Source organism: Amblyomma mixtum, chromosome 1, assembly GCF_055824585.1.
Source record: "Amblyomma mixtum isolate Tamu chromosome 1, ASM5582458v1, whole genome shotgun sequence".
NCBI classification, from domain to species: Eukaryota; Metazoa; Arthropoda; class Arachnida; order Ixodida; family Ixodidae; genus Amblyomma; species Amblyomma mixtum.
In genome coordinates, this window is record NC_143012.1 from 320,142,640 (window position 1) to 320,260,792 (window position 118,153).

At 48.8% G+C, this 118,153-nt stretch overlaps 5 protein-coding genes across 5 annotated transcripts; 1 reads left to right on the forward strand and 4 right to left on the reverse strand.

Moving 5' to 3' along the window:
* Positions 1-212: 212 nt before the first annotated feature.
* Positions 213-38,391, reverse strand: LOC149372656 (fatty acyl-CoA reductase 1-like). The gene is made up of 12 exons (XM_089567216.1): positions 38,227-38,391; positions 32,496-32,612; positions 29,684-29,859; positions 28,034-28,106; positions 27,775-27,884; positions 18,648-18,822; positions 18,112-18,156; positions 17,656-17,774; positions 16,446-16,685; positions 11,448-11,577; positions 9,472-9,599; positions 213-363 (listed from the first exon to the last, which is right to left on the reverse strand). The coding sequence occupies exons 1-12, from the start codon at positions 38,365-38,367 to the stop codon at positions 213-215; spliced, it is 1,605 nt and encodes a 534-aa protein (XP_089423342.1). The 5' UTR covers positions 38,368-38,391.
* Positions 38,392-44,766: 6,375 nt separating this feature from the next.
* Positions 44,767-68,326, reverse strand: LOC149372657 (fatty acyl-CoA reductase 1-like). Its single transcript, XM_089567214.1, has 12 exons — positions 68,171-68,326; positions 65,710-65,826; positions 60,925-61,100; positions 60,233-60,305; positions 59,974-60,083; positions 54,980-55,154; positions 51,687-51,731; positions 51,245-51,363; positions 50,503-50,742; positions 48,813-48,942; positions 48,212-48,339; positions 44,767-44,917 (listed from the first exon to the last, which is right to left on the reverse strand). The coding sequence occupies exons 1-12, from the start codon at positions 68,309-68,311 to the stop codon at positions 44,767-44,769; spliced, it is 1,605 nt and encodes a 534-aa protein (XP_089423340.1). The 5' UTR covers positions 68,312-68,326.
* Positions 68,327-88,862: 20,536 nt separating this feature from the next.
* LOC149372658 (chitinase-like protein 3) lies at positions 88,863-90,278 on the reverse strand. The gene has a single exon (XM_089567215.1). The coding sequence runs from the start codon at positions 90,261-90,263 to the stop codon at positions 88,863-88,865; it is 1,401 nt and encodes a 466-aa protein (XP_089423341.1). The 5' UTR covers positions 90,264-90,278.
* Positions 90,279-90,948: 670 nt separating this feature from the next.
* On the forward strand, positions 90,949-97,231 carry LOC149372659 (uncharacterized). The gene is made up of 3 exons (XM_089582349.1): positions 90,949-91,218; positions 94,103-94,333; positions 96,883-97,231. Exons 1-3 carry the CDS (start codon positions 90,949-90,951, stop codon positions 97,192-97,194), a joined length of 813 nt encoding a protein of 270 aa, XP_089438475.1. The 3' UTR covers positions 97,195-97,231.
* A 2,605-nt stretch (positions 97,232-99,836) lies between these two features.
* On the reverse strand, positions 99,837-107,678 carry LOC149372660 (uncharacterized). Its single transcript, XM_089567217.1, has 4 exons — positions 106,385-107,678; positions 105,809-105,913; positions 102,123-102,305; positions 99,837-101,227 (listed from the first exon to the last, which is right to left on the reverse strand). The coding sequence occupies exons 1-4, from the start codon at positions 106,607-106,609 to the stop codon at positions 101,093-101,095; spliced, it is 648 nt and encodes a 215-aa protein (XP_089423343.1). The 5' UTR covers positions 106,610-107,678; the 3' UTR covers positions 99,837-101,092.
* Positions 107,679-118,153: the final 10,475 nt, after the last annotated feature.

Consider the following 118,153-nt stretch of genomic DNA (forward strand, 5'->3'; position numbering starts at 1 on the left):
TGAAATTACAATTTGCCTACGGGCCTATTCTTTTATTTTCAAATTGGGTTAAGCCTGTTGTACGTACGTGGTGCAGGCAGGGGCTTATTATTTTTATTTCCTTTTCGGTTGCCCCAACCTATACTTTGTCCTTTGTAAGGCAGCCAGACGCTCTCCAGAATGCAGCTCGAAGTCGTGGAGACCTCTGACACCTTTGCTTGCGATAGCGGTGATCATAGAGGCCACAAGGCGAGCAGTGTTTTCCACAGTCTTGTGACCATCGTCATCGTGGAGTTACCCAGTTCCCATGCTGTCTCCGTCATCAGCAGTCGAGACACGAGGATGAGGAGGGGAAGGTGTAAGGTCAGGTGCACTGCGTAGAGCCTGCAAAAGACAAGCGGAAAGTGTGGTTGGCGGGCGTATTAAAGCCCACCGTGCCCTCATTGATTTTCTCCAGTTCTAACGCTTCACAACGTATTAATTTTTTGCGTTGCTTTCCTCTCTCATCTGCCTTCCTGACAGTGCTACTTATTACTGTTTCCTATTTCTTAACTTTCTAATGTTCCGGAAATGCTTTTCTTTCTGTACAAGTTTTAGCTTCGTTGACTATCACTGACGTGTGGCTGATGGATTATTTTCTATTCTTGCTTTTTAATTTCCTTTATTTGCTCGGTTCCAGTTGATCATCATAGGTAACGAAAAATTATGTGATGAAAATTATTTCTTTTCTAAATTGAGCCTGAATATCACTGTTGTTGAACACGGGAAGTTCAATTGAAATGTTCAATGTATTCGTCGTTCGGGATGTGCTGTCCTGTAAGAATTTCACGTTCCTCTGGTATGTAGAGCATTAGCAATTTATGCCGCATCGACGTGGTCAACCTGTGTGTAGTGTTAGAGAGGAGGAATAACCGCAAACTTGACAGGACTGAAGACCGAGAAGAGGACAGGACGAGCGGTCCAAGGGACACACTAGGTGCCCTTAGCTTGTACTATCAACTCTACTATCAACCATCAACAGATGGCGGCGCCACCATTGACTTGTGTCTGTATATACAGGGTGTTCAAAGACTGTATGGATTAAAAATAAAAGATACTAAGAGCGCTACACAAAAGCTGTTTTTGTACACAGGATATGCGACCAGGCGGACGCTAACTGTTAGAATAATGGCCCACAGATATGCGACCAGGCGGACGCAAACTGTTAGGATAATGGCCATTGTAATGCAGTCATTAACTAGATGCAATAATTAACTTTTTTATATACTGCAGTTAGCATGCATGTTTGTGTTGAAAACTTGGAGATAGTGGCATTTGAGGACTCATATTTTGTACGATTTTAGTAACGCGCCTGTGCCCTTAGGTATTAATGTAAAATTTCAGCCCAACCCGTCTAATTACGCATGCGACACCGCGGCACTCGGCATGAAGCTCCTCCCCGGTTTGACGTATCTGTTGCTTATGACGCTCCGTCTGACAAGAAAGTGGAGTCCCAGGGGAGGGTTATTACCTTTCGCTCTTGGCCAGCAGTACACTATCACTGCGCTTGACTGCATGCGAAGTCTAAAGCTTCACCATGTCTTATCACCCCCTCTAACAGCAATCGCTTAGAGAAACAGGGCTCGCCTCACGTCGACCGCACAGTCATCTTTCGCCTTCGTTGACCAGGAACGAAAAGTTATCACCGTCACCTGTGAGTCCATATTCTAGTCGGACGGAGCGCCATAGGCAACAGCTGCATCACACCAAGGAGGAGCTTCATGCTCAGTGCCGCGCTCTCACGTGCGTAATCAGACGGATTGGGATGAAATTTTAGACGTGCGTGCCTCAGGACACAGGCGCGTTACTAAAATTGCACAAAATGGAATAGTCATCAAATACGATAGCCTCTAAGTTTTCAATATAAACATGCGTGCTAAATGCCGTGTATAAAAAGTTAATTATCTATGCTAGTTAATTACCAATGTTACAAAGACAAGTATACTCACAGTTTGAGTCCGCTAGGAAGCATAACCAATTTACAAAAAAAAAAAATCTTTTGTGTACGGCTCTTCATATTTCTTTAATAAAGCAGAAAGTCTGTATTTGAACACCGCGTATATGTGTATGCAACCCTGTCAACGAAGCTGCCCACCTCGTAGCCGGAGCTGTTACTAAACGGGTGTAAGGACTGCGTCATCCAATGGATCTAGATGAAATGGCATTCAGCGACCGGGATCGCCTCCGTCGACAAAGGGAAGAGAGACAAATCTACCCATCTCCATGTGACGTACTGAGCAGGCAGCTACTGGGAAGAACTCAAACCAGAAGCGTGCTTAGTCCTAGGAGGTTGGAGGCCATCGTTAAGGAGTGATAGCGTATTAAACTGGAAAAACTGTGGACGAGCTCAAGTAGGTCAGGAACATCCTGTGCGGATGGGACTGTAATACGCCCCCAAACGAGCAGATGCGACTAGCCCTCTCACAAGAAGTGTGGGAGAAGGCACTAAGGAGTTTAGACTAGGATAAACAGGCCAGTCTAGCGGAATGGCCGACAAAGGTTGCGATTCCTTGGGTCCTGACCTAACCTCCCTTGGCCTGACCTTCTCAACCTCCATCCATTGTGTGCAATAAAATCGTTTCCTCCTCCTGTGCATGAGTGCGCGCTTGAACAAAGGTAGTCTCGCGTTGCATTGGCTGACGCGCGCGCCGTTCTCTCCTTCGATCGTGCTGCTTGCCCGCACCACACAATCTGGCGGCGGGGAGAACGCACGGATGGATTTCGCCACGCTGTTTACATCCCGTGAATGTTAGTCCTTTCTTCAAGACATGAATCAAGCATAGCTTCTCGGCCGTGTAACGCCCTCAAGAAAATGACCAGGTTGAAAGGCTTAATAGCGTGCTCAAGTCATACAATCAGTTGGCCATATTGGAGCGACACCAAATGGAGGACAGTGTCATAGAGCACTTGAGAATCTACAGAGCCACTCATCACAGTACCATTGGACTCTCTCCGGCAATGCTTCTACCTCGCCGGCACATGAGGACTTCCACAGACGTCATCGGCCATCTTATCACCCACTACTACTACTTCAAAGTCCCCGCTCAGGAGATTTCTCGCATCGGGAGAGGGTGAAAGAGTTCCAACGCAGAAATAAGGTATATGCTGATTGAAGAGCAGCTGGAGTACTGAAGCTCCAGAGCGGAAAGTATTTGAGAATTGAATGGGCAGTTTCTGGTCCTAACGACACTCTCAGTTTTGGGCTACCAGTGAAGATCCTTCACTGAAGCGGATAGGACGGTATTCCTTCTGCCCGAAAGATGGTCGAACCTGTAACGCCTTATAGTTTACTGTATAGTGCCGAAGGAAGCACCGCCACAGCATGCGCTACCATGGGATAACAACAGCTAACAAACTGCGCCTTTGCATGGGTCACAAATCTCTTCACCACCAAGTCCAAGGATACCTTGCAAAACTTCACTGTCTTCTGAGCTTCTGAACTCGCTCAACATTATCAGGTCGGTTGCTGCTAAAGAGTCTACAACATGCGAGCCTTGCTTCAGGTGATTACGATGTGATGGCGATGATGATAATGCTTCTTATTTTGCTACCGACCCTGCTGGTAAGAACATTGACTGAATTTGTAAATATTCTGTGTACACATGTATATCTTAATGAAGAGATAGATGTAGTGTCCAATGGCAACACTATATGTCCTTAGCAATTGCCTGTACTAACCGCCATCAAGAGGCCTTGTGTGAATATGTGACCGGACGCTTGATAAAATGTAGTCGTGGTAGTATAGATTGACGTGTGCGCTATTAATTACCTCGGTCTGCTGCTCGCCAGTACGACGCTGTCCAATGCGGGATTCTGCAGCCCGTGCCAGAATTTGTATACGCATTGAAAAATGAGTCTGTTTGTTCAGCTTGCTAGGGTGTCGGCGTAAGAAAGAACTATGGCACTATCGTGAGCAAAAGCGGCCCCCTCTCCTGTCCCGAACCTTGCTGTTCTGCATAGGGTCGCCACTTGACGAAGCACTCCTGGCACTGAGACCCACCCAAAGCACCCGCCTCGGCACCAGGAGTACTCCGTCAGGTGACGACCCAATGAAGAACGGCAAGGTTCAGAATACGAGGGCGGGTCTCTCACTTTCGCCCACGATACTACGTAGCTAGGACTTCTGTTCGAAGGGAGTCCAGGTGACTTTTGGGGGGGAAAGCCGGGAAGGACCATGAGCAGTGCATGCCCAATGAGAGCACTGTCAAGAGCTTTATTTCGTAGGAGAGAACTCGTCACTTGGCTCCCTTGGCTATGTGCCTACAGGTGAAAAATTAAGTGAAGACGTCGCCCTCCAGGGCCAGGGGTCTGCCGCATTCAGACGCTTGGTGCGTTATACGACACAGCCCACAAGAGCACATGCGGGTTGGATCTACACCTCTGCGTAACTTAACCGCATGCCGTAGACGGATTTCGTTTATTATGGAGGGAATATGCACTAATTTTAGAACCAGGCATCGCGCTTCGTGTTGCTAGGTAATAGCACACTAACGCCAATAATTTTTTTGCCAGTGGCCCTGTCTGCAGTCATCATTTCTGGCTTTGCGCCGCATCATCATCAACATCATCAATACCAAACTGACTACGCTCACTGCAGGGCAAAGGCCCCTACTAAGTCTCACCAATGAACCCTGTTCTTTGCCTGCTGCGGCCTCCGTATCCCCGCAAATTTCTTAATCTCCTCCTCCTACCTAACTTTCTGCCGCCCCTTGCTACGTTTCCCTTCTCTTGGAATCCACTTCGTTACCCTTAAAGACCAGCAGTTATCTTGCCTTCGCATTGCATGCCCCGGCCAACCCCATTTCTTCCTCTTGATTTTGACTAGGATGTCACTAACCCGTGCTTGTTCCCTCACCCACTCTTCCCGCTTCCTGTCTCTTAACGCTACACCTATCATTTTTCTTTCCTAGCTCGATGCGTTGTCCCTAACTCAAGCTTAGCCTTTTCGTTCACCTCCACGTTTCTGCCCCATAGGTGAATACCGGTACGATACAGCTGTTGTGCAATTTTAAGCATGAACCGCTTTTAGCTCCCGTTGTCGGCAGTGTGGTGACGTCACGCCGAGACCGAGAGCTAACATCCGGGCACTGAATTCCACTCATCCGGGCACTGAAACGAGAGCATCCGGGCACCGTACGAGATTTAATGAGATTTAACGAGACTCTAAGCCCTCCTACAGGACCGGCATACAAGCGCCGGTAGCTTCGCGCCGAACGGGTGGTGGCGTTCCTCCCTTCCTGTACGGTGCGGTTCGGGTGTCCACCGAGATGACAGATAATCACTGCGCCATTTACTTTCCTCAAAATGCATTGCGTTCAAAGGGCAAGGCATCGCGCCGAACGGGTGGTGGCGTTCCTCCCTTCCTTTGCGGTGCGGTTCGGGTGTCCATCGAGATTACAGAGAATTACTGCGCCATTTCCTTTCCTCAAATAGCCTTACGTTCAAAGGGCAAAGCATCGCGCCGAAAGGGTGGTGGCGTTCCTCCCTTCCTGTACGGTGCGGATCGGGTGTCCACCGAGATGACAGAGAATTACTACGTAACTTCATTTCCTCGAAAAGCGTCACGTTCAAAGGGCAAGGCATCGCGCCGAACGGGTGGTGGCGTTCCGTGGACTGCCTGGCAGCGCTACGCCACGCTGTCGCGTTCCATTCCTAAAGGCGAAGCTTAAGCGTCATTAATCACCAGTTAATTAGTATTTAGTAATTAATCAGTAATTAGCCGCTAATTAGTAATTTGTCGTTACTTCGTCATCACTTATGTGGGACGTAATCCAGTGGTGACGTCACCAGTGTCACATACGAGGTCTGTTAGAAAAGTATCCGACTTTATTTTTTTTTTTGCGAACACCTGATGGATATGAAACAAGTGCGCTTGCGTCAGCCGACCTTGAACCTTCGTGCGCATGCACGAATTTTTTCCCGCCTGCCGATAACGTGAGTCGCTGGGACACAGCGTTTGAGTGAGGCAGTGCGCAGTGCTCTCGTCGGTTTTTTATTGCAAGGAAAATGGCGGAGCGACAGGAGCAGCGCTACTACCTCAAATTTTGCCAGAAACTTGGCGATAGCCCAGTGGAAACCATTCGAAATATTCAGACGGCTTTCGGGGATGATGCTATGAGCAGCACACAAATTAAGCAGTGGTACAATTGGTTTAAAGACGGCCGCACATCGGTGGAGAGAGAGCCACGCTCCGGTCGGCTATCAACATGCCGAAATGACCAGGACATTGTCGAAGCGAACGCTGTGGTGATGCGGGACCGTCGTGTGACTATCCGAGAAATTGCGGAAGAGGTGGACATCAGCAATATTTCTGCACATTCCATTATCACCGGAGATTTAGCCATGGAGAGAGTTGCGGCGAAATTCGTGCCGAAGCTGCTGATGGTGGAGCAAAAGCAGCTTCGTGTTGAAGTCTCGCTGGACGTGCTGGATTCCACAAACAGTGACGCCGACTTCAACGACACCATAATCACTGGTGACGAGTCTTGGGTGTACGGGTACGACCCGGGAACCAAATCTTGGTCGTCACAGTGGAAACATTGCACGTCACCAAGAACAAACAAGGCCCGCCAAGTGCGCAGCGATGTTAAAGTGATGCTGACTGCTTTCTTTGACTTTGGCACACCACGAGTACGCACCCCACAGAGTCAAACAATGACCAAAGAGTACTACAGGGATGTCCTCCGTCGCCTACGTGGTGATGTGCGGGGCAAGAGACCGGAGTTGAGGTCAACAGGAAATTGGCGCATCCATCACGACAATGCTCCTGCACATTCCTCGCACTTGATTCAAACTTTTCTGACGAAAAACCAGACTCCTGTAGTTTAACAGATTGCTTACTCTCCTGATATGGTCCCCTGCGACTTCTGGCTGTTTCCCAAAATCAAGAAGTCATTGAAAAGAGCGCGATTTTAGACAAGAGAGGACATTATGGCTACAACGACAGCTGAGCTAAACTCCATTCCGAAAGGGGCCTTTTCAGAATACTTCCATCAATGGTGCATGGTGGTGGTGAAAAGCATTTATTTAGTAATGTACAGAGAGGTGCTCGGGGAGAGGCCTTTAATGGGTCTCACCCCTTATACAATACTAGGCGGAGTCCCTCATTCCGGGATCCCGTTGGTCGAGACCGCTACACAAGTCCGCCAAACCAGGGCCTGTTGGACCGATAGTTCGTGGCAGCTGAGCAGGGCCGCCTCCCAGTCCTCTCGGGTAGGGGAAGGGGTGAGGGGGGGGGGGGAGAAGGCAGCACCGCTGAGAGAGGTGTGTGGAGTCCCAAGGAGACTACTTTGAAGGTGAATAGGTTTCCAACGCTCCAGTTATGCCAGTTTTTTTTCTTCTGCAAAAGGTCGGATACTTTTCTAACAGACCTCGTAGGCAAAGTGTTGCGGAAAACTCTTTCGCCTCTACGCACTTAGACAGTTTCGAACGCGCTGCATCGTCCTGCATTTCATGCTTACTCTACTCTCGGTATGGGAGAGCCAGAGATTTTGTTTTTGTGTTTTAATAGGCAGCGCTTGGCTATTTTTCTCACACCTTTCTTATGGAACCATTGACATGAAATTTGACGCAGAACCAGAGGTGGAGAAATATTTCAGTAATCTGCACACAAATGCATGAAAATTAGCGAAAAAAAAATTGCATCTTTCATTCCATTCGCAGTCATAGTTATAGCGCTCCGTGCTGCAGCTTGACGGCATAGCCGTACCTATGATCGGCTACATTTGCGCTAGTCTCAAAGGAACCAGTTTGTTCACGCATTGTTGAGGGATACTTGCTAACTGTCATTCAGTGAAAAAACCTGCCAAATGCGGCCTCTATTCCCCCTTATTCTGCTATACCCCTACTAGTTCACTGTAGTATGAACTCCATGCAAAAGCACTGGCAAGTGATGCCGCGTCACTCTTAGGAAACGCTGTGGACGTAACCTCTGATAGCTTCTACGCGCCGCTGTAGCTGCACCGGCAGCTCGCAGATTGTCTCTTATGGATAGAGAGAGAGAGAGAAAAAACTTTATTTCAACAGGAATTCGGGGCACGCCTTAGGGTACCCGCACGACCCCACTGCACTCAAGTGTTTATGTTCCTAAGGTCCATAACACTGGCAGCACGGCCGGTGGCACCGTACGCTAGATGGAGTGCCTTCGCACGGGCTCTGCGGCGCTGCTCATGGTGGGACGGGTGAATATTCCTCGGGAGCGGCCTGATGAGAAGCTCCCGGTGAAGGGGTCGTGGGACGGCGAGGAGGGTTGGGTCGTTGGCCGGTATTCTGATTCCGAGGGAGTCCAGGATATACCGACCTGTGGAAGGTTGTGTGAGCCTGATGTATTGGACCGGTCGGTGGGCCTCCACCAGTTCCCCGATAGTGCTGTGGAGGCCCAGGCCTTGTAATCTGTCTGTGGGTGTGTTGAGGGGAACATGAAGTGCTACCTTGAATGCCTTGCGAATCAAAGCATCCAAAGCGTTTATGTCATGTTTGGATAGTTGTAAGTATGGGGTAGTGTACAGCACACGGCTGAGGACAAAGGTATGAATGAGGCGACATAGGTCGCGCTCCTTCATGCCTCTATAATGTCCCGAAACCCTGCGGATGAGGTGCGATATCGCGCCTACAACCTGCTTGAGTTTCTTGAGGGTAGTGGTGTTTATGCCATCGTTCTGGATGTGCAGGTCCAATACACGGAGGGTGCCAACCTCAGGTACCGGGTAACCATTCAGTTCAATGACAATGGGGGAGCGGGGACAGCGGTGGTTCTTAGGCCGGATGAGAAGCAGTTCGGAATTCTCTGGGGAGCAAGACAGTCCGATGGTCCGTGCGTAATTTTGGGTGAGAGCGGATGCTTCTTGTAAAGTGTTCTCTATGCTGCCGTCACTGCCGTGGGTTGGTCACAGGGTGATATCGTCGGCATAAAGAGTGTGCTTCAGGTGGGGAATAGTTGCCAATTTTCGGGCGAGGGGTATGAGGGTTATGTTAAAGAGAAAGGGGGAAAGGAATAGTGATCAAGTAACCACTGCAGCACACTTTTGAGAGGCACTGGTGTGAATGTTGCTCATATCCATGAGTAGCTCTCCTTGTCTGAGGGGTGACAGACTGCAACGCTACATGCCTGTCGGTAGACCCTTGACATTATTGGCTGTTTCTTCTATGAACTGTTTGCTGCCTGACTTGACTGTAGAAAATTGGGCATGTTAGTGCAGCTTACTGAGCCTAAAATATGTGGGTACTCGTTAACACGTTAAGCATTAGGATCGTTTCTTTCCTGCAATAGACGTTTTTCGTGGTCGACGCTACGTGGGTGTTCACTTTCTGCCCAAGTCTTCTCTTCGTTACAATTTTCACCCTCTGTCATCTCAGGGGATACTTTGCAAAGAGTTCATGTTCGTGCTTTTTGACCAGCTTGAGCATGCTTGCTGAAATCGGTCAGGTGTTTATGTCAGTGGCGGATGCCCTTACCATTTCAGCTGTCTCCGTGCGTCAGGGAGGCTGTGATCCTCGGCCTTGAAGAGGTACTTGCGAATTCCCAGCACGTATTGATTCCAGTACGGTCTCCAATCGATGTCCTGCACGTCAAGGCTGAACAACTGCAAAGTAAGGATTGCTCTTTTGAGTCCGCGGCGCAGTCTTGTCTTCTTAACTGAACGTGCTAAAAGTTAACATCAGCGTGACGTGACGTACATGGTGCTTCACCTAAGACTTTACACAGCTTTTAAAAATTGATTTTTTAGCTAGAAGAGTTCATTTTTCGGCGTAGCATTGTGAGCGGTGAGTACATCAGAATACAGCCTAGAGGTGCTAACTAACAGGCTGATTAACCAAAATTGAATTCTTGACTTTTAAACTATTACTGTAAGTCTTCTTAATTATTTAGAGGCATGTAGCCCATCGTAAGTAATATCCACGTTACTTCTTAAAATTTCGAAAACGTGCTTACCGTCGGCTCTGTGGCATAAAACTTTTCTGTTTGGACGAGTTACCTGCACTGGAGAGGTTGCTTTGCCTGTAAGCATTTCGAAAGCGCATGTATTTTGGCGCGATGTAGCCTGAATTTGCTGGGCCACAGCGCCGAGCGTAATTGCGTTCTCGAAATTCTAAAAACTGATATAGATATTACTTACGGTGGCCTACACGCATCTCATAACTTATGAGCCTAACTGCAATAGTTAGAAAGTTAATTATTCAATATTAGTTAACCAGCCTGCTATTTACAGTGTCTAAGCTGTGTTCTGATGTGCTACACCGCTGACAATGCTATGCCGAAGAAAACGCTCTTCTACCTCACAAAGGCTATTTTTTAAAATTGCGTGAAGTCTTAGGCGAAACGCCCTGTATAGCTGCGATGGCATGACGTAGATTCAATTACTCCCGGATTATTCTGACGTTAGTGGGCGACAATTGCTCATGTAGACCAGGAAGAATACTTTAAATTTAAAATGTCTTTTAAAAGCATACTAGCTCTAACCAAAAGCGCTGATCCTATGAACTCAGTGCTCAGGGTTCGAGGGTTTATTGTTATCGCCCAAATAGTCACCTTAAGCCAGTGGCGTATCCAGAAATATTTTTCGAAGGGAGGGGGGTGGGAGGGGTAAAAAAAGAAAAAGAAAAAGAGCCTACGCCCAAACAAACTCTTAGTCATTTTTCTGGTTTCAGCCACTGTAATATCTACATAAAAATACGAGTGCAGGCAGGATGCCGAGGACGTGATTCGTAAAGAACATTTATTTTGTCACAAAAACACCCGTTTTTACGTAACATACAACAACACAGAAGCTTCTGTTCTACAACAAAGTCAGCAAATGCGAACGAATGGCATTTTTCAAAATTTCTACCCCATGCATTTGGACCAGCGCCCTACCCCAGAGGCGCTTAAAAAAAAAAAAAAACACTTTATTTTCGCGATAGTTGATCATTTCAGGATTTGCAAAGGATGAAAAAGTAGGCTGACGAGTAAAAGTATGTTTAATTGCGGGAACTGTGCCTACAATTAAAAGAACTGTCATACGTCGTGCGGTGGCGAAGAAGGGTGACTATTTTCTGCAATAACTTCTGCGTCCTATTATAGAGCCGCAACAACGTACGTGTCTTTTCGAGAACAATCGGCCACTCCTCTTATTTTAGTCTTTACATTTTAATATATCGATGCGATGCGCAAATATCATGGGCGAAAAAAAGGTCGAAAGGAAAGAGGGGGTGGGGGCGGCGGGATGCAGCGCTCCGAAAATTTCGGCGGGTGTTCTGACACCGAGCCCCTTTGGCTACACCCCGTCCATAAGCCACACACCAATGCACAACTTGTAGAAATTGATTTGGTGTTGTGGAAAAAAGCTCGCGCTGAGATATCCCTCACCATCCATTTTGTACCTCAGGCTTTAAATATTTTCAAACAATATATTCTCTTGCTTTCGGGATCAAAGAGCATATCTTACACTCGCCTTCTTATCTGCTGGTGAAAGGTCGCTGGCGAGCTCTTCGAAATTATTTGACCTGAACAGCCAGCTTTTAGTTGTGAAGAACCGCGCAATATCCATGTGTTTGCGAACCTTCCGGTATCGTTGCATGAACCTGAAAAACAATAAGGTTGAAAAAAAATTTGCAGATAAACACGTGAGGCTAATAGCTCACACATCAGGAGCAGTCCAAAAGGCCCAAGGAAAGCTCCTTTAGTTGCTGGAGAGAAATAAAGAAATAACAAGAAGATTCGCAATTTTATTATAATAGGATCTTCCCTCTCACATTGCTTACGATTGTGCAATGCTTGCTCGGAAGTGCTATGAGTTTCATAATCTGACAGTGTTTCATTTGGCTCCTACACACGGGTCGTTTTGCTGTCACCAGGGCCTGCGTTTCAAGATTCCATGGAAGCTGCATGGAGTGCGGTCACTTTGCTACCGTTGGAAATTTCATTTCTCTTTCCATATCGCGACGCATCTTAGTGTGTAATCGCGAGCTAATAAAGCGCGGCTTTCCATGTAACGCAGCTTCCATTGGTATCACTCACCTCTAAATGCCTAAATGTCTAAATGTCTAAATCCTAAGCTTAAGAAGGCTAAAGATCAGTACTTAATGGCGCAGTTCAATGATGCAATTAAAAGCACTGATTTGTTATCGAAGCGTTCAAACAGTCTTCTTCGAAGTAAAAGCCCAGCTGTACTCATCAGCTTGAGTATGGGTAATACCGTTGTGGCTGACAAAGAACTATCTGATATGCTTAATGACCATTTTATTAGTATTAGCACCTCAAGCAGTAAAGCAGCAATAAGCTCTGTCCCACTTCCTGGACCAAGTGCAGTTAGTAACAGTATGGTATTTTCCCCACAACTGAGACCGAAATCATTGCTGCATTCCAGAAAATGAAAAATTCTAAATCGCAGGATGTGAACGACTTCCAGATTGCCGCAGTGAAATATATCCTAGACCTGATTGTATCTGTCCTGAATAATATATACAACTTAGCTCTGGAGGGCAGCAGTTTTTCCAAGAACATGCAGATTGAAAAAGTGTTAGCCCTACATAAAAGAGGTGATAAAAATGCCATAAATAACTATCGTCCCATCCCCGTAGTACCAATATTTTCAAAAGACTTGGAAAAAAATAATGCACACGTGCCTTTACAATTTTTTTAAACAAATTCTCACTTATCTCGCCGCACCAATATGGCTTCCTTAAAGGCAAATCCACAGAATTGGCACTATTAACAGAAAAAGAATTCATTATTGACGCTTTTGAACACAAAGAAATTGTACCAGGATTCTACATTGATTTCATGAAAGGTTGGCTGGTTGGTTTATGGGGTTTAACGTCCCAAAGCGACTAAGGCTATGAGAGACGCCGTAGTGGAAGGCTCCGGAAATTTCGACCACCTGGGGTTCTTTAACGTGCACTGACATCGCACAGTACATGGGCCTCTAGAATTTCTCCTCCAAAGAAATTCAACCGCCGCGGCCGGGATCGAACCCGCGTCTTTCGGGTAAGCAGCCGAGCACCATAACCACTGAGCCACCGCGGCGGCATTTCATGAAAGCATTTGACTGCGTCCATCATGTAACCTTATTGTCTATGCTGCAGGATTACGGAATACGTGGTAGTGCAAATCGTCTCCTCTCCTCATACCTTCAAAACAAGTGCCAGTATGTCAGCCATAACAATCACAATGCAGACATAAGAACCATCACTTCCGGCCTACCGCAAGGGAGTATTCTTGGACCTTTGCTATTTGTTGTTTATACTAACGACATTTTTATTGCGAAAGCAATACTACTCGCACTTTCAAGCCTTCGCGTGACCCGGCCGCAGTTACGTATGACCTTTAGCGGAGTGAATATGGGCGACCAACTCGCCCCTTCCGATAGCCTGGCGGCAGTTACGGTGTGTGTTTGCCGCGCTGCGCACCTGTGGCGCTACTGCCGCTGTGACGTCAAACCAGATGTAGATTATGTTTCCTTTCTCTCAGTCACAACAACATCAAAAACAAAATATAAAAAAAATTACCGAAGACGCTTCGAGTCGTCGAGCAGCGGCGGCCGGTAGCCACGCGTGACCTGTAGACGCGGCGCACTGCGTTCCTTCAGTTGGAGGCGCTGCGCTTTTGCTTTCGCAATCTACCAGGCTTAACCAAAGCTAAGCCCCCGCCAATTTTTTTTTCTCGTCAAAACACAGCTACGTGGGTTGGGTACGCGGATGATACAGCTATGTTTTTCAGAGGGGCAAATACTAATGATTTAGTCTGCTCGGCAAATCACGCTTTATCATTAGTTAGAGACGGGTCGCAAATAAATTATCTGCGGTTGAATACCAAAAAAACTAAAGCTATTCTTTTCCGTACTAAAAACACAAAGGTAAACATCAAGGGCATAATTCTTTTCGACTGCGAAGAGGTAAGCAATGTTAATGAAATTAAAACTCTTGGCGTAACATTATCGGAAACTTTTACTTGGAACAAGCATGTTGATGCGCTCTGCAACAAACTTAATAAGGTTTGCGGGATACCAAATAGACACCGCAACTTCTTGCCAACAGCAGTTAAACGCTTCATTTATAACGCACTGCCGCCGCGGTGGCTCAGCGGTTATGGTGCTCGGCTGCTGACCCAAAAGACGCGGGTTCGATCCCGGCCGCGGCGGCTAGAATTTCTTTGGAGGAGAAATTCTAGAGGCCCGTGTACTGTGCGATGTCAGTGCACGTTAAAGAACCCCAGGTGGTCGAAATTTCCGGAGCCCTTCACTACGGCGTCTCTCATAGCCTTAGTTGCTTTGGGACGTTAAACCCCACAAAAACAAAAAAAATAACGCACTATTTTTGTCGACACTTATCTACTGCCATTTAGTCTGGTCAACTACATCGAAAGAAAACAAACAGAAACTTAAAATCTGTCAGAAACGTGTCTTGCGTGCAGTTGCTAATATCCCTTGTCATGCACACACTTCAGATTACTTGTTGCGCTATAAACTTCTTCCCACGGAATTCATTTACCCTTACCGTCTAGCGTGTACATATCGCTCATCCGAATCGGCGTGGAATCACAGCATCCTGAATTCGCTAAACCTTCGTCCAAGCCCTTACATTTACAATACACGTCATAATGACGCACGGGTGTTTCCTCACTGTCGTACAGAGTACGATCGCCAGTCCATTTCTTATCACGCTGCTATTCTTCTAAATAGCCTTGCGCTCATTGACACCTACCCGGAAAAGTTGTCAATACATGCACATTTCCTTATGGCCAACGTCCCATGATTCTCTTGTATGATTGTGTTTTGTGCTTTGTGTTTCTTGGTGCCTTTTATTTTTTATGGATGCTTTGTTTTGCTATAAAATGCCTTATAATTCTAATACCGTTAAAGATTGCGTTTTTCAGAATTTTAAAAACAAATTTATCAAACGGAATGTGTTTCAATCTGAGTGTGTTTGAAATTTTTATGTTTAAAACCTGATGTGTTTTAGAATGTGTGTTTCGAATGTACTTCAAACTGGATGTGTTTTCGTCTGGAGTGTTTTGTTCTGTAAGGTGCTAATTTTAGGTCTGTGAAATGAAGTGTGAAATTGAATCCTGTATAATCTGTACTAGCACTACTGCCGAACTGTACATAGAGGGGGCCAAGCTTCGTCGAGCCGCAGTTATACGGCTTTTACCCGCCACCCCCTTTTCTCCTTGAGAGAGAAAATGAAGTTGATTTCATTTGATTTGATTTATATCTTTAGTGAAATCTCTCAAGCCATATATGATTCAATTGCATAAGCCTATAGCATTAATACCTTAAGGCGCCATTTATTTTTGGAGGCGCCTGAAGAAAAAAGCCACATTATAAGGCGCATGACAAAAAGCAAGAATATCGATGAGCGAGACATAACTATGCTCGGACAAGACGGCTAGGAATTAACCTAGCTACGCACCGGCACTTATCGTTTGACTTCACTTGGCAGTGAAAATTCCTTTAGCCGATATTAAATCGGCTGAACAGTTCGCTTTGTGTTTTGTCCAGGAAAAAAAAAAAATCCGCGCCACAAATAAGTCATGATAGCGTAAAAAAATCGAAAATTGGTTTTTGAGCACAGGAAATGGCGCAGTATATGTCTCACATCTCGGTGGGTACACCTGAACCGCGCCGTAAGGGAAGGGATAAAGGAGGGAATGAAAGAAAAAAGGATGAAAGAGGTGCCATATTGGAGCGCTCCGGAATAATTTCGACCACCTGGAGATCTTTCTTTAACACGCACTGCTATCGCACAGCACACCGGCGGCTTTTGCGTTTCGCCTCCATCGAAACGCGGCCGCCGCGGCCCGGTTCAAACCCGGGAACTCCAGCTCAGTTTCCCAGCGCCCCAACCACTAAGCCATCGATGGCGCCCTAATTTTTAAAATTTGTTGCTAAGTTGTATCGCATCACCCACATGGCGCCACAGACCCCGCGCCTCGCTTTACCGTAACGTGGCGCGCTGTGGGACTTTCACTACCTGTTAATCTACAATATGTAGCGTGCTTACAAGCGTTTCGACAACGCTGTCATCCAACCCGGTGGAGTATCCCTTATTTTTTCAGCTTAATACTGCTTTCCACAAGCCGGCCACTCGACCTCCTCAACAAGTCTCCCAGCCGGGAATTCCTTGTGAAGTCTGCGCAGGAAGGCCCCAGTGAGCGAGAATTCTGACTCGCGGTCTGCAATACGCCTGAGCCACTTGTGCTTGGGGGCTAAAAACCGTTTTCCTCCAGGCTGTGCCTCCTTTCATTTAGGTCATGTCGTAACCCGTTTAGTTTCACAGCCATGGCTTGTTCTCTAGAAAGCATTCTTTGTGTCAGTAACCACTTCTAGTCTCCATTCGCATTTATGCTCCCAGTAGGTAAAAAGCACCTATCGCGCTAACGAGGTCACGCCGTGTCGTGTATACCATGATGTCGCTGGCGAGGTTCGCCATCCATACAGCAGGGTACCAACCTTGGACTCTGTCCCATCACTTGCAGAGCCAGGTCTCCAACGAAAGCAGGCAGACAGTGCAGGCACCAGAGGTTAGCGTTGTACCATATAGTACTACTCGTCACCGCGAACTTTGGGTAGCGGACCACGTCAGGCATTGGGTGTTGAAGGACGGCCTCCTGCACTGCAGTTGTCATGTCGCCCCACGTCTGGCTTTTAGAGGCGCCACTGGCACAGTGGTACACTCTCACGTACTCCGGCCTGTGCAAGGGCATCTCGCAGGTCACAGTTCGGTAATTCGCGCCCTTACCGGTTAAGCGCATTATACTATTAACCGTCAGTCTTTTACAGGAAGAGGGGGAAGAGCCAGAGAGATAGGGAAGTTCATGGTAAGAAAGGTATGCATCTCTGTCTCAGGCTCCCTTCTCCAGCCTTTTTGGTAATAGCTGCAAAGCAACAGGAAAACAAAGGATGATCAGTATTGAGAATTAGTATTCAGAGAGCGCACGTGCCAGCCTGCACAGGCGCGAAGGGTAGAGCGCTTTTGCTGCGAAAAAAAAAAAAAAAGCCCATCAAGGTGTGGATGGCTTAGAGTGCCGCGAGAAGAGGTAAAGCAAGTGCTTCATATTACTGCAGGCTTCGACGAACGCTCGATCGGTCAGCGAAAGGCACGGCAGGATGAGACAACACGCAATCGCATAATGGAAGATTAAAAGTAACATCTATATGGTTTCCATACCTATACGGGCCCCCTTTTCACATATAAAGACTTTTTTCTTCCTCCGTGATTGCTGCCCTGTTATACTGCACGCATCATATCCGGTGCCGAAGGCCCAGTCAGGTGACTCGTACGGCACCTTTTGCCTCGGTTCCAGGGCAAACAACTGTATATGCCGAAATTTCAAAAAAATAGAATCGTGGTGGAGGGCTCACGATTAAATACAACTGCCTAGAGTTCTTCACACGGTGACCAAGGCCGCGATTCGTTCTTGCATGATCATGCTTAAAACAGCGTGAAAGACGGGACAAAAGTAGGAAACAACACAAGCGCTTGTGTTGTCTCCTTCTTGTGTGCCGTCTTTCGCGCTCTTTTAACTATGAACCTTCACCAGCAGGCCCAGTTCGCCACTCTTGTGTCGTTCTTGCAGCCTTGGTCTCGGCAGCCGAATGTTGTATATCCACCGAGCCACAACGGCGGGGCAGGGCGTCCAGAAATAAGCATGCCGCTAACCTTGTGATGCCGGTGTGCCAGGCGACGCATATGAGTGTGTTGGCGACTATGTCCACAGGAATGAAGTCGCCTATGCAGTCCTTTTTCACCAACAATGACGGTAGCAGCCCAGTCCCTGCCTGGATAATGTTTTACAGTTCGTACAAGTTTTGCTGATGTGCATGACAGAATATTTGGAATGGAACGACGTGATTTACTTCATTCTTATGCAGCACCGTCAAGTAGAATTTAATACTACTACACAAGGATTAAGTGGTTCATAGTAAACTAAGAAGTAATGGAAGATAGGACGTCAAAACAAAACGGAAGAGGCTCTGAGAACGCCCGTTGCCCCTCGTCTGTACTGCGTCCGTTGATTGTATACGTCTATGTTCTTTCAGGCGCTGTTTTAAACCTTGGAGTATGACGTCGTTAGGTATGTGTGTCAATATGTTCAGATGTGCCACCAATACTTACCGATGCAATGATGCCTGTGCAGGCCGCAAAGTTGTCTATCCAGCCCTTGAAATAAATAGAAGTTGAACAGCTGAGATTAGGTCCCGCATATTCTTAAGCTTTCATGATGTTCTGTTTTGAGCGAAGACCGCATACCTCAGATAAAAACACGCCATGAACTAAGGCAAAGTTGACAAATGCATTTTCAGTGGTATATTTGCAGAGAACACTATGGCAACATCACGTCACGTTATCCTTCATGACGACACTTATGTGCCAGTGCTGTGGCACGTATCCGCAGTGATTCAGCTTTCGCTCAACGTTTTGGACGCTGAGAACGACAGTTGAAGAGCTTTATTTGCGGCCTTGTCGCCTAAAGGAGGTGGAATGGCAGGCCACCTATGTACTGAGGCTTTGGGACCCGTTAAGAAAACCGGAGAGGCCGACGTTAATGCGTGGATCTTCATTGTCTCTTGCGTCATGCAGTTAGGGAGCATATTTCGAGCGCCGAACTGAATTAACTCATTTCAGTCAATCAACAATATATCTTGCCTTACCGGGAAGGGCTTCTTCCACGAGGCAGTGACGATGGAAGGCCGCACAATAGCGACAGGAGTGGATCCATGTTCGTCCCGCAGCAGTAATTCTGCCAAGCGTTTGGTCAGGGTGTAAGTGTTGGGCATTCCAAACAGGAATTCATCCGCACTGCTCATGGAACTGTTCTCAGTACACCTGCAGTAGAAAATTTCTTCAGTCTTCACCCATCCCAGGTAGCACCGAACATTAGAATAGTGTTATAAAAATGTTATGTAAGTTGGAGTATGTTACATGTTGCATAATAACTTTACATTAACATTAAAAATTAACATATTGATACAGCTCAGAAGTGGACGAAGAAGAAGTGCTTCGCCATCTCGCTGCAATGATACAGCTCAGAAGTGGACGAAGAAGAAGTGTTTCGTCATCTCGCTTGTGACGAGGAAGAAGAAGTGGTTCGTCTTCTGGCTGGTGACCGCTCGGCAGACTGGAGCAGTTCTTGTGTCTCTGTGTGCTGTGTAATATTCGTGACAAATCTGGTGGAGGTGCGGGGTACGCTTCCAGACCCGCGTAGGCTACCGACCACTACGGATCTCACCCCAGTTCACCAGCGCCGCGGCCGCCGCCTCCGTGGAGCGTCCCCTGAATTTGGACTCCTTCCGGCTGCAACCAGGGCGACGCAACCCCGGCCTTCGGAGGCACCAGCTGCCATGGCAACTGAGACCACGCTCCCGGCGCACATCCTCTGTCATCAGCCACGAACACCCCCGTCGTTTCATGGCGACGTGTTCGAGGACGCCGAGGATTGGCTCGAGATATTCGAACGGGTTGCCCGTTACAACGGCTGGAGTGACAACCGTAAGCTCCACAATGTCTATTTTGCACTTGAAGAGTCGGCTCGGACATGGTTCGAAAACCATGAAGCTTCGTTTACGTCCTGGGAAGCTTTCTGCCGCAATCTTAAAGCCACTTTTCCGAATGCAGACCGTCGAGAGCGAGCAGAAGCTGCGTTACACTCGCGCAACCAGCGCCACAACGAGAGTGTACGCATGTACTACGAGGACATGACTCGCCTTTTTAAGCGCGCGGATCCTAGCATGACAGAAGACAAGAAGCTTCGCCACCTCATGCGGGGTGTCAAGCAAGAGCTCTTCGCAGGACTCGTGCGCAGCCCACCAAGCACTGTGGCAGAGTTCCTCACCGAGGCGGCAACTATGGAGAAGACGCTGGAACAGCGAGCCCGCCAGTACAATCGCGACGTCAACACCTTCGGGCCTGATCCCATCTCCACGCCTCCCGGTATCGACGCGGCCTTTCTACGCGAGCTGGTCCGATCTGTCGTCAGAGAGGAACTGCAGGCCTTCCGTACGCCGTCCGAGACGCCATCTTTCACGCCACTGAGCGAAGTCATCCGGGACGAGGTGCGCCTGGCAGCACAACAGCACCAGATTTCCGAGGTTCCTCGCCAGCCTGATGCAAGGCCCACGTATGCGTCCGTCCTGCGCCAGGCCCCTGGGTACGACGTCACTGCCGCGACTCCAGCAGTGCTCTCGTCGAGCTCCCCTCGTGGTGACGCTCCGCCAGCCTATCAGCGACCGCGAAAGAGTGAAGTGTGGCGTGCCCCGGATCGTCGGCCCCTCTGCTATCACTGTGGCGAGGCGGGTCACCTATACAGGGCGTGCCCATACCGCCGCGTGGGCCTGCGTGGTTTCGCGCCGAACGACCCGTGCCCTCAGAACGGGGAACGACCGCAGGAGATAGCATTCCATCTGTCGTCGCGCCAGAACCACATCACGTCAGGCCACCAGGAGGCTCGATCACCGTCGCCGCGACGCTACCGTTCTCCAAGCCCCCGTCAAGCCGCAGGCTACTCCGGACGCCGTTCTCCCAGTCCACGCCGGAAAAACTGATTCCAGCGGCCTCTGGAGGCAAGGCCGCTGATGCCGGGACTTGTGAAGATCCTCCTGCGCCACTACCACGCGACGATGTTTCTCCGGGAGCGAGTAGCGACAGCATCCGACGCGCTACCTCCGATTTGTGCGTCAAAATTGACGGAATCGACGTGACCGCTTTGCTGGATACTGGTGCCGACTATTCTGTCATGTGCCTGGCCCTTGCCGTACAACTGAAGAAAGTATTGACGGGGTGGTCGGGGCCTAGCATTCGCACTGCTGGGGGTCACCTGATTATCCCTGCCGGCAGGTGCACAGCTCGTGTCGATATCCGTGGTTTTGTGTACGTCGGCGAGTTTGTAGTCCTCCGTGAGTGTTCGAGGGACTTGATCCTCGGTCTTGACTTTCTCCACACGAACGGTGCTGTCATTGACCTCCACGAATCACGGGTCACGTTCTCGACGAAACGGGCTGTGGCACGCACTGACACAGACGATTCACGCTTCACTGCTCTGCGACTTGTTGACGACGACGTAATGGTGCCACCCCGGTCCAGTGTGCTAGTTCTCGTGAGGAATGATTTATTCCACGACTACGAAGGTATCGCTGATAGCCACGTACCCCTGCTGCTCGAGAAGGGAGTAGCCATCGCTCGCGGGCTCGTCCAACTACAAGACGGTTGTGCTAGTGTGCTCCTTACAAATTTTGCCAACGAGTTGCAGCACCTCGCCAAGGGCACGGCTGTCGCCTTCCTGCATGACTTCGCTGTGGTGCCTCAAGTGTGCGCCCTGGAGACAAGCCCTGAAGACCAGGCCCCACCATGCCCTGTCCTTCCGTCCGTCAGAATCAATCCCGATTTGGCACCTGAGCAGAAGACTCTTCTCTCGGCGCTTCTAACCGACTTCGCGGGTTGTTTTGCCACAAGCTCCAGGGTCGGTCGTACGCCTGTCGCAAAGCATCGCATCATCACCGACGAGACTACACCACCCGTATGCCAGCGCCCATACCGCGTTTCTTCGACGGAACGCGAAGCCATTAAAAAGCAAGTGGACGAAATGCTCGCCGACGATGTCATTCAACCGTCGACAAGTCCATGGGCGTCACCGGTAGTCCTCGTGAAAAAGAAAGACAACACCCTGAGATTTTGTGTCGATTACCGCAAACTGAACAACGTGACGAAAAAGGACGTTTACCCGCTCCCCAGGATTGATGATGCACTCGACAGACTACGTGATGCCAGGTTCTTTTCCTCCTTGGATCTCAAAAGTGGCTACTGGCAGATAGAGGTGGACGAGCGAGACCGCGAGAAAACTGCTTTTGTGACGCCTGATGGTCTATACGAATTTAAGGTGCTCCCGTTTGGACTATGCTCAGCGCCGGCCACTTTCCAACGCATGATGGACACTGTCTTGTCTGGGCTCAAGTGGCAGACATGCCTCGTATACCTGGACGATGTCGTCATTTTCTCGCCCACCTTCGAGCAACACTTGGAGCGGCTGCGCACAGTGCTCCGGGCGCTCCAATGTGCGCAACTTACGATCAAGCCCGAGAAATGCTATTTCGGTTTTGAGGAGCTTCGTTTCCTCGGCCATGTTGTCAGCGCGCGCGGTGTTCTCCCAGATCCCGACAAGACCGCTGCTGTCTCCAGTTTCCCGCGTCCCACTGACAAAAAGACCCTTCGACGTTTTTTGGGACTGTGCTCTTACTATCGACGATTCGTTCAAGATTTTTCCAAAATAGCTGAACCCTTAACAGCGCTGACCAGAGACGACACACCCTTCTTGTGGGGAAGCGACCAAGAGGATGCTTTCGTGGAGCTCCGCCACCGCCTGCAACGTCCACCGATACTCGCCCATTTCGATGACGCCGCAGCAACTGACATACACACTGATGCTAGCAACGTAGGCCTTGGGGCGGTCCTGGTACAGTGGCAGGATGGCGCCGAACGAGTCATCGCATACGCAAGCCGTACACTTTCGCGCTCGGAATGCAACTATTCAACGACTGAGAAAGAATGTCTTGCGGTAGTCTGGGCCATCAGTAAGTTCCGCCCATACCTATACGGAAGACCATTTCGCGTTGTCAGTGATCACCACTCGTTATGCTGGCTGGCCAGCCTCAAAGATCCATCTGGGCGGTTGGCGAGATGGAGCCTCCGTTTGCAGGAGTACGACGTAACGGTCGTGTACAAGTCGGGGCGGAAGCACCAAGATGCGGATTGTTTATCACGCGCGCCAGTGGACCTTGCTTCCCCGGAAATCACTGAAGACTTCTCTTTCCTTGGTGCTGTTAGTGCAACCGATATCGCACAGCTTCAAAGGGAAGACCCAGAGTTAGCGCCGCTCATCGCGTACCTGGAAGGCTGCGACGGTCCCCGCATTCCTCGTATTTTTCTTCGTGGACTCAAATCCTTCACTCTGCAGAACGGCGTCCTCTACAAGCGCAACTTTGAGAGCAACACTGCAACATTTCTGCTCGTAGTCCCGTCCGAGTTGCGACCTGATATCTTGAGCGCTTGCCACGACGAACCATCTGCCGGCCACCTGGGGGTCAGTCGTACCTTAGCGAGGATTCGGCAGAGGTACTACTGGCCAAGATTACTTCCATCAGTGCGGACATACGTCAAAACGTGTCGCGACTGCCAGCGCCGTAAGTCTCCTCCCTTCAAACCCGCAGGATTTCTTCATCCCATAGCGCCTCCGAAGACGCCTTTCCAACAAGTGGGAATGGACCTACTCGGCCCTTTTCCGAAATCATCCACTGGAAAACGTTGGATTGCTGTCGCGACGGATTATTTGACGCGGTACGCTGAGACAACGGCGCTTGCAAACGGAACTGCTGTCGAAGTAGCTACGTTTTTTGTACACAACATCGTGCTGCGTCATGGCGCTCCTGCGGTTATCATTACTGACCGTGGAGCTGCTTTCACAGCCCGCTTGACTCAGGCAGTCCTAGATCTGACCCACACCAGCCATAGGCGTACAACAGCGTACCACCCACAGACAAATGGTTTGGTAGAGCGCCTTAACAGAACCCTGGCCGACATGCTCTCCATGTATGTGGATGTGGAGCATAAAACATGGGACCAAATTCTCCCATACGTAACGTTCGCTTACAATACGGCCCTGCAAGAGACAACGCGGCTCACGCCCTTCCAGCTTGTCTTCGGTCGTCCAGTTGTTACTTCTTTGGATGCCATGTTGCCCGTCGACCCTCAGTGTGACCTAGAGCCAGATCTTGACGTCGCCACTTTCGTTCAGCGGGCTGAAGAAGCACGTCAACTGGCCAGGCAGCGAATACACCGTCAACAGCACGCCGACGCTGACCGCTACAATCTCGGACGGCGATTTGTTACGTACGAACCAGGCGATCATGTGTGGGTTTGGACACCAGTTCGTCGCCGTGGGTTGTCCGAAAAATTACTGCGCCGCTACTTCGGACCTTACCGAGTTCTCCGCCGCATTGGCGACGTGACGTACGAAGTTACACCGGCAACCCCAGACCGCCCTTCGCGCAGACCACCGCATCCGGATGTTGTGCACGTCGTTCGTATGAAGCCGTACCACGACCGTCCTGCTGATTGTACTTGACGCTGAGTGCCGCCGGTTGTGTGTCGTGATAGCTGTGTCTCACTTTCTGTGTCTAACCCATTTTTCCCCTCTGTGAAAGTGGCCCGCATCGAGGCGATGCTGCAGGGGAGGGAGCAATGATACAGCTCAGAAGTGGACGAAGAAGAAGTGCTTCGCCATCTCGCTGCAATGATACAGCTCAGAAGTGGACGAAGAAGAAGTGTTTCGTCATCTCGCTTGTGACGAGGAAGAAGAAGTGGTTCGTCTTCTGGCTGGTGACCGCTCGGCAGACTGGAGCAGTTCTTGTGTCTCTGTGTGCTGTGTAATATTCGTGACAATATAACGTTATACGTTACATAGGAAACGTTATTTTCACATTCTAAACAAACGTTGTTTTAATATAATCTTCTAAATTTTATTATAATGTTAGAGTCGCAACTATAAAACAACATTGCAAATATATTTCGAGCACGGATTTCTAGACATTTTCTCACTGTTCTTAGAGTAAAGATGTTTTTCAACTAACAGTACTTTGTAACCACATCTCTTAGATAGCACTCGCCATAGATTACATGAAGAGCCCCATTATTTTGCCACAAAACTTTAGTTATTACCCATTCCCCACTGTCACTCATGGGACATCTCGCAGTAGCGAGTATATAAGCTCGGCGGCATGGTTAAAAAAATATGAGAGTATCTGACCTCGCTTCGGCGAGCGCGGCTTCGGCCGCTTATCTGATTTTTTCAGCAGCGTCCGCTCCGGCGGGCGCAGTTGTTGCTGCGACGCGCGTCTTTTCTTGCCTTTTTCTCTTTCCTCTGATCTCTTACCTCTCCTCTATCTGCACGTTGGCAGCGGTGGTGGCTTGGCTAGAGCCAGTAGCAGGCCCGTGCAATTTCCTTTTCATCCTTCTCTCAGTCACAACAACAACAACAACAACATCCGTTCGGAGGTGAGTGAATACGAGTTGCTGTGCTGTAGTGTAGTGGAAAAGGTTTCGCTCTTGTTGTTGGTTCTTGCAAAGTGTTGTAAGTTGTGTGCCGTCACCACTGGCAGGCCTGCATGCTTGTGCGGGGCTGCTTCACCATTTTGGAGAAAGTTCCATTTATGCTGTTTACATTGTTCATGAATGTTTGGGGAAGGTTATTCGAACATTTATATGTAACATTACAAAAACATTAGGAAAAAAGGACATTGAAAAAACATTTGAGCGTAACAAAAATGTGACGTTATCCCAATGTTTCGGTGCTACCTGGGATATTACTTGCTGTAATTTACAGGTGACATTCTGCGGCTGTATGCATTACTGCGTATTTTTATAAGCAGTGAGCATGTTTGAGGTTAGCATAACGTCATCGACACTGTTAAAATGGCAATAATTCATGATCACAACTACAGGATGAGACACCTGCTGCTTTCACTCGATTTTAGAGTAAAACGCAGTCCAAGCCATCAGAAGTTTTAAATAGATCTAGGTTCAGAGGAGCTTTGGTTTTTCAATCTACGCGGGAGACATGCCAGAACGACCGACCATGTTGTCGGGAAAGACATGGTTCACGCGAGCCTGATAAACACAAGACTGACTGTTACCGATATTTCAGATTTCCTCCTGTTATCAGGTTCTGCAGCAACACCGTGGACTGTGAGCCGTCATCTGCAGTGTGCTGAACGACAGAACCCCAGCCCCAGCCTTGCAGATGTGTGAAATGAACTAGGTCTCCACGATGATGCAGCTAAGGGCGACACACACGCACACGCGCACACGCGCGCACACACACACGCGCACTCGCGCGCACACACGCGCACACACGCGCACACACGCGCACACACGCGCACACACGCGCACGCACACGCGCGCACACGCACACGCGCGCACACGCACACACGCACACACGCACACACGCGCGCACGCACGCACACACACGCGCGCACGCACGCGCACACGCGCACGCACACGCGCACGCACACGCACACGCACACACACACACACACACACACACACGCACGCAGGCGATAATTATCAACTAGCTTTGTTAAGACGAAAGCCTTTAATGGCTCATACCGTCGGCCAAAATTCTGCCAAACTGATAACGTCATCGGTGGTTCCTACTGCGCATGCGCTTGGCGCCTGACAACTTTGAGCTACACATGATGGAATTCAGCGAAGTTGGATCAGCAGAATGATTGAGCCAAATGCATTAGTAGAATCATAAGAATTGGCAACAGAAGCGTAGTCTTTCATTTGCAAACAGCGTGCAGTCAGCAACAGAGGCAGTGAAATCAGCGCGAAAAGGCTTTCGCCTCACGCACTTTAGATCGTCAAAGTGCCCCCTAATTTTGGCGGAAGGCCACACCTTACATAGGCCGAAGTGTCGGTAGAGAAATTACGGCAATGCAAAAATGGCAAAAAAAAACAAGGGTGGTAAAAGAGCCAACAAAGCAGAACGCATGCGCGGGTAGGCACGTGTATAAAATGAAAAGACAGTTATGTTTATCTTCCCAGTGAATCAACAGGTAGCTTCTTCAAAAAAAAATCAATCTCAGCCGCGAACAGAGATAAATACGGTTCGTTGATGCACTCGCTGCAAAGTTTCTTTATGTGGCAGGCTTCTAGGCTAATCCGTGCCGTCCTGTCTTTACTCTTGCCAAGGACGTTTATCTCTTCAAATCGGGCCACACATACTTCACGCTTGCTCCGAGAATGAAAGCTTTATTTTACAATAAAAATGACACATTTCATATCACGTGACGTCGACCTATCAGTCTGCTGCCTGAGTTTTCATTTCCTCTTTAATGTCCCTATGCGCTACGGCTTCGGCACGGGCGAAAAGAGCCTGGCACGCGCGAAAAGAGCCTGGCTGGCACGGCAGCCATCTTGCCTCGCTCTCGGACTTTCCTCACCGTCTTTCTCCATGGCCGGTCCAAGACTCCTCTGAACCTCGTACTTCTGTGCGCCACATCCCTTTAAGCGATTTTTTTTTTTTTTTTTGCACTGAGTGTGCTGACCACGCACCTAAGTTTCTTGTCAGTAGTCTTTTCTGTTCACCAAAAACGTACAGGGCCGACGTAGCCCGCGGTCGGCGGGAAAGTGGTGGGGCTAAAACACGTCGCAGCTGCATTAACAGTTCGGCATAACATACGCCGCGTACAAACTGGCAGTATTTTTTCCCGTTTTAATTAAATGTGGCCACTGCCAGCCATACTGCTCCCCGCACTAGACTAACAGCCCAGAGGACGGTGGCAAAAGCGAGGAGCCGCGCACAGTGCACGGTGCTTGAGAGTATTTCCTTATATTTCGCCTGCTGCTCGTGATATGCCCGGTATCTGCCTCTTTCTCGCCTTTCCTTCTCCTCTTCTCCCGCTTCGCTCGCTGTTCCCATTACACCGGACGGCCGCTTTACCTGAATGGATGAAAGGCGTTGAGTGACTGTGTCTGACTCACGCCTGTTCTACATTCCCACACCCCATGACTGGTTACTACATGCGGCTAGTCCAACACTCATAGCAAAAGCCATTCATTGGAACTTGCCCGTCGCGGTAATGCGAATGCAGCGAGTGACGGTAAACGTGCAACCACGAGTTTCTTAAATAATATATAATCAAATACAAGAGGCAATCATATCATAGAAGCTAATACTTCTGAGGGCAACAAAGCTTAGACGAGAGGAGTGTAGCTAGATATACTCACTGAGCAGCTGCGGTAACTTTTTCGATGTCCACACTTGGTTGGTATATCACCTCGTGCACTTCTCCCCTCATGTCACAGTTGGCGTATGCTGTTGACACGTGAACAAAGGCCTAGAAAGAAACAAAATGACGAACCCAGTAACCGAGGAAGTGCAGTAGGAATCAAGATGCTAGCACTACAGTAACGGATTATCATGGTGAAAACTCAATAATAAGAGACTGGTCTGAAAACTTTAATTGCAAAGCTTGTAGCGACTTACGCAGAGGTTGGGAATTTGCTTGCAGAGATCCAAAACACGCCGTGTGCCCAGGACGTTTAGCTGGACTGCCACTCTGCAATACAATACTGCCACAGTTAAGTCCTGCTGAGAGTATACACTGGGAGTCTCATTCGTCTATCGCGGAACTTCGACGTTAAATGTGCAGAAGTAAGCACAAAATGAACGGCGAGGAGATATTGAAGCGGTTTGCATATGACTAGAAAAACGTGCGCTAAGTTGAGCAAGATGGTACATGTTAACGTTGTAATAGCAGCGCGAATAGCATGAAAGCCAGCGGGGCTAGCTCAGCCACGTCTGCATTTTTCCTGTTGTCTTAGTTTCACCGCCGTAATCAGTATTTACAGCTCTTCTTCCCTCAAGGAGAAAGCAAATACAAACTAATGTCACTTTTTTTCAGAAGCCGAAAGAGAAACTACGTGGCCATAGCTACAGCGACACGTTTCTGGTGGTTGCTGAGAGCGCCCGGACAAGGTGGACGCCGGTACTCGCCCGGAAAGGATAAGCGGAGTGTGCGGACAAGTTCTCTTTCTGACGCTTGATCTTTCTTGTTTACCTTTCTCCGGATCTGTCGCCAGAATGCGCTACAGCCGCTCCTGCCATAGCAATTTTCAACGCAGTATGCGCGCGCTCCTTCGAGCACCCGCACAAGACAGCCTCTAGAGCTAAAGGATTTCCCCCACGCTTTTCTCTTAGGCAACAATACTGAAATGGCCTCTGCTGTCTTTTCGTCCACCCCGTGCTCCCCTGACATGGTCAATTCGCCCACTTCTGAACATCCACAGGTCTGGTCCACCGGGTATACATGAGCGCATAATAGACATTCTTGCGAGAGTCTGCCTACGGCCCACTTGGACAATATACTGACTGATGAGTGAGTGATCACATCCTTCACAGTTACGAAGAGTCCGGCCAGTATCTTCAGAGTTAGCGCCCTCTACTAGAGCCACGAATAGACCTCAAGAGCACTACCGCCGAACGCCGCGAATCGCGATAGCGCTTGTTTCGAAGCCAAATTAAATCACGTGCTTACGCAGCTCATAATCTGAGCGTCCAGATCCTAGCCCGCCTGGATAACGTTCTCACTAGCCACACAAAACAAAATGAACAACGGCCGAGGAGATGGGATAAATAAAGGCGCACGAGAGACAAGTCGTCTTGTTAGAACGTTGGAACGGACTGACGCTCTCCCTCGACCCATATTCATTTTGTTTTGCGTTGTCAAGGATCCAATCACTCTTCTTTATCTCTGCCATCTCTATGCAGTGGTTCTCAGTGACAAGACGGGAGTTCTCCCTTTCGGCTATTGTGATGCTGGCGAAGGCAAAGCTGTTCGAGCCACGTTGCCTTGTCGGACCTGATTCATCCCTTGCTAAAATTTTAATAGATACTCCATAGGCAGTCTAAAAATTTGTTTACAAGGGATGTTTTATAAGCGCGTCGGCAAGCAGGCGCTCTCCGGAAGGAGCGCGCGCCTATGGTCGTGCGGCCCATTTAGGTGCACGCTCCACGAACTTTTTTTTTATTCCCACGTTTCCATTCCGTCACACCCTCGGTAGCATTTTTATATCAGTGTGACTTCTGAACAGTGAGAGAAAGACTACAAGTCTTATAGGTTTTCCATTTACTCACTTCAGAGGTTCATTGAACTTGACGGTCGCGGCTGAGTGGAAAACCACGGACACTTCTTCGGCTAAGGTGGTCCTGTCGGACGCACTGAGTCCCAGGAGCGGAAGCGTTATGTCTCCTGACACTGCCGTCACTTTCTCGAAAGCACTGGGCTGATCTTGCTTGAGGCGTTCGAAAGCCTGCGAAAGGAAACGCAGTTCGGGCGTAAAGCAGATGGCTAAAGAGTGGTACCACAGGTGGCTCTAGACACTCGCACTGTGTTTTTAGCTTTGCTCAACTTCAGCCCGGAACCTACAATGCCTCGGCGTTCACTGCCTGTTTCATTTAACGCCGGGAACCAACGGCGAACCGAAAACGAAATAAGCGATGCATGATTCTCCGACTCTGCATGTAGTGCAAATGATCGTTCGAAGAAAGTGTTGTGTCAGATTCCAATATGGCTGCGCAAGAATACATGAAGGTACCGTCTTTGCCCAAAGTAACTGGGCAACAGTATTTTTTTTTTTTGTCTTAGTCACGTAGCGAAGCACTTACGGCAGCTCTGAAAGCTGTGAATCTGCGTAAAGTAAGGTGAGCCGTTGTGTTCACGTTTTGACAGCTTTGAATCTTTAGGGGTGCCGGAAAGGCTTCGTTATACTGTTTATTAGCGAAAACCTACTGCTCGGTTACTTTTGGCGAATGGGGTACATGTACAGTCACCAGCAAAACTTTACGGGATATGCGCGCTGGGGAACAAATTTATTGTATTGCTGCCTCTCGACCCACTCGTGTGGTGCTGATACCAGCGGGTGGAACTTGCACGTCCCCTGATACCTGGAGTCATTTCAGGCAATTCGCTTGCGAGACTGCGCTTAAATCATTTCTTTTGCGCAAACGAGCATCCTGCAAACTTTTCCTCCCCACTGTAGGCTGCATGCTTCGGTAATGAAGTTCATTTAGCAAACTGAATTTCACTTCGGAGAATTAAAGCAATAATGGTGCGAGCAATTAAATAAATTCCTACCAGCGAAGAAAGAAACAACAATGCAATTCTAGTCGTTTTTTTTTCTCAGCCCTTCTGTTTCATCAAACGCTACGCTTTGTTGCATCGAGTTTCGTAAGTCTTGCGCTTTCTGCAAGGAATAGAGACCGGAAGTCTGAGGCATGCTGTTTATTCATTTGTTGCGATGTACGTGCCACATTTTGTTAACTTAGTCAGGAGATCTCAGTAAACTAGCCACAAGAAAAAAAAAGGGAGATTATCACGACCGAAACTACTCAAACGTCTATCGCGATCAACAGTAAACGCTCGTGTTCTGCTCTCCAAGACAACCTGCCGTGTTGGGCTCCCATATAGAAATGAACATAAGCGCATTCATCTATGATGCAACGAACAGGATAAGTTCGAAAAAAGCGTTACATGCCAGATTTATCGGTCCCCCCTTTTTTTTTGCTTCCTGAAAGTAACCGTAAGCCACGAACACGGTAGGCTACAGGATAAATGCGCGACTCACAAACATCAGAAGTTATACTTGACAAGGCCGACACCAATGTGAAAGGAACGCTTAACCGCTGTGCTAAATACACTGGTAGCAGCGCATGAAGAGATCTTCACACACCCTGAAGCCAATCTTTTATTTTTTTTTTGCCTTCTTTGCCACTAACTGTAAAAAAACGTAAAAATATCGGCTAAAGACCTGCCGGCTACTTACTTCACTACAACCAGAGTCCTTCAATCGCGAATTCAAGGATTGCGCTAGAACCAAACTGTTACTATCGCAACAGGTGAACTTCGGCTAAAATATGCAGTATTCCTCACGGTGAAACGACGCTTATGCGTCAGACATGCACCCCAGTTTCGGTCAAAATGCTCCAAATCATTTACTTCGGGGAGCAGCTGCACTGCTACAAGCACGTCATGAAGCAGCGAGTCGACAGTGCAGTTTGTATTACAGTGTACCTGCATATTTATTTATTTATTTTCAGTTCTTCAAATGCGCCTGTGCAGGGGTTTTACATGAGGGTTGGGCATTCGCGATGACAGCTGAATTCTCCAATGAAACGCTTGAAGTGGTCATGATTGCAATGAATGACAGCAGCAGCAGGAAAGTCCTTCTAGTCCGTGGACGTTCTTACGAAAACTGAGGAAAGATGAACGGGCTGAAGGTCGGTACACGGTCTTGTCACGGCTGAGGCGGCAGGAGTGGCGATGGGCTGGTAGAATGGCAGGGTTGCGCGGGGATTCGTAATAGAATTTATGGAAGAGGGATAGGCGAGCGACTTTTCTGCGATATAAAAGGATGGGTAGGTTAGCTTGTTTTTGGCAACCATCATTTGGCACATTTCGGTAGGGGATTAAGAGGTGTAGGCGAGAAGGCGTAGTTTTCGAGGCACGTACTTCGACGTGTTTGTCCGGAAAACTCAAGCCAGTGGTTGTGGCCCGGTAAGCACATGGAACTGGCGACCTTTTAGTAAAATATGGAAGAGCTGAATTACTGCGTAGGTGGCCAGTAGCTCGCGACTGAAGACGGTCTGGCTTTAGCCTTGTTGCCGGCGCGCCGCGAATGGAACGGAGGGAGAATACGGAATTGAACCTAAACAAACTTTGGCAAAACCTTCAGTCAACCTCTAGTGTCTACGCGCTGCACGGCCGCCGGAGCAGCGCATGCTCAACAACAGCGTCTCTGGAATGTGCTACAGCGGTTACGGCGCATATTCGCGGGCAGCGCAGCTTATCTTACCGTCGGAAAACATAGGCGCGTTTCAGGAACCACGTAAGCTATAAGCGATTGCTCCAGCAGATATGTCCAAGTAAGTAATCGTGAACGAATGTCACCTGTGAACCGAGCATTGTTGCCAGCCTCGCCTGTGGCTCCTCTCCGCGCTTGGTGCGTATAAGGAGGTAGACTCGCTTCAAGCCGGGACAAGACCGCAGAAGCTTTTCCAGGAGAACCTGAAACAGAGATTAGGTTTTATGGGGTTTAACGTCCCAAAGCGACTAAGGCTATGAGAGACGCCGTAGTGGAGGGCTCCGGAAATTTCGACCACCTGGGGTTCTTTAACGTGCACTGACATCGCACAGTACACGGGCCTCGAATTTCTCCTCCAAAGAAATTCAGCCGCCGCGGCCGGGATCGAACCCGCGTCTTTCGGGCCAGCAGCCGAGCACCATAGCCACTGAGCCACCGCGGCGGCCCTGAAACAGAGATGCAAAAAGCATATAAACAGTGTTTAATGTATGCAGCAGCGTTTAGAGGGAGATATGTGTTACGAATTGACATAAAGATTCTAACTCTGGGTGATTGGACTTGGATAACCTTCTACAAATAGATAGTTCGCAAAGACTTCACAAGGTGATCTTTAGCTAGGTATGATTTCGTCTGAGAAATAATAAGAAAGCAAAATCGAAACGTTTTTAATGGGATCTCTTGACTCTGACACCGGCGGGGATTGCTATTTCCACGTGGTCACGGCATTCTAGGCGCTGTTGATTTCCTCACTGGCGACTGTCATATGGCACAGCGCTCAGGTCATCCTACAGAAAATCCGGGAGACTCGCCAAAAGGACAGAGGTGGCCGTTGTAGAGGATTCGATTCCAGCGCCACCGTGAACATCTCCGCTCCACAACGAACAGACGTTTATATTTGTAGTGCGAGCATGCAAAATAAAAGGTTCAGTTTTACCGTTGTTCGGCTCCTCGGCGGTTGCCGTCACGTTTCTCGCTTTCCTCTCTACGTGCGTCTGTCTGTAGGGATGCACCTCACGCAGCTGTTGGCTGGGTGACCCGGCCATTGAAAGTATGCGATAGAAGACAAAACGAACGCTCCAGCGTCCAGCAAAGACGCCCCGGCCTCGCAGCCTCAGTAAACCATCACAATAGACGTCCTGGCTCCCAGCGCACTCATGGACGCCATTGCGAATAGCGAAGTGCGGCTTCCGCCATTCTGACCGAAGAACCCTGCCTTGTGGTTTATGCAACTCGAAGCCCTCTTCGATCTGCGACGCACCACATCGCAACACGTGCTGTACCTGCAGGCCGTTTCATCACCTTCTTCAGAGGTGGCTGATGATTTTTACGACGTCATGAGAGCCCCACACCCGACCAAGACCATACGACCATTTCAAGGCCATGGGGCTGACGCGAAGACAGTGCAGGGGAGAAGCCGCTTGCAGCTACTCCTCAACGCGGCTGAACTTGGTGGTCGCCGACAGTCGCATCTATTAGATCGGATGCGACAGCTACAAGGCGACGCTACTAAAGACGCTAAGAACCCATTGGGCCGCCGCTGTGGCTCAGTGGTTATGGTGCTCGGCTGCTGACCCAAAAGACGCGGGTTTGATCCCGGCCGCGGCGGTTGAATTTCTTCGGAGGAGAAATTCTAGAGGCCCGTGTACTGTGCGATGTCAGTGCACGTAAAAGAACCCCAGGTGGTCGAAATTTCCGGAGCCCTCCACTACGGCGTCTCTCATAGCCTTAGTCGCTTTGGGACGTTAAACCCCATAAACCAACCAAGCAACCACTAAGAGCCCATTGCAGCGTGAGCGGTTTCTACAGCGCTTGCCTCAGGCGCTTGTCGTTGTTCTGGTAGCTGCAGATAATATACATCTCGACAAACTGGCAGAGCTCGCAGACCGCGTCAGTGACTACTCGGGCACAAGCCCTGCGGTGTCTTCAACCACTGTGCCATCGGACCTTGATGCCCGCCAGTCTCGGCTCGAGGAGAAACTGGACAGATGGCAGCAATGCAGACTTTCACGCATCGCCGCTCTAGACCGGCTAACGGTGGCTCGCGCTCACGTTCCCAGCTCTGACGGTTATTGCTCAAGCTCGGCGCCAGCTTTGCCAAATGCCGGGAGCTCTGTCGCTGGCAGGAAACCATGTCAGCGAGTCACTAATGGCAGCGCGTGACGCAACCACTACGCCAAGCCGCCTCTTCTACGTCGCAGACATGATCGCAGGAAATTGCTTTCTAGTGGACACTGGTACCGAGGTGAGCGTGTTTCCTGCCTCCCGCCTGGACCGACAACGTTTCTCGAGGACTACGCCTTTGTAAGCTGTGAATACACCCACAATCGCGACTTTTGGCCAGCGCTCGCTTACCATTGGCGTGGACGTTCACCGAACATTTCGGTGGAATAAATGCGGAATTTCTTACCCACTTCCGTTTGAACGTCGCCGTATGGCAGAGCGCTGTTCCAGCTCTAGCAGTTTATAACGAATTGGCGGGCGGCGCAAAACAAAGGCTCATTGTGTGTTAGTACCACTCAATGTTTGACTCAAGCAAGAAATTTACTCGTCTCCTTCTGCCTGCCCGGATCAGCCTGAATGTGCCGTGAAACCGGGCAGCCTAATGAGAACTTTTCTTTTTGTTCAACATCTGACGCTCGTGGTAGAACAAATAATTAATTTTCAACCCGCATTAATTATAATCGCAGTACAGTTTGAGAGCTCCCTTTTCTCTGAATATTCTGGCCGCAACTTGGAGAAATGTGAACAGGGATGATTTTCGCCCCACTTAGCACCGTGCAAAATGTACCACTGAACGTTCGAGCGCGTGTGATCGCCCCACTTACTGTCCTTATAATATTTATTCTGCGTTCCCAAGGTAAAGAATGCAACTGCATCGAGGCTGGTTTAGGTGGTCTTAAGTGCCAAGGTAGACTCTGGCTAAAGTTAGACAAAACTGCGCTGGAGCACAAATGCTGCAGCAGTAGTAAGCTGGAATCGGATGGAAGTATACAACACTCTGTGCTTCGAAATTCCATTGCTGTCATGTGTATAAGCTTTGTTCCATAGGCGCCAATTATTCGTACGTGCGGTCGAAAGTGTGTGGCGACTAACTTTAGTGCGTGAGGACTATATATGACCTGCCTGCTCAGCATGATGACTTCATTACAAAGGGCTTATGGATTTATGGGGGGTTTAGCGTCCCATAGCAACTCAGGCTATGAGGGACGCCGTAGTGAAGGGCTCCGGAAATTTCGACCACCGGGGGTTCTTTATCGTGCACTGACTTCATTATAAAGGCTTTGAGTTGATTGGCCAAGATATTTTTTAGAGTTTGTAAATGGTGTGGCGCAAGAAGAAATATATTACAGCTTTGAAAATTATAAGTTCTCTCTGGGAGCTACTTCCAGCGCTGAATTAGGCCGGCTTATGAGATTTATGTCATTTCTGTAGTATTTTTCGGTATATAAATTCCCTGTTTTCACAGAAGACCAAAAAAAAATCCTCACGAGAGCGACGATCTGATCCAGGAAAGTCCCTACAGTAAGCAGCTTCGTAAAATTTTTCTACCTATCTGACCAGAAGAGCAGCGAGATTTACTTTACTTCGCGTTCCCTTAAGAAGACATGTGGCATCTGTATACATGCAACTGTAGAAAATTCACCGGCGGCAAGCCGAAAATTTCAGTGGCACCGAAAACCTATCCGTGCTGACGGTTATGATGTGCATGATTTCTTAATTACCATCGACAAGTAGACGAAGAGTCTTTGATAGCCCAAAGTCTGGCACAAATGCTACATGCAGAAACCAAACAGTTTGTGCTTCAACAGACGCTATTGCGAGTGCGGATGCCCAGGCTTCATTATGCGCCCCTTGTCGCTTTCGCCTCGGACCAACTGTGCGTAATTAAAATCGCCAAATGACCGGTTCCGAAGCACAGGTCTATGCTCGCACCCGAAACGAGAGCTGGTGGGTTGCCTTGTCCAGGTCGTGCTGGTAATGGCGGTGCCTTGGAGGGGGTGCATGGCAAACAGAGGCGGAGTTGCTCTCGTACGTCATATTCGCGCGATGTTCGAGCAGGAAGGCGTGTCTCTCCTCTCAGGCCACACTGAGCGAGGTTAACGTTGAAGACGACAGCGCTGACGAGGACAGACACGAGTACGCCTTCCGATAGACCTCGATCCAAAACGCGGTTGTAAAGCGATAATTCTATTTACAGCTGAATTATAAGTTCATATGTATATATATATATATAGCGTTCATTGATTACGAGAAATCATTCGGCTCAGTAGAAACATCAGCAGTCATGCAGGCATTGCGAAATTAGGGTGTAGAAAAGTGTTATGTGAAAATATTGGAAGATATTTATTACGATTTCAAGCTACCATAGTTCTCCATATAGTCAGCAATAAAATTCCAATATGGAAAGGTGCAGGCAGGGAGACACGATCTCGCCTATGCTATTCACCGCCTGTTTACAGGAGGTATTCCACGGCCTGAAATGGGAACAGGTGGGGGTAAGAGTTAATAGAGAATACCTAAGTAATTTGCGATTCGTTGATGACATTGCCTTGCTAAGTCACTCAGGACATGAACTGCAAAGCATGATCAATGAATTAGACAGGCAGAGCAGAACGGTGGAGCTAAAATTAAAATGCTGAAAACCGAAGTAATGTTCAAGAGTCTAGTAAGAGAACAGCAGTTCACAATTGGTGGCGAGGTGCTGGAAGTAGTAAGAGAATATTCCTATTTAGGGCAGGTAGTGACAGCCGATCCATATCATGAGAGGGAACTAACTAGAAGAATAAGAATGCGGTAGAGTGCATATGGCAGGTTTTCTCAGGTCATGAATGGCAGTTTACTAATATCCCTCAAGAGAAAACTATACAACAGCTGTTGTGTCTTGCCGGCACTCACCTATGTGGCAGAAACGTGGAGGCTAACAAAGAGGGTTCAGCTTAAGTTAAGGACAACGCAGCGAGCTATGGAAAGAAAAATGATAGGTGTAACGGTAAGAGATCGGAAGCGGCCGGAGCGGGTGAGAGAACAAACGTGGGTTAACGACATCCTAGCCGAAATCAAGAGGAAGAAATGGGCTTGGGCAGGGCATGTAATGTGAAGGCAAGATAACCGCTGGGTCTTAAGGGTAACGGAGTGGATTCCAAGAGAAGGCAAGCGTGACAGGGGGCGGCAGAAAGTTACGTGGGCGGATGAGATTAAGAAGTTGGCGAAATACGGTGGCCGCAACTGGCGAAGGACAGGGTTAATTGGAGCGACATGGGAGAGGCCTTTGCCTTGCAGTGGGCGTAGTCAGGCTGCTGCTGCTGCTGCTGATGATGATGTAAGTGGACCATGGCTATGACTTGCAATGCCGCTCACACGCAGCATTTTGAATTTATCCAGCCAAATTCTACCTGTGAGTTAACATTTCAGTTTCAAATTTATACGGCCTCATAAGATGCCTGCGTAATACCGATACCGAGGAGGCTCGCCAACTTAAATCATGAAACTGTGTTCCGTACACTTTCGGCATGAACGCTAGAGCGACACTATTTCGCAATAGAAACGAGGCCACATACCAGGACGCTTATGTAACTAAAAACAGTAGCAGCCCGCACTGCGAATTAATCATATATCAGGATCGCAAATACAAAGGACTTGTGATGTTGCATCATCATCAGCCCACCTCTTCACTACCCATTCATTAAACGCATAGGTGGCTAAGGCTAAAAGCATGCATAGAAGTTGTAACTATTCTTCACTGGACTGAAAGTAAAACTCGCAGAAAATGCGTGCACGGCAGGAGCAGAGAAAGCATACAGAGGAGTGGACGCTTACCTTCCCAATGAACCCCGTTCCCCCGGTCAGGAATATCGCTCGATCTTGGTAGAACCGTGCAACATGGGAGTCACCGTTTCCATCTGTTACGAAAGCGGTGGATGGGCTCGGCTGTCTCTGCTGGGAACCCAGGGATCCCATGGAACACTGCGATCGGCATGCTGAAACGGACACACCAGCAGAGATTTACAGGAGCAGCCGCTGCCTGCCATAGCGACACATCGGGTGCGACAAGCTCGACAGGCAACAAGAAGTAAGATGTTCACTGAAGAAAAATAGAAAACTCACGGAACGCAAAGCGCTGGTGCTGTTGTCGAAGAACGTAAAGTGTTCGTAGGGCGAACAAGCGCATTTTTAGAGAGCTGCTGTCGGTTACGTAGCTTCTAGCTGAAAGTTTGGAGGAAACTATCGCGCGAGTCCCTCTTTATAATTGCATTAAATGTCGCCGCGAGCTGGGTCACTTGCCGCGGAGAAGGTAGCATAAATGCATTCAAAATCGCGAAACAGAGGGGCATTGTGGATTGATAAAATAACCGAACTGCTGAGCCAAATCGCTGCTCGTGCTGATAAGCACGTGTGCGTTCGGTTATCCGCTTATCCTAAGCGTGCTCGTTTTAGCGGTGTCAATGGCCTATCAGCTGGTTTGTCATGCATAAATTACTGAGTCAAGCGTCATTAAAAAAAGAAAAAAATAGCGCTCAGTGCCCTAGTGTAATTCACATACCAACCCCCTGCTCATTGGTGTAAATGGCCAAATGGAGCTCACGGCCGGTGTTCTGTGATTCTTTTTTCTTTCTATGTGTACATATTTCTCAGTTTCAGCTGCCGCAGTGAGAAAATTATTCAAGCGGTTGCTTCTGACGACAGCAATTTTCTGTAGTTTTCGTAATGACCGTATTGTGAGTGGAAGCTGCACTCGCAAGATTAATTTCAATGGAATATGTCATGCGGGCATATCTTCACACTTTACATTGCGAGTTATGCGTGCGTGACTAATCGTGCCACTTCTTTGATGGGGCTGTGAGATCTCTAATGTCTCGTCATTGCAGTTTCAACTAATGTCTCGTCATTGCAGTTTCAACACCAGACTCTAAACGTGTTGCGAGCAAAATTGCAAGATTCTGAAAATAATGAGGCAGCACGGAATCTATCAGCGCAATTAATTTATCAGCCGCTAACTGCGTGGAAGGTTTGCCCCATAATGTTTTTACTGCGTCTTAATCCCTTCCTACGGTGCTGACGTGCTTCGTGCTTTAGACCTGCTGAGGGCGCCAGTTGCACATACTTCTATTGCAGGTTTTCTTCAACCTACATATCCGTGCAAATAATGGGTATTTTAGCTCACTCAAGTCGTTCCTCGAGTTTGAGAAGTAAGCATACATGATCAATGTACCCGGGTATCATCGGAGTGTCACTTAATCCGCTTCGCCATTACGTGGCAGAAGACCTTCTTCGGTCATAATATGCAGCTGTGTAAGCGTCATCGTTTGGGTTCCGGTTCGGTTCTAAAAACAAGCCAGGTAATTCGCTTAGCAGTGCAAAAACTATCGAAAGGTGAACCTACCTAGCCTTTCGGAAAAGCGATGTAATAAAGTATGAAGTGGCAGGAAAACAGAAAAGCTAACCAGCGCTGGCGCAAATCAAACCAACCAAACAGCGCTTATGTCGATTTAGAACACTTGAGATTCACTTGTCTTTGGCATAGGGATGGGGAAGTCGCACTAGCGCCATCTTGACAAGACTGCTGCCCCCCATGCGACAGCAGCAGCAATCACATTAAGAACAGCGTGAAACCAACTGTATTAAAAATATTCACTGTCTTGTCCTCGAGAGTAGATGCGGGCATAAAACCTGCTGACACGAAACCATGAACATAGCCAAGTGATGCTTTCGAATTAATATGCTGCATTCTGTAACTGGGTTTGGAAAAGTGCAGCTTGTGAAATGTTCCTGAGAGAACAGAAAGTTCACCTAGTTGGTTGTATTGCATATTAAAATGTGTACACTGCAAGACAAAAGGAACAACATCACACAGAATAAGTGCACAACAGTCAACTGAAATATATATGGAAAAGACGAGTATTGTGTGCGCAAAGTCGCACCTGCGCACTGGTTAAAAATTTCGAAAGACAAAACACCACAGAGGAAACGAAGGTACGTGGTTCGCTTGTCCAGTTACAAAAATTCACTGTCGTGTGAAGAAATATATTGTTTGTTGACCCAAGTGTATACTGCTGCTTCCTTATTTCGTACGCTGTTTTGTCGAACATGGGGCAGCAATCGCAACTCCGGCAGTGTATCGCTAAGTGGGAGCCTACGTCTACGGTCAAGGTATACTGGCGCAAACTTTTAAGCTGTGTGTTTACACGCTTACCAGTGTCGCCAATGTAGACGTACCCACACAAAAAAGGGATGCGATAGACGACCCTCGAGGTGCATGTAATGAATTCGATTGTGCGCTTTACGCTAAAGCTATGCTTTGACCGCTGATTCGGATCATGAGAGGGGAAATAACTATAGAAGAAAAAGAATGGGGTGGAGTGCATATGGCAGTTTCTCTCAGATCATGAATGGCAGTTTGCCAATATGCCTCAAGAGAAAAGTATACAACAGCTGCATCTACCGGTACTCACCTATGGGGCAGAAACGTGGAGGCTAACAAAGAGGATTCTGCTTAAGTTAAGGACAACGCAGCGAGCTATGGAAAGAAAAATGATAGGTGTAACGTTAAGAGATCGGAAGCGGGCGGAGTGGGTAAGGAAACAAACACGGGTTGATGACATCCTAGTCGAAATCAAGAGGAAGAAATGGGTTTGGGCCGGGCATTTAATGCGAAGGCAAGATAACCGCTGGTCCTTAAGGGTAACGGAGTGGATTCCAAGAAAAGGCAAGCGTAGCAGGGGGCGGCAGAAAGTTAAGTGGGTGGATGAGATTAAGAAGTTTGCGGCGATACGGTAGCTACAACTGACGAAGGACAGGGTTAATTGGAGAGACATGGGAGAGGCCTTTGCCCGGCAGTGGGCGTAGTCAGGCTGATGATGATGATGATGCTTTGAATTATTTCTTTCTTCTTTCCGCTTGCTAACCGTAGAGCAAATACAACTTAGACTGTGTCAAGCTGTCGGAGACAGATCTGACAACCAGGCAATTCAAGAGCCCTTGACTTGACCTTGAAATGACTTTGACTTTGAAACCGGGCCTTGACCCTTGCCCTATCCAATTGCTTGACCATTGATCTGACCATTGGCCATCCACCGGTTCTCCGAACTTATAAACTGAAGGTTAGACCTTCGACTTTTCGAAGTGACGAACGGCGGCGGCTATGCGTTTTGGCTCAGGCGTGCGGACAGCCAACTTGAGGAGGGGGAGGGAAAGGGGATAGGGGAGGCCTTGCCTTGCTTTCGGCTTCAAAAAATGTGATGTAACGTCCGCTCCTCAATCCTTCTTTTCCTCCATGAAATAATCAATAAAAGAATGCTCAGACTTTCTTCCCTTTTATATTGCTCACGACTGCATGTGTTGCCGACGTTGCGCTATGTTCTTTTTCCGGAACAAAAACACGAAACACTGATTTCCCTTAAAATGAGTTCTGCTGAAACCGATTCTTTGCACATGCGATTAGTTCTGGAGAAGGGGAATCTTGAATGCAAAAAAAAAAAAAAAGAGCGTTTGTTGGCTGCGGCCACCAGACGAACTGCACACGAAAAACAATTATAAACCTGCTGGTTGATGCAAGATTTTATGTCTAAAATAAAAACGTCCAGCACCCCAATATTGCCGAAATAATGGGAACACCATGCTCTGGAAGAGAATTCATAAAATGGGGAAATATCCGAATTGATTCGAAAGAGCTCGCTTCGAGCCCTAGAGCTTATTGTAGAGACGCCCCGACTGAGGCTCGTCGAGATTGTGCCTTCGCGTCCACGGGCTGAAATCAGGCGCACTAGTATTTAGCATCTTATGAAGGTCGGTCCTTTATTCCTCGTAGCATGAGCAAGCGTCATTATAACAAGGAATACGAGTTTATCTTTTTTTCTCAGAGTTGTGTGCTGCCTTTAATCGTCTAGCTGTATTTTCTTGAGCGCTTCACGACGCCCATTGAGTCACATATTTCGTTCCAAGAACAGCCCAACAACGCCAGCAATTATATTCGCTGTAAAATAATGATACAGATATTCAAATCATGCGCGTCAAGCAATTCATTAGGCGAGCTTGTGGGTGAGCGAAAATACTATTGCCGATTGCAGTCGCAAAAGCCCGCAGGCGCTGTGGCAAACCTGCCAAAGTCGCCAAGAGGCGTATTTAATGACGACTAAAGAAAAAGGGGAAAGAAGCAAGGGACCAAACATCAATAAATACTTAGTTCTGGCTTAGGTTAGGTTATACAAGCGGAATGTACAAGCTGCTCATTAGAATGAACTATCAATTCTCTGGCCGGAATCTACAGCGACGTAATAATGCGTAAAAGACGAAAGCTATCGGTCACAACTGGACAGATAATGTTACAACTAACTAACTTTCGAAGTGCGCACAAAAGTAAACCGTGAGGAGAGTACACCAGCTGCACAAGAAAAGCTAGAAGTACAGTGGTGCGAATACAGTGATATCACTAAACAACGCTTTCATGCGTTGGTGACATCATTACGCACCAACGTAATCTTCCTCGGTTGTAAGATTGCAATTGGCGTAGATGAGCCAGTCAAGCTCCTCATACGTGCGGAAGCGGCCAGGCCGTTCGGTGAAGAAACACCTCTCAAGGTTCTCAGATCTGTGTTGATTCATCGGCAACTAGTTAAAATTGGGAAAGGTATACTGAGGCCTGCACTGTTCCAAGAGCACCGGCTGCTGTTAACGCGTTAGCATTAACGTGATCAATGCAAACCGAAATAACGACCGCCATCTGTCTGTAGCCAGTGGAAACCTGTCCACCGGGCGATGAACGTAGTGCAGGTGTAGTCGTTTTGGGGCGTTAATTAAACCCGATGAAAACAAACCAAACAACTTACCGTTTAATACGTACCGACATGACTTAGCATACTGGTGTTGCACCTATTCTTTTCAGTCAAGTGCGGCAGTGTAGTGATGTCTGCAACGGCCGACTTATCGAAGCTGTACGCTCGAAATAACTACTGGCGCCTGCAGTCATATGATACGCTACCGTACGTAACCTAATGTGTCGGCCATCCACGGCCGTTCTGGAACAACAGCCACTGGAAATGTCCCGACATTAGATTGACGTCATCTATGTCTCATTTTTGTGATGCAGTGATGGCAGGCTACACGCCTCCTCGCCATCCGCGGTATGTGTCCTCTTCACGCTTATTAAATTGAGCCGCATTTCGTCTCGCCCCATGTAGCCTCCCTTTCTTTGCTTTTTCTTTGTAATTTACACTTGTTTTCGCGTATGGGTTTCGTTTAACGTCCAAATTCTGCGGGGCCTTTTGCTCGGCGCTCGGAGGTGTGCTAGGCCGTTTTTTTTTTTCACTATGATTTCTTTCCCAAAACGAAGCGGTGTTGGTAAGCTCAAGCTGGCTCAGGTATACCAGAATTAAAAGCCCGGCCGCCGTGCTGAGAGGCTGTACTTTCCTACTGCTTGCGTGTGGCGGGAATTCAGTACCGCTCACACACACTTTTTGCGCATGTGCGGGGCTACCGTCGACTGCCGATGTGTGGAACTCTGCGTTGACTATCCCTTCCTTCTGGCTTCCTAGGAGCCGTCAGCTCGTAAGGATATGTTTTGCATATCCAAGGATGCCAGTGTGCCCCAGTTGTGTATGATGAGCGTCCCAGTTTCGTTCCCCAGCCGTGCTTCCGATACTTTTGATGCTACAGTGGCGCCTCTCTATTCTAACTGGCACCGAGAAACTTATTTTGGTTCCGAATTGCCTGGTGTCAGTGTCCCAGGGCGCCGCACAGCTTTAGGCCATCAGTTATTCTCTGCAACCTGTGGTTTTGCCGGCTACCTTGAAGACTGCCACGTGTAGCTGAGTTAGCCGGTCTTCGGTGGCTTTGGTTGCGGACGCACCAGACGAAGTTGCTGCTGCTCCAGCCACAGTTTCACAGCTCCGTCGGTTTGACGGTAAATCACTGAGCAGTGAACAGTGTGATGCTTTGGCCCCCTTGCTGGTCAAGTAGTCATCTATCATTGACTTGGGCGCGGCCGGGCAGCCACCAAACCACGTGACGTGACGTCACCAACCCACGTGAAAAAAAAATTAAAAAGAAAACAAAAGGAAAAAATAAAAGGAAAAAAAAGGACGCCTGAGCATGGTGGCGGTTGCCACCGCCCCGTTTCAAAGGGGGCGCTCCTATCCATCCATCCATCCATCCATCCATACGTCACGGAGGAAAAGCTGCTGAGAAAATCGAGTGCCGCCAAGCAATACCTCGCGCAAAAAGACCGCGCAATATGCAACGCATTCTTGGCTTAACCAAGCTAAGCCTGGGCATCTTTTTATTCCGACTATAAGACCAGAAGCTCTCCAGAATGAAGCTCGAAGCCGAGGCGACCCGTGAGACCTTTTCTTGCAAAAGCGGTTATCATAGAGGCCACAAGGCGAGCAGTGTTTTCCACAGTCTCGTGACCGTCGTCATCGTGGAGTCACCCAGTTCCCATGCTGTCTCCGTCGTCAGTAGTCGCGACACCAGGATGAGGAGCGGAAGGTGTAAGAACAAGTGCACTGCGTAGAGCCTGCGAAAGACAACGCGGAAAGTGTGGCTGGCGGGCCTATCGAAGCCCAGCGTGCCCTCATTGATTCATCTCCAGCTCTAACGCTTCGCAACGTATTCAATTTTTGCATTGTTTTCCTTTCCCTTTTGTCTTGTTGATAGTACTGTATGTTACTATTTTCTCTCTCTTACTTTCTATTTCTGAAGTTCCAAAAATGTTTTTCTTTCTGTTCGAGTTTTAGCTTCGTCGACTCTCACAGACGTGCAGCTGTTAGATTTTTTTTCTTGTTTTTCTTTTCATTTTCTTTATTTGCTCGGTACCAGTTGTCAATGTAGTCTAAGATACTGAACGGAATGCTATGTGACACGTCCAACTGCAGTAATGCAACACATGCATGTGTAGCATCACAGCATTCGAGCATACTTCTTGCTTTATGGATGTTCTGAAAAATAGATCGTCCTTTAATCCCACACGTTTGGTGGGGGCCAACTATTTCGGTTATAACTGCTTGTAGCCTAACGAAAATTTACGTCATGTAAAGTGTGGAAAGAATCTTTTTTTTTCTAAATTCGGCCCGAACATAACTTTTGTTGAACACGAGAAATTAAATAAAAAAGTTCAACGCATTCGTCATGTGCTGTCGGGATGGCGGCCCGTTACTTTAGTAACGGATCACTAGGTCTTAGTAACATTGCATTCGACACAACGCACAGGATAGATAGTGACCGCTTTGCATTACTAAGTGGACTGCTGGCCTGCCACGTCACAACTTAACAGTTCAATACGGACGTGGGGAATACATTAAGACAGGAGACGCCTAGTGCTGGCTACCTACCCCAGATAAGGATGGTAGCCTTCAAACTGAAAAGGAAATAGTGTATATAATATCATCTTCAGTTCACATCAATGACCTCCAATTTGCTACAGCCGATGATTGCAAGCTCCATGAGCTTGCTTATTTTGGTCAGGCATCATGGCCAGCCAAGAAAAGGTTGCCAGCTTAAGTGAGTCGTTACGATGAAGTGCGCAAGCAACTGTCAGTAGCAGATGGCCTGCTTAAGCGCTCGCACCGCGTTGTGGTTCCAGCGAAGCTCAGAGCTAGTTCGTTCAGCTAGCCCGTGAATTTGCACCTGGCAATCCTGAAGACCAAGCAACGTCTTCAGGAAAAGTATTAGCGGCCAGGTCTGGATAAACAGGTTGTCGGCTACCCGCAGCTGCATGCTCTGCCAAGCCGCAGACAAAAGTGTCAAAAAGCAGTGCACTGCACTGCAGCCAGTGCCCTTTCCAGACAGACCGTGGAGTAAGATAGCAATTGACATTATTGGCCCGTTTGAGCATGCATCAGCAGACTGTCGGTTTCTCATATCAGTAGTTGATTACTATTCCAAACGGTCAGAAGTTCCTTTCTGCAGGGATGTGTCATCCCATAATGTTCTGGACTTCCTCCTGTCGGTACTGGCACGGGAAGGCTACCCTGTGGAAATGATCTCAGATCATGGACCGCAGTTCACATCCCTAGAATTTCAGTCATTTCTTCAAGACAGAGGAATAAAGCGCATTTTTTAGGCTGTGTATCACCCTCATGCAAATGGACAGGTTGAAAAGTCAAACCGCATGCTCAAATCATGCATTCAGTTGGACACATTTGAGTAGCACTCAGTAAAGGACGATGTTGTAGAGTACATGGGAATCTACAGAGCCAATCCTCACAGCATACCACTGGACTCTCTCCGGCAGTGCTTTTACATGACCAGCACATAAGGACATAAGTATTTGAGGATCAAAAAGGCAGTTCCTCTCATAAAGTCACTTTCAATTTTGGACCACCACTGAAGATCCTCATATGGCTACCGGCCTAGCATCAGCGCTCTTGCCCGCGCCACTGCGTGCTTCATCGTCTTCTAGTGCGTAACAATATGACTGCACGCTCGGATTAAGGTAATATCTCGTGGCAAGGGTTGACATGTGCGCCGTTCAATCCTTTGGTCGTGCAGCTCGCCAACGCGACACTGTTCAAAGCGGGACTTTTTCACCCGTTCCAGAATTAGTATACACATGAAAAAATGAGTCCTTGTTCAACTTGTTCAATGGCGACGTGAGAAAGAGTTTTTAGACACAAGGCACTATCTTGAGCAAAAGTAATAGAGCCCCCCCCCCCCCCCCCCCCCTACTTTCTCGTGTTCCGCGCCTTACCGCTCTGCACGGGGGCGCCACTTGACGAAGCACTCCTGGCATCGAGACCGGCCTAAAGCACCGGCTTTGTGTTGAGCAGTGCATGGCCAATGAGAGCACTGTTAGGAGCTGTAGTTCGTGGGGGAGGATCCAGGTCACTTTGCTGCCCTGGTTACGAGCCTGCTAGGAGTACTACAGGTGCAAAATTAAGGGCAGTGGTTGTCCTAGCGGGCCAGGAGTCTGCTGTCTTCAGGCGCTTGGGGCGTTGTGCAACATCGCGCACACGAACACAAGTGGGTTGGGCCTACACCCGCTCGTGGCTTAACCGCATGTCGTAGACGGCTTCAGTTTTATTATGAAAGCGCTATTGCCTTCAGTGAACTTTCTCGCAAAGAATATGCAGCAATATTAGAACTAGACGTCGCATTTCGCGTTGCTCGGTAGTACCACACCAACGCCTATAATTTTTTCGTGGTGCCCCTGTCACCAGTCGACATTTCTGGCTTGGCGCCGCAACTATCCCTTTTTTCACTACCCCTACTTCTAGTTCATTGCAGACTGAATGCCATACAAATGCACACGCTAGTCATGCACGTCACTTTGCGAAAATGCTGCGAAGGTAAATTTAATAGCCTTTATGCGCCACTGTAACTGCACCTTCAACTCGCAGATTATCTCTTATGCACCAGCAATCAGGTAAACACGGCAGCACAGTGACGGGAGGTTGCGGTGCGAACGCAGTTGATATAGATGAGAACCTCTACTTGCGTGAGCGGTGACTTAGGCCACAGCGCAACATGTCAGTCGGTTGACACTTGGCGTTTATTGGCTCTTTCTTTCGTGAACTGTGTGCTGCTTGTGATGAGCCTAGAAAATTTGGCGTATTAGGGCAGCTTACTGAGTCTAAGATCGATTGGCACTTGTTAACACGTGAGCAATAAGAATCGATTCTTTTCTGCAATAAACATCTTTCTGGGTCGATGCTATGTGGGTGTTGACTTTCTGCTCAGGTCTGTTTTATGTTACAATTTTCGCCCTCTATCATGTCAGGGGATGCTCTGCAAAGAGTTCATGTTTTCTGACCGACTTAAGCATGCTTGCTGAAATCGGTCAGGGGCTTATGTCAGTGGCAAATGCCCTTACCATTTCAGCTGTCTCCGTGCGTCAGGGAGGCTGTGATCCTCGCCCTTGAAGATGTACTTGCGAATTCCCAGCACGTATTGATCCCAGTATGGTCTCCAGTCCATGTCCTGTACGTCAACGCTGAACAACTGCAAAGTAAGGCTTCCTCTTTTGAGTCCACGACGCAGTTTCGTCTTCTTAAGTGAATGTGGTAAAGTTAACATCGCCGTGGCGTGACGTATATCTGTGATGGCATAACATAGATTCACTTACTCCCGGACTATTCTGACGTAGCTGCACTGCAAATGCGAATGGAGACCAGAAAGAATGTTTTAAATTTAAAGTGTCTTCTAAAAGAATACTAGCTCTAATAAAAAGCGCTGATGGTACGAACTCAATGCTTACTGTTAGAGGATTTATTGTCATCGCTCAAATCATCACTTTACATCACACACCAATGCCTAGCCTGAAGTGAACAACCAGTACTAACTTATTGACTATTGTGGTAAAAGACTCGTGCTGAGAACTTTCATCGCCCATCCATTTTCTACCTCAGGCCCTAAATATTATTAGATAATGAATTCGCTTGCCTTCGGGATCAAAGAGCATATCTTTAACTTGCCTTCTTGTCGGGTAGTGAAAGGTCGCTGGCGAGCCCTTTGACATTATTTGACCTGAACAGCCAGCCGTGAGTTGTAAAGTACTGTACAATATCCATCCGTCTGCGAACCTTTTGGTAGCGTTGTATAAACCTGCAAAACAATAAGGTTGAAAAAAAATTGCAGACAATCACGCGAGGCTAAAAACCCACACTTTAGGAGCATTACAAATGACCCAAACAAAGGGCGTGCAGTTGGTATAGATAAAGAAAGATCAAGAGTAAATAAACAGCAAGTTCCAAATTTTATGCGAATATGTTCTTTCCTCTCATATTGCTTGCGACAGCATAATGCTTGTTCGCAAGTGCCATGAGCCTTTCATAACCTGATTGCAGTTCGCTGGGTCACTACACTCATGTCGTTTTACTATAACTAAGATCTATGTTTCAAGACTCCACGAAATAGGAACGGAGTGCGGATATCTTCCTGCGAGTGTAAATTTCTTTTCTCTTTCGCAACGCATCTTAGTGTGTAATTGTGATTTAATAATCCGCGGCTTTCCTTGTTTTTTACGTTGTTGTTCATTTGCGTCACTTCACCCAGATGGCGCCACAGTCCCCGCGCCACGTTTTATCGTCATTCTGGCGCCCTGCGAGATTTTGTAGCGAGAGCTACAGTACCCGCAGTCTGGCCTTTTCGCTGTGGGCCTTCGGTGCCACTTGTGCGCATGCGCGAGGAGCCGAGTGATGTCACAGCCGCGCAGCTGGTGCGCCGTGCGCACCGCCCCTCGCCTCCTACCGAGAGGAGCGGCCAAGTGACGTCACAGTTGCCGACGCCGCTCGTCTTCGACAGAGAGAGAGAGAGTCTGCGCAAGCGCCACACACAGCTGGCGCGCCGTGCTACTGCGCATGCGTGAAACACACTGCCATGGCGGCCAAGGAGAGCGAGGCAGACGCTGTGCGGCCGCCATCTTTCTGGCAGTCTATTGAATAACACGTGCCGCCTTCATAACATGTCTCGTATTTAATGTCTAACACGTAGCCATGACGATAAGCAAAACAACTAGACGTAACCAGGGATATACCGTACCTCTCGCTATGTATATTCTGGCATAGCTGAGCTAAGCCACGGCCAATTTTTCCTTACCAGTTAATCTACCATGTAACGTGCTTACAAGAGTTTCGACAGCGCTGGCAGGCAAGCCCCAATTTTCCCCCCATCCCCCATTTTTCAGCGTTTATTCTTGTGATGTGAATATGTGTTCCACAAGCCAGCCACTCGACTTCCTCAATGAGTTTGCAAGTCACGAACTCTGTTTTGAAGTCTGCGCAGTAAGGCCCCGGTGAGCGGGAATTCTGACTAGCGGACTGCAATACGCCTGGGCCAGTTGCGCTTGGGCACTAAAAATCGTTTTCCTCCAGGATGTGCTTCCTTTTTTCGGCCATATCGTACCCGGTTTATTTTCACAACCATGGCATGTTCTCTAGGAAGCATTCTTCGTGTTAGTAATGACATCCAATAAAACCTACATTAGTACCATTATGTCCCCAGTAGATAATAAGCACCTAGCTCATTAATAAGGTCACGCTGCGTCATGTTTACCATGACGTCGCTAGCATTTCTTTCTGACCAGCAGACTTTCTGCCAGCAGACCGGCCTTCTGACCGGCAGACATTGCAGCGAAGTTCGCCGGCCATATAGCAGGGTACTAACCTTGGCTTCTTTCCCATCAGCTGCAGCGCCAGGTCTCCAACGAACGCAGGCAGGTAGTGCAGGCACCAGAGATTTGCGTTGTACCATATATGACTACTCGTCGCCGCGAACTTTGGGTAGCGGGCCACGTCAGGCATTGGGTGCTGAAGAATGGCCTCCTGCACTGCAGTTGTCATGTCGCCCCACGTCTGGCTTTTAGAGGCGCCACTGCCACAGTGGTACACTCTCACGTGCTCCGGCCTGTGCAAGGGCAACTCGCAGGTCACACTTCGGTAATTCGCGCCCTTACCAGCTAAGCGCATTAAACTATTAAAGGTCAGTCCTACACAGCAAGAGGGGGCAGAGCAAGAGAGATGGCAGAATTCGTGGTAAGAAAGGTAGAGAGCTCTGTCTCGGGTTCCCTTCTCTATGGTGCGAAAAAAAGCCTAGCAAGGTGTGGATGGCTTAGAGTGCCGCGAGAAGAGGTAAAACAAGTGCTTCACATTACTGCAGGGCTCGAAGAACGACCGTCCAGTTAGCAAAAGGCACGATAGGATGAGACTGCAGGAATTCGCGTAATTGAAGGATAAAAGTAACATAGATGAGGTTTCCGGACCCCTACGAGCCCCTATTTCACATATAAAGACAAAAACGACCTTTCGGCTTTTTGTTTTACATGTCAGAAATAGGCCCGCTCGTGTTCCGAAACGTCATACACCCACCACTGCGGGACTGGTCGTCCAGAATTAAGCATGGAGCTAACCTTGCAATGGCGGTTTGCCAGGCGACGCATATGAGCGTGTTGGCGACGATGTCCACAGGAATGTAGTCACCTATGCAGTCCTTTTTCACCATCATTGACGGCAGCAGGCCAGTGCCTACCTACAGTATACAGAGTTCACAGGTTTTACTGTTGTACATGACAGAGTACTTCGCTGGTAAGAACGCCATGATTTGCTGCATTCGTAAGCGCCACTGTCAAATAGAATTTCAAGGGCTAGCGGCTTCATCGTAAACTGAGAGGAAAAGAAAAAAAAACGTCAAAAAGGAAAAGGATACAGCGCAGAGAACGTTCGTTGGTGCTGGCCTGTACTGTGTCTGTGCCTTGTATTTGTCCTTTTTCTTCCAAGCGCTGGTTGAAATCGCCCAGTATCATTACATTAAGCAGGTGAGTAGAAATGTTGATGTATCTGATCAATACTTACCGAAGCAATAAGGCCAGTGAGAGCTGACAAGTTGTCTATCCAGCCCTTCAAATAAAAAATAAACAAATTGAACAGTTAAGATTAGGTCCCTCTTAAGCGCAGTGCACGCATCGCAGATGGCAGCACGTCATGTACTAATGGCAAAGTTGAAAAATGCGTTTTCAGGTATTTCGGCAGCGAACACTATGGCAATATCACGTCGCGTTATCCCTCATGGCGACCCATACGGGCCAGTGCTGGGGTACGTTTCCGCAGTAATACAGCGTTCGCTCAACGGTTTTGACGCTGAGCACGAAAGCTGTAGAGCTTTATTAAGGCGGAAGCCTTTAATGCCTTATCGATGTAAGCAGGAGTTCTCGACAAAAATGTCACGCTTTTCAATTGGTCGAAATGGTCGTGACGTCACATTGCGCGAATTTCAGACGGCTAGTAGTACTTTGGCTAGTAACCATGCAACCAATTAAAGGGATGGTATAGTGATGCTCCTTGTAAGTGGGACTGAGTTTAGTTAATTAACCAAATGGCCTAATTAACCTTTCTAGTCAGACCAGATAAATAAATAAAACCGAGAAGAAAATTGGTCGAGTTAGGGAATCGAACCAGGGCCTCCAGAGTGCGAGATGAGCACGCTAACCACTCTGCCATTCCAGCTTTTTTTTTCTTTATTGCCTGGCTTTGGCTCATGACATTGCTCAACAAAAATACACATAACGCTATATACATACGACACTGTCGTGGTCAGCCAGCACGAGACTGGCTTCGTCAGCTTAAAATTCCCGCAACATACACAACGGCTCTAGTCTTGAGAGCCACTCGGGAGGCTCCGCAGCTGCTTTTTGGATTGCAAGAAACCAGTCCATGCTTTCCCGAAAATAAATTCGGGCCGGTCGCGCGTCTTTGTCACAATGGTAGCCTGCCATTCTGGAGAGCCATATACAGTGGCGGCCCAAGAGCATTATGAGATCAAAAGGTGCCCCATCCTCATTATCAGTGTTTAAATAGCGAATTCCGTGCGCGTCAAGTGGTAGCTCTTTCTTTATGGTCCTTTGTTACACGTCCCAAAAATAAACCCCTTCCCAGCAATGCAAAAAAACATGGTCTATTGTTTCAGGCTGTTTACAAATTAAGCAGTTCGATCCCCACGGTAAAAAGAAATCCTTTCCCCCTAGAAACTTTTTAACTGGTAACGTCCCGGTGTGTAACTTAAAAAAGAAAGTCTTTACTCCTGGTGGCACCTGCATTTTCTTCACCCTTTTTAAAACATCCCCTCCCGGGCCTCCACTGTACAAGGCCCTGTACATGGGCTCTGGGAAAACAATATCACAAAGATCATTGTACAACTTATTCATTTTACTTTTCCACAAATAATCGGTGGAAAAACGTGCCGAAAGAAACCGAACGCTTGCTACAATCTCTTTGCAGTAACCAAAAGTTCCACCAGAGAGCTCTTCTGTGGATACCACAAACTCCGGCAGCAATCGCCGCAGCTTCACTTGGCACACGGTGCGCAAGAACGGGTCTGTGACGTCGCGAAAAAACAAAAAACGGTTCACCAGCTGCCTTAAAAAGAGGTGCCCTAGCCCTAGCCCCCCGTCTTTTACCCGCCGGAACAGGTTCGTTCTGCTACAACGTTCCCATTCGGACGCTCATATGAAAACTGCAAAAATCCTGTGGAGCTTCTGAACGTTCACACGCGAGCAATGCAAAACCTGCATCACATACCAGAGTTTGCTAATAAAAAAAAGATTGCAGACTGTAGCTCTGGCGAAAATTGAAAGGCTGGTGCCTTTCCATTTCCCAGCTCGGTCACGTGCGTCTTTAGTTTGCTCTGTCCAATACTCCTCGCTATCGCGATAAGCATCGAGCGGAACGCCCAAATACTTGCCCGGGGTCGTCGCCCACGGTACGTTGGCGAAATGGTCCGGGTGGGATGGCCACCATCCATGCCAGAGCCCAAGGCACTTGGACCAGTTAACCCTGCTACCTGTGACTTCGCTGAACGCGCGTACACACCCGACAGCTTCACTTATGCTCCCCTGATCAACCGTAAATACTGCAACGTCATCTGCATAGGCCAGCAGCTTAACTTCAGCTGCTAGTAACCTAAAGCCATTAATACAATTGTTTTCTATGATTTTCATGCACAGCGTTTCGATGTAAATACAAAACAAGAGAGGGCTGAGGGGGCAGCCCTGACGCATCGAACGCTGCACGCTAATGGGGGCCCCCAGACTCTTGTTAACAATCAGTCTCGTCGTGCAGTTTCGATACGCCAGGGCTACACCCTTACGGATAACTGAACCGACGTTCACATGGTCTAAAACGGTAAGCAAAATTTCATGGGAAACACAATCAAATGCCTTTTCGAGATCAATCTGAAGCATCGCTACTCGCCCATTGATGTCGTCACAGCTTTCAAGCACACTGCGCGCTTTGTGAATGTTGGAAAAAAATTGAGCGCCCTTTGATTCCACATGTCTGGTGGGGTCCAACAATATCCGATATCACTGTCTGCAGTCTACGCGCCAATACCTTCATAAAAATTTTGTAGTCCACATTAGTGAGTGCTATGGGTCAATACGCTGTAACCAATTGTAATTTCTCTATATCATCCGTTTTAGGTATGAGCACTGTATGGGAGATCCCAAAAGACGGAGGCAATACGTTTATTTCATAGGCTTCATTGAAAATTGTACACAGCACTGGGGCAATTTCGTGCTTAAATTCTTTATAAAATGCCGCACTGAATCCATCTGGTCCTGGTCGATGGTTTGGAATGAACAAAGGCGCGTCTAGTGAATACGGAGTCTTCGTTCATTCCCATCTTCCTCCCTTCCCGTTACGGCGAGGTTCAGGTGTCCACCGAGACATGCGAGACAGATACATTTCCTTTGCTCAAAAACCAATTTACCGACGAGCAAACGTACAGCTGAATGGGAGATGACGTTCTGTGAACTCCCTGGCAGCGTTGCAAGACGATGTCGCGTTCCACTCTTAGAGACGAAGCTTAACGTCTTAACCACACATCAGTGACACAAGCAGCAACACCGCGCTTATGGCTTTCGCCTCACCGCACTTTAGGTCGCATTTTTTTCCGGCCGTGTCGTCTTACCCAGTGGAGGTGGAATGGCACAACAATCGTGTACTAATTTTGGGGCACGTTAAGAAAACCGGAGAGGCCGACGTTAATTCGTAGGCCTCCACTTAATCTTGCGTCATGCAGTTAGCATATTTCGAGCATAAGAATGAAATAATCACTCAATCAGTGTGTCATAAACACCATGTTGCCTTACCGGGAAGGGCTCCTTCCAGGAAGCAGTGACTATGGAAGGCCGCACTATAGCGACAGGAGTGGATCCATGTTCGTCCCGCAGCAGTAATTCTGCCAAGCGTTTGGTCAGGGTGTAAGTGTTGGGCATTCCAAACAGGAACTCATCCCCATTTCTTATGGAATTGTCATCAGTACACCTGCAGAAATTTCGTCATTCTTCACTCATTTTACTTATCAAGCCAGCACATAAACTACGTGCATCTCCTCAATTTTCTCTAAATTTTTGTCATGAATGGCGTCAGACTAACCCGCAAACCTCTAATCTCATCTCCTCAAGAGAACTTGCCCTGTCCGTGGTCCGTGGCTGCATTTTCCTTGCTTTCTAGTCCACTCTGTTATACTCATGATTTTGTTCACAGCGCAACAAGAACGGGAAAGCCAGATCAGCCAGAGGCTAGAAGGCAAGAGGGGTGCCTGCCAGGTGCGGCATTTGTCCCCGGCAGCACCCTGCGAAGTGGGTGTGGTGTACCAGGTCCCCTTTTCATGCGGTGCTATGTACATCGGCCAAACCGGCAGGTGTGTGAATAAGCGCCTGTTGGAGCATGAGAATACGAGGAAACATGAACCCCTTTCCCACACAGGCGCCCATTGCAGGAACTGCCAATGCGAGCATATGAAAGCTCATGCAAAAAGGAGGGCAAGAGGTGACCCCCTTGCACAGTCTACGTTTCTGTGCAATGAATGCAGATGCGTACCCGATTATAAGAACACGCGCATCCTGTTCCGACACGGTGATAAGGTCACACGCGAGAATTTAATGGAGGCCTTTTATATTCACCAGAAAGGCAGTTTATGTATCAGCAGCCCTTCCATTGCCTTATCCGAGAGGGAATTGAGGTATCTGAACTCCCACGTGCCTTCCAGAAAACGTCTGTGTGCTTCATAAGTGTTTCTATATATACCCCTCCTGTTCTTCAATAAAAACTAGTTGATAGTCAGCGCTTGTTTGTGTTACTCTTTCGTCTTTCGTCTTTCCCGTTCTTGTTGCGCTGTGAACAAAATCATGAATACTTACCAACTCGCCCAAATTTCCGCGTCACTCTGTTATATTAACGGGACAGTGGTTACTTGTTCTGAGCGTTACATGCTGCACCCAAGTCCACGTCTTGTCTCTTATAAACACCCTTTGACTACAGCTTGCCGCGCTCTCCACGTTTTAACTCCAAGCCTTTCCGCTAACCTTCCAATTGACTAAAACTCTCGAAGTAAAACTCCTGCTTGGGCTAGTTGGGCTGGCATGAACCAACAAGCCCAAGCAAGAGTTTTGCTTGAGCAAATGTATTCTACATTGGGCTCATTCATTCACTGAACTTTTCGCACCGATCCCATCACTTTGTACGTTAACCTGATCGCCGTCTCAACCTGCCAGTCTGTAGTGGCGCTGGTCCTGTCGTTTGTGTTCTATTTTTGTCCTCGTTCGTAGCACCGTTTTCATTACACCTCTCTCATCAACGCCCTGATTACACTGGCTACTATATAGATCTGTGTAGAACTCTTTGGTTACCTTAACTATCTTATTCATATTGGTAATGGCATTGCCCTCTTTGTCTCTTCACTAATACATCTGGTTTTTGCCGATGCTTAGTTTCCTCTTCACCGATTTTAGGCTACCTCCGTTCGTTAGAGCATGCGCGATTCTCCCCATAGTAAACTTCCTTATGCCGGCTATCTTACGCTTATTGATTAACTTTGATAGCTTTGCTAGTTCTGTTCTGTCTGTGGGGTTATACCCCTTCATGCTTTGGCGTTTCTTAATCCGATCTTTCGTCTCCTGAGATAGCTTGCCGGTATCCTGTCAAAGCAACCTACCACCTACTTCTGCTGCGCATTCCGTTATGATAGCTTTAAGATTATTAATTATTTGAACATTACGGTCATCGTCCTCAGCCAAAGCCGAAAAGCTGTTCTGCAATGATATCCTGAATTCATCTACTTTCCCTCTAATCGCTAACTCGTATATGGGCTTATGCTTCAATAGTTTCTTCCGTTCCCTCTTCAACTGTAGGCTAATTTCAGACCTTACCATCCCGTGGTCGCTGTAACACACCTTTCCGAGGACCTCCACACCCCGCACGATGCCAGGGTGAACGCATAGTATGAAGTCTATTTCCTTTTTGTCTCACCATTGGGGCTCTTTCACGTCCATTTCCGGCTTCCTCCTTTGTGGAAGAAGGTATTCATGATCCGCAAATTATTTCTATCTGCGAACTCTACTAATAACTCTCCCCTGCTATTCCTAGAATTTATGCCATAGTCACCTACTGCCTGGTCTCCAGCGTGCTTTTTCCCTACCTTGGTATTGAAGTCCCCCATCAGTAGAGTGTACTGTGCTTTTACTTTGCTGACTGCTAATTCAACGTCCTCATTAAAGCTTCCAACGATCTGGTCATCATAGCTAGATGCAGGCGCGTAGGCCTGTAGCACCTTCAGCGTGTACCTCTTATTAAGCCTAATTACGACGGCTGCGACCCTGTCGTTAATAATTCCTCTATTTTTTTTTTCTTTTCTAACCCGGTGGAGAATTGCGCGACATCGGAATTCGAGCCCCAGTCCACTTGCACGCGAGGCTGATGCTCTACTTCTACGCCATCGCTGCCTCTTGCACGACAAGTAACCAGCTCTAATTTGTTGTTTTTGACGAGGTGGTCGGCGGAGGCAGTGATGGCGGCGTCCGGACGCAGCGAATGCCTCAGTTGTTCTGTGTAGCCCGTGCTGGCACCATCCCCTCTTCTTCGGCATGTGGTGAGCGCCGGTGCGGCTATCAGCATTAATAAGCCATCCTAGATTACGGTACGCCTTCCCTGCAGAGCGTCTCATGCTTGCATCTACTCTCGACCTAGAGATAGTCAGTTAATTTTTTTTCTTTAGTGAGCCAAATGAGAGGTGATGGCGTGTGCATGTGATACTTCTCAAATATATTTCAGAACATCTCAAAGCATATCCGCCTTTCCACTGCGCAGAGAACATGGATGATGTTCGTGACGCTTGGCCTCATCACTGCCCTCAGTCCGGACCATCGTTGGCTTCCCAGATTGTCCTGGCTTTTTGGATACGCCAAAGCTGTTCCTTCGGGTCGGAGCTGCTCAGGGTGGCCTCCCAGTCGGTGTACGTCGATTTGGGGAAGGGTGGTTCTGAGCCCTGGGGGTGTGAAAACTCCCAATAGAAACGATATGCTGAAAGTTTAATTCTTACAGCACCGGCATGCGTCCAGGGTGGGGTTGAGAGGTATTTGTGGCTTAAATTGGGGAACGCATGTGTTTGGAACGGTAGCCGAATAGTGGCATCCGCTAGGATGATGGATATGTGTTGAGGTAGGTATTTGACTCTGCTTCTTTTGTAATATAGCCCCCCCCCCCCCCCCCCCCCGTCTTTCGGTATCATGTTACTGTGGTTCTTTATTGGTGGAGTGTGCGCTTCCCTTGTTGCACTAGTGGTCTGTGGGGGTCAGCGAGACTGTACACTTTCCTTCCAGGTCCCGGAGGGCAATTACTCGGGCTACAGCATCAGTACGCTAGTTACCCGGAAATGGAACGAGTCCTGGCGTCCAGCAAATGTGTATGGTTGACGTGGTGTCAGCCGAATAGGGGCGCACGCTCGTTCTTGCGTCTAGCCTTTCGCTCAGTCGTCCGTCTTGCGCTGTTTTAATTATGAGGCCTTGGCATTCTTGGCTAAGCCCACCGCGCCGCATTCCTCGTATTTCGACGGTAATTGCCCGTTGACAGCGATGAAGCGTTCCTTGCGAAAGCACTTAAATACCCCACCAGCTGCAGTCGCAAGAAATCCGCATGTGGCTGCGCCACGTTTGCTCCGCTTTTACATACTTTCTTGCGTGTAAAAGCTTTTTTTTACAATAAAAATAACATATTTGCTATCACGTGACATCAGCCTATCAGTTTAGCCTGAGTTGGCATTCCCCTTCAATGTCCCTTTAAGCACAGACTGGGGGTTTTCTTTGCGTTGAGTGTGCTGACCACGCGCGTCTTTGTCTTGTTGACATGAAGTATTTTCTGTTCGCCAAAAACGTTCACAGCCGACGCAACTCGGGGTCGGCGGGAAATTGGTGAAACTGAAACACGTCGCACCCGCACTGAGACCTGAGCACAGCACGCGGCGCGTACAAAAGTTCGGCATTTTTTCCAGTTTTAATTCATTTTTCCCACTGCCGGCCATAAATTGCTCTCCAGAGGAAAATGGCGTCGCGCACGACCTTGCAGCTTTTGTACAGGTATAGCGACGTAAGCACGCATTTTACTGGTGGCCACGCAGCCGGACGTTGCTCCGAGCGCTCTCTTGACAGCCCACAGGACGATGGAAAAAGTAGAGGAGCGCGGGCAATGCACAATGTTTGAGAGTATTTACTCCTCTCCTGCCTGCTGCTCGTCAAATGGCCACTCATCCTCGCCTTTCGTTCTCCTCCTCTCCCGCTTCGCTCCCTGCACCTATTACACCGGATGGCCGCCGTATGTGAAGAAGTGAGAGACCTTGATAGACCGCGTCTGATGCACACCTGTTCTACATCCCCACACCCCATGACTGGTTACTGCATGCGGCTGGTCCAACACTCATAGCAAAAGCCATTCACTGCAGCCTGCCCGTCGCGTACTTAAAAAACAAAAAATAGCCCCGCCGCGGTGGCTCAGTGGTTACGTTGCCCGGCTGCTGACCCGAAAGACGCGGGTTCGATCCCGGCTGCGGGGGCCGAATTTCGATGAAGGCGAAATTCTAGCGGCTCGTGTACTGTGCGCTGTCAGTGCACGTTAAAGAACCCCAGGTGGTCGAAATTTCCGGAGCCCTTGACTACGGCGTCCCTCATAGCTTCAGTTGCTTCGGGACGTTAAACCCCAGTAAACCAATAAACCATAAAAAAAAATTAAAATACGTGACACAGTCACACCCTAAAAGCAATACTTAAGAGGGCTAAACTTAAGCGAGAGAAGCGTAGCGAGGCATACTCACCGAGCAGCTGCGGTAACTTTTTCGATGTCCACACATGGTTGGTATATCACCTCGTGCACTTCTCCACTCATCTCACAGTTGGCGTATGCTGTTGACACGTGAACAAAAGCCTAGAAGGAAACAAAGTTACGAATCCAGTAACCGAGGAAGTGCAATAGGAATCAAGATGCTAGCACTATAGTAACGGATTATCATGGTGGAAACGCCATAAAAATTGACTGGACTGAAAAATTTGATTCCAAAGCTTGTAGCAACTTACGCAGAGGTTCGGAATTTGCTTGCAGAGGTCCAAAACACGCCGTGTACCCAGGACGTTTAGCTGGTATGCCACTCTGAAATACAGTATTACCACAGTTCAGTCCTGCTGAGAGTACACTGCAAGTCTCGTTGGCCAACCGAGGAATCATGCACAAAATGAACGCCGAGGACATATTGAGGCACTTTCGCAGTTGCTATCGCATTTTGTTCTGCATTATGGCTGCATAGCTGTGCGCGAAGTTGAGCAAGTTGGTACATGTTCACGCTGGAATAGCAGCGCAAAGGAGACAAAACAACATGACTGAAGCCGGCAGGACTAGCTCAGCCACATCTGTATATTTCCTGATGTCTCATTTTCACCGCCAGAGTCAGTATTTACAGCCCTGCTTCGCACCCAAGTTGCCCTGCGGGCCTGAGACATCCCTTGCAAATATTTCGAGAGATACTCCCTAGACTGTCTAGTGATTTTTTTTTTTTTTACAATGGATATTTTTACAAGCGGGTCGGCTCGCGGGTGCTTTCCGGAAGGACACCGGCTATAGTTGCTGGGTTGATTTAGGCGATGACTCAGACAAGTTTTTTTTACTCTCAAGTCGCCACTCCGTAACACTCTAGGCAGCATTTTTTCTATCACTGAGACTTTGGAACACCCACAGAAAGACTACAAGTCTTATAGGTTTTCCATTTACTCACTTCAGGGGCTCATTGAACTTGACGGTCGCAGCTGAGTGGAAAATGACAGAGACTTCTTCGATTAAAGTGTTCCAGTCTGACGTGCTAAGTCCAAGGTTCGGAAGCGCAATGTCTCCTGGTACTGCCGTCACTTTCTCAAGAGCACTGGGCTGATCTTGCTTGAGGCGTTCGAAAACCTACGAAAGAAGACGTAGGTCGGGCGGGAAGCAGGTGGCTATACAGTGCTGCAACAGGTGTCCCAAAACAGCTTACACTTTGATTTTAGCCTTGCTGAACTTCAGCCTCGAACTTATGATGACTCGACGTTCACTGGCTGTTTCATTTAACACCGGGCACCAGCGGCGAACCGACAACGAAATAAGCTATGCATGATTCTCTGACCCTGCATGTAATCCAAATGAATGTTCGAAGAAAGTATTCTGTTAGGTTCCACTATGACTGTGCAAGAAGACATGCATATACATGTACATACGCTGAATGCTTCGGGCATCAAGTTCGTTTAACAAACTTAGCTCCACTTAGGATAATTAACGCATTAATGGTGCAAACAAAATAAATAAATTGCTACGCGCGAAGAAAGAAACAGCAGTGAAATTCTGTGCGTTGCTTCAATCGGTTCCTTTGTTTCATCAATCGCTAGGTTTTCGTGCATGGAGTTCCGTGAGTCTCGAGCGAGCCTTCTGCAAAGGATAGAGACCGGAAGTCTGAGGCTCGATGTTCATTTACTTGCTTTGTTCAAGCAACCAGGACATCGCAGTAAACTTGCCGCAAGAATTAATAGGAAGCATGTCGCGACCGAAACGAGTCAAACATCTACTGCGATCAACAGCGTTCCCTCGTGTTTTGCTCTGCGAGACAACCTGTCGTGTTGTGCTCCCGAATACAAACGAACATAAACGTATTCGCCTATGGTGCAACGAATAGGCAAAATGTGCTTGAAAGAAGTGTTTTAGCGACCGATTTATCGACCTTCTCTTCCTTTCTGAAAGTAACCGTAAGCCACGAACACGCTTTGCTACAGAATAAATGCGCAACTCACAAACATAGTACGCAGTACTCGACAAGCGCAACATCAATGTGAAATAAATACTTAAGCTTCGTGCTAGATACACTGGCAGCGCATAAAGAGATAGCCACACGCGTTTAAGCCAGTCCTTTGTATATTTTGCCTTCTGTACTACTAAATCAGATAAAAACTGATAAAAATGCCGGCTGCGTCAGTGCAATCAGACTCTTTTAATATCGTATTGAACGCCTATAACAAAACTATCACTGACACAGGTGAACTTCAGCTCAAATACACAGCATTACCCGCTGCCAAACGACACTGTTTATACAAAACTATCACTGACACAGGTGAACTTCAGCTCAAATACACAGCATTCCCCGCTGCCAAACGACACTGAAACGTCACACATGCGCTCCAATTTCTGTGAAAATGCTCCCATTGCTTCACATCGGAGAGCAGCTGCACTGCTGCGAGAATGCCAATGTCATGAAGCAGCGAATCCGAAGTGCAGTTTGTATTGCAGTGTGCCGGCATATATATGAGGCACAGCTTTGCTTTTCGCGGCGCTCAGGACGTCCGGACAGATACTGCTAAGTTCAGATGTCGACCTTCCTGTCGTAAAACAAGAGGGAAAAAAATTGAGGCAAAAAAAAATTGCGGAGGACGATGCTCTCAAGTACGTAAACGTATTTACTAGCATTGAGCCTGCTTGCGTTCAAGTCTGTTGGCCATATGTGTCGCTAAGCGTTCTGGGCAGCCAACAATTCTTCCGCAGTGACAGGACTAAGTTCTACACCGTCTGCATGTGCTTCGTTATTAGACACTTTTAGCATACCGGAGACATGCTACAGGAGACGTATCCCGGCTCACCGGACGCCTCGTGCGCACACGTATTCGCACGTCTGGGCGCACGCATTTCAGTTTGCGTGCGCGGGAGGCGTCCGGTAAACCGGTATACGTCTTTGGTATGCTGAAAACGTCTATAAGCCATGCGCAGCCGCCTTAAGAGACGTCGACCTTATTCTACACGCCAACTACCACCGCAGGAAGATTATGTGTTACGCTGCCACCTTCCCGTTGTCCATACCTCCGCTCTCGCCATGGCAGGTGGCGTTTCGCTCTGCTACTACCTGCCACGGTTGTCAGGTGGCGTGTTACACCGACAACGCCGACGAAGGCGCGCAATCCACGAACGGGCGCTTAAGTGCTGCGCGTTGAAATATGAGAATCCCTTGTGTGGGCGCAAGGCTTGGGTGTGAAGAGTCCGACACGTGGGAATGCAGTAAAAACAACAACTTTCGCAAAGACCCGAGTGCAGAACAGTGGGAGAGCCGGCTCTCCAGCGGCGATCTGGGTTGCCAACAAGGTCTGATCCAGCACGCCCAACGAGCAGCGAAGCTCAGCGGAGCCCTGGAATAGGGGCACCGGCAATTTCCTCACTGGCGTCCCAGAAACCTCCTCGCAGCGCCGCCTCTCCTCCTCCGCTCTTTTCTTCCTTCTCCTCTTTTTTTCTTTCACGGCTGTTGCGCTCTTCGGTCTATTCCTCCGGCGAGTCTGCCTCCGCGCACCGCCGCCGCGAATCTGCGCGTCTTCTGGACCTGGTCAGCGCGCCTCTCAATGTGCTGACGCATGAACACGTAGGTGGTGGTGGAAACGTTTATTGCCAATGATGTAAATCGTAGGGGGCGCCTGGTTTGCCGCAAAAGTTTGCATGATTACGAGCATTGGTCTGGGTATCGGGCATGCAGCAGTATTGGGTATTGAGCAGTCCGGGTTTGTAGTTGTCGCCAATGTGCAGCCTGCGCTATGGTGAGGGACGGAGCGGGGGGTGCGTATTCCCTTCTTTTGTCTCGGTAATACGAGAGAATATCACGGAAGGAGACCAGGTAGTGCATTCCCTGCTCACGACAGTATGAGGCATTAAAGGCTTTCGCCTTAATAAAGCGATTCTGCTCGTATTGTCTTTCACAGCTGTTCTGCTCCTGGCGAGCTTCTAGGGCGGCCGGCTCGCGATTTTCGCGTTGCCCTTCGAGCCATTTGTGTGGCCGGCACGTTCCTCGCGCAAAGAAGGCGACTGCGCACGTACTTAAAATGGCGTTAAAGGGCGATTCACACGACGGTCCGTTCGCCCGCGGCCCGCGCACTACCTGGTCTCCTTCCGTGATATTCTCTCGTATTACCGAGACAAAAGAAGGGAATACGCACCCCCCGCTCCGTCCCTCACCATAGCGCAGGCTGCACATTGGCGACAACTACAAACCCGGACTGCTCAATACCCAGTACTGCTGCATGCCCGATACCCAGACCAATTCTCGTAATCATGCAAACCAGGCGCCCCCTACGATTTACATCATTGGCAATAAACGTTTCCACCACCACCTACGTGTTCATGCGTCAGCACATTGAGAGGCGCGCTGACCAGGTCCAGAAGACGCGCAGATTCGCGGCGGCGGTGCGTGGACGCAGACTCGCCGGAGGAATAGACCGAAGAGCGCAACAGCCGTGAAAGAAAAAAAGAGGAGAAGGGAGAAAAGAGCGGAGGAGGAGAGGCGGCGCTGCGAGGAGGTTTCTGGGACGCCAGTGAGGAAATTGCCGGGGCACCGACCCTGTGAGAAGAAGGAAGATGGACCTCTTCTTTCTCGTCTGCTACTAGCACCTTTCTAGAGCAATAAAAGTCTTTCCTACCCACCTACCGACACGTAGCGAGGCTAGAACCGAGCTACCGTATTATGACCAAGACCTACTGAACTACAGACCTGCACACTTGGCCCTTCTCCAGCGCGCATGTTCTAGTTCATGCCTTTTGCCGCTAGGGTAGAAACATTACGGGCGGCGTGGCGCTAATATATACCTGTTGAGAAAATGGCCTCCTCCATCATTTTATTTCAAACAACGCAGTTTTGTCGTTTGTCCACGTAATCATTATCATCCATTTATCTATGCTAGGCACGGTGGTGCTGACGAAAAGAAAGCGGATAAAAAGGAAGACGTTTTTTATACTCTTCCAGAGCGAATAAAGTCGTTATTATGGATATTTTTAATGCTGATGTTGAGATAGCAGAGGAAGACGAAACAAATGTATTAAATATCTTGCTCAAATTGGCAAACGATGATGATGATTACAGCAGACGATCAGGTCAACCGAGCGCCCTCAACGCCCAATAAGCTAACAAAAGTTGGCGCACGCTGCTCCATAGGACCCCGCCATATGTGCAGGTCTGTAGTTTAGTAGGTCTTGATTATGACGTCATGTGCCCACGCCCCAGCTCCTGGACTAAAAGCCGAATTCGAACAGAGCGCCGGCGGCGCGGGCGGGGATACAGGGTGTCATATCCTGTGGACGGTGTGCTGTCAAAGACAGGCTCAGCAGCGAGACACTGAATCTGGGTCTCCAAGTGCGCCGGCTTGAATTGGTCCAAACTGACTACCTCTTCACGGCCATTCTGCAGCAGGGTGGGCGTTTTGCTTGTGCGGCCACCGTAGGTCGGTAAACTGTCGACGGGTGGAACGGAGGGCGAATACGGAAAGGAATTTAAACAAAATTTGGTAAAACTTTCAGTCACCGTCTGGCGCCGCTGCGCTGCCGCTGCAGAAAAGCATGCGTCGGCAGTAGCGCCTCTAGAATGTGATATGCCGGTTACTGCGCATTCGCTGGCCGCGCAGCTTATCGTAGCGTGGGACTGAAGGCATAAGAGTGTCGCAGCAACTATGTTAGCACAAGCGATTCGTGCAGCAACAGATACACTACCCCCCGAGTAATCGTGAACGAATGTCACCTGTGAACCGAGCATTGTTGCCAGCCTCGCCTGTGGCTCCTCTCCGCGCTTGGTGCGTATAAGGAGGTAGACTCGCTTCAAGCCGGGACAAGACCGCAGAAGCTTTTCCAGGAGAACCTGAAACAGGGGTGCAAAAAACGAATACAAAATGGTTACTATAGAGCAGCATTTAAATGAACATATATGTCGCAGACTGGCGCAAACTCTGAATGATTGAATTTAGGCAACAACTTTCTACAGAAGATACTCGTTTGGAAAGACTTCACAAAATCATCTTTAGTTATATATGATATCGTCTGACAGCCAATAAGACAGCAAAATCGAAAACTGTTCCTAATAAAATCCCTTGCAAAATGCGTTTTTTTTTTTTTGCTTCGACACCTGTAAGGATATTGCTGGTCCACGGTAGTCATGGTCTTGTTGATTTCTTCACTGTCGATTAGGGCACCGCACTTTGGTCGTCTTACAGTAACTCCGAGGGATTCGCTCAAAGTACGGAGATGGCCGTTGTAGAGATTTCAGTGCGCTAGCACTTACAGTGGTCATTACTCGCACTTGGACGTTGTGTGTTTGTTTGTATGAAGACCGTTTTGTGGCAGGCTGCTCACCTGCCCATCGTGTAAGGCGGCAGCCCATTTAATCGTGACAGGCTGTTCCGGAAGAGCAACCTGGGTCGCAACCCCACCAAAGCAACCCAAGTCCCATCTGTGGCAACACCTGCCATAGCACCTGCCTTGTGCTACTGCGCAACTGCCCACCTGCCCCCCGGGTGGCTTACTTGGCAGGGTGTGACCCGTGGTAACCAGGCGAGAAGATGGTGCGCTAATCAGGCGGAACCGCCCTTAAGCCCACAGAGCTAAGCAGAAGCGGTTAGGAGAAGAACGCGATTCGAATGATGTTTGCACAGTAGCTAAACGGAAGAAGTTTGGGTGGTAATTAGTTGGTAGCCTGGTACCACCTATTAAGTCTTAGCTACAATCGACAATTGACGTCATGCTAGCGCACATATCCCCATTTGGCCTAATTACCCAAATCGACTGACATTCTTTTTTTTTACTTCCAGCGGTGCCGTGAACATCTACGCTCTGTTGCCACTCTGCAACCAACGGATGTTTTAGTGCGGTAGCCCTGCTAGGCGCGTTTTCCGATTTCGGGCATACGTACATCCCCGAAGTTTGTTTAGTGGCAGGCGGCCCAGCTACCCGCTGGGTTGTGGTGGGCAATCAGCCAGGTGTGTACATTAGCCAGGCCTTCACCTGGGTGAAGGCCTGGCTAATGTACACACCTGGCGCGCTGCCTTAGCTACGATCACATACCACACGTTGCAAGCAATTGTTCGGTCCTTAGCCGTTGCGCTGCACGCGCGGACACTTAAATGAGTGGAAGAGAGCACGCGCAGTTTAAATGGCAGAAAAGGGCATTTAATAGATAAGGACCTTAAGTACCCACCGTAACTATATAGTGCTACTGCACGATATTTCGCGCTTGGCCGTGCTAAACCGCCTACTTTTTTTTTTTTTTAGGATGCTTACGTTTGCAGCACCGGCCTTCTCGGCACGAAACACGCAAAATAAAAATATCATTTTCACCGCTGATCGGCTCCTCAGTGGCTGTTGCGTTTCTCTCTCTGCTCTGCGCGCGTCTGTAGATGGACTCGCATCTCGGGCCCATATATCCGTACTATCTTGCACCTTGTGAATCCCCTGTCACGATGTCGGCGGAACATCCCTGGTTTAGTCGACAGTTCAACATCACTAGATGGGGGCGCCGGGTGGTCTCTGCTTTCGTGACACTCACCATAGATGTGTCGAAGGCTCCAACGGCGTCACTGTTTGACGACTTATCTCAAATCCAAGGCGTCTAATGGGTGAGTGTTCGCAGAGAGGGGGAAATGTGTTCGGTGTGGGTGCTCTTTTGCCTGTGCACTTCAGCTCAAGCCACACTAGTCACATTTCTTGCCTTCACTGCCTGCGTATTCAGGCAGCCATGCCATCTTCTCATCGAGGCGGAGGTTCACTTCTCAGACCACGGCTGACTGACATATCTCCTACTATTCCCAACTAAGGCAACGAGCGCTTGCATGTGGAGCGTAACGACTTCTCACAGAGGCAATGTCACAAACTCCTCAGAGAGGCAGAGCTGCCGTGCTTACAGTGTCCACTGTAGTGTCGTCCCACGCCTGCTACCGGACTTGCTTGGGAACTCTATTCTTGTTGCATGGGAACTCTGTTCTTTTCGCTATTTTACACCGAAAGCTCTTTATGGGAAGGTCCCTGTGCGGGAGGTTGTCCTCACGTCGCCCCAAATTCACGTCGCATCGTGGAGGGTCAAGCTTTCAGCTTCATCCTTCCTCATTCATAGCAGTCATAACTATTCTTCACTGGTTTGATGGTAAAACTCGCATAAAATGCGCGCACGGCAGGAGCAGATCGAGAAAGCATACAGAGGAGTGGACGCCTACCTTCCCAATGAAGCCGGTTCCTCCGGTGAGGAATACTGTTCGATCCTGGTAGAACCGCGCAACCTGGGAGTCACCGTTTCCATCTGCTATGAAAGCGGTGGAGGGGCTTCGTTGCCGCTGCTCGGAATCCAGGGATCCCATGGAGGACTGCGGTCGGCACCCTGAAACGGACACACCAGTAGAGTTTTCAGCAGCCGCTGCCTGCCATAGCGATACATCGCGTGCGACAAGCTCGACAAGCAACTCACTGTATCAAAATGGAAATCACAGCACGCAAAACATTGCTGTTGCTGTCGAAGAACGTGAAGCGTTCGTGGTGTAACGGGTCGTTTTATGAATTACTTACTATAATTACGCAGTTTTAATAAAGAGTACTTGCTTGTGGGCTGAGCATACCACATAGCACTGACTCTGACTGCTTTATTTTGTAACAAAATAATTCGTCCAAGTTTATATTTTGCACGTTCCACAAATCAGATTACCTCATCAGAGTATCTCATCTTTGATAGTTCAGCTTGCTCGAACATTATAAATAACAAATAAACCAGGACGCATATATCCTCAAAAAATGATGCGGCATTCTGTAATTGTTTTTAAAAGCGCAGCTTGCGAAATTTTCGTGAGAGAACAGAAATTTCGGCGAGTTGGTTGCAGTACACAGTGAAATGTGGGCAGCACAAAAGAAAGCAAGAGCAACATCACAAAGAATAACTGCAGAACAATATATTGAAATTTATATCGAAAAGACGAGCATTATGTTTGAAATATCGTACCTGCGCACTGGTTAAAAATTTCGAAAGACAAAATCACAAAGGAAAAAAAAAGCACGTGGTTCACTGATCAAGTTATAAAAATTCACTGTCGTGTAATGCAACATATTTTTTTGCTGACACATATGTACTGCTGATTCCTTATTTCGTATGCCTGAAATATCTCCATAGTCATCTGATCTCCATGTAGCGGAATGTTACAGCTGTTTTGTCGAACACAGCGCAGTAACCGCACCTCCGGCAATCCGTCGCTACGTGGAAGCCTAAATCTACGGCCAGTGCATGCTTATGTAAACCTTTTGACTGTATATTTACACACTGACCGGTTTGGCCAATGTACGCACACCCGCACGAAAAAGGAATGCGATAGACGACCCTCGAGGTACATGGAACGAATTCGATGGTGTGTTTTGCGCTATAGCTGTTCTTTGAATGATCTCTTTCTTCTATCCGGTTGCGAACCGCAGAAAAACAACATAGCTCGGCTTATGTAGAGCTATCAGGGACAGATCTGACAACCAGGGCAATCAAGACGCAATCCCTTGCGCTGGGGCGTACTCCGCAGCCCGGTGACTGCCCTCTCTTGAGCGGCGGCTTTCGAGATGAGCAACACTGTCTTCCAATATTCAGTTGTATGGATTGTTGGCTGTGTGGAGGGTAAGTGTTGGCATTCCGAAAGCACACACCGTCGAATTCGTTCCGTGCACGTCAAAGGTCGTTTAGGGCATTGCTTATTAGTGCGGACACCTGTGCAGGGGCTAAACCGGTCGGTGTGTAAATGCACGAGTAAAATATTTCTACAAGTGTACCTTCACCGCAAACGTAGACTCCCACAGCGATGCCGTGCGTTCGACAAAACACCTATAATATTTCGCCTGGGGGATCCGATGACCAGGGAGATATGTAGTTGTGGCGTACGAAATAATGAAGCAGCAAGACGTCTGTGTCAGCAAACCACCTATTACCTTAAACGACAGTGAGTTTTTAGATTCTGGCCAATTAACCACTTATCTTTTTTCTGTGATTTCGTTTTTCGGGGTTTTTAACCAGTGCGCCGGTGCGACTTTTTGCATATAATACTCGTCTTTAATAAATTCGTTTCATTTGATAATTCAGCGCTTTCTGGTTTCCTCTTTCATGTCCTAATCTTTTGAGCTGCCCACATTTCAACATGTTCTTGGAAGATGTATTCTTGCAGCACGCCAAAGGCTGCCTCTGGGCTACAGTTACAGTTCGACCTGTTGTTCTTAGCGAAAGTCGATGCACAGCCTCCATCGTCCAAAAGCCACCTACCTCCGCCTATATTCCCCCTCCATAAAACTGGCGTCGTGTGTGTGAAGCCTTGGCTTAAAGTAAAAGCACCCATTAGAGTTAAAGCACCAAAGTAATCATCGATGGAAATCCAACTGCTTTCACAGATTTGTCTCATCAGATGCCACTCAATATCTAGGCCCCACAGTTTTCGCCCAGAAACCATAGACTATCGCTTTGCTTTGCGACATGATGTCGCGTTCCTCTGGGACGTTCCCTAACGTATTCAAAAGAACGACGTCGTCGTCGCATAGCACTATGTGCTTGTCCGTCTTTCTAGATTCGCGTTATGATTTCAGCAGCAATAAATACCGGTTGTGTCAAATCATTTTCGTATGTCTTTGTCCTCATGAACACGCGGCCCGCCCCGGTCCGGTCGAGCGCTGTAGCGCTCGCGATCATGTGATAGGGTGGCGGCTTGACACTCAGCCTGGGACGTGCGGAGAATATACATATATTCCTTCCGAATTTATGACCCCACAAAATAACCAGCTCGCACTAATAAAGTAGAAAAACCTCTCTCACAGGAGTGGGCAGCCATTGCGAACTTCCTTCGGCTGCTCTCAGCAGAAACTGCGGCGTCTCTCAGCGTCGGCGATCGCAGCAACGCAGAACGGCACCGTTCGCTCGAAGCGAGCTGGGTTCTTTCGAGGTGAAAGGAGCACTGCCCGATGCTCGTGAAACAAAGCAGCGCTCAAGCGATCCTCCATTAGAAAAGAACAAAGCAGCGTCAAAGGCGATAAAAATAAACACGGCCAGTCGTCCGTCAACGATTTTCACGATGCCCATTTCCGGACGCGCATGCGTGACATAGCAATAAGGCAGGCAGGCAACGCATGCTCGCCACCTGGGTGTTCTGTTTGCCCTCGAGCGTCAGCTTTCTCCCTAGAGGCGGCGCGTCAGTATTTATCCTGTTTCTTTTCTTTTTTAACTGGACGCTCAATCCCGGAGCAGCATGTGTGTGACATGACGGGGAAAAAAAGGTAAAGAGCTGAACTCACGTCAGAGAAACACAAATGTAGCGAGAATGAACGGAAACAAGCCAACAGACGTTCCACATCATGCACACAGTTACTGAACGCACTGCCCCAGAAAACCACAAATATTTAGAAGATATCCACAAATGGTCCCAATTTGGAACATCATTGTAAGACACCCATGAAACATTCATGTGAGAATTCGCTAGACATCATCTGCTAATAGATATACACTTGACTTGCATTTTGTGATATAATGAGAATGTCACTTTGTGCACGTCGCCGACTCCACCAGTTGACTTTCTGTAAACATTCACAGTTAGGTACAATTAAGTAGGCTCGCTGTACCTTCACGAGGAACTCACCTGCATATGGCTGGTATAGCATCTTCAAAAGGTTGATGCTGCAGAATATGCACCAAAGAAGCCTTATGAATGGGACTTGGCAAGGCGCCTTGTTGAGAAGCATGTTTGTTTCTACCTAATGCATTTCATAATGTTCACACAAAGGCAGTGGAGCAGCCTAATATGTTTTTTTTTTAATAAAAGGTATTAGCAACCTGATGCGGTGAATTTGATTTCTTGTTTTTGCCGTCACAAATTCGTGATTGACTGAAATAAGTTCGCTCAACTAGCGAGTGCCACAGGCTCTAAAAGGAAGGCCTTATGTGAGGGATATAGTATAAGCTAGTTGAAAGTCACTATCATGTGTTTGTGTGCTCAGCACGTCGATATGTTGTATGACATTTCCTATTTCATAGTGTTTGTAGTTCAGTCTTTCGCGTATGATTGATTGCCTGACTGGATTGCTACGGTAATGTTCGGTACTAATTACTTTAATCAACTGTACAAACTCGGACGCCTGTCCGCATTACCCACCTCTCTTTCGATCAGCTTACTGCATTTCAAAAATTTTGTTTTCGCTTCACCTCTGCAGAACATGCAAAGAGGGTCACCAATATTTTCCACGCATGCGTGTTTTTTGCCCAACTGACGTCACAATTTCTGCGCGCAAAACGAGGCCTCAGGGGCATCATCTACACGTAGAATCGACGAAGTGTGGTCATTAAGAAACATCCTCTGAACATTAAATGTTTTGGAAGTACATTCTGTCAGTATCTTCTGGATCTAAAGCAGTTGCCTGGGGCCTGACATCGGCATTTCGCATCACTCCAGGTATTCCTGAAATTCGCATTACCCCAAATCGTTCAACGAATTTCACTGCGAAAGCATTTCCACTCGGCTGCCGAGCCGGAGTTCCCGGGTTCGAACCTGGCCGCGACGGCCTAGTTTCGATGGAGGCGAAACGCAATCGGCGCAGGGCGACAATGACGACGCTTTTTTTGGAACTATAAGGTCCAGCACTTTCGCACAGCAACAACGCTCGGATCCCGACCTCCAACGCCTCATCGAATACTCAGAAGGCAAGGTTTCATCCCCGCTAGCTTCGTACAAGCGGGGATTGTCCTCGTTTTGCGTACAGGATGACGTCCTCGTGAACAAAAACTTCGCACCGAACAGAACCGCCTACCTCCTTGTCGTACCCATGAGCCTTCGCGGTGAAGTTTTACAGGCATCACACGACGAGCCGTCAGCTGGGCATCTTGGGTTTTCTCGCACCTTCTGCCACATTCAAGGCAAATATTACTAGCCATGACTGTCTGCCGCTTTATGTGAAAACATGCCGAGATTTCCGAGATTGTTCATACATCGCCTAGCGATGTAATGAAGTTTCTAAAGGAGACAACACATGCCCTAAGCTTTAGTAGATTGTCAGTTTAGTGAGTGAGTTAGCAGAAGCAGTTTCTTGTTGAATACTCTGAAAAACCGGCTTGTTGTGCAACCTACTATAACTCCCTCTCCCTTGTCAGGCGCCGCGTTGTCTCAGAAACAAGAGTATTACTGTCGAGCCCACTTATAACGGCCGCAGTTAAAACCAAGGGCGTCCGCAGAACTTTTTCCAGGGATGGGGGAGGGGCACCCGATGTCCGGGGAGGGGGGCGGCGGTAGGTTAGCACCAAAAAAGGAACTAGTGCATAAATAATAACCGCAATTCCATGCGGGGGCAACCACCCCCCCCCCCCCCCCCCCCTTCCCTTGACCCCCCCCTTCCGGACGCCCATGGTTATAACGAACGCTCGCTTATTACGAACGAAGGCGGATCTACCGTCGAAACATCTATTGGGGGAATGGCATTGCATTTTCGACACAGTGAAACACGGTGTGGCCGCACAACTTGGTTAGAGCGAACGAGGAGGCGCTGTAAACTCGGGCCTAGCAGGGTGCGCTGGCCATCGATGCATCGTAGGCACTGGAGGAGAAAACAACCGTTGCTCACAGGAGCGGAGAGCATAGAGCATCTGCAAGCCTCTGTGACACCACCTCCCATCTCAAAAAAAAAAAAAAAGAAAATGCGGGCTGTATGCTAAGCAGCCAGTGAGTAAATCACCGTGCACAACCCGTGTGAGACATCTGCAGCACTGATAATTTGCTCAGTTCGGAATGTGATGTTGATGGAGGCGAGGTCACGTTGAAGGTCCGCAAACGCATCGCGAGATGCAAAATATCCTGTCCGCGTGTTTTCTTGCTTCTTTAAATCCAACAAATGTATTCGAAGAATTTCTTCTTCAGATGCCATTGACATGACGCTCTCCATGGCGAGGCACAATGCTGGTAACACAAGAAGGTTGCAACGCCATAGACTTACTGCTGGGGGCAAATTTGGCGCTTTTGCTCAGATACCACCGCCCACAGATTTAGCACGCATGCTGAAATGCCACATCCCACAAAATTGGCGTCAATGGCCATTCACATGACTCATGGGTGTACAGAAGGGGGGCAAGTAGTTTCGGATATTTGTTATGCACTAGCAAAAAACTACACAGCTTGGTAGGCACGCTTAGGTGAGAGTAACTTTTCGCATTTTGCCGATTAAGTTTACTTCTTTGTTCGTTAATAAAATCGAATGTATGTTCTTCAATCCTAGCACTCATTTGCTGTTTCTAATTTTTGTTTTATGCGTATAGTTTAGACCACAAATAGTGCCTTTTTGGTGCTAACCTACCGCCTCCCCCATCCCCGCCATCGGGTGCGCCCCCCTGCAAAAAGTTATGCAGACACCCTTAGCCATAGTCGAAGCACTCGAGGAACTCGCGTCAATGGAATCAAGCTCGAACGCTGCAACAAGGCATCCAGCTCACATCCTCTGTAGGGCAAAACCAGCTCATCTTTCATCGTTTGCTTGCACATTGTAGCGAAGTACAGCGCATGACTGGAGCCAGTTACGAACGTTCTGCAATGTGTGTCCATGGACTTCCATACGACCACATTACTGACTTACAGAATATTTTTCGCGCCCACCGGACTAACGCTGCAAAGCAGTTATCTGACATCAGGAACATAGCAAGTGAAGCAGCCATTTGCTTAAAGGTCTTGATATCTGTACCAATACAAGCCTCTCGTCAGGCCCACGGAGACAACTATGGGATTCAGGCGCGCTGGAGGCATACTATATATCGCGTGGCAATATATGTGCCCTACTTCGACTCTCTCACTCCCTCTTTGGCGCGCCGCTTTTCTGAAAGCAATGCGAAGAGCTTCAAACTTCTCCAGCTGCACCCCGCAAAAATGAAGTATTTGAGCCGTGCTGAGTTTGTTGCCCTCGCGGAAGAACTCCAAGGCTTTTACTGTATCGAAAACTTCAAGGAAGAGGGTATCTCGTGGTACGAGATGTGGAGAAGCAAAATTGGGGACTCGTCAGAAATAACGTACTCTGAACTTCTGTTTGAGGCCGAGGCATTTTTTCCCACTGTTGCAAAAGCCATTCAGGTGGCTCTGGCCTTGCCAGTTAACACCTGCGCTGTCGAACGCTCCTTCAGTACAATGAGGAGAGTAAACACCTGTCTACGCTTAACAATGGCAAAGGACAAGCTGGATGGTCTTTGTATGATGAGTGTGCATCAAGAGCGTGTAATGAAGCACAAGGATGACTTTATCACCCGTGTCATCTCGCAATTAGCCCGAAAAACCCGAGACGTCCGCAGCTGCTATTCAAGGAAGACTGACGGACTGCAGTTAAATGCAGGCGAACGTATTGTGTTGTACGCTTGTCAGCAGTTCACGTGAGTTGAGAACCCGTACGCAGCAAGACTGATCATTCTTCTTCAGGAAGCGATAGTAATTTTTCTCATTTATTTGCTGTTTCTAATTTTTGTTTCATGTGCGTAGTTTTGACCAAAAATAGGGCCTTTTTGGTGCTAATCTGCCTCTCCCCCATCCCCGGCCATCGGTTGCCCCCTTGCAAAAAGCTCTGCGGACGCCCTAAAGGTGACTGTACTGTGCGATGTCAGTGCACGTTAAAGAACCCCAGGTGGTCGAAATTTCCGGAGCCCTCCACTACGGCGTCTCTCATAGCCTTAGTTGCTTTGGGACGTTAATTGATTGTAAAACATTTTATTCGCCGGGAAGAGCTTGGCAAGAGGTCGCGTTAAGTGGTCGAGAGTACATAGCCCTCGACGACTTTGTCAGCCCACTCCACCGCCAAAACTTGCGTTCTGGGGTCAGAGCTAGCCAGCACGGTCTCCCACCGCTCGAGAGAAGGAGCTGTAACTAGATCACCCGGAGGTGGCTCTATTTTGCAGTCCCACCCCATAAACTAAACTAAACTTGAATTTTGCGCCGCGAACGGTTTTGGGGCCGCCGCGGCGCGGCGCCGAGGGAAGCAGACGACGCGCCGACTAGCGTTAACGTCACGCAGAGAGCAGGTGGGTGACATCAGTGAAAAAAAAACTCCTCTTCGCGCGTAACTAAATCTTTGTCATACAAAATAATGAAGAACGAATAAAATTGTAACAAAATAATGTTTCATTTGAAGGATTTTTTTATTTTAATTTTAACCGGACTAGCACATTCATAGCACATTACTATACTACATCATTCAGAATGTAATGTATGGTTGACCCTGCTACATACTGCTAAGCAGAAAACTTGAAGTATAGTGCACTCTATTTAGAGGAAGGAAATTTTATGATAGAAAACGACGCGATGAGCGATCATGGACGGGCGGGAGAAAGCTGCAAATAACAGCGGCATTGCCATCATGATTGTTTGTTTACAAAAGATGGCGGCCGGCTTGCGAAACTGCCAGTTGACAGGTGGTATTGCACTGTAATGGAAAGTTCTAGTGCACTCTAACGGTATGTAACGGTATGTACAAGAAAGAGTTTATATATGACCCTGTTTATGCTGTTTTGGATATTATTCATAAAATTTTGTTTCCTTGACGGAGTCAGCAGCTGCTTAAGGAGTAGCGCAATCTGTAGGTACTACAAAGATGAGGCATCGAAAGGAGTGAGTTCTCGAGCATCTCATTGTTTGATGGTCATTATCACTTAACCTTTGGCGCATTTTGCGAGGTGATATTCGTTATTTAGTAATGTGCATGATACATTAGCGCCTGTAGTTAGTAGGGCATTTGAGAACGTTTAGTCTGGCTGCGTGGGTGTCATGTGGCTGATGAAATTGTTTTAATTGGCCTTTGACCTCATGGCAGTTTAATTACCGTAAAATCCTTATATTTCCTACATCGCAGTTCCCTGACATTTGCCTGCTGTGAAGTTATCCTGCCTCTTAAGAGTAAGGCAGGCTGATTTCCCGAAGTCGGTGCTAAAACTTTGTAGTTTGCACCATTATTACTGTAGGCATTACAGGAAGCCGTGTTAATCGATGTAAGTTCTATTTGGTATTAGGTTTGTGGAGTTTAGCGCAATAAAACGTACCCTAAACATGCGCTGACATTGCACAGCACACCAGCGTCGAAACGCGGCCGCCGTAGCCGCGATTCCTTCCCGCAACTTGTGATCAGCAGTTGAGCGCCAAATCCACTGAGCCACCGCGGCTTGTCTATCTCAGCTTTGCAATGAAGGTGGCTGAGCACATGAGCAAGTCTTTGCAGAAACTTCAACTGCATTTGGCTAAGAGTAGAGTTCATTACTCATGGATAAAAAAGCATAGTAGCCGCTTTCTGATCATACATCACGACCTTGTAGGGCCATATGTATTCGTCATGCTGCTAATGCTGCCTGACTGACTGGCTGGCAATGTCAAGTGATTGAATTTGCCTACTCCATGCAGTATCATCAGCTAAATAGAAGTACAGAAAGTTACAGGGTGAAGTAAACTTCTGCAGTTGTCATTTCTTTGGAGCCAGTTGTTTTTACATCTATTGCATTGTTAGCATTCAGACATAATAGCTGTGCAGCATCGTGCAAAGGATCAGGGGTGCCAGGATTAATTACGTGAGGGCAGGTGCCAATGTCAGTGTGGCCTGCATAACTCCGAGCATGTCAGCAGCCTTAAAACTCTCAAGAGTACACACGAAAGATAAAAGCTGTGCAGCTGCAGTGCCAGCCAGAATGATTCTTTGAGAAAGCTGTCCAGCTGTTGTAAAGGGTTCTAAACTATTGTGAGCCAGCTTCCTACTATAGCTTGTGTCTGTGCAGATTTGTTTAGAGGTGCAACATCAACAGGCTCTATGTCAACTCAACTTAGTGCAAGTTTTCCTTTTTGTCAAAAAATTATCTTTGCGGCTATTTGAAAAAGAGTACTCAAGTAACACTTGTTGCTGGGCTAGTTGGTGCATAGCTATGCGTACAAAAGTTAGGTTCAGAGATTGTCTTGTGTTTTGCGCTAACTTTTGTACGTAGTGAAAAAGAGTGTGCTGATGGGTTTGAGCTACATGAAAATGCAGTGTTTTTTGAAAGTGTTTATCACTGTTTTTTGTTGTATTGAACATTGCCAGTGGTCATTTCTCATAAGCAGTTTTTTTTTCTGGTTTAAAATAAATTTCATTAACTTTTTAATTAGTTGTTACAGTCTGCGGTAACAAAATAAATTGGTAAATTGGTTTTTGAGGAAGGGAAATGGCGCAGTATCTGTCTGTCTCACATATCTCAGTGAACACCTGAACCATGCCATAAGGGAAGGGAGGAAAGTGGGATTAAAAGAAGAGAGAAAGAAGTGTGTAGTGGTGGTCTCTAAAATAATTTCATCCACCTGATGGTTTGGTTTGGTTTATGGGTTTTTACGTCCCAAAGCGACTCAGGCTATGAGAGACGCCGTAGTGAAGGGTTCCGGAAATTTCGACCACCTGGGGTTCTTTAACGTGCACTGACATCACACAGTACACGGGCCTCTAGAATTTCTCCTCCAAAGAAATTCTAGCCGCCGCGGCCGGGATCGAACCTGCGTCTTTTGGGTCAGCAGCCAAGCACCATAACCACTGAGCCACCGCGGCGATGAGGGTCTTTAATGTGCACTGACATCGCACAGCACATGAGCCCCTTTTGTGTTCCGCCTCCATCGAAACGCGGCCGCTGCGATCGGGTTCGAACCCTGGTACTCCAGTTCAATAAAATGCAACACACATTTTAATCAGTCTGATAATCTATTAATACCACATTATTTTTATGGTTGATTTTTTTCCGGCTTGCTACCGACCTGTAATGTCAACTTATCACAGCTCTGACAAAATCATTTCCACATCTGCTTAATAATAATTGTGTCTGGTTGCATTTTGTCTGTTTTATTTTTCTCTAACACAATCTGCGAATTTTTCTTGCACCAAGATATCCATTAATGTTTTTTCAGAGTATGTTCTCACAATAATTTGTTGTATTGTTTTTCAAGCACTGCACAGCCTCTGTGCCTTTATTTTATGAAAGGAAATGCCTATTGCTGAGTGGTTATGGCGCTCGGATGCTGACCTGAAATACGCGAGTTCTGGTTGAGTTGACCGAAGAAGGAATGGGAAATAAAAATTACAGCGAGCACTTACGACTACTTGCGTACTTTGAATGCAAAAGCATTGTTTTTTATTTGTATTTTCTTTTTATTTTATTTCTTAATTTTTTTTTTCTCAGTCACAATGCAATGCATACTCTAGGTTCACCTTTTTTCACCAAGAAGCAACGTGGTTTTGTGGCCTATGGGTTGTGTGCTCGCCTCATAGTCTGAAAGACCTTCATAAGAAATTTTGTTTTTCTTTTTTAACAAGGGGACGTCACCTGGGATTTTTGGGACCACTCCCGCTTGTAAACGCCTATGCAGGTTTCGTTTAATGCTGTTGCGTTAAAATTCGGGATACATTTAACTTCCGCCTGAATGGTATGACGTGATAGCATTAATGACTGCCTTCAGCGGCCTGGGATCCTCTTTGCATATCACTTCGCAGATCCAGACACTGTCAGACAAGACACACAAGGCCTCCCTTTGACCAAGCCAAACTAACGTGCTTTGGTGGCTTAGGGGTAACATGTCTGACTTGGGATCCGAGAGGCACGTGTTCGATTTCCATATCAGCCTAATTTTCTTTTCAGTGCAATTAATTTACTTTACATTCTAAAATGTTATAATGACGTTTGAGTCATGTTGTGACCTCGTATCCACAATTTATGTGATGTTTTAGTCACTTTTGAATTCTGTTGCTCCATCTGTGACGTCACTACGTTTTTGGCCAATCCACATTTTCCTGGCATGCTGCCAGGTTCTCGACTGAATGGAGCCATAATGCTTTTGCGTTGAAACAAACCCAAATAAGCCAGCTGGTATAGCTGCTGAGAAAACAGTCTTAAACTTGCCTCGAAATGCATGGGAAGTATAAGGCTTGCTTGCCTTCTGTCCTTAAAAAATGTTGCAGGTCAACAAAATTAGTTTGTGGCATCAGCTTCTTCAACCTGACTGCGCCTACTGCAGGACAGAGGCCTACCCTATACCAGGTGCAGCCGCCGTGTCTCTGAAAAATTCATGACGTCAGTCACATGCCCACCTGACTTTCTGCCGCACCACCTTATACATTTTCCTTCTCCTGGAATCTACTTCATTACCCTAAAGTGCCATCAGTCATCTGTTCTCCACATTACAGGCCCTGCCTATTTCATTTCAGCTATATTCAGATGCAGCTGATGAACTGAGAGGCAAATACCCCTGAAGAGAGAGGCGTTCCAAGCGGTAGATTCAACCCATTCTTGAGACCTTGGAGCCAACTGCCTTGCACCTGCCACGGCTGCTGGCAGGCGCACACTAGCAGATGCAAGACAGTTGACCACGATGACACAACAATAGGTTTTTGCAGATAGTTGGAGGGCCTCCTTTGCGGGGAATTTGCTGCTTCGTTCTAGAATGGTGGGTTTGGAAAACAAATACGAGTTCACCATGTAGGTAATGATCGAAATGATTGCTCTCATTTTTTTAGCGCCATATTACAAGTACCTGCAGTGCTGGTTCTAGAGGAGTTCCATTGTTGTCTTGATCAGAGTAAACAAAATTCAAAGTGCAGCTTTGAAGTAAGATTTGTCTTTTTGCTAGCTGATATGTTCACAGACTCAACGCCACTATTGTTTCTTTAGATACTGCGTAATGATTCATGAGAGCAGCACTATCAAATAAGGCAACTTTATTTTGTGGATAAATGAAAAATCTTTCAGCTCTTGCTTCTCAGTCGTGATTTTTTTTTTATCTCCCAATTGTTTTATGATGTGATCTTATTTCAACGGGAACAGCTCTCTCACATGTAAGCGGGCAGTCCAGTATGGTTCTTACTATGCTTGTGCAGCTCTTACAGGTTTTGCTGAAGCAAAAGCTTGCCCTGTGCTTTTGGTAAAGGCTGTTGTTGTGGCACATGTAACAGAAACGTGTTGTGCTTGTTTTACTGGATGGTCTTTTAACCTCAAGCATTTGTAAGTGTTTCAAAAATGTCTTTGTTGGGGATACACTAAAAATCCCACTTAGTAGGGGCAAGGTTGCTACGGAGTCCATTTCCGATGTTTCATAGTCTTTGAACATTGTTCAATGGTTCAACAGTTACTGAAGTACACCCCTTTCTGCGCTAAAAATATGTTCACTCTGGCCTGAGTTTTTTTTTTTGTCATTTGCTAACACAATCTTGGTGACCATAGTTTTATAGTAATGTCTCCTGCTTAGGAGGCATGTTCACTGCACAGTCCTGCTTAAATGAGTGCAATTAATACTGCAGTCAGCTTGATTTTGTCAGCTCATGCCCGAACTGACATGAAAATAGGCTACCCTAAGCTGGCTTTGTTTGGTCTGGCACTACATTCTCAGCCTTGATGCATGCATTCACTTAGCAGATCTTTTGTTTTACCTAAATTGTCTCTTCCAGTTTAGAATTTGTACACCGTGACAATAAGTGTGGTGGCCAAAGAGCTTTTTTTTTACCTAATGCTTTCCTGCTTTGTATATGTACTCACTATCAATCAGGTGGTAGAGAAATGCCTATAATGTGACTAACCCCTATATATCAGGGTGTAGAAGAATCTTATGTAAAAATACTGGAAAATATCTATAACGACTGCACAGCTACCATAGCACTTCATTAAGTCAGCAATAAAATTCCATTAAGGAAGGGTGTCAGTCAGGGAGACATGATCTCTCCAATGCTGTTCACCGCCTGTTTACAGGAGGTGCTCCGAGGCCTACATTGGGAACAGTTGGGGATGCGAGTTAATGGAGAATACCTAAGTAATTTGTGATTCGCTGATGACATTGTCTTGTTAAGTCATTCAAGAGATGAGCTGCAAAGCATGATCAACGAGTTAGACAGGCAGAGCAGTACAGTAGTCTTAAAATTAACATGCAGAAAGCCAAAGTAATGTTCAACAGTCTTGCAAGGAAACAGCAGTTGACGATTGGTAGTGAAGTCCTGGAAGTGGTAAGGGAGCACGTCTACTTAGGGCAGGTAGTGACCGCTGATCTGGATCGTGGGAGGGAAATTAATCGGGTGGAGCGCTTATGGCAGATTCTCTCATATCATGAATGGCAATTTACCAGTATTCCTCAAGGGAAAAGTATACAACAGCTGTATCTTACCGGTACTCATTAGCGAGGCAGAAACGTGGAGGCTAACAAAAAGGGCTCAGCTTAAGTTAAGGACAACGCAGCGAGCTATGGAAAGAAAAATGATAGATGTTATGTTAAGAGACCAGAAGCGGGCAGAGTGGGTGAAGGAACAAACACGGGTTAATGATATCCTAGACGAAATGAGAGGAAGAAATAGGCTTGGGCAGGGCATGTAAAGCAAAGGCAAGATAACGGCTGGTCCTTAACGGTAACGGACTGGATTCCAAAAGAAGGCAAGCGTAGCAGGGGGCAGCAGAAAGTTAGGTGGGCGGATGAGATTTAAAAGTTTGCAGGGATATTGTGGCCGCAGCTGGCTAAAGACGGGGTTAATTGGAGAGACGATGATGATGATAATGATGATGAAGAAGAAGATGATGTGTATTCACTTATATGGGTAGACTGCAGCATATATTCTCAGAGACCAATAGCTTTTCAGAAGCTTTCTTGTTTATTTGCCGCCATCTATTACAGCATGCTATTTACTATTTCTTATTATCTTGTTATTTATTAGTGCTTGCTAAACCTCTGTGTAACAGCAGCCTTGCTTGATGGTATTCACTTACATTGTGTCAAGTTCATCTGTTAGTGCTAATAATTGTGACTTCAGGTTTATATCACTGCCTATGTCATTCATTTGGTGCTTTATTTTTGTGGCCTGCATAGGTGTTGAAGAGCTGATGAATTTTTATAATCTTTCAGGCTGACCCTTGGACGCTGGTCTACAGCAGTTCCTGCTGTATCATGATGCCTTTACTCCTCCACAATCTTGCAGCTTCCTACAGCACCCTGCTTTTAGAGAAATTCCCTGTTTTGAAAAGCAGTTCTGAAGGATTGTTGTATGCATGTGCACTTATCAACTCCAGAGTCCTGGCTTCTTGGCATCCAGAAAAAAAAAAATTGTCTTTACCGTCACCAATTTGCTGTTTGGTACATGGCCTGTCATTATCTTTGTGGATGCCTCTACAGAAGCCCTGGGGCACCACCTTTTATATCTGCGTTTTCTTTCTGTAGCATTGTTAGCATCCTGAAAAACTCAAGGCCGGTTTGGGCACTGTGCAGCCAGTACAACACATGTTATTCCTGAGGTATTATCTCTGTTCGAGGTTCAGGTGAAGAGTTCCTCTTCTGTATATGCACTGATTAGAGTTACACGCAACAGTGGAGCACATATCATGTAGAGAAACAGTCCAAACTTCACGAAGAACACAGAAAGGGAAGAGGAGACATTGACGCTGACTAAAAACTGAAGTTTTATTGTCCAGACACCTTGGAAAATGTACAGCAAGCATCAAACACTGAAGTTTTATTGTCCAGACACCTTGGAAAATGTACAGCAAGCATCAAACACAACAAGAAAAACACAGCCTGATAGACAGACATCAGAACTAAAATCAAGCAGGAGACCTATGATCACCTAGCTCCCAAATAGGAAACTCAACTCCATGTCCAGAAGGGCTATGGAAGCAGTGTCGACGCAGTGCTCTTTTGGACTCGCAATTTTTGTTGCCTCGGTGATTTCTCGCTTGGTTTTGTCACTGCACCTGCACAGTCTGCTCATGTTACTCAAACCAGGTGTGGATTTATAGTAATCTCGGCAGTGAACACCTAGATGACCTGAAATTCACTCTATCTCATTGTAGTTGTGGTTTGACAATCTTTAATTAAGGCATCTGCCAGTTTTGTTTATGTATGCATGGCCACAAGAGAAGGGAAACGTAGACACTCTTGTCCTCAGTGGCTGAGGCTGAAGGTGTTCACTGTCTAGATTGTAAATTCACGCCCGAGTTGAGTAACACGAGTGGGCTGCGTAGGTGCTGTGACAAAACCACACAAGAAATCATTGAGACTGAAAAAATCGTCAGCCTAAAAGAGCACTGTGTCAGCATTTCTTCCATAGCCCTTCTGGATTAGGAGTTGCGTTTCCTATTTGGGAGCTGGGTGATCATGGTTCTTCTGCTTTATTTCTGGTTCCGATGTTCACCTATCAGCTTTGGTCTCCTTCTTGTTTTTGATGCTTGTTGCATGTTTACTGAGATGTCAGAACAATAAAACTTAAGTTTTCAGTCAGCGGCAGTGTCTCCTCTTCCCTTTTTGCATACTTTGTGAAGTCTGCACTGTTTTCCTTTGTGATGAACAACCAATTAGCTCGAGATGTGTTATTCAGGAGCAGATATGGTGATGGCAGGCTTGTAAAATGGCTTCGTTATGAGGAGATTATGTCTAAACAATGGAGAAGGAAAAGTGTTTGATGCAAGAAGGAATGGTCGAGCCTTGACATTGTGTTGTGTGGGTAGAGTCTTGTCGCAGGTTATGCAATCAGATTAGTCCGAGCTTTGTGTATTCTTGCTAAAATATGCAGTGTCTGTAACCGAATGTTGTATGAAGGCATATATGCTGCCACACAAAAGACTTATTTTAATATGCAGGTTGTCTCTTATTGCCATTGCTTGCAGTGCTTATGTCGCAGGAGTTGAAATGAATTTTACCCATGCCATACCTGCACGTACTTGTGATTAACCCTTTCACTGCCAGGATTATTTGCTCCTCGCTGCACACTCCCTGCCGTTTTTTCTTTTTTTGCATGTTAGTTTCCTGGAAATTTTTTCCTAGTTGCGCAGTGGAATGCTCTGCAGCACATGTAGACATTTTTATTTAGGATAATCTTATAGATATTAGTTGTACTGATTCAAATGTTCCACCAGAAATCTCGCCCGTCGGATTTCCTCTTCTTACGCGGATTTTTCGGTGGCAGAGGGTCTTCATCACTGTAATTGCTCGACAAGGCACTTAGATGGGCTGCTTCTTCGTTGTCGCTATCACTGGACTCCAATTCATCAGCAGTTCTCGAATATCTTCATCGTCAAAAGTGCGGACGCATGTGGCACACTGTATCGCCACGGCTGCTATGCTGAGACCTAAACCACCAAAATGAAGCAACTCGGGAGTAGAAACATCACACCATCTGTTGTGTAAAATTTACCCTACAAGTCCTATGAATATATGGGGCCTGTCCATAGATGGCATGACATGCTTGCATGTTTTTTTTTTACACAAGTATTATTGGGAGCAGCAGGGAGTGAGTTAAAAAGCCAAAACGAGTTTACTCAGGAGAAGCAGGGGATGTGCATGTGTGGGCTTCCGAGTTATCTCAGGAGTGGCAATGATAGGGTTAAATATTATTTGCTTACCAGTTTCTGATTTGACATTGCTGCTTTCAGAGCCTACTACATTGGTGAAGGAAAGGTTCCAGTGGGCAGTGCCAGAACTGTTCGTGTGACTAAAGCAAAAGTGCTTTGTATTGTTTCAAATTGCAAAATCAGTTTTGGAAATATTAAAAATTGTGCAGCCACGTCAGCTGCAAAAAGCTGTGTGGTGGCTAGTGCCTTTGCTTGGCTGTGCAGTGTGATGCTGATGTAAAGTAAATGCTGCTCTTTGAATATGACAGTTTGGCTGAAACTTTCATGTATTTCTTGTGTTAGGATGCCGTGTTTTTCTGTGCCTTGGAAACGTACAATTCCCATAGACTTCCTCATCAGTCTCAGTTAGCCTAGTTTTCTTACTGTGGTCATGCAAGAGTACTTATTTGACTAGCTTCTTTGATAATGCCTCACGATGTGGGAATTGGCCTTCCTTACAAGATGCACATGTGCACTTTAGTGCCGCTCAAGGGTGCCTTATATCTTTTAGGATGTTCACAGTAAGCAGTGATATGCATATACATCTACAGAGATGACGCACTGTGCTACTTTCATGTGCTGCACATGTGTGTTCTCTCTACACAAAGCTTTTTTACTCCACCAATATTTATCATGTTTGCTGTACTTGAAGTAGTACTGTCATATCTTGCAAAAATTTTGGCATCACTGGGCAATTTGTTTCCTCTAGTACCTTTAGAATGCAATGAGATGAACTGCAGGAACACTTGGGTGAAATTTATCCCTACCATGAAAAAGTAAAATGTCTAGAGATGTCTTATGTTAGCCTTTTCTTATGTGTACGATAAGAGAATGGTATGTTTTACCATGAAATATTGTTTCAGTGGCAGAAAATGATGAGTTTTACCATATTATGCAAATGTAATTTTTGCTTGCATTTATTTTACAAAGATGCCCCCCCCCCCTCCCCCCCTTGTTATAATGCCTGAAACAGGTGACCCAGGTAACAAATAAACAAAGAACGTCTGACAAAAATTTTATTTCCCCGACTCTTAAATAAAAGCACTAAAGCCTGGCACTTGAACTGCGTGCATCAGATTCCACTCCTGAAACAGAGCTTTAACATATCTGAAATGGTGTGGTGAACTGCCTGTAGTTGGATGATACATGCTACATATATCGTATGGACTAATGCTGTATACAAGTCCAGGCTGTCCAATTTCTTTGCTGAGGAAATAGGATGACAGCAGTGGGGAAACTGCAGATGTGAAAGTCGCAGGATGAATTAGACTTCTGTTAGCATTGCTACCTTATAGCCGAATAGTTCCATCATTTGTGTGTTTCTCTGATGCAGGTATGTCTGCCTCCAGTGTAGCTGTGCCTTCAGCCACCATCCCTCCCATGGGGGATGCAGCAGAGCGCAAGAGGAGCCGGTTTCAAACCCGGAAAATGGAGGGCCGTCACCAGTGTCAGTACTGCCCTTACCGCACAATGTATACCACTAACCTTATAACACATGAACGGACACACACAGGAGAAAAACCTTTCAGCTGCCCCATTTGTTTCAAGCGATTCACACAGAAATCTACCAAGGAGATGCACATCAGGACACACACGGGGGAGAAACCATTCCAGTGCAGCATGTGCTCAAAGCGCTTCGCCCATAGGGCCAACCTGCAGGCACACATGAGGAGGCACTTGAGTTAGCTGGCTGCATGTTGCAGTGCATAAGATTGCTTGTTTGACTAAAGGTTGATGTGCTAAGTGCGTTCTGCTCATTTGAGTAGCATAGCTTTGTTTCTTCTGGTTTTCCTTTTTCCAAAGAGCGGAAGTTCGCTTTTATGTGGCAAGCTGTAAAACATCCTCATGCACATATTTCCTATGTCGTGAATTGTAGCGAATGTGACAGAAAACTTTATTTTGCGTCCCAGGGCATTATAATCGAAGTGTAATAGCCAAGAGTTCCTTATGCAACAAATGATAGTTGCAGCTATCCTGTTACTTTATTGGTGACCGATGACATGTACTGTAGCGACTACTTGTCTTGCTTTCTTTGCTAAAACAATTTTCCTCTCGAGTACCTAGACAAGTTCATGTTCAAAACAACTTACATGCTGTACAGACATAAATTTGAACATTCCTCTCCTGTCAGAATGTGTATACTTGTTTTACACTGACATCTTGAGCATGTCAAATAGGCTGCGGAAGTACCTTCATGTGCAATAAAAGTACAACTCCCTTGTATGCATGTGCAAAAACAAAAGGCACCCGCCCTTCACCAGTCAATCAGAACGACGGGACGGACCAGTGGGGTGTCTTTCACAAAGGCTTGGATGGTGACATCATCTACAAGGCTTGGGATGCCAGTGTAGCAGATGTTGCTCTTCCCAAGCTCTTGCCATGCACAACCTGCCACAGTTTGCAGGCGGAGGCCTCACAAACGTACCCGGTCTGGTGAGGTCACGTTCCTCTAGCAAATGAGATTTCTCCGCTCTGGTGACAACACTAATGACGTTAATGCCTACCAGCTATAGTCGGATACAACTTAAGTCTGCAGTGAAGCTCCGCCCATATTCAAGACCGCCGTACAGAATTCCTCCACAACAAAAAAGTAGACCGTTAAAACTTTTCTTGTTACCTAAACAAGAAGCTAATCACAAGAAAAATAATAACCTCTAGACTTATGACACCTGTGTTGTTTAATAAAGTCAAACATTAAAAAGCTGACTTCGTTGACTGTTGTAATTGGCTACCAGAACTACACAGGACGCCACAGACCGTGGCCCATTGTTAACTGTTCTTTAAGTTGTAAGGAGTTTTCCAAATGACGCGAGGTGGTTTCCACAGGATTTTTGCTCCAATGAGCTTTTATGCTATCACAACTTCCTTCATGCGAACCTAGAGTTGTACTCTCATAACAGCCCCCATTAAAACCCTTCGCTCATAATTCGCTTAATACAACAAGTACCTTCGTCCAAAGCAGGCTTTAAACATTGAGTTAAATAATTTTGATAACAGGAAGGCTAGCAGGCAGAACAAGCGAATAATTGCCGAATAAAAAATGCTTGACTGCCGATTTCTGTCTCATCGGAACGGCAAGTTTTTTGAACAAGCTGTCGCAATTAAGCGCATCATCGGTGTGTGTGTTTTTTCAGGGAAACGCTACTTTGTTGCGAGGACCATCTCTGAAGTTCAGTCGAGAACCATTCCATGTTGAATTGCGCCCTACGCTACCAATCTTATAGCGATTGCCTGCTTCCGCGAAAAAAAGAACTTTGACCCAATTATTATTTTTCAGGCCAGCATGGACGTTTCACTTCGCACAGCATGCTCTATAGGCAGTTAACTATATAGTTTTGGGTACGTTTACTCTGTTTTATGGTGATAATGTTCTGTGCTCATGCACGTCGTGGTGAACCAATTTTTGCAAAGACATAATTATATGTTTAATGCACTCATTGAACGTTTGTGAAAGTTACAGTCCACAAAGGAACGCTAAGCGAAGGAAACCCTGCGAAGCCAGCCTTTGCCGCTCAAACAACACAAGGCTTATTCGTTCCTTTGCCTTAACCGTGCACCAGGTCGTTAACCTCGCGGAGCAACGTCCAAGTAGGGCCATAGTCACCCGCGAAGTCGTCCATGGGCAAATCCCACACCGCGAGCCCTGCTGTCTTGCGCACCAAGGACCGCTTCGAGCGCAAGCTGGGGCGGTCTTCGAATCCGATCCACTGGTCTTTCGAATGGGCCACGGAGCAGCGGGAGAAGCCGTGGGTCTCGCGGCTCCAGGATGACGCGTTACGAGCCAGCGCCTGTGCCACTTCATAGTAGCTCACCAAGCCGGAGGTGTTGGTGTGGCGAAAGGGCCGGCCGGGACCAAGAGCAGTCGACCCGACGCGGACACTTCTCATCCGCGGACGTTTCAGGGTGAAAGTGGCACCAGCGAACGAGACGCTAAGCATGGTCTTGCCGAGCTTGTGTTCTGTCACCATGGACAATTCGTCCAGCACCGATGACAGTCCCAATTGGCCGTTGTGCCGAGCCCTGAAGACAGCCCGCATCGGGCTCTGGCACGTTGTGACCGGAAAAGATGTGGGGTCCACGGTCTGCTGGGTGTCCACGACAACGAAATGCAGCCAGGTGTAGAGCGCGTGAACGTAGTAGCCTTCGCGCCGCCTGGCCGTCTGCCACGGCACGACGACAGTGATATGAAGCGCCTCTTCCTGGAAGGCCAGACGCATGGTGTTCAAGAAGGCACTGTAGTCGGAGCGATCTTCTAAAGTTGGGTACTTCCAGTAAAGAACCAGTCCGGCGAGCCCCATGCGTCGCGTCCAGGCTGCGGCGTTGTGGACGAACTCGAGGCGCGACGACTTGTAGAGCACTAGGGCTCGAAAGTCGGGCGAGTCCGTGGCTTCGCCGCCGACGCAGGCCCAGACAGCCGTTGGCAGCGAGGCCATTCTCTGCAATGTCTCAGAGTCTTCCGTGGGTTTTTTGAAGCGCAGGTCATTCTGCTGCACGTTTAACCCCACGGAGACGAAAACCAAAGCGTCGCACAGAATGGCCGACGCATTGTCCACGTCAAATCGATACGGAGAGCCGGACGGTAGGCTGTGGTTTACAAAGCACATGATGGTGTGACTGGTATACTCGCCGAATTGCTGCTGCATGGAGACCTGTGCATCGCACATGCCACCGTCGTGGTGATGTCGACTGACCGAGCCCCCCGCGACAGCGGCTCTCAGCGATAGGTCAGCGTCGTTGATGGACGTCCAGAAGTGTTCCACCACGGCTGCGACGATGGCGGCACCCGCACCAGCCACGGTGAACAAGCCGACAATGAGCAGCGCCATTAGGCAGAGGTTATGATTGTGCATGACGTAGTGCATAAAAGACTCGTCTTCGTCGGCCCGCCGCCGGGATTCTCTTCGGCTACCCTGAGGAGCCGAAACGTCGCTGCTAGGATGCTCCATGACTCGGACGCAGGCTGGTAGTCGGGAAGCAGGCAGAAATTGGGATTTTAGGTTATTCTCCGTACGCTGGGAACCGTCTTCTGAAGAGTAGTCCTTCAGCAGCAGCGAGCGTCGTTCTAATCACGGCGCGGCTGGCGGAGCCTCGATCGGATCACGAGGTGGCAACAGCTTCTCGCTCGTCGCGAGCTCACGTGTATCCGTGGCCTTCGTCTTTCACGGGGGGCTTTTAAGAGCGCCGTGCCATTGATTATGATGATGATGAATCATCTTTTATTCAGTCTGAAATTGATGGTCGGTCCCCCTGTTCCAGGAGTTAGATCTTGCAGCCTCTCTCGCCTTTTCGGCCAGCCCGGGCCATGCTGAACTTTCGGGTCAAAGCTGGATAGCATTTCCTCCCACCGTTCAGTCGTCGATTCTTCTACGTATTGTCTTGATGGGATGTCTTTAACAATGTGTTAAAGTCGGCCTAAAGATTTTGCCACAGTGTGTGCATTGTGGCGCAGCAATTGAAGGTTTGCGAGCTTTACCTTGTTGGCTCCAGAAGTGCGGTTCACACACCCAAGCAGTGCTGGCCGCGCATGCGCATGTTCGGCGAGCTCGAGGAGAGAACGTGCAGCTAGCATCGTTGCCAGCGTGGAAGCAGCAAAAGCAGGAAGAAGAATCTGCCCACAGCTGTTCAGAAGCGATGGGTCAAGTGCAGTCCGCTGAACAGGCGGCCATCGATGGCGACGTGGCAGCCGTCCAAGGCACAACAGGACCAGAGGACGTTTCGGGTACTGGCGAGACGTCCAACCAGGAGGCAGCGCTTGCCCCACCGCCCGAGCCGTTCCGAGGCCGCACAAACCGGTCCACGGTGGGGGTGGCGAAGCCTTCTAAGAGTGCTGTCCCTCCACCCGTGGAGCAGGGTGACATTGCAGTGAAGAGGGAACGCAGCATGCATCGAGATACCCGACAGGTGAGATTTTAACTTGATTGGTGCACCTTCCATAGCACCGCAGGCGAATGATCGATGTATCAGGCGGCAAGAATGGCGGACCTGCGCTGACCAGTAGAGCACTGCGAATGCCACTGAGAATTAGGAAAAGGTGCCGGCGGGGGTCGCTGCGCGTTCGTCTTGCTGTGCTGGGCGCTGTCCAGTCGCGTATGCTTATTAAGTGTGGCTCGGGCAAGGCGGCAAGGTGCGACGCTCGTGCCTCGAAATATGATATACCACTAAAACGGCTACATGTAGGATGACTCGATGTTGTGCCGCCGCCATGTAATAAGGCCAGGCACACTATATGAGCATCTTAAGGAGCTGCTTCCTCCTCTAACTTGGTTTTACTTCCCTCACTACACCAATAAGGGAAGGGGATCACTCGTGGCCGGCCGAGAATCTGGTGTAATGTCGAATTTAGGAAATATGCTGCTTGGGGTATACTTACGGCTATAGTGCCCAAGATGAATAATTGAACGAAGCTTTGTGCGGCATAAGACATGATTGAATGGAACACTGCATTACCCAAAGCACAGTATGTTATATCGGATGTACTGATCTGCAATTCATTATTTTAATAAGTGCGCGCAGCTTTTTATCTTTAAAGTAGTAGGAGTCCGTAGCTATGACGTGCCACAGTTTTCATGCACGGCATTTCATAGTCCGGAAACAACACGGGTGGTGGTGGAGACAAACTTTATTTCAGTATTGGGATGGCTGTCGGGTATACGTTTTGTGGCCGGAAGCTGGTGCTTCCCAGCGACCACCAAGGCGCAGTCCGCCAGCCGCTTTTGAACGGCCGGGTCAGAGCTGGACACCGCAGCCTCCCATCGCTCGAGGTCTGAGAGTTTCCAAGTGTCTGAAGGGTGGAACTCAGAGCATTGAAACATAATGTGAGTGAAATCTGCTTTAGGTGCCCCACCTAGGGTACACTGTGACAAGAACAGTCCTGGATCGACCAAAGCTAAGAAAGCAGGGGATGGGAACGTACGCGACTGAAGCTGGCGCCACGTGACCTGTTGTAGTTTAGTCAGAGATTTGTGAGAAGGGGAGTAGATGGTTCGCTGATGGCGATAATGGAGATTTCGTGATACGACACCGAGCGTTCACGAGCGTCCCGCCAGGCGGCGGCAGGCCCTGCTCGGCTGACGAATCCTCGAGCAAAGAAGCAAGCTGCTTCGTTATCTGAGTGACCCATGTGAGCGGGGACCCATACTAATTGAGTGGGATGGGGCGCTCGATACTCTGCTCTCCAAAGATTATATCACCGGTGACCGAAGTCTCTATTGGCGAGCTGCGTCGAGGAGCGAAGCGTTCGCGCCACCCTTTCCCAGGCTGACTTTGCAACGACTGTATGAAGCGGCGATTGCACAGTGGTACCCACCAATTCTTTCACAGCGACACCTGTTAAGGCTCCGTTTCATGGCTGCGGATTATTCAAATTTTCGGCGTCGTAACACGAAATAGTGTGAGGAGGAAAGACCGAGGTAGACAGACATCAGCCCCGCTGACTGGACAGAACTCTCTCAGGTGGCGTCATAGAAGAGAGAGAGAACAAGTGAAGCGCTCCACGCTAACTGGTTCTCCTAGACTGTTCTCCTTCCCTCATTGCACTACTCCTCACTGCACAAGTCACCCCGGACGCCCGCCTTATATGGATCTATGAGCGGCCGTGCATAACAGTGCATGACGCACGCGTATGCGTTGGCCCCTACTCCACAACCAAACCATACTCAGAAATATTAAACCGACTGGCACCAGTGTTTCAAACTGAAATTTTATTCCGCAACTAGGAGGCCAGGTAAAAGCTGTGAGAGCAGTTTTAGGAGCCCTGACTGTCCAGCACAAAGGCAGCGCAACAGCGTGCGGCTAAGGGAGCGCGAGCACTTGTATAAACGCATATATGAGTGCTTGGAACGAGGACGCTAACGTTGGCGCAACCACATTTACAGACATTTTGTTGACGCAACGAGTCAGCCACACAGAAAATCGCGCGCACGAAGAGAACAAACGCGGACACCAAAAACTTGTGCGAGCGCTGAATAAAAGCGCGTGCAAGGGAAAATACGAACGCGTGCTCTAAAGCATCAGAGGACGCATCACTTTCTTCAGTCATCTCGTGAGGACATTGTGCATCGTGAGGATATTGTGTATTGAACTTTCTCTTGTTCAGTGTCTTTTATATAAATCCTTGTTTTCCTTCTTGCGCTTCGCTGTGTACGAAATGGCGCGCGTTTAGCCATGCTGCTATTATTACTGTCGCATGAATTACTAGTTAACCAGTGCATGAGGAAGTGCATACCAATTGGAGGGAAGGGATATTATAGTGTGTGTTGCTGCAGCCGTCGCTTCGGCGGCCGTGGTTGCTGCGATGTGCGTCTTGTTTATTCTGTTCCATCTATTTCTTTCAACCCTCTTCTGTAAGCACGTGACAGTGATACTGGCCCTGTCAGGTTCCATTTGAAAAGGTAGTATTGGGGGTATCGGCAGTCATGGTTGCTGCGATGCGCCTAGTCTTTCAGTCTTCTCTTTCGTATCTGTTTCAACTCCCTTCTTTCCGCAAGCCGCAAGGCGCAGTTGAATATAGTCATTTCGTCCTGGGTTGGAGGGACCAAAAATCTGCGTACAAAACAATGTGAAATTGTAGGCGTTAAATGCAATCCTGCATTAAAAAGACGTATTAGCACGTCATTAACACCATTTCGCAGCATTTCACACCAATCCAGCTCTCGCTGAAGTTCACTTTACTGCGAGAGTAAACGTCCGGTGACTATTTCATACATGATACCCACAGCTGTCGTCGTACGTTGCGCAAGAGTGATTCTCTTGTGTGTCGCTTGCTGCTTTCCTGCGCAACGAGCAGGCGAAGCGAGAGGAGGTGACGCCCTCGCCAGTGGCCGCAAGTCTCACGACGAGCGAGGGGCGGCTGGGGCGCCCGAGGTCCAGGAGGTCGCGCCGTGAGCGCGGCGCCGAAAGGTCTCTTACGCCGGTCGCGCTGATGGCGTCCGCTGGGTTGCCTCCTCCCAACGCGCACTCACCGCTACCCGGGGACGTCGCAGCCGAGGCTGTCGAAAGCTGGTCTTCCGAACCCGAAGTACGGCGAACGACGTGTCCGCTTCCCTATCATCGCAGTCTTGGTCAAAAGTCTTTGAGTCGCATGGTTTTGCTTTTGAGGTTTATAGTTTTGAGGTTTAAGGCATTCGACAGAGTGTGCCATCCTGATCTTATTGAAAAACTAAATGTGGTGGGAATCACCTGTAGTGTGGTGCAGTGTAAAATCGAGCCCAGTAAATAGAAATTAATGGTTTTAGATCAGAATGCGTAAACGTAACTTCCGGCGTCCACCAGGGATCTGTCCTGAGGCCAGTTTTATTTTTAATCTGTATGAATGACATTACTTCTAATATTGTTAAAAATATTACCGTACGACTTTTCGCTGATGATTGTTTACTTTATCGAGAAATAAAGGCCAGAGGCGATCAAAAATTGTTGTGATGCTTTGATTAGTGTTAAACAGTGGTGAGAAGTGGAAAATTAAAATAAAGGAGTAAAAGAACGGTCGTCTTAAGAATACTAACAAGATTAAACATGCACTTGATTATAGCTACATGCTGGGCTTCACCGAGCTAAAAACAGTTGATGCAGCCAAATACTTAGGAGTAACAATAGCAGATTTTTTCCACTGCAGAAAAAAAAAACTGTGTTTTTCCGTCGGATATTAAAACTCGCTACTCAATCTGTGAAACTTATAGCTTATTTAAAATACCTGAGACCTACATTAGAGTATGCCAGTGTTATCTGGGACTCTTTCCAAATCGGCCTAATTCAAAGACTTGAAGCAGTGCAACGCAGAGCAGCCAGATTTATCGTGTCGAACTATTCACGCAAAGATTAGGTCACACAAATGCTCAGTTCTCTGGAGTTGTCTTCTTTAGCAGCCCTTGGGAAACCGGCTAGGCTGAAACTTCTCTTTCTATTATCAAGGAAAGTCTGTAATATTGGCCCAACACATTACCTAACCTTAGCACAATCAATGAATTTACAAAGAAGGCATGATTATTAATACCGCGCCCAATGGATTAGCCTACCAGCTGTTGCACAATCAGACACGTTGTCGTCATTCGAAAATGGTACTAACCAAAACTTTTGAAATACATTTTGTATACGTTGCAATTTTGCACTCATGCTTGTATTGTTGTTTGTTGTTTTGTTCTTTTCCTCACAACCTTAATTTTTTTTTATGAAAAAGCTTGTTTTCTGCCTCCACCCTGTAACGGCATTAGCCGGCCAACAGTATTGGAAAATAAATAAACAAAATAAATACAGAGCACTTGCGGCGCCGGTAAAAGCTAAAAGTAATTTTAAGGTTTTAGGTCCTCCTTACAGACTTAGTCCTTTATGACTACCCTTACAACACATATGTGGCCTGAAGATTTCTGTCGAAGTGGCGTATGTATGTGCAGTGGCTACGCCGGTGATTTCAATGTTGGTTTATCAACAACATCGTTCGTTCCTTACCGCGAAAAGTGAAAAAAAAATTAAAGGTGCACTTAAGCCTCTTTACGCATTTCGACTTTAGTTGCCTCCTGTGTTACTTAGTAATGCAATTAATTATGGACAGTAATTATTTGTCATCCATTAATATGTGGGCAATAATTAATTATTAGTTATTATTAATTACTCAATGATTAATCAGTTTATTACGTATTCATCAACTGATTTCATTATATTTATCGTTCCTTCAATTCTGGAAAAATTACTGGTAATTCAACAATTTCGTGCATTACTCGGAGTAACTGGCAAAATTGCCTTATTATTTAAATAATATTCTGTCTAGAAATTTAATCATTTAAACTTTTCATTCAATTATTAATTGCTAGAAATCATAATTACACTTTTTCTAGACGATCGACAGTTCATGAGAACACGTTTGATTCACAGCCCGTGGTGATGCATCCTGCCCACGCCGCTCATGAAGCAAGAAATGCTTTCGAATTTAAAGATGATAGCGGTACTGCAGTTCCGATGCATTAACAGCGCCATGGACAAGTGCAGAAACAAATCAAAGAAACTGACGTTGTTGGGCACTGAGAACGGACGTCATTACTTTTTTTCTTTACGGTTTGCTCTGTAAAATGGAGTTCATTCGGCGTTGCTCTCCAAAAGAAAATTTCTTTCTCGTAGTGGAGAGGGGTAGGCACTTCTTCCTCTTTAACCTTCCTGTGCGCTCTAAGGGGCCGCGCCATACTTTCGGTCGGAGCCACCCAGTAAAAGAAAGAAGCATGATCGTAACTTTTGTTGCGAAAGCAACACTACGCTAGTCGCCGAGCCATTTCGCAGAGCTGAGGAAAGGTCATACTGCGCATGCGCGAGGAGCAGTGACGTCACACTGCGCACAGCTGGCGCGCCGTCGCTGCGCGGGTGACTCAGAGGGGCCGCCGCCGCGCTCGCCAGTTGCGCATGCGCAGTAGCGGCGCATAGCTAGCGTGCCGGGGCCGCCGCTGCTGCCGCGCGCTCTCCATCGCCTCTCTCTCTCTCTCCTCGTTGCTTTCGCAATCCTCCAGGTTTAACAAGAGCTAAACCACTGACAATTTTTTTCATTAGTCTCTCTCACGTGCTTCTGCATTTCCTTTGCGCGACCAGGATGCGCCAGCGCCGCGAGCCACCACCTTGGCCGCCGGACTGCGCATGCGCAGACTGGCGTGCGCCGCGGTCGTCGCCTGCTGCTTCGCGGCGGTGGCGGCGGCGCTGACGTACGCTACCATCAAGAGCGTCGGTCACCAGGGGCGCATCGTCGAGGAATTCAGCAACTGGACAGTCGCCAAAGGGGCGCGATCCGCTGCGATTGCCTTCATCGCCACGACAGCCAATGCTTCAGCCGCAGTAGATGCTGCGTACACTGCCGAAGCCAGCGTCAGCCTCGCTGTCAGCGACGCGTCGCCGACCGGCAAATGAAATTAGGCGCGAGTGTTGTTTCCCTTGTATAAACTGAAAATAAGTTGTATACTCTCCGCTGAATCGTATACTGGTTCAGAAATGCAGTGCGGATGCATCATAATCAAAATTAACACAGGAAATATAATAATTAGTATGCATGCCCTATGCTGCGCAGGTCGCGAATCTCAGCGAGAGCAAACTTATTGACGCCACGTGACCACGTATTGTAGACTTAATGCGTCGCGCCTTTAATAACTGCTAATCTCTACGCATGCAGACGCGCGCAGTGTGATTTCGATACATTTGGCGGCGGCGTCTTACGATCGCGCGTCCCGTTCGACGCAGAGAACGCTTCTTCAGGCTCAAATGCTTGGGAAGTGGGTCTTTGACCCTCCCTTGAGGAGCAGAAAAATATTTGTGTCATGGCTCTCTTTGGCCGCAGGCGCCTTTGCGCCATAAAAAATCGGTCACCTTTAGCACTCACTTTGACGCCACTGCGCTGTCCTTTAGAAATGTCGGGTATTACCAAAGCGGAATTTTCATCGAGGCTTTTATCGTACTATATGCTGCTCAGTCTTAAAAACTGGGAACTGGCGCTGGTATACTTTAATGATAAAGCTAAGTGACGTCGAAACGGCAGCAAACGAACACCGTCTCATCGCTTCGTGCAGGCGTACCAACGGCAGCGGTAGGAGCGGCCGTTGCCGCCGTACACGCCACCTCATGCGGTTACTACATTAGTTCTGACCTGCACCAACCGGGGCCACGCTATCCAGATTTCCTTACCTTTATGTCGCTGCGGCGACCTTTCTATTCCTTTGGAATAGAATATATTTTTCTCTGCATCACAAGTCGCGCGCAAGTCCACTTCCATCTCTTTATTTCCACCGAACTACTAGCACGAGCTGCTTCTCTGATCTCCGCCGCTTTCTACCTTAACCTGTCCCTGTCAGTTACTCCTTGTAGCATTTTCGTATCATGCAACTGTGTGCAGTTATCAGTGAGGAGAAATGGTAAGGAAGGTGAACCTTTCCACGGGAGCTGAAGGGTGGCAGGGGAAGACTAAAGTCCCTAGATCAGCTTTGCTAAGTAGCGACAAGTCCCTCCTCTCCTACCGCCCTTTCCCCTGCGGCTCGCGTCGTCCGCCATGTTCTTCCTGACGCGCTCCGATGGCGCGGTTGTATGCACTGGAACGGCGGACCTTGCAGAGTCGCGGCTTTGCTGTAAGGGGCAGTGAAAAATGTAGTAAATGAGCTTGGTATGAGAAGAAGGGAAACGTGCCAGTAATGCGCTCCGAATGTGATTTGCGTTCAGTTTTGTCGGAGACAGCGAGTGCGGCAAAACTGCAGTTGTGGTGCGGCGGCCAGTTCGCGAGAGAACACGGACACGCGTGCAACTTTATATATAGCATATTATTGCAAAGACTACCAACGGCGGTTTGTGGCGGTTTGCGGGGCAGTTTTGCTGGCCGGTGAGAGAATATTGACGGGACAGCAGTGCATTTGTTTCTTTATGCTAAGCTTCCTCAGAATTATGGGCTCGAATTGATCTTCAGTAAAATGGAGCTTTAAAGATGGGTAGTCGTATTAGGAATATATATGAAGGTGAAAAATACAAAAACCTAGCTGTGCAGGTGAACACACTGAAGTCCCTTCATGAATTTCTAGGACAGACGGAAGCCGATGTCTGCGGGGTGCCGGTATGCACGAAATAATTACGGTGCTGCCTCGCGGATTACTTGTATGGTGGGAATAGAATGAAAGGAATATTATGGGCACTGGATGCTGAGACTGACCGTTGGTTTCGCACAGCAATAAAATTCCTTTGCGCCCGCATCACAAACTTTTGGCAGGTAGAGCACTTGTGCAGCAGACACTCCAATAAATCAGACATGCTATGCGCGAGTGTGAACACATGTAAATTCATCTAATTGGAGCGCGAGTTATGTACACACCGCCAATCTTTAATAGTACCGCGCGAGCGTCGACTGGACAACGCCTTATCATGGCGCGGAGCGCGAATCAAGCGAGAATAAGCGCATTTGTTTCAGATGCACTGGTTCTCGCTCGTTTTGCCGCTCAGCGGTGTCATCAGGCGCTGACAAGCCGGCTGGTCGACGGTCGCGCGGTACTATTAAAGAATTGGCAGGGCGTACCGCAGAACACTTCGCAAGAGGTTACGGTTTCAGGGCGCATTACTGAGCGAAAAGGTTTTGACTACTTGATCTCAATGGACCAGCTGCAGTAGGTGCCGGAGTGGGGCCGTAGGCTGAAATACGCGCGCATACTTGCACTGACATGCATGTTTACGAAATGACAAAGGCGGACAGCAGCGCGTAATCAAACAATCGTCAAGCATAGTGCGAGCTGGGAGCTTTAGCAATTCTGACTCGCCAGCCTAAGTTTGCTACTAGAGCATCGAATCTCAACGATGGAAAACAGGAATTGAGCTTACATCGTATAACTGGCTAGAATTCGTCAGCTTGAAATTTTTTCTCCCAATCCTGTGGAGCCACGCTTTCTGTCGGACAATATCGTTCTTCGCCAGCGGCACTGAAAACAACGCCAGACCTTTTCCTGACTGGGTTGAGTACCCGAAGGTGCAACAGCCCGGAATTTCGGCTGCTGCTGCGGACACAAAAAAAAGAGCCCGATAAACTAAAGTGACTTCCAGCAAACAGCGACAAATATAAAGTCACCTCCACTGAATGTCCGTGGCCAGCACAACTATACTGTCACGTTGTAGTGACGGCAGTCCAGCGGTCAGGAAGACAGCAACAAAACTTGCAAACGAAGCTCTTTATTTGTGCTGACTTGCGCCCGAAAAACAACTGAATCATTCGGCGGCGCCGTAAGCAACAGACGTGCTCGTCAGTAGCCGAACTACGAAATGCCGGCCGCTCGCGGCATCGCTCAATTTAAAGCCGGCAAGGAAACTTCGAGACAACCAGGTCAGGATCATCTACAGTAATCTGGAAAAATGTAGATGCAGCTCTGCACGACTGCGATCAGTGGAGGTTAGTCCGGGCGCTTCTCGCGTCACGAAGAAACGTAGCGTGCAAGCGCCGTCAAACTATGCAGCCGGACGACTTAGGAAGAACATAGCGGAACGGAACTAGTTCCCAACCGGAAGTGGGCGCTGTCCAATAGTGTGCGTCGGCGGCGCCGCAAACGTTTTCGGTACTTAGCTTTTTTTAGAAAAGCTCATAAAGGGACTTTAGGGAAGACTGTCCAGTAGGGAGCCACGAACTCGTGATTCATTGCCAACACAAATGACAGCGAGAAAGTCGCAAACGAGTGCAACATGTGAAGATTCTCAAATCAGGCATAGGGAATCACTTGAGGGCACTTCCTATCTATACTCGTGCGCACCATCTCTAAGAGAGTAAAGTAGTCTTCAAGGGCAAAATTACTGCCACCTGTACCACCTTTACTTCATCCGTAATCCTAGCGAAAAGGATGTTCTCGGCACGGTTATACCTATTCTGCGAGCCACACAATTCGTTCAGGGTGCCATACGAGTATATCATGTACGGATGTACAAATATGCCCGTGGAGATCCCTGCGCCGCATGGTAAGGCAGCCTGTTCTTATATACAGGTATTCAACACGTTAACTTGCCGACGCACATTGCATAACGAGTGTATAGGCGTTACATCGAAATGCTTCGGTTTATGAACTGAGCCAGAGGAACATGCGCACTTTTAAAGGTCGGCTTGTTTTTGTCTCCACGCTAGTTTTGAAGGAACACTCTCGCAGCAGCGTGCAGTATGTCGAAAAGCTTACACAGTTCGCTACATGCGATTGGTCGGTATTGCTGCGGCGGAGGTCCATCGCACTTTGGCGAAATTAACGCAGACAGACGTTTATACGTCGGCATGGCAGCTGTGCGAGGCAGATTGGGATCAGCAGGAGGCTTAGGCCGTTTCGTTGAGGCTACTCCTAGCAGCAAGGGGAGCTTCGCCGCCAATCGGCGCCGTCCTGTCTGTCCATTGGGGGCCTCTCGTCATCGTCGGTGACAGCATGGCTGCCCGTATCGCAGCACCGTTGTCCTGTGGGGAAAAGATGTGAAAATTTAATAACATAGCAATAAAAGAAGGAAGTTTAAAAATTGCCATTCTTTTCTTCACAAAGTGCTCAGGCTTCAAAATGCAGAAAGAGGGAAAGCGGATTTCCTGCAATGTACCCTTTACTTTTTCTATTCTTTTGCAGCCTGAATTTGGAATCCCTCAAGCAGACCTCATTACCCAGCCCTCCATCTACTTCTCTTGCACTGTGCTGCACTGTACCACAAGTATAGGTATACTTACCCTTCCTCGTACATACCTTATGGCACTTCTCATTAAAAGAAATAATACGTGGTAATTTCACGTTTTTCATCCGTAGCCGATAGTGCAGTGAACTGAAGGACCAACCTTTCCTAACAGCGCTAAATGCGCACCGCCACATGTGCACTAGACTGTTCTGTTCACGTGCGGCAAGGGTGGTGCAAACGGCAGCGTTGGCGTCCTGAACGTGTTCGCGGCAGTCCGATGAAAACACATCCCGACCCTAAACGAAGGAATTGAACAGACGGCGGCCGGCGTTGCAGTGTGCGGGGCCAGTATTGGCTCTCTAGCATATCTGTGCTTCCTAGACAGAAAGACAGTCACTGTCCTTACCTACAAGAACTTTGGAGCTCGAGGAGTACTAGTTTTTTTTACATTTCGACCAAAATGCGCGTGTTACCGTGCGATGCCAATAGCAACTGAGTTTTATAAATCTTTTTACTTTATTTTGTTCACAACGATAATTTTATATTAGAGTTTTTTTAGAGCAGCCGATGTCAGCTTGGCGTTGACTGTCGTAGCCGTGAATGGCGTCGTTCAGCAGCTAGGTCAGTTAGAATAGTAATCTGCATGACCTATAGCATAACCTGAACGTGGACTTGGTATCTCGCTCACTAACCTTGAGGAAGCGCTGCACCTCGTCCAGGCTTCGGCTCAGCTCGTCCGAGCCGTTGGCGATCAAGGCGGCGACGGTGGCCATCGCAGCCGTGAAGAACAGCAGGGTCGACAACGCGCAGACCCAGAGCACGAGCCGAGGGCCACTCAGGCCGCAAATGCTGATGGCTGCGCTCGGCTGAACCTGCTGACCGTGTAAAAGTGGGTTGGGCAGGTGTTTCACTGGCAGCTCGTAGAAAAGAGCTGACGTTTAATTCGTTTCAGAACAAAGCCTTCAACGCGAGTACGTTATGATAGACTTTCTTTACAGAGCGCTAGCTCTAGAGGCGAAGCTTTTTGGGCCTATGCGTAGCAATAACGGCCAATATCAAGCGGCCGCACGTACACCGGCGACCTTCGAGAATATAAACGAACCATTCCATTACCTAGCCCCGCACTCTCCATCTCGTCCAATCGCCTCCTGCGGAAAATGCAGCTTAACATCCATCGGGCCACACCTTCATGTCCCAACTGCCAAGAACACAACGCCAGCCACTCCCACAGTCTGGCTGAATGCCCATTAACCACACAATCTGCACATTATCCCATACCCAACCCCTAGTACATGCAGTGCCTATAACCTGCGCCTCCTCTATTCTTCGCTCGCCTCGGACCAGCTGCAAGACGAGCTGACCTTCGAATGGGAAGCCCGCTATCAACTTAGCGGCTGACACAAAAGCTGCAACTAAAGTGTTTTCTCTCTCTTTTACGCCGACCGGAACGCAGGAGGAAATGCGAAGTGGAGTGGAAAGGGCGCCACGTAAGCAGACGGTGAGCCACCCGCACACTTGGAGGAACAGCGAGTCAGCCTCTACACAGAGGACGCCAATGGAGCGACTAGCGTATGCGTGGTATACGTTCTTATATATGGGAACCATATACGTAAACACAACTAAGAATGGGGTGGAGCGCATTTCACAGGTACTCTCAGATCATGAATGACAGTTCGCCAATATCCCTTAAAAGCAAGGGCGTCCGCAGAATTTTTTGCAGGGGGGGGCCCCATTGGTTGTTGGCGCCGGAGGGGGGGGGGGGGGGGTATATTCGTAGCAAAAAGGCACTATTTGCGGAGTGCATTTATTTTTATATATAAATAAAAAATAAGTAAAATACACACATGAAAGAAAAATTACAAACAGCAAATTAAAGCGCGGCTAGGAGAGATACATTGGAGCTTATCAACGAAGAAACCATTAAAACAAATAAAAAATGCAGAGATACTATCACTTCGTGGAGAAGTGTGCTCAGTCTGGCTGCATACGGGTTCTCGACTCACCCGGATTGATGACCAGCACACAGCACAATATGTTCACAAACACGCAACTACAGTCACTCACTCACTCAGTCAGTCTTCCTTGAACAGCAACTGTAGGCGCCTCGGATTTTTCTGGGCGAATTGCGTAATTACACGGGTGATAAATTCATTTCAGTGCTTCATTACACGCTCTCGGTGCACACTCATCATACATATTGATTGGAAAAACGGTTGAACGCGTACGTCGAAAACAAAAGATGACTATATATACAACGAAAACTTATTTACAAGATAAATGCACGCTCGCAGCTTCATACACCTCGCTCCATCTTGCTCGCGCATCCGCACAGTCGAGCAAGGGCACACACACTGCTCGCCGCTCGTCGTTTTCTCGTCCGCTGTCTTGGTTGTTCTCAGCTTCGTTGAAAACCGGCCACTAAAAACACGGAAGCACAAACACAGAGGCGCGCACACGTGCAAGGGCTTACTTGCCGCAATATCCCCGAATGCGCACTCTGGGGGTGAAAGGAACGCCGCGCGACTTCCGAGGGGAAGGGACACTCGCGGCTCGCCACTCCGGTCGGAAAATTTGTTTTTGTGTTTTTATGGGGTTCAGAGCACCAAAACGACTCAGGCTATGAGGGACGGTGTAGTACAGAGTTCCGGATAATGTCGACCACCTGGGTCTGTTTACCATGCACTGACATCGCACAGTACATGGGCGCTGTTGTGATTTGAGGCCCAGCCAGAGGGGACAGGCGAGCCAGGCAGGCGCCATCGGGCTGCGTTGACCAAAGGCGCTGGTTTTCGGAGAAGACGTAAGGAACGCTGGTGTGGGGCGCCTCTGGAGACTGCGTCGCCGTGAACAAAAGCAGCTAATCCCCTTTGCCGAAGATTCTGAAAGCGGCTCTTCTACCGAACTGCGCTCTCCCGAGGATAGGAGGAGACAGCGAGCGGCGGCGGCGCCGTCTGATCGCCCGCTTGCCCCTGAGCACCCCGACAAAGTGGGGGTGGACACGGCTGATTTGTCCCTCCTGAAGAATTCATCGGTGGCCGGCGTACGAAGGCGAAAACAAGATGCCCTGTGCACTGTCTGCCTCCGTGTCGCTTTCTCTCTAGAGATCAAAGAAACAGACACCCATCTCAAGACGGCTCGAAACACATGCTCGCCGGTGCCGCTGTATGTGTGCAACAGGTCGCCCTTTAGTAGAGCTAACGATGGCGTGGTTTGAAAACGGCGGAACGACGCGCGCCCGGACGCGGCATTTCGCAGATGTGACCCAAAGCGTGGAAGCGGAGCTGCTTTCACCCTTTTGGCTGAGCGCACCACCGACCCTGGCGTGCGGCCATCACTCACGGTTCGAGTGAGTGATTTTCCAGGGGGGTGCAGCCGCCCCCCCCTTGCCCCCCCCCTCCGGACGCCCATGCTTAAAAGAGAAGCATGCAACAGCTATACCTTACCGATATACTCACCTGTGGTACAGAATCGGGAAGGCTAACGAAAAGGGTGCAATTTCTTTTGAGAACAACGCAGCGAGCTATGGACAGAAAAATTACTGATGTAACGTTAAGAGATCGGACGCGGGCGGAGTGGGTGAGGGAACAAACGCAGGTTGATGACATCCTTGTCGAAATCAAGAAGAAACAGGCTTAGACTGGGCATGTAATGCGAAGAGGTAGCCGAGATAGCAGCGGACTTGATTACAAGAGAAGTCAAGCATAGCCGGCAGGGTAAAGGACTTGATTACAAGAGAAGTCAGCGTAGCCGGGAGCGGTAGTAAGTTTGGTGGGCGGATAGGATAAAGAAGTTCGCGGGGATAAGGTGGCCGCGACTGGCACAGGGCAGGGTTAATTGTTGAGGTATGGGAGAGGCCTCGTACATTGGGTCAGGCTGATGATGATGACAGGAACACTAGGGTACCGTGGGTAGCACTGAAGCGTCGCCGCCAGTCCCGGAGTTTCCATTTGCTGTGAAGCTAGCTTCGGTCGCATTGAGGAACAACGTTCTGGAGCAGGAAGCGGCACGTAAACGAGCAGCTTGTGCTCGCAAGTGAGAAGAGGCGCTACTAAGCAAGGCCATCGCGTTCACCTGAGCGTTCGAAACACGAGCAATAGACCGAGACCAAAAGTAACGCGAGTGCAAACCCCGTGGTGTGGGCGCGCGAGCTCCAAGCCGCCCGTGGAAGACTGCAAGGACCTCGCAAAAGCACAGGGGAAATCTTGCTAGCGCTCGTCATCCGCGTTACCACGAATCTGTAATCGCCATAAATTTATTTTGTTGTGTTAGTTACTTTACGTGCGCTTAAACGCTTTTCACCCGAGAAGTGCATTATACGAACGCACAGCTGTATGCAAGTGTGGCATTTGGTACACTCTGCCTGCATTTGCTCGCTTACCGGTAGGCTAAGTGGTCGAGGCGTGCTATCAGCTTCAAGAGCCGGTGAATTACCCGGATGACCAGGATTCGGTGGTGGAGACTTCCCCAGAGGTGCCGGTGTAACCTGGGCCGTAACATTACAATGGGAAACGGGTCATTAGATTCTAAATCGTGGAGGCTAGGAGAGCATGGCCTGTATGGCCCGCGGGGAGTAACACCCGGCAGAACATTAGCCATTGAAAAAGCAAAATTGGCTGTACTTGGCTGTTCTGTATGACTTGCTGGTGCCCTAGCTATCGGTACGTATTGCCTCGTTGTCTACGCGGGGTCTCGTAGCAGCCTTGATGAGAGCATCTTCGAAGATTAGCTATAGCCTGCGAGCGCCGGTCGATCGTTGCCTGTTCTTACAAAGACGTTAGGCGAAGTGCAACTATCTATGTGAATCTGTCCGCTGGCCTCTGCGGTGGACTATACTGCAGGTTGCGGGTTTAGCGAGGATGCTTAGCTCACACTGAGGGGCGTGTAGCAGGCGTCGTAGTATTTTACGCTGTCGCGGCCATTATTTATTACTAGGCTGCAAAGACGGCACCCTCACCCTGAGTGCGTCCAGTGCTCTGTAGAGTGCCGGCCTGTCGCCAGCCGCGAGGTCCATCTTCTCCGCTGGGCACTCGAGGGCGCTACCGGAGAGCCTGTTGTCCAGGGTGGCCTGGTCGGCGATGACCTCCAGGGACTCGCCTTCGTACACCGTCCGGCCGCAGCTGAAATGCAGGTCCTCGAACCCCGCACCGCCGCGCTTCGGGCTGGCCGGCCACTGGGCCATGCTTTCTCTCCCCTCGCGACGAACGGAACGCGCAAACCCGCGGGTTTTTCTTCGTCGTCTTTTTGCTCTGCTCTCTGAACAGGCGGTAGCACATCATTGTTATTCAGTGAAGTACGTAAGCAGTAGGAAATGGTACACTTAATTTTTGCGTTCTCTATCCAAACACATGACCAAGTCTTCACATTTTACGCAAGATGAGACCCTCACATTACCCAAGTTACTGTCCATGGTGCGGAGCGAGCCCCACGCTCTAACATACTTCTTGGGGATGCCAGGACAAACCGGACAAACGTTAGTAGTGCCACACACGAGCAGTGGGAGGAGGCCCTGACCAGCGACAGCCTGGACCAGGAAGCCCGGATTATCCACCTATAGTCCGCAAAGCAGCTACCACCAGCGGACCCCTGAACTAGGGGCCCCAACCACCCGGCTCCTGCGAATTAATCTATTCTAATTAAAAGTTTTCCTCTCTCTCCCTTCTCTACTCCCCTTCATCTAGCTTGTCGCGCACTCCTCGTAGTAGAGGGCCCGGTCGATTAGACATGAGTTCAACGTTTACGACTATTCGACTATTCGACCACGGGCACTCGCTCTCGTACTGCATGGGGTAGATTTTACTTAGCATGTTTAGGCACGGGAATGTTTCCGTTTGTAACTGTCGCCATGCTATGGCGTCTTCTCTATTGAGTTAGTTGTTTGTCTGGGGTCGGGTATTTTCGTCTGATCCCTCTGTAGTAGTTAAGAATCTCTGTATAGCTTTGGGCTACCGGCTCGGGTTCCTCAGCGGGGTCGGGATTGTTGGATGCTCGGTTTGTTGCGTACCCTCGAGCTATCCTATCCGCCTCCTCATCTCCCGTAATGTCGGTGTCCCGGCACCCAAACTATCGTGTGTTTGGCCTGGTTGTTTTCGGTTTTGCCACTTGAGCCGAGAATGCGAAGCGCGCTGTGGCTGATTCTGCCGTTTAGGTAGTTGCGGCATGCAGCTTGTGAGTCGGCAGCCCTCCACTGCGGCGCCCCATTCTCTCTTGTTTCACTAGAACCTTCCATCACCCTCCAGACCGACCCAGCACATCCCACACGAATGGGAAACTCTGTGACTCGGGACACGTGTCCTGATCTCACACTTTCCAAACACATCCAACACGTGGAATGGAACAATACAGAAGACACTCTAGGCAGTGACCACTGCATCATTAACACACTAATTCACATGCGGCCTCTCAAAAGGCCACTCACACAGGCTCGACTCCCAGACTGGCAGGCTTTCAGAAAGTCCCTGCCCACAACCAGCCTGGTTAAAGATGGATACGAGCAGTGGGCCCAAACACTTATGACAACACTCAAGAAACACGAAACACAGATACAAACCACGGAGGACTGCCCAGCGGTGGACAACCATCTACTCCACATCTGGGAAGCCCGCCGCAGTCTCACGAAACGTTGGAAAAGACAGAAACATAACAGAACACTCAAGAAGCGCATCCTAGATCTCACTCACAAAGCAGCTCAGTATTCCTCAAAACTTGCTGACGCCAACTGGATAGATCGCTGTAACACGGCTGCCAGGCAGATGTCCGGGAAGAACACTTGGAGGCTTTTCCGCAGCCTTATAGACCCCGCGCAGACCCGGGGCGAAACACAGCGCCACTTACAACGAGCACTTCATAATTTCAAGGGCAGCACAACACAACTCGCAGACACACTCAGGGACAAGTATCTCTGCTGCAAACAGGACCCTTGTGGTCAGGAGTATATTTACGCAGGCAAAGATAATCCTGAGTTAGACGAACCGTTCCAACTCTTTCACCTCAAGGCAGCCCTGGCTAAAATGAGAAGGGGCACTGCGCCTGGACGGGACAAGGTCACAGTCAAGCTTCTGGCCAATCTCCCCGACCAGGCGTATGAGGCCCTTCTGGAATACATCAACACTATATGGAAGGGCGAAACCCCGCTCCCTCTAGACTGGAAAACATCTCTAGTAACCTTCATCCCCAAGGCGGGAAAGGAAATCAACACAGACAACTTGAGGCCTATCTCGCTCACCTCGTGTGTGGGCAAGTTAATGGAGACAATGGTGCGGGATAGGCTCTCCGAATACTTGGAACAACGGAATACGTTTCCAGACACTATGTTCGGCTTTCGCCCACATAAGTCGGCACAGGACATACTCCTCCAACTCAACAGAGACATAATACAACCAGTTGAACATCCACATAATGACAAGGTCGTCCTTGCCTTAGACTTGAAAGGAGCCTTCGACAATATCAAACACAGCGTCATACTGACACACCTCAGTGAAACCCACTGTGGCCGCAACACTTTCAACTATATCAAAGACTTTCTCACCCATCGAACAGCATTAATCAAAATCCAAGAGGCAGAATACGGTCCGTATCAAATGGGTACGCGGGGGACACCACAAGGCGCGGTGCTATCCCCCCTACTCTTTAATTTGGCGATGCTCCATCTCCCGGACCAGTTGCAGGGTATTGACGGCATACGGCATGCGCTGTATGCCGATGATATCACGATCTGGGCCACAGAGGGAAACTTAGGGCGCATGGAGGAATGCCTGCAAACAGCCGCTCACGTAGTGGATCGCTACGCAGGGCACTGTGGTCTCCAATGCGCACCCAGCAAATCTGAATTTGTACACCTTAGGGCATCACCTAAGGACAATACCAAAATACATCTCTCCTTAACAAGTGGCCCCATACATGAGGCCAAAGAAATTCGAATACTCGGACTCTTCATCAATAGCCAAAGAAGAGTAGACACAACATTGCACAAGCTCCGCAAAATTGGAGACCAGGTTGGCCGTATGGTCCGTCGCGTCTCCAATAAGAGAGGGGGTTTGCGAAGCAAGGATGCAGTTCGGCTGGCCCATGCTTTCGTTATCAGCCGAATTCTCTATTCGGTCCCTTATCTACACTTGCGGAAGCACGACGAAGACAAAGTTGAGGTAATACTCCGTAAAATGATGAAGAGGGCACTTGACCTTCCTGTCTCCACCTCCAATGCGAGACTTCTTGCATTGGGAGTGGTGAACACCTTTCAGGAGCTCAAGGAAGCCCATCTCACAAATCAATACACGAGGCTAGCCCAAACGAAGTCGGGCCGGGACTTGCTAGCCCGGCTTCACATCCAACACGACTTCCACATTCAGGAGCGGGTCCGAGTGCCCGAACTCTGGAGACGCGCCGTCAGAGTTCGACCCCTCCCCACTAAGATGGATAAGGAAGACCATAGTGGTCGTCGCCAGGCTAGGGCGGAAGCCTTAGCGCGCCACTATGGCAACAAGCAAGGTGTCTACTACGTAGATGTAGCCGGGCCGACCCACGGGGGGTGGTACACTGCCGCGGTCATACATCAAGAAATACAGGTGGATGGTCTGTCCTTTCAAGCCCCAGGCACAACACAAGCTGAAGAGGTTGCTATCGCCCTAGCTGCTTCTGATACCAAATCAAAACACATCATAACTGATTCGCGTTCGGCGTGTAAAAATTATGAGACTGGCTGGATAACTCCACTAGCTGAACGAATATTAAGGAACTGCAGCCGAGACACCGATCCTACTCCCCGCTGCATAGTTTGGACTCCGGGCCATCAGGGCCTAGCAGGAAACGAAGCTGCAGACGCGGCGGCCCGAGCACTCATTCACCGGGCGTTCCCATTAGCTCCTGAGCACCTGAAACCTGAAGGTGGCTCTTTACTCTCGTTCAAAGACATAACATCTTATTATAAGGATAGGCACCGCGTGTACCCAGCCCCTGCAAAGGGACTGGGGAAAGCAAACGAACGCGTTCTACTTAGACTATTCACTAATACAATGCTGTGCCCGGCAGTATTAAAACATTTCGATCCCGCGTTCACTGGCAGGTGCAAACACTGTGGCGAGGTGGCTGACACCTACCACATGGTTTGGGCTTGCCAGCGCAACTCAGCTCTCTCCCCCCACCCCAACCCTACCAGAGAGGAATGGGAGGCGGCCCTGCTTGGCTGCTCGGACCTTCAGGCCCAAAAGGCTTTGGTCAAGAGGGCTAAGCTGGCGGCTTCGACCAATGGGGTCCCGGAATAGGGACTCCACCCATTGCGGGGCTCTTTAAGAAAGCCTCACCTCTTTTATTAAATAAAGGCTTTTCATCATCATCCCTTCTCTCACGTCGTGGTTGAGGTGTCCACCTAGAAGTTAGACAGTTACTGCGACATTGGGCTTTCTCAAAAACCACTATCCTTGGGATATTTAACGTGCACTGACATCACACAGCACGCGGGTGCCTTTTGTGTTTCGCCTCCATCGAAACGCGGTGGCCGTGGTGGCAGACACACGGCACTGCAGCAATAAGCCGCAGTGCTCATTGGGTGAGCAAACTCTCGCGATCAACCAATAACTGCCACCTGCCATGGTGGCAGGGTGGCAGCGCTGCCTATCGTGTCCGGGAAGCACTCAACGTCACAGTCGCCAAGCCGCGTATATGTCCGATGCGCCAGAAGTAGTCAAACCACAGCTAATTTTATTGGGAAAGCAATACTACGCTCATGAACGGCCTTTCGCGCAGCGGCGGCCGGTAGCCACGCGTGACATTTAGAATGACCTGTGACGTCATGCCACGCCTAGTGACGTCATAGCGTGACGTCATACCAGGGTGAAAGATGGGCTACCAAGTTGAGTCGGCGCGCAGCGGCGGCCGGTAGCCACGCGTGGCATTTAGATTGACTCTGACGTCATGTCATGCCTAGTGACGTCATAGCGTGACGTCGTACCAGGGTGAGAGATGGGCTACCAAGTAGAGTCGTCGCGCAGCGGTGTGGTGGAAAACATTTATGTACAGGTATAATACAGGAGGTTATGCATAAGCTGACCCAGAGGGGGCCAGCCCTTACAAATACTAGGTGGAGGTCCCTAGTTCGGGACCCCAGTGGCATCGGCCGCCGCCCAGGCTCGCCCGACCAAGGCCCGTTGGGCCTGCAGGTCAGAGCAGCCGAGCAGGGTCGCCTCCCAGTCCTCCCGGGTTGGGTTGGGGTGAGGGGGGATAGCAGGGTTGGAGGGGCAGGCCCACACCATGTGGTAGATGTCCGAAGACTTCTCCGCACAGTGCGGACAGCTGCCCGAGAAAGAAGGGTCGAAGTGTTTCAGAGCTGCCGGGCACAGCAAAGTATTAGTATACAGGCGGAGCAGAAGCCGCTCCTCCGCCTTTGACAGACCTTTACACGAGCGGGGATAAAGACCATGGCCAGATTGATAGAGTAAAATGATGTCTTTGAAGGTGTAAGCTGGAATAAATTCGAGTTCCTGATCGTCAGGGTCGGAGGGGAATGTCCGGTGAGAGAGCGCGCGGGCGGCGGCGTCAGCTGCCTCATTTCCCTCAAGGCCCATGTGAGCGGGAGCCCAAACGATACGCCGGTGCGCGGGGTCACCGGTGTAGACGCTGTTTTGAAGAATGCGGTAGGCTAGATACGGTACCCAGCCCTGCTCGACGTTCCGACATGCCCCTCGCGAGTCGGAAATAATTGTTTTTGAATTGGAATCAGATGCAGCCAACGCAATGGCGACCTCCTCCGCGTGTGTTATGTCACGGGCTCGGAAAGTAAGGCCGTTCACTGTTTTGGATTGGTGGATGGCTGCGGCTGTGTACCATCCCCCATGGTGGGGGCCTGAGGCATCCACGTAGAATACGCCGGGTTTCGATCCATAGTGGCGGGCCAGGGCTTCCGCCCGCGCCAGGCGCCGGCCACTATGGTCCTCACGGTTCATGTTCGCGGGAAGAGGGCGCACGTGGAGGGCGCATCTCCACTGTGATGGAATACGTACGCGCTCTTCCATGAGAGTGGTATGTTGGATGTGTAGTCGGGCAATGAGGCGGCGACCCGACGATGTCTTCGAGAGACGTGTGTATTGGTTAGTCAAGTGGGCTTCCCGGAGCTCCCGAAATGTGTTCACCATGCCTAGCCCCAGGAGGCGCTTGTTGGAGGTGGTCACGGGGAGGCCTAGAGCCCGCTTAATAATTTTGCGGAGGATGACTTCGAGTGAATCCTCGTCTTGCTTCCGCAGGTGGAGGTATGGAGTCGAATATAGAATTCGACTGGTTACAAATGCATGCGCCAGCCGCAAGGCGTCCTTACATCGTAACCCCCCGCGCTTGTTAGAAACCCGGCGGACCAAGCGGCCCACCTGGTCCCCCACCTGACGGAGTTTGGCCAATGTTGTTTCTGACCGTCTGTCTTGATGTATAAAGAGCCCCAGTACCCGGACTTCGATATTTTCAGGGATTGGACCTGTCTCGAGAGACAATGAAATTTTGGCTGTGCACTTTGGTGAGGGGCGTATGTGCACAAATTCAGACTTTTGGGTGGAGCATTGGAGGCCGCAGCGGCGAGCATAACGGTCCACTATGGTCGCCGCCTCCTGCAGGTTAGCCTCAATGTCTGCAAGGGAACCCTGCGTGGCCCACAGGGTGATGTCATCAGCATACAGCGCATGCTGCACACCGGCGACAGCGTCCAGCTGGGCCGGTAGGCGCATCATAGCCAAATTGAATAAGAGGGGAGAGAGCACCGCGCCCTGGGGTGTACCCCTGGTTCCTAAATGAAAAGGGCCATGTTCTTTATCCTGGATCCGAATGTAAGATTGTCTGTCGGTTAAAAATTGCCGAATGTATTGAAAGGCATTTCTGCCGCAGTTAGTTTGAGAGAGGTGGGTGAGAATGATCTCGTGGGTAACGTTGTCGAATGCACCCTTCAAATCCAAGGCGAGTACGACCTTGTCATTGTGAGGGTATTCCACGGGGTCGAGGACAGCCCGATTGAGTTGTAGCAGGACATCTTGTGCAGATCTGTGTGGGCGAAACCCGAACATGGTGTCTGCGAAAAGGTGTTTGGATTCCATGAACTCGGACAACCTGTCACGTACCATCGTCTCCATGAGTTTGCCCATACAGGAAGTCAGAGAGATGGGGCGGAGGTTGTCCGTGTTGATGGCCTTGCCAGCTTTAGGAATCAAGGTGACCAGGGCGGTCTTCCACTCGATGGGTAGTGGCACTTCCCCAAGCCAGATTGAGTTAATGTAATTCAATAAAGACAGGTATGCTGGGTCGGGGAGGTTGGCTAACAATTTGACTGTAATTTTGTCCCGACCCGGAGCGGTGCCACGTTTCATTTTTGCCAGGGCCGCCCTCAGGTCATGGAGCTGGAACGGTTGATCCAGCTCAACGTTCTCAGAACCTGCATAAGAGTAAGCCGGCCCGCGGGAGTCCTGGGTGGTGCACAAGTACTGGTCCCGGAGCTTGTGCGCCAATTGATTTGTGTTGCCCTGAAAGCTGTGTATTGCTCTTTGGAGGTGTTTTTGAGTTTCCGTGCGTGTTTGCGTTGGGTCAATTAGGGCGCGAAAGAGTCGCCATGTGTTCCGGCTGGACATTTGCCGCGCGGCCGTATTGCATCGGGCCACCCAGTTGGAGTCGGCGAGTTGGGCCGCATACTCAGCCGCTCGTTGAGTGAGCTCGGCGATGCGAGCTTTAAGTTTCCGGTTGTGCTTCTGCCGGCGCCACCGACGGACGAGGCAATGCCGGGCCTCCCAGAGATGGAGCAGGTGGTTGTCCACGTCCGAGACCGCCTCTGAGAGCTGAATTTGAGTTTCGGAGGAGCGAAGGCCAGAGACCAATTGTTGTGACCAAGACTGGTAGCCCTGCTCATGTATGGGTGTGACATTGTTATAATTCTGCCTGAACTTGGTCCAATCTGGGTGTCGGGCTTGTGTTGTTGGTCGCGCGAAAGGAAGGGTCCTAATCGTAGTATTCAGGAGGCAGTGGTCGCTGCCGAGGGTTTCCTCGGTGTTGACCCAGTCTGCATATTGAATGTTGCGGGTGAAGGTCAAGTCCGGACATGTATCCCTAGTCACGGAGTTGCCTATACGAGTTGGGTGGACTGGGTCAGTGTGAAGAGTGAGGCCCAGCGTTGACGCAAGCTCCGCCAACTTGCGTCCCAGCTTCTCTTCACGGCAGTAACCCCACATCCGAGCGGGAGCGTTGAAATCGCCCACAATCAGGAGGGGGTCTCGACCCGCAACTCTCAGTGCGCGGCTAAAGAGGTCCGCAAATGATACATTCGGCAATTTCGGATTGCAGTATACATTGAGTATGTGTAGCGGTGGGCCCTGTTTGCGGAGTGGGAGGAGGGTCACCATTACATAGGAGTATTCAAGTTGCATGTCTAAGTCGACCTGGTTGGCTGTATAATTTCTATGGACTAATAGACAAGACGAGGGATCCTGCTGGAACGTCGTATAATTTGTTAGTACGGCGCCTTTCCCTGGCTCTTGGAGGGCAACTACGGCAGGCAAATGCTGCAAGGTTGAAAGGAAAAGTCGGAGGTCGGCCCGCTTGGAACGGGACCGGAGCCCCCGACAGTTCCATTGAGTAATCGTAATGGGGGAAGCCGATTTGGAAAGAGGGGAGCGCCTACACCGGTGGTGTCCCGCCATGATCAGATTTAGAGGTGAGAGGTGGAAGTGAGGTTGCCCCCGAGCCAGATACCAGGGGCTGAAGCTCAGCAACTGGAAGGGGCAGCTGTCTTCGTCATCGTCAAGGTCATTTACTCGGCGGGACAATCTGGAGGGCCGACCAGATACGTCCTTAAGAGGACCGGTTCTGCGAGAAAGGCGGGTATTAGTCGCGACGTGTAGAGCGATCATAGAGGGGATGGCCTCCATGACTCTAGCGATGAGGCGTTCCATCGCAGTTTCCAACAGGGTGTCAAATTTCGCATTAAGACGGGCTTCGAGTTCGGCAAGGGAAGGTTCCAGAGCCGGCGCCACCGCCGTCTCGCTCTCCATAGCGTCCGCGTCGGGGGTACTAGGGGGAGGGGGAGTTATTTTAGCTTCTAAGGCTTCAATTTTGGCAAGTAGCATCTCGTTTTGTGCCCGGAGAGAAGCTACAAGGTTGTGGAGCTCAGCTTCAGCCGCCGAGCGAGGGGGAGGGGAGAGGGGGTGGGAGGAGGAGGCAACCCTGCCTGAACCGCTCACCTGTTTGCCATTTTTGACGACGCTGGCCCAGGAACCGGCCGCGCCATTGTCCTGAGAGCGGGCTTGCTTCTCCTGGCCGCCGTGTGGAGGCGGTGGTTGCATTGGACAGCTCTTGACGTCCTTCCCGCTAGTAGACGTCTCTCGTTTTGAAGCATCGCTGCTTGGGTGACGTGGCTGCCTGCCCGTCCCGCTGGATTTCCCGCCCTTAGGGGCGGCTGGCTTGGTATGCCGATATTTAGCACTGCAGTCCCGCGAGTTCGTGGCATGGCCACCACCAAAAACCGCACATTTTGGCATACACTGGTGAGGGGCCCGCACCCCCTCTTTTATGGGTGCCTGCTGTCCACATAGGCCACACTTGTCTTGTGTTGGGTTGGGACAAGAGTCCGCCCGATGGCCGACAGTTCCACACAAACTGCAGGCCGGAATAGTGCGCAAATATTGGTGCACTGTGACAATCTCGGAGTTGTAGTGTACGTATCGAGGCCTCACCGTGCCGGCAAAAGTGAGCCGAACCTTGTTTGAGGAGCCGAATTTGCGGATATCGAGTAAAGTGCCGCTCCTCCACTGCACGCAAGGTTGGAGAGACTCAGATGTCTCTTGGTTGGCCACCGTAATGACCCCATAGCATACGTCCGCTTCGTGTTCTTTGAGATGGCCGGCGAGAGGCACATCTCCTATGGTCGATTTGATAGAAAAGTCGCCTAGCAGACGGTCTGCGACGTGAGCGTTCCGGGTGCTGGCGAGGATCAAATTTTGTTCCTTGCTTAAAAGGAGGCTCAACTCGGCTGCCTGAGGCGCCCCGAGGAAAGCGCCGAACGCGGCACCGAGCTCGCCGTGTTGAAAGGCGTCCCGGATGGCCAACGATTTCCGGGGCTTGATCACTATGGCAAAGTCGTTCTTTTGAAACTTTGGTAAAGGCTTGGGCCTCCACTTGGTCACTGGGTTGCGGCCCTTACGGCCGGAGTCCTTCGCCGCTTGCGAGGCGGAAGCTTGGTGGGTAGCATTTTCGGCGGTTGCCGAGGCGTCCGCCGCTATTTTGGCCTCTCGTCTGGAGCGACGCTCAAGTAGACGGAGGAGAGATTCATTGCGGATGGGGTGGTGGTGGTGAAAACATTTATATTGTAAAAAAGAGTTTGGGAGCCACAGAGTGGCCCCGCTACATGGTCGGCGTCCCTAGTCCGGGACACCGCACGACGAGGCCCCGTCTCTCGCCCGTTTCACCAGAGCCCTTTGGGACTCAAGCGAGGAGCAGTTGAGGAGGGCAGTCTCCCATGCCTCTCTGGAAGGGGTAGGAGAGGGGGGGAGGTGGGGATTTTGAGTACATGCCCACACCATGTGGAAGATATCACAGGTCTCCCCACAGTGTGGGCATCGCCCATCCGTGTTAGGATCGTAATGTTTTATTATTGCAGGACAGAGTAGAGTACCTGTCTGCAGGCGCCTTAAAGTTCGCTCCTCCGTCTTACTCAGCCCTTTTGCAGGGGCCGGGAAAAGGCGGTGGTTGTCGCTATAATGTGTTAATATTTCCCTGAATCGCAGCAGCGGCTGGTTAGTCTCCGAGCCAGAAGAGCTGGGATGAGGAGCCCGGTGAGTAAGCGCTCGGGCAGCCGCGTCAGCGGCCTCATTACCTCGTAAGCCCTGGTGGCCAGGAGCCCAAATGATTCGTTTGGGTGTTGGATCAGTGGCAGTCCGTCGTAGAATACAAGCAGCTAAGGGGGAGATCTCCCCTGCCAAGTAATGTTCACATGCTTTTCGGGAGTCCGTGATGATTATTCTCGAATTGGCGTGGGCGGCAGCAAGCGCTATCGCTACTTCCTCGCCCCGCATTGAATTCGGGGCTCGAAAGGAGAGTCCATCAACGTGCATTTCCTGGTGAACGACAGCGGCCGAGTAAAATCCCGTGGGCGATGGCCCTGCTACGTCTACATAATATACACCGGGTCGGGAGCCGTGTTGTCTCTCAAGAGCCCGAGCCCGCGCTTGTCGTCTGTTTTCATGCATGTCGGTGTCCATGTTACGGGGGAGCGGGGAGACCCAGAGCATATGGCGCCATAGTACTGGGATACGCTCCGCCTCCTCTGGAGTGCAGTCGTGTTGGATGTGTAAGCGGTTTAGCAGGCGGCGCCCAGGAGCCGTCTGCGTGAGCCGCGTGTATTGGTTCACGAGGTGGGCCTCCCGCAGCTCCTGGTAGGAGTTTAGCACCCCCAATGCCTTGAGTTTGGCATTAGAGGTAGCCACCAGATCCAGGGCTCGCTTAGTTGCCTTGCGGATGATGGCGTCTATTCGCGCCTCGTCTTGCTTAGTAGTGCGGAGATATGGCACGGCGTAGAGGATCCGGCTAGTCACGAAGGCATAGACGAGCCGAAGCGCGTCCCTGCCCCGCAGACCACCCCGCTTGTTGGAAACGCGGCGGATCATGCGCCCTACCTGTTCGCCTACTCTCTTGAGTTTCGCAATAGTGGAGTCCGGTCTGAGTCTCTGGTGAATGAAAAGGCCCAGAATACGGAGCTCCTCCACCTCTCTAA

Excerpts from the sequence above, each read along its gene's own strand:
- LOC149372656 (XM_089567216.1), bottom strand. The coding sequence starts at position 38,367 with ATGGGATCCCTGGGTTCCCAGCAGAGACAGCCGAGCCCATCCACCGCT. Across the intron at positions 32,613-38,226 it reads GAACGGGGTTCATTGGGAAG|GTTCTCCTGGAAAAGCTTCT; the intron begins GTAAGCGTCCAC and ends TCTCTGTTTCAG. Across the intron at positions 9,600-11,447 it reads TTTCACCAGCAGATAAGAAG|TTGTTCAGCCTTGACGTGCA; the intron begins GCGAGTGTAAGA and ends CTTACTTTGCAG.
- LOC149372660 (XM_089567217.1), bottom strand. The coding sequence starts at position 106,609 with ATGGCCCAGTGGCCGGCCAGCCCGAAGCGCGGCGGTGCGGGGTTCGAG. Across the intron at positions 102,306-105,808 it reads CTCGACCACTTAGCCTACCG|CAGGTTCAGCCGAGCGCAGC; the intron begins GTAAGCGAGCAA and ends TTACACGGTCAG. Across the intron at positions 101,228-102,122 it reads AGGTGCAGCGCTTCCTCAAG|GACAACGGTGCTGCGATACG; the intron begins GTTAGTGAGCGA and ends TTTTCCCCACAG.
- LOC149372657 (XM_089567214.1), bottom strand. The coding sequence starts at position 68,311 with ATGGGATCCCTGGATTCCGAGCAGCGGCAACGAAGCCCCTCCACCGCT. Across the intron at positions 51,732-54,979 it reads CCTGGAAGGAGCCCTTCCCG|GGCTGGATAGACAACTTGTC; the intron begins GTAAGGCAACAT and ends TTTTATTTGAAG. Across the intron at positions 50,743-51,244 it reads TGGCAAACCGCCATTGCAAG|GCCGGAGCACGTGAGAGTGT; the intron begins GTTAGCTCCATG and ends GCCCTTGCACAG.
- LOC149372659 (XM_089582349.1), top strand. The coding sequence starts at position 90,949 with ATGGGTCAAGTGCAGTCCGCTGAACAGGCGGCCATCGATGGCGACGTG. Across the intron at positions 91,219-94,102 it reads TGCATCGAGATACCCGACAG|GCGAAGCGAGAGGAGGTGAC; the intron begins GTGAGATTTTAA and ends CGCAACGAGCAG. Across the intron at positions 94,334-96,882 it reads GCTGGTCTTCCGAACCCGAA|GATGCGCCAGCGCCGCGAGC; the intron begins GTACGGCGAACG and ends TTGCGCGACCAG.
- LOC149372658 (XM_089567215.1), bottom strand. The coding sequence starts at position 90,263 with ATGGAGCATCCTAGCAGCGACGTTTCGGCTCCTCAGGGTAGCCGAAGA.